Raw genomic sequence first — 144,179 nt, 5'->3', positions numbered from 1 at the left:
CAGAAGATCCAGAGAGCTGGGGACTGTTCATGGCACCTCATAGAGTCCCACCTCTGGTACACTCTACCTGGGCAGGTAAGGGTTTGGTTTTGTCTGCTCTCTTCAGGAAGAGCCGGGCCTTGCTGTCAGGTTCTAATTGCATAGCACTGAAGCAATCACTGCAATTACTGCTTTTTGGATAAAGCTGCCTAAATAATCCCTGCACAATTGTAAGCTGTATAAACACATTTCAATCTTTGTTTCCAGTATGAAATTTCCAAGCTATTTGTGCTTGTCCTCACTTACCCAGAGATTACTGGGACACAAAGCCTGAGGAATTTTAAGCACCACTGCAAAGTGCTGTTCCTCATTAAATTCTGTCCTTCCACACCCACGTCCTCTCTCCTCACAGCATTAGGTGCAGCTGTACCTCACGGCACAAAGCCATCAGCCCCCAGAAGTGATGATAGCCTATTTCAGGACTGCAGCACTGCTGTGAACAAGGTGCTCAAGTATGATACATTATCCCTCTGAGGCTGAAAATATCACCTCTGTGATGCTCCTAAACTCTGAGCCAGGTGAGGTTAACACCACAGCCCAGATTTCTCGTGTGATAGAACATTATGCTCCTAACCAAAAAATCATGACTGTTTATACATTCAGCACACCGGAGCTTACTATCCTTTGCACTGCTGTGTGTGATTTGTGTTGTATCCTATGTGGGCAGAACAGTATTGAGCACACAATACTGTTCTAATAAGCTTTAACATGTATAACAGAACTTAGTTAATTAGCACTAGTAGTGGAAACCCTTGGATGTAATTTTGTAAATTCTCAGCTGTGAGACCAAAGACTGTCAAACAAAGAAGCACAGGATGCTTCACCAGACACAGGACTCATTTTCTTGACAGCTGTGGTATAGTTTAAATGTCTATACAATACTTAGGTAAAAGCTTACACTGAGATATTAAACAAAATAGTATAATTTATTTTTAATATTTTATAATTTATTAACATGTTCTGTGATAGAAACCCAAAGGGTTCTATCAGAATAGAACTCTACTATTGCAATCTTGTACACAGTCTGAATTAGAAAAACAAAGGGATATCTGCCAGTGTCTGTACAACAAAAGACAGATTTATTTTAAACTAGTTTTTTTTCTGCTTTGTCACATTAATGACCTCTACTGTAGACCATGCTATTCAAATGTTTATATAAAGGTTTAAGTAGGTACTTCCATGACAGCAACCACTTTTCTCTGACTCTGTTTATAAAATTGAAGGCACCTGAAATATGACTTTTCTAGAGGTTCATTTGAACTCAAAATTCTCCCACACGGACAAGATGAATCTTCCTCCAAGCAGAATGCACTTGCTAGCCCTAGCAGAGAGAAACACCACACAAAACTGCTGGGAACAAACTGAAGAATACTATCCTGTTGCAACTGCCTGGGGTCAATGAAGAAGATATTAGTTTTATTTTTAGCTAGCTTTTGTAGCCTGATTGAGTTTTCCATTAGATAATCCAGTAGAAGTTCCTTTCTCTGCTGCTTTGGGTTTAGTTTTAATGACAAAGTTGGCCACGCTACTAATTAAGAAGTCCTTAATAAACCATTGACTGTTTAATGGGAGTCAGAAGCAGCAAACACTGGCATCCCTTGACTAAACTTGTTCTCAGTTTTTTAATAGAAACTCTAAGATGTTCATCACGAAAGCATCCCAGTACCTCTCAAACAATAAAGAATTTGTTCTCATGATACCAATGAAAAATGGAAAAGTGATGTAAAAAGAGGCTAACAAGTAGTGAACAGAGCACAGGTCAATTAAAATACTTGCTTGTAGTCTCAGAGGAAACTAGCAGCATCAGTGCCAAGACAAAATGGCTGTTTATTGATCTTACCCGATGACCATTTTATAGTCCCTCTACCATCTTGGCTTTGTTATTTGTTTTAGATTGGAAGACTCCAGACAGGAATACAGTCTGCAAATGAAAATCAAGGGCCAAACTTGCTGGCAGATTCTGAACGTGTGTTTCCCTTTGTGTGAAGCTTCAACCTTTGATTGGAAAAAACATACACCGTGGTCTTTTTAGTGATGCTAGTAGTAAGGGTTCCAAGATTATAAATTGGATTTCCAGAAATCATGAAGTTCATGTAAAAATCATATATATATTATATTATAATTTTAATTATATATAATATAATATTATATATGTATTATATATATTATAATAGTAGTTTGAGTTTTCTTTTTTCTTCTATTCTTATTAGCTCTGAAGAAGCCTTGAAATCTGTCTGCAATGCCTTCAGGAGCTGGGTTTGTCTTAAAGACAAATACCCAAGGTTGTAAAACTCATGGAAAAAAAAATGCTAGGGTTGGTAGCGTATTTATTTAATAGCATTGATTATTCAGGAGTATTATTTCTAGCAACTTCACCTAGTATCAGGCAGACTTGAATGTTTTAGACAGATTTTCAGTATTATTGAGCTGTCTGCTTTTGAGCCAAGACATAGATTTGGATCCTAAAGCAGTGTTAATAGTGTTGTCAGGTCCTCACTGACTATAAGGCAATGCTCACAACAAGAGAAGATCAGAATTTACTGCTGGAGCAGACAAGCACCCAGGTGCTTATGCCTCCATGTATTTGCTCACCACAGCTGGCACTGAAGATGAATGTTAGGAGTCACCGTGGCAATGGTATGATGCAATTGACTATAGGGCAGTGATGCCCCTGTGATGCCAATAGGTTAGACGAGGCTGGGACTGCCATCAGGTCCAGCTACCAGGAACTTCAAGCTGCATCCAAGTTTCAAGGCAGTACCCTCCATGCTTCCCATGGCACAAGTCCCCAGCGTTCAGGCAAATGTGTTGAACCCAGTAGTATCTATCTGCACATAGCAAGATACACAGCACTCAGTTGGGAAGGTATGTTTGGTGCAGTTGAATGAATGTAGGCATGCAGACCAGGATGATAGTCAACCAAGGAGTGATATGCTCAGACATTAATTTTCCTGAACAAAACATTTAAAATCCTTTGCTACAGCACGTGATCTTCCTGCCTTTCCCTACCAACATCCACCTGTCACTGTATCTGTTTCTAGTGGGACCTGGGTGCGTCACTTATCTGACACACATTTTGCTGCATTGGTAGTAATGGCATTGGGCTGTTGGCTTTGTATGACTAGCAGTCAAAACATGGCGTAAATCACAAGGAAGGAGAAAACTCCCATTTTGGAATTCTGTATCTCTTTGTAAAAATATTTAGTTCTATGCACTTACCTACATTTTCAGCATGTAAAGCATACCTAGTCTTGCTCTTAAAAATGGTAGCTGGTTTGCAGGGCTGTTACACTGGGTTTTGTGGTTAGGAGGCTTTAATTCCTCTCTTCACCCACTTTTTTGCTCGTAAAATAAGAGTTTTGATCAAAAGCTGGAATACTGAAACTGGCTGAGAGTTTATGCAAATCCAGCCAAAGCTTTTTGCCCCGTTGATTCAATCTTCCCTTTAATCCTCATGATGATCCGCAGTAATGGATAAAAATTCTAGGCAGGAGCAGGAACAAAAGCCCTCAGGAAGCAATTTTGATTGCTGTGAGGAAGCACTTGAGGCTCTTGGCCCTAGGGAACTCTTCCCAGTTCATTGGAGGCATTCAGATACCATGGTGATGGGGGACTTCATGAATAACGAGATAGATAAATGGTGAGTGCTTTTGATCTCTGCTAGCCTGTATTTCATGTTGTCAACCGGGAAGAGGCTATTCAAATCTGTCAGCTGCAGGAGGTCAGCCAGGAGAGAGAAAATGTCTTCATTACAGCCTTCTGTTCCGCCAGGCCTCCCAGATGACCCCGCTGCCCAGGCTTGTCAGTCAGACACGGAAAATTTTCCGACTGAGGGAAGGCATTGCTGTGCCAGATTTATCCCTGGTGTTGGAGCTGGGAGACAGCAGGAGACCTGTACAGCCTTTGCTAGCACTGTGCATCTCCTGCTCTGGGACAAGTGTTTACTGTCCCCAGCTGGGTATGTGTGGAGAGACTAGGCTGGGTTTGGTTTTTTTTTTGGGGTGCTATTTTCAGTGCTGCTCAGGCGCAGGGCTCAGAAGGAAGGCATGAGCTACGTGGTTACAGAAGCATCTTACTTGGTAGTTAGGAGTATCTAAATATTAATTACATTTTCTGCACTGATTCTTTTCAATCAGCAAGTCCCCTTTCATCATACATTTCAGGCAATGGAAATGGAGTTCATTTTAGTTTACATTTCAAGCTGAAATGAATTTCTAGAGCTTCTTTAAAGATCGTGCTCTGGTTCTGAGGGCACAGCCCTGCTGAGATCTGTGGCGATGCTCAGGAAGGAAACCTGAGCAGGTTGTCACAACCTCGTAATGGAGAAGGAAGATTTTGGCTATTCAGGGGGGAGAAGGAGGGCACATTTTTTGCAAGGAGATGTGTACAAAATTACAATGAGAATTCCAATCCCATTATTTGGTAATGAGATTTGTAAACCTCACGTTCACAGCCTGAGATAAACAATATATGCTTCCTGAATTCCTCTTGGAAGAAGAGTCCCTTACAGCACAGCTAAATTACACAGTAAGCTATCATTTATAAAGAATGAAAATGGGAAAAGGAGTGAGTGAAATTAATTTACATCTAAAGGATTTCTCAGTTTTTGGGTTGAAGGGTGGAGGAAGCAGTGTCCTTCAAAACCACACGCTTAATAGTGATGGTTTTACTACATCAGATCATTTCCAGAAAGCATTAAAAAATGTTCTCTTTACTCAAGTCAGACAGGTTTTAATAGTATCAAAGCGAAATATGGTCTGCTATTAGCATGAAATAACATTAGCATAAATAGAAAAGAGTCGGGATGCTAAGAAAGAATTCCACATAAGTGGCCTGCTCATTTCACTAGGCATCACTGTAGCTGAGAAACTGTGAAATTTCCATAATAATCGAGTGCAGAGGAAAACAAACAACAATTTTATTGATAGGGAAATTACATCCTGTTGCTGAATATAAAACTACAGCACTGTACAATGGCCCCTTAACTGCACAGAAAATGTACGTTAATTTGTAAGTGTAAATGAAATGTAAATAAAACACTCAGTTCAATCTGGCCTCAGAAATTTCCTGACAGTGTTTCAGTGTAAAAACCCAGGAGACACATATTTGGATTCCATATCCTAGACCCTAAACTAATGGTGTCTGATACATTTGTGGATAAGATTCATTCAGCTGCTGTGTGGTGATACACTTGTGACAGAAAACACAGTACCAGCCAGTCTGTGACATGGTGGTGGCTTTGGAGGAGATGGGCTCCTTGGGGTTTTCTGTTTGCTTTCTTTTTCAAAAGAGAAAATCCTTCAGCACTTTGTAGCAATAATCCCAGATATTACAGTTTGAAGCAATGCTGCTGCCGTGCTTAGGACGGTTGCATCAGTGCTGAATTGCATTTCCAAGGGGAAGCAAACAGCCCTTTTTTCCAGACTGGGATGAGAGTGACCATAGGTGAGTCTGTCACCCCATGGATACAGATCTGAGAGCCAGGCAGCCAACCCTCAGTCCCTTTGAGACCAAGCATGCATTGTGACTGTGCAGAAGCTGCTTGTGTTTCTCAGTGGGCATCACTGTGCCAGCAAGAGCAGCAAGCCAGGCAGCAGTTTTGGCAGGACATTCCTCCCTCCTGCCCGCCCACGTGCCCAGGCACTGGAGACCCCTTTCACTGCCACCTCCTACAGCCATAAACCCTCCTGCACTGCCAGGCTGGAGCACTACCCTGCCAGCACAGCAGTGCTCTGCATCCCCTGTGTACTCTGCACAGCAGTAAATGATTTCCCCCAGGGCAGTGCAATGGAGAAAAGGGCCCTGAAATTCAGCTGTGAGCCGCCCTGAAGATGGCTCGTCCTAAGAAACGTGTTTGGGGGAGAAAGGTTGGCAGGGGGAGGGGAGAGATTGTGTGGCTGCACAAAGCCAATGGAACAGTTAATGCTTTAACCTTGCGTATAATTTATACAATAAACAAAGTCACATGTTTCTCTAATAATTTAGATGTAAGCAAATGTTGATTTATTCAGGAAGGCTACTGCCAGCAGCAAAGCCTGCAGCACTGAAATTTGAATTAAACTAGGACAGAAGCAGGCTAGTCTATAATAACATTTGTATAATTTTATTTTTGCCCTTGGCTCAGTTCATTTCCTTCTACAGTAGATGCATGAAATTGGTTCTTCAGCCACCTTTAGCTGATGTTCATTGATATCGGGGGTAGGCAGAGAAGCAAGAGAATGTAACCTTTTTAGACTTTGTGTTTGCAATTGCAGGGCCATGAATTCCTAGGTCATTTACACCAATAATTTTCTTCTCTGCCTTCCCTTCCTGCAGTAATTTCTGAGCAGCACCATTTAACCTGGAGTGATGGGGCTTTTCCCCCCATTTTTCCTGCATGGAGACTTCTAGAATAGAGCCTGTTAAACAGATGCAAATGTTGTGTTGTTTTTATTCTTTTATTCAGGCCTGAGGGCAAGAAATTGGAGTTCTCTTACTCTGCTTTCAACAAGAAAGAAAGGGACCGTACAATACTTTAAAACTGATGGTGAAAAAATGAGCACTAGCACATATATCTGGAGCAGATCCCTTGGCTTGGCTTCCCTTCCAGCACGGAAAAGAAAATACGGCGAGTAACAGGAAAGATGTACAGCAGTGAGAGGCAGCAATTTCATCAAGGGATTCTGGTGGAAGCAGAAACCCTGCTCCCTGCTCAGAGGATTCACATCGCAGAGAAAAAACATTTTGCTTTTTCTCCAGGGAACCTGAAGTAGTTCTCCAAGGGAACTCAGAGGATACCGCTCAGGGATGGAGATGTTTTTGTCCTCAGTTCATAGTTCATAGAGTGGCCTGGGCTGAAAAGAACCACAATGATCATCTGGTTTCAAGCCCCTGCTATGTGCAGGGTTGCCAGCGACTACACCAGGCTGCCCAAAGCCACATCCAGCCTGGCCTTGAATGTGCACAGGGATGGGGCATCCACAACCTCCTTGGCAACTTGTTCCAGTGCATCACCACCCTCTGTGTGAAAACCTTCCTTCTAATATCTAACCTAAACCTCCCCATTCCCCCTATCACTATTCATCCTTGTAAGCAGTCATTCCCCCTCATATTTATACTCTCCCATCAAGTATTGGAAGGCCACAATGAGGCCTCCCCAGAGCCTTCTCTTTTCCAAGCTAAACACACCCAGTTCTTTCAACCTTTCCTCACAGGAGAGGTGCTCCAGCCCTCTGACCATCTTAGTGGCCAGGCACCAGTAGACATCTTGCTGTGGAGGGGACACCTTGTATGGCATGGTTGTGACCCCATATCTCCAGCTCTGGGTGGATAGACACAGCAAGCTTGCTTTAAATGCCCCCAAAGTTATGGCATTTACTTTTCCCAAGCCAAAAGGAATGCTCTTGTGATGAGGACCAGAGATTTGAAAGGAAAGGGGAGGCCAGAGAGGAGGCAGGGGAGAACAAGGAAATTGGAGCTGAGACCACACTGGCAGAACAGTGATAATGTCTCTACCTGCCAGTGTGACAGGATTCATCTTCTAACTGCAGCCAGGATGAGTAAGACTGTTGCACGGGAATGACTCAAGCTGTCTTCTTCCAGTCTTAAGCCTGGCCAGGTGCAAAAATAGGAATGGCTCTCACAAACCCAGATAGTAGTGCTCTTACAGCACTCACGTATTCAGTGATTTCATGGCTGTGGCATTTGCTGAAAAGTAGCTTCTTCATTTTTGCAGTCCTTTATGTTGCTTAGAAAAGCTCCTTAATATGAGTGAAATTCAAACCTAGTCCTGTGAGCCCAGGGTAGTTCCTGGGAAACTTGAGCTGCCCTCAGCCATCCCAGCAGGCGCAGACCCTCTCTGTAATCACTGCCAAAGACCAAGCTGACAGCATGTGAGCAGAAACAGCCACCTGATGGGAAGCCATGGCTGACTGCCAGGGTGGGAGATGAGATGAAGCCTCAAGTTCTTCTCTTAAAAACACAACAACCCCGCTCTCCTCACTACAGAGATAACCAAAATGGCAGCAGCCTCAGTGAAGTAAAACCCTGAGCAGGACTGCTTGCCCAGCCAGGTGTCAGCTGCACCTCTCAGAGGGACATCTACACTGCAGTTTTAGTGAGACATCTCTTTTACAGTCTGAGCTGGTCAGAGATTAACCACAAATAGCTCTGTAAGGCACAACACAAATTGCTCTGAATGTATTGTAGTTTTACCAAGTTTTGTAAGCATTTCTTCTGGTTCTCAGCTCTAACACTGAGTCACAGATGCCTTCGGTCTTATGGTCCCACGTGCATCTCACCAGAAGACTAGGAGTCACATCTTAGTCTCCTTCAATCAGCTTTCCCTGACCACAGTGAAGAGAGGTGGCCAGCCTCTGTGTGACCATCACATCCATCCACCTCTGCCCATAGCAGTACCTGCAACAGCCTGCTCCAGCCCCTGATCCTCCTCTTCCAAGGTACCACAAGCAAGGGAAGGGCAATCAGCAAAATTTCCTCTGCCAAGCCTGAGGGAACCAGGAGCAGATTGCAACAGCATAGCCTCCCAGGTTGTTCCCTCCTTAGGTCATGTGCTGTCCCTGACCTGGGGCAAAGTCACGGCTAAACCCTTCATTCCCTTATTATTAATTAAAACTTTGGATGAAATCCTCAGCTGGAGTAAATGCTCTTTGCTCCCGGCCCTCACCCACTGGTTTCTGAAAGTATACAGAACTAGCCACAGTTCTGTCATTAAAACTCAACTTGGATCACACTTTTGTGGTCAAATAAATAAGTATCACTGTATGCCAATTTGCCCTGATAATGCCACATTAGGAATGGCATGTGTTTAACAAAACCGTGCTTCCCCTTTTTTTTAAAAAAGCCATAAATGAAGCATTAAAAGTCCCAATCCATCACAGTGACATCAGATCAGTGGACTGTGACTTTTATGACATCAGAGCAATTGATTATATGACTCTTTTATGTGTAGCCGGCTATGCAGTGATTGCTCTTCTCTCCATATATTACATCCTAACATCCTGGAATAATCTCTAGAGATAAAAAGGAATCACTGCGAAGCGGTGAAGTACAGTAGTTACAGAATTGCCATAAAACTGTCATAAAAATTGTAGAAACAAAAATGCCTTTAAAGATGGCAGTGTTCCTTTATGGGTCCCTAGCTAACAGTCTGTAGTTGCCCTATGCACACCTTACTATATTTACTGCTTCTGGATATTTCTGTGCCTTTTTCCCAGAAGATTCTGTGGCTACCATGATGTGCGAGGCTGTTGGCATGCATACTGCAAGTCACTCCATCCCATTACATCATCAGATCTGCTGCTTTTGCAGTAGGCTACAAGCAAGGCTTCTTAAGTAGCCAAGAAAAGGCTGACAGTGAACGGAAGGTGTGAGCTGTTGGTTGTCATGAAATCGCTGACAGACAGATATTCTCTGGTGCTTATAAAGGAAAGTGCTGTTAAAATTAAATTTGAGGTACAGAATAAGTAGCTCTTTCTTGCTGAAAGATGACATGGAAAGCTCTGTCTGATTTTTTTTACCATTAAACCATTCATATTTGGGCCCACTCAACATGCAAGGTGCTCTGCTGTATAGCTGTGCATTTTCTGGTGCTCTCCAGTTTATCTACTGGAAGCAGTGAACAAGCCGGTGTTCCTTTTTCTCAGGTACAAATTTGTTGTTGCGTGGGAGGATAAGTCCCAGCAGGCAAAGATAAATGTTTTCTCTCATTTCTCCCCTTTTTCTAATCTCAAGGCAATTTAATGTAAGCGGAAAGGTGCTACAGTCCTAAGGAAGGTGTAAGTCATCTGAGAAGTTTATGCCTCCGGGTACTGGAAGCTGAGCTCTGGCAAATCTCGCCCCCGCTGCTGCAGATGTCCTTGTGCCCCAAGCCTGTCCTGCTGCCTCTGCTCCTGCAAGGGGTGGCCTCTGGCAGAGGAGATGGCCTGGGGAGCAAAGGGCTACCATCCCCTGAGCAACTGCAGCTGCTGCTGCTGCTGTGCACGTGAGCAGGCAGCTATAGCCCATCCCCAGGTTGTTTGCCTCACTTGAGCAATACAGAAGCTTCATCAAACACTTCAGCATCTGTAAAATACTTCGGGATCCTTACACAGAAGGCACCAGAGAAAAGATGTATGTATAATACAATTTTTCCACAGTAAACCCTTGATGCCAAAATCAAGGGTTGGCATCCGCTGGTCACCCCCAGAAATGACACAGTGCAGCCTTCCTCTTCCTCTGTCCTTCTCGACCAGACATATTTTGGCAGGCTCAGAGACAGTCTAAGCTATCTAAGGTTGATGAATGGTTAGTATTTATCCCTTTCACAAGGATCTGAGCTCTGTTTTACTAGGGCCAGGGGGAAGAGATGCATACCCAGGACTTCTGTGAGAGCCCTTTGTAGAGTCCAGGGTGATTTCAAGGGCAGCTTATGGCATAGGATATTGACAACAACAAAGCCTGGCTTGAACATCCACCCTTAACTTCCTCTAATTTATATGCAGACCAAGCAACAACATTATTGTTCAGCTGGGGGCATATTTAATTGCTGAATGTTCTGCACATGTCTTGCAGGCTGGTTAGATAAAGGCATTTAAGTTGCTGACTTATAACAGCACATCTTTCTTCTTTTAACATAAAAATTCTTACCTTCTTTGATGGATGTGGAATTTTTAGGACTGAAATCTTGTGCTAGTCCTTTAAAATATTTTAGCAAGCACTTAATTCCCCAGCACTGCAAGGAAGCAGTTAAATCCTGATGTCTTTCCAATCAGAGAAATAAAAGAGAACAATCTTTATTACTGTAAACACAGTGCTTTCACCTGGTATGAAATCCAGGAAGGTCTATTGTTTCTCTAAGCCCAGCAATACAACGTGTCAGGCTCTAACCAGACACCCAAGAAGCTGCAGTTTATTTAAGTGAGAGCAGCCTGCTCAGAGCTGAGTGAGGCATACAAGAAGTCACGAGCCTTGTCTCAAGGAGTGCGTGACCCAAGGGCAATCGGACAAAGCTCGGCTGGTGCCAGGGTCCAGCATGGCTCCCATTCACAGGCACATCACATGGTGCCAAGCAGTACAGGGTCAGGTCCATGTACATAAAGCTCTCTGGGAAGAGAACTGTCTTGTCTGTCCCTAGGTCATAGTTTATACTTAAGGGCCACATATTCTTTATTGTCCTTTCTGTTTTCTTTTTCCCCCCTCACACTCTTTTTCAAATCCCTCCCAACCTTCAAGAATAATCACATTTAAAAATCTTTTCTATTTTTTTAATGACACCTATGATGCTCTTTCTGCCTCACGTCACACAAGGACACCTCTGTCCTAGCGACTTAGGTGTCTGATAATTTATCAGGGAGATAGCCATAAGTTAGGCAGCAAACTGGACTCCATTAAAAAAACATAAAAGCTGGGAGGAGGCAACTTGATGTGGCATGGCTCCTGGCAATGAGGAAGCATGAGTGCATACTGAAGCTTAGAAATAGAAAGTGATGTCCTCATAAAAATATGGCTCCAGGCTGGTGTGCCACTAGAAATTCTTCTGTCAGTTTAGAATATTTAGCTCTAAGGGATCTCTACTTTCAAATGGATCTTTTGATGCAAAATAGGCTGCACAGACAGAGATAGTGTTGAAGAAGGGAGAGCCGCATTTGCTCCCAGTGATGCTTGGTAAACTGAAGATTTTTAGATAGATTTTTTGATCTCAAAGTAGTGAGTGGGCAGGTGGGTTACCTTGCTGGTGTGCTGTCTCTCTGGGGCCTTCTAACTGAAAAATTTTGCTGATGTCTGGGCAACTAAATAATACTGAAAGCCTCAACATCGCTGGTTATCAGGGGAACCTCTTTAGCCTAATTTGAAAGCTCAAAGCTCCAGGCAACTGAATTTTTTTTGGTTACAGGCTCTTTTGTGTGATGTTCCAATGCAGTATATCCAATCAATGATGTGATATCACGCACAGTACCACCGTGTGGATGTTTATTCCCCCTGTGTTTTGTATTTGACTTGTTAAACTGCAAGAAGAGTTCAGGGAACAAACAGAAAGGAAAAAAATAAATAAAGAGAGAAAAAAAAGCAGCTCCTCAGCTCCCCTGCTGCAGAAATTTAGAACTAACACATACACAACCCTCAGTGCTCCACGAGGAATGAAAAGAGCGGAAAGTGAATATATATACATATGTATACACATGAACAAAACATGAGTCACAGTTGTGGCAATCTGGGCTCCAGCGTGCCAAACAAAAGGGGTTATTCCTCCAAGCAACCTTCGTGCCTTCAAATTTAGGACACAACAAGGCTGTTTTATGACCAGACTGTAGATTCCACTGTAAAACTATATGTTTATGGTACAGTAAATTCCACTTAAGATGAGGACAGGCAGCCTCTTTTTTGTTCTATTATTTTTTTCTGTTATTTTTGTGTTGGTTTTCTTTTTGGTATTACATCTTCTGAACGAATCAGTGTTGTGGATGGTCAGAATGGCTAGTGATCAAAGTATTCATTCTTTCTTCTCTAACTTCTCTCACACAGAGGAATTTAAGATCATTTGGGGGAATTACAAGAACTGTGAGGCTTCTTTCCACACTGATTCTTTTTTACGCAAATAAAAATGGTCCAGATCTTCACATGAAATAAAACAGCCCAGACAGTTTCATTTACAGTGTGTCTGTGTAAACAACCTTACATAGATCGTATTTATTAGGATGCCAAAAACAAAAGTAAGAGCAATCTGCATGATGAATGATTCATTCATGGGGGGTGCCTGATAGCTCCTGAGGTTTTGGCCCCGAAGAACAAGAGCATTATATGGAACCTCCCCTGTTTTATAACTCTTTCCATTTAATTTGTTGTGAGCTCTTTCATCTAGTACAGCAATAACACAGAAGGTGGTTCAGAGCTAAGATGAAGCAGGACTAGATTATAAGATGTTAAGTCTTTGGAATAGAGATTCTAGCTCAACTCAAATGATCACTTGCATAAATTACATTTTTTCCTGTGCTTACAGAACCCTTCTTCCTTTCTTGCTTTTCTTTCTGCTCTGCTCTGAAGCAAGCCACAAGCTTACATCCAGGATGCTGTAGTCCCTGCTCAGTGAGATAACTGTGACCGTGGGAGTTTCTCCTTGTTGTTCCATAACATCGGTTTCAAGTGAGAACTCACATTTGAACCCTAATATCTGCAGTGATGAGACAAATGCCACTGTAAGCAGTGGCAAGCATCTGACGGAGGCAAGCTTCCAGTATGCACTCTGTTTTCTTACACTAGGAGAAGAATCTCTTCTTTTGGCTTGGTCTTGCCTGTGCTGAGTGACAGAGGATGGTGTTGATAATGGTATGCTGCCATTGACATGAGCCAGATGTGAAGACGCTCCACCCTGCAGGGCTGTATCCTGTTCTCATCATCACAGTGGTGCACTTATCAGGCAGTTAGTGCTTACTTTTATTTTTGGCATCCTAAAATATAAAATCATTTTTCTGTTATTTGCACTGTGCTGTGGAAACAAAGTGTTTGTGGACATACATCTGCCTTAAGTTCAGTGAACTTTGTTGTCATTTCACTTTATTAGATCTCAGCCATGTGAATCTTTGCAGCTATTTCATGATTACTTTGTTGATTTTTGTTATTTGTGAGACACCAAGGAATGAAACGTTTCCATTTTCACACTGAATGTATTAATCTCATTCAGAAGTGAAATGTTGCCCCAAATTATAAGTATTGTCAACTCAGTAAGGGAAACATTGCTAAAGTCATGTATGCTGCAAGTGGGCATAATCAGGTGAGACCTCCTCTGATAGTAATTATTTTATCTACACTCAGCTTTTATTTTGCTGATTGACAAGTGAAAGGTTTGGAGAGGTATTATACTGAAACCTCACGGCAGAGACATCCTGGAAACACCAGCATCACCATAAGCATTTGCAGCTATTTATTTTCCCCTTGTAGTGGATGAATGTAACACGCCTTTCTGTTGAGGGTAGAAAATGCAAGAGAAAGTGCATAGCCTTGACTCTCTCTTCCCCGTTACTGCTAGATAAACTGGTAGATAGACAGATAGATACTCAAAGGTAAAGATAGGCATGTTTATATGCCTATGTATATATGTAGAAGAGTACTCAGTACCGCCACACCCATAAGGGAGTGCCTGTAAAACTGGGTAATGTTTAAAACCTGAGCAAAGCATTAACAGGATGTGTTTACCACCAGGGCTAGAAGTAATATGAAATTGCAGTATGTTTGTTTCCACAAGCTCACAGTTCCAGCTATGATCTCCACAGTAAAATGAATTTATAGAACAACTTGGAAATGAGAAGTACAACCCTGGGGTATTTAAAGCCATAGGAGTTTTGTTATTGGCATCATGAAAAATGAAGTTTCCTTGGGACATACAAATCAATGCTTCACTAAGTAACTCTCCAAAGGGTCCAGGAATGTGATGGGCAGTACACATCTATTTGCAAGTTCCTTATTCACTGAAGTGCTATGATTAAAAAAGCCAAGGATTCATTACAAAGAAGGTTGACCCTTAAATCTTCCAGTTAGTAAAGTTTTGTAAGTAAATTAGAGAAGAATAGAAGATTTAAAACACACATTAAGAAAAACAAAATAGAACAGAATAGAAGATTTAAAACACATATTAAGGACAAATATCCTGCAGCTGTATAGCTAAGGCCATAGAGAGAAGTTGTTGCATCAACTTTATTCAAGACAGAGATTGTGCCTTTGTGATCTTACGACATCATTTCTCCCCAAAAGCTGGCAAGCCTGCAAGTTCCTTTCACAAACATAAGTCATCTGCACCAACACAGGGTAGTTAAAATGATTTATCTGGATTTTCTTCAAACTTTTGACAAGATCCCTTACTCAAAGAAAAAAACCCAAACAAACAACAACCGTAAAAGCTGTACTGTAGGAAAGAAATGTTGTTCTCTGTTGTAAAAACTGGACTAGGAGACAGGAACTCCCAAGTTCTCATTGTATTTTCTTTGATCTATATGCCCTATTCATAATAAACCTGACGCTTACTCCTTCAGTGGCTTTGGGCAAGTCATATAATCTCTGCCTCTTTTTTCCTGTCTTGGGGGCTATTGCATGGATTAGTTGGTCAGTGTCTGTAAAGCAGCTGAAAGAGTATTGACTCGATTCTCCCAGGGAAGCAGGGATACTCTGCTTCTTTGGAAGTTGTGACCAATAAATTCTAAGGTTCTCTATAGGAAATTAAAAGAAAAAATAGAAATGAAGCCAGCCTTGACACCAATTGTGTGTGTTTTAATTCAGCTTGTTCTTGCAAAAGGTTGAACACATTGACCCCTCCCACAGCTGTCAAGGCAGCCCAGGACCCTCTTAGGGTGACTGACATCTTTCAGGTTCGGACTGATGCTGTTGGTGAGAAAGAAGGGTGAAAGGGCTGTTCTTGAGGGGCACACAGAAACCACTCCCAGCAAATGTTTGCGTTAGTGAGTTGGCAGAGGAAAATAAACAGTGAGTGAGTGACACTTGCTAATGGTTCTCATTGTTCCACATAGCTGAAGAGGATTGTGAGAAGACTGAGATGAATTAAAAGGCACTGGTGTACCCTCAGTTTGAGGATGACTGACAATCAGATGAAATTTATCTTGGACAAGCATAAGGTAATAAACACTGCCACCACTCTCTCTGTGATCTCACTGATTTCACTTTGAATTAAGCTTGGCTTCAATTTGCTACACAGTCACAACATACATGTTTCCACATTTATCTGCATGTAAGCACAGAGAAATAACAGAGAGGATCACTCCTGTGCTAGCATCAGAGTGGACTGGTTAGCTGACCATTGACTTAAAAAAGCAAATTGAACACATTAATGGTTAAAACTATAAGAGAAATCAAGAGACAATATCCTGGCCAACCTAGTGGTAAGTGGCAACAAACAGCCAGGCAAGGAGGAAGGAATGTTTTGTCCACATCTGTGGTCATTCCTGATTGTTTTGGATATTGGTTTTCACTGTTGGCTGGTGCCATGGGGATAGAGAGAGAGGCTGCTGCTGCATTAGTAAAGCTCTGTTTTCTGCTGAGGCAGACAAGCGCAGGAGACAGAGATAGGGCAATTTTGCCTTTGTAAGTGCACTTTGGAGTAATTCGTGTTTGTGGGCAGTGTACTTGCAGAGAGAGAAGGCAGTCAGCTGCCTTGACACAGAGTCCTATTCCTCCTTTGCACCAGCATCTATGCCAGATACACCAAGCCATGGACCCTTTGACAGCACTCTTTGCTATTTTATCTGTCATGGGAGTCTTCCTAACATAGACGTGGCCTTGGCATCAGTCCTTGCTTGCCAACATGCTCTTGTGAGGTGCTCTTTTCTGTTTGGCAATCATCACGTTCTTTCCCTTCCAAAGACTCTCCTTTAGGAAGCACGCTCCATGGTTCAGTTACTCTCAAGAAGACTGAAGGCTGGAAGAAAACCAACAAAAGCGCAAGCAGTTTAGCAGGAGGTTGGCTAGCAAGGTAGGACTTCTCTCAACATCTGTTTCATGCTGGTTGGGACAGAGAAGGGCTGCCTGGAGGTATCTATGGAAACACTGCCCTTGTGTGAACTAGCACAGCAGTTTTCATTGACTGTGGTATGAGAGGGGGAGCTTTCCCAGATAGGCATTTTTCCCCGGCAGATATTTGCAGCCTTTGCCTTAGATGACTGATTCTATTTTCACAGGCGGACAACTAAAATCCTTTTTAAACTTGTAGGTCCCTTCATGTCACCCTAACAGCTGTGACAGGGCAAGCAGGGCATGTATTAAAATATTGACATGCTTCTAGCAAGCCACTACTTTTGCCCCGAAAAGGAACAAATAAGAATAGGGATGGTGTTACAAGGTTCATACTTCTGACTGCTTTCTCTACCCAAAAAACCTGCTGCTGTCAAGCACCACTCAGTGCTTGCAACTTCCTCAAGTAAAACAAGGTACTGCTCCAACATTAAAATCTAAATATCACTGATATAACTGCAGGTGTGGTATACACACTACATATAGAACCAAGAAAAAAGTAGACAAGTAGCTTAACATCTGCTCACTCCTCCTCCATGCATAAATGCATCCATCAAGCAGGGCCAGACCAGATCAGCTCCAATAATTCTTTGCAAGCCTGGGAAATGACAATGATATAAAACCAGTATGAGGTGAAAAACTGCTGCTTTTTCATGAAGTGGCTAGGAGAAAAAACATCACTGACGGAAAAATGGATTTCTCCAAATGATTGTAAACAGAAATGTACAGCTGCTTTTCGGGGATTCCCATTTCTGCAGAGAGAGATCAAAGGTACAACAGCAACATCGGGTTTTCAAAGCTCACGCATAACACTGAAAGCTTAGGGTAATTTAAATAAATACAGTATAACCCATAATACACCTTTGTTTTGGAAAGTCTAACAAGCAACTGCTGCTTCTTTAGTAGAAGGATAGAGAGTATCTCTTTCAAATATATATTTTTAAAAGAAATGCTTTGTCTACAATGAACATACAAAATGAACACGGTTCCAAAATCTGCAGATCCCTCACTGTAATTATCACACTAATTATTTGAAGGTATAAGACCTTCAAACAGACTGTTTCTGAAGGGTAAGCCATGTTCAGATTCTACACCCCAACTCTTCGACCAGATCAGCCATTTAATCACCCCAGACCACTATAAACCCCCAGACTTGGGCTATTTAGAACACAGATATGGATCCAGATCTTACAGCCTGAGTTTCTCTTGAGGCTGTATTTATTATCCCTCTGAAATATTTCCTTAGTGGAATAGGATGACTGCATGCATAGAAATTCATACTTCAATAAATTATCTCAGTGTATTACCATACTTTGTTGGCATGCCACATCTTCTAGAAGAACGTGTATAAAAATAAAAGTACATTGAAAGAGAGTACTGTATCAACAGTGCCAGTTTCCTCTCTGGAAACTCTCGGTATGGTTGAATAACACTGTGAGAACAGTGCTTTCAATGTGCCAAATCTGGGAAGGAAGGTTGATGGTGCATTTTGTTATTAAACAACATCAAATACCTCTGTGCATTGGCTCTGTGTACACAGGTATGCTTAGGGAATACTTTTATGGGTAGGAAAGACGAGAGATTGACACTCAAAGGATGAACAAAGAGATATACATAAATGTTATATGGTGCCTCGAAGGTACCGCCATTGTGTTATAGGGCTCCTCATAGGACCATGAAGAAAAGCTAAGTGGCTCTGGACCAGGTGAACTGACGAATGAGTCAGATTATACTATCTCTATAAACTGTGCATTTTACTATGGAGTACTAAAAGATAAAACAGCAAAAACAAATTAATCAAATGCTTATTTTACTCCTTACCAACTTCCCCCACACCCTGCAGCACACACACACATACACGCACACACACACACGTGCGCACACACACACACCCTTTACCCTCTTTTCCTCAGTGTAGCCTTTAATTAGAATCAGTCGAGCAGTTCAGTTGGAATGGTCTTAGAGCAATTTGTACAATCTCATGAGATACATTATCAGTTATGCCCTGAATTCTGCATGCTTTATCTAACAGTTAGACTGACTGAAATGTTTTACATGTTCAATCCTGCTGCTGTTTCACACAGTCCAGCCCAGAAAAGCTGGTCAGGGTGCCTTAGAACTTCGATAAAGTGGATTTCCTTATCTGCAAAACAACCTGTCTTTTGATGAGGTGGTGGAGGGAAAAAGTTTGAAAAGCAAAGTAACAGGAGCACAGGTGCACTCCAGTTTGCTCTCTGCCTTCACAGGTTGTGCAAAATTGGTTCTTTCCCACTTGTTCTGCAGCAGACAACACTTTGCTGTACAGCAGCTGTCTGAAGGCGAGAAACAAGCACTGCAGTACTGTCCTGTTGTGCTTCTCAAAAAGCCTCTCTATGCCATCACTGGGCAAGCAGAGCAGTATGCTACTTACGGAAAGAAGCACCAGGGGATGGAAGAGAGAAGTAGAGAATATCAGAGGATTTCTCAAAGTTCATTATAAATGCATACATACATAAGGGGCAAATACATCAAGATTCATAGTTTCAGTCCTGCACGCTGAAAGACAATCTCCGAAGCCCATCTTTGTTTTGCCTAGAAACAGAAGTTGTGACTTCCTGGAGTTCTGAGCATCTTCAACTCCCATTGCTTGTAGAGGGATCTACGGGCACGGAAAACCTCTGGAAAACACTCACAGAAGAGTCCTTCAAAAAAGGGAAGAGAGATTTTCGATGAAACTATCCTATGGTACCTTAATTAACTGTAAGCGCATCCACAGGTTTACACAGGTCCCAGAAACTCTCAGAAGATTACAATATATCAAAACTGATGTTTCTGGGGAAGAATGTAGTTCAATCTGTGTGTTTTCACTTTGGATAGAAAAATGGTATACAATGTTACCTTCTTCTCCCACTCCAGTGATGCTATTTCTTATTTAACCACATACCTACAGACCCTGTTCTTATTCCCTGAAGCAGATAACAGAGAGCTTGGAGCCCAATGTGCTGAAATGTAGGGAAAAACATTGCTTCCTCCTGTAGTTCATGGCAAGCAGGGCTGTCCTATCTGGGCAACTAAGCACAGAACAAGGGCATCTGCATGGGAAACGGCTGGGAACTGCAAGTGAGATACAGATATATTGAGATCCTGTTGTTTTTCTATACACAACAGGACAGAAGTGGCATAAATGGTGGTGGTGCATAAGGACTCCTTAGGGACGGGGCAGCTTGTTGCTGCAGTAGTTCAGCCACCATCCTACAATAGACCCATGGCATGATTTCCTACAGTTTTTCTCACAAGTGCAGAAGGGATACTATTGCTGAGCCTACATACTGCTCAGTATGCTTTGCACCATTCAATCCAAACTACAGCTAAATAATAAAATACGTTTCTTCAAATGCTGCATCAAAATATTACTGATCACAGTGGAAAAAAATAAACTGACAGCATTATTTACAGTCTTTGGAGAAAACAAATCTGGAGAGACTGCGTTTCTAAATCTCGCTCTTCGAATGCAATTCAAAATCTTCTGCATTTGTTTTCTACAAAGAAGGAATGACTTACAAACCATCCAAACAAACTAAGGCAGGTAACTGTCACTCAGCTTTTATTTCCACGCTGACCTGCACTTCTTAGTACTTTTGAAGCGAGATTGATGCACACATGGAACTTAAGGAACTGCAGAGGAAACTCTGCAAAAGAAGGTCAAGCTGACATGAGGGCCTTCCTGAGAAGAGCCCTGGTCCTTGCTTGCAGACAGGATTACAGCTAAGTCAGAAATAATGGCCTTTAGCAAGTGGGTATGTACGATCTGCAGCAGCTGGAAAACCTGTCTCTTCAGAAGCCACAATTTTCCCAACTGTTATCACTGACAATGATGCAGCAAAACTACTATAGATTTCCAGAGGCTAATTATGAACAGGTGATGATTTGAGCAAAAATTCAGAAATCAAATATTGAGCTCAGTTTGAGCTCATTAACGTTTCTATTCAGCATTGGTAAAATATTTATAATGCACAAACACAATGAAGTTTTATGTAAACTTGCTTTTAAGGGGATTTAAAAAAGAAAGAAAGAAAAAAGAAAGAAAGAAAAAAAATATAACTCCAAATTAAAAAAAAGAATTTGGTTTAATAAGTTCTCCTTTACATGCAAATTACCTCCAAGCAATTGATAAAGGTAAACACCACTAACTTGTTTAGAGATATGCAGCAGCCCAGATGGGTTAGACTAGTGAGCTCTACTGATGTCAAAAATACATCCCCAGGCCAGAGCATGGCCAAGCAAGTAGTAAATTCAGGCTGAGAGCATTGGATGCTAGAAGAAGGCAGGAGAAGCACAGGCAGAGGCTTTGCATCTCTTGGAAAGCACTGTGGAAATGTTTAATTTGCATGTAAAAAGAGATGCAGATGGCTTTTCAATGCAGTGATTAACGTTGACATCTTTGAGAGTATCTGCATTTTATTTATGTGCACTTACATTTTTCTCCATCCTGTAAAGGGAAGGAGGAGGCTGCAGTCCCACTTCAGTCCCACTGCCACATTGCAGTGGACAAATGGAGACACCAGCACCTCCCCAGCATGTTTTGCAGCAAGCATTTGCCCTACTCTATAAATGCAATGTGAGACTTAAGCCCATAGCTGACATGGTTTAAGTGAATGAGTCTTCTTGAAGTAATAAAAGCATTTTCTTGCTTCTTAGCAAAATACATCTTTTTTTAACTTCTGACATCACCTGGTAAACTCTTCACTGCAGATAAAATAATATTTTTTCATATTTTTTTAAAGGATGCTGCTTCACTATTTCACTATATTCACTATAATCACTATATTCACCTTTCCCTTCATTAGCCCCACATAAGCTTAAAATCAAAATCTGTTCCCTTCCCAATTTTTTCTCTGCGTATTATGCAGGTCGCTAATGAGTACTAGGCTGCTGGCATCGTTTTACTTATTTATTAGAAAGAGAAGAGCAGTGAAGCATTTAAAACAGTCACATCCAAAGAACCATAAAAACGTTTGCGGTGACACAAAGTGAGACAGAAATAAAGTTGGGTCAAGGCACAGGTTTACCCAACTCTGCTGCTTGATTCATCTGCATGGAAAACTTGGCTCCATTTCTTTATTGCATTTCAAGGTTTTAAGTTCTTAAGGCAGCTTGAAGTTCTTAAAGGTGACTCAGTTGATGAAGCTGCATAACATGAATAAGAGCAGCAGTGACAACGTTCCACCCAAACCCAAGCTGGGAAGGCGCGAATGGCTGAGGGGAGCTGTTCTTCCTGTGTGCTGCTTGGTTTGGGGAAGAATATTGAAAATAACAATTCCAGATGAAGCCACATTTCAGTATTTCTCGGGGCATGTGAGTGTGTGGTTGCTTAAAGTTCTTTGCTTTTAATTTATGTCATCCATTCTCGATTATTTAACAAATATATCAACCCTGCTATCTGGTTGAAACCAGATGATCACTGTGGTCCTTTTCAACCCAGGACATTCTATGATTCTATGATAAATGTGTCTGTTGTATCACCAGCAGTCGCAAATTAAGTGATTCTGATGTGAGAAGTGACCGCTGCCATTGAAAGAGAAAAGGGGGGGAGGGGGAAATAAATGGATCAGGTTGGATGTATTTTTAAGCAAGAGAATTGGTCATTCCTTAGGTTACACCAACTGCCTCAGGAGGAAAAGGCAATTGTTATATTTTGCATTATTTTCTTTAAGATACTTCACAAAAATATAATAAAGAGCCAAATGCAGATAATTGCTGGACGCGTCTGGTTCTATTTAAGGGCTTTACTGGGCAGTTTTGGCCCCACAGCCTGGTCTTTGTCATAAGAGATGTCAGCAAAGCCCCTGAATTAATGGTCTGTGAAGTGTTTAGAAACAGAGTTTCCAAAGAAGTATACTGCAAGGATGTGACGCCAATGGGAGGTGACCCATAGCTTTATGATAAAGAAGCCCATTGTAACAAAATATATATAATCATTATCATTATTATTATTTTAAAATTGATGTATTTCTGAACACAGTAGCCTTGAATGCAGCAATACGTAATGGAGTGGGAAGTGAGGAATGTCAGGGAGCCCCACTCAAGAGCAAGATTTCCCAATGATCGAGTTATCCCTGGTTCTGTTTTCCTCAAGAGAAGGGAGCTGCATGCTCCCCGCTGAAGAGGAGGAAAGGCGCCAGGCTCCATTTTAATTGGATAATTGGAGAAAGAAAGTTAGTAGCATTTGTGAGCAATGTCACATGAACCTAATTGCTAAATTCCTGGGTTTGCTTCCATGGGTTTGTTTTCTTTTCATTCTGCAGCTTCCCCCCCAAAAATAAATAAATAAAATAAAATAAAAAATAAATTTAATAATAATAATAATAAAAAAATGCGATGCAACTCCGTCAATCTTTTTGGAATTCTGCATGGTTGAACATTTGAAATGAGTTTGTGTATCACCCCCAGGCATTGATTCAGACTCGATTGGGGCAAAGCAGGCTCCATGTGCTTATTTTTATACACACGTCATTTGGGAAGTTATATAGCCAAGGGAACAGAAAATGTGTTGCTCCGCTGCCAAATTATCACATATCCCTCGATCAGAACGGGAGGTGATCCTAATCAACAAGTGGTGTGACCTCGGCGCGATGGCAATGTCAGGTCAGCTCGGGGAGCGAGGAGACAGATCTAAACACAAATAGGGAGAGAGACAGAGAGAAAGAAAGAAACAACCAACAATCCTTATAATTATCATCATCTGCTGCTTTTCCCTCTTCTGGCAAAGAAACACTCCATCCATTTGCAGAAATCGCCTGCGGAAACGTTACATCAAAACTAATCACAACGATTAAAATCAGCTTTTCTGTGCAAGAGGAAAGTAAAAAAGCAAGTTGGAGGCTGGAATGAGACTGTTTTTTCCACCCAAAAAAAAAAAAAAAAAATCGGAAAAAAAAAATTATACTCGATATATATATATATATCTATATATCTATATGCACGTTTTGAAGGAGATCAATTTAATGCCCGTGTGATCAGTTAATTTAATTTAACTTTTATTTCGGAGATTGATTCAGACTGGAGGTAGAGACATGAGCTAATTGTATCCTGATCCTTGCCTTGAGGGGTTTCAGAGCCCTGGAGCAACTATTCTCTGTATTTTGCTCTGTCTACCTTAGCCAAGCTATTGCATTTCTCTCTGGTGTAGCGAGGAGAGCAGACCGCTGCCGGGAGAGAGAAATATCGGAAGTGTGAGTTGGGGGGGGGGAAGGGGAGGTTGAGGAAATAAAAAAAGAGGAAAAAAAAGAGAAAAACATAAAAAAAAGAGAGGACACCTTTGGCGGGCTGCCGATGTTTCCAGGTAACAGGTAGCATGCTCGGGATTGTTGTTGTTTGCAGCGGAGGGTGCGGAGGGACTCGGGCGCCTCTCGCTTCCACGCCATGTGCCGGCGCTCCACCCCGCGCGGGGACGGGCGGCGCTGGCCGCCTAGCCCGCCGCGCTTCCCCCGCGCCAACTCGCGCCCCCGCGCAGCGCAACGCGCGGGGAGGCGGGGAGGAGGAAGGAGGGAGAGATGGGAAGGAAGGGGGGGGGGGAACCACGGCGGCGAGCTGGGAGGCGGGGTGGTGTGCTCTCCTCACTTTCCCCACCGCCTCTCCTAGGAAGGGGGTGGGGGGGGCGAAAGGGGGGTAATGATTTCATTTAAATTTTGATATTTTTTCGCGCGGGGTGCGCGGCGGGCATTGTTCTTCGGCGGGCTGCAGGAGGGGGCCGCCATTGTGTGTGTTGTGTGTGTGTTGTGTGTGTGTGTGTTGTGTGTGTGTGTGTGGCACCTTCCCCCCGACACACGCACGCCGCACCTCATCCCACCTCCCCTTCCGCCGTCCCCAACGCGTGCATCCCCTCCGGATCCCCCGCGGGGCCCCTTTGTTGCCGGGGCGGTGAGCGAGGGCTCGACCCCGGGGCCCTTCCCCGCGACCAACACCGGAGCTCACCGGGGGGAGAGACGGCGCCGCTCCGCGGAGCCCCATATCCACCGCGCGATATGGGCCCGCCGCAGGACCTGGAGCGAGGTTCTCCGAGAGCCTTCCGCGCCGTCCCCAGCCTGACCCACCACCGGTGTCCCCTTGACGTGACCACACCGAAGTCATCCACAGCCCTGATAAAGTCGGCGCTTTGCTCCTTCAAAACACCGAACCCATACCATCTCCCCATAGACACTTAACATAATAATACCATAACCACATCACTGAAAACCGCACAGTTCCATCGCCGATACCGCCCCCTGACACCTGATTATACCACCATCCCAACGAAGAACTCTAGCAACAGTTCTACACTATGACTCGACAGATGCCCCATCACCCGCGGGCACCGAGCGTGCTGGGATTTCCGCCCTTCATGAACCGCCATACCCCCCCTTGACCCCAATATCCACCCCATGACAAAATGAAACCACAAAATGCGCTGCGACAACGCCTTACTATCCCATTCCCCATAGAACCGCGGGGACAACCTGGCGACGCTCGACGTCAACTAGCAGCCGGCCGCGCGGGAAGGGAGCAGCTCCCAGACCCCCCGCTATAGCATACCACCCCATACCGCGAAGCATCGCCCGCGCTGTGCGCTGGGACGCGCGCCAGGTAGCGCTGCCGGCTGGAGTCCTGCCTCTTAATGTATGTGTTCTTACGACACCGCAATCCCGATCACCGCGCACGACCTAAGAACCGCGACTATATCCGTCTCCTACGGGGCCGCCAGTAGGCCGCGCGGCCGCCCTTGCACCCGCGATCTAGGAGTGGCGCCCCTCAGGTGCTCCCGTGAGAGGAGTCGCGTAGGTCATAGCCCCTAACATACGCCAGCCGCAGAGTCGCGCTCCTTCCTGGGTCGTGTGTCGCGCTTGATCCCAAGACACCCGTCCATGGACACCTATGTGGGAGGGAGCTGTGGGAGAGCGTGAGTGCCGGATTCTGGATTATAGTGGGGGGTCCCAGCTGCGACCATTGGTGGGCGCGGGAGGGAGATTCCGCACTTCGAGCATGACTTCAGTGGGGGTGTCCCAGTAGGTGGGGCACTTTTGGGCGAGTCCCGATATGACTGGTCCCGTCTACACGGTGATTCAACATATGGATCTGGCGGTTCCTGGGCATTGGGGTGTTGCACGGGAAGTCCACACTTGCGAAGAGCTTGGCGGAAGGGCGAGTCCACGAATGTTAGGGATCATCTGCAAGAGGGATCCCTACTTCCACCCGCTGGCGAGGTGTCAGTCGAGTTGGTGCAATTTTGGGGCGGCGGTCAGCGCTCATGGAACATTTCCGTCGGGGCCGGTCTCTCTCATGTGGGCTGGGAAAGAGCGAGGCGCGCGCAGTTGAGATAGTTGCGGGGGGGCCCGAATATTCGTGGTTATTTGGAGGGTCTCAAAATCTGCGATACACTTGGGGGCGGATACCCAAATTGGGTTTGAGGGTCCATTGAATTTGGGGGGGTCCATTGGGTTGACGGGGTCCCATTAAATTGGGGTGGTCCCATTGGGGTTGGGGGTCCCATTGGGGTTGGGGGTCCCATTGGGGTTGGGGGTCCCATTGGGGTTTGAGGGGTAGGGCTGATGTCGAATGTGCGGGAGGGGAGTGTATCCCACTGGCGCTTGAGGGGGGGTCCTCCATTTGTCATGAGTGGGGGGTGCGGTCTCCTGTGCCAATTGGGTGGGGTGCTCGCCTATGTGCCGCTTCTCGGGTCTCCGTCTCCCCGAGTTGGCGCGTAGAAAGGAATGGTGGAGTCCGCGATAATGAACTCTGGGAGGGATGGGTCGCCTCATCTGGGGTTGTGTGGCGAGTCGAGTTGTAATTGTTGGCTGCGCATTGAGGTTCTCGGGGGGTTCTCTGCACCGCGTTGAGTGGGGTGGGATGCTGCATTTATAGTTGCGGGAAGGTCACTATTTGGGTTAAATGGGGGTGTCGTTGCGCATTATACAGTCTTGGGGAGTGTGAGTGAGAATCCGCAGGTTAAGATGAGGTGGAATTGAGGAGGTCCCTTGGGTTTGAGGGGGCTCCCAAGTCGAGAATGTGGGGGGGTAATATCAACACCTATTAGAATTGGGGGGAGAGGTCCACATGTCGAGAGAATTGGGGTGCGAGACTCCCTATTGGGAAGTTTGGGGGAGTCTCTCGATATGAGCGAGTTAACGTGCGGGGAAGTCACCATGTTGGAGATTGGGAGAGGGTGGAGTGCGCAGCATGTTAGGAGATTAGATCCGTATGGAGAGGTCCCGAGTTGGAGCGTGATGCTGGAAGACACCATTCGGATATTGGGCCGAGAGCTACCGATCCCTAATTATATCCCACTTCCAGACGTGCCTTTATAAGGGAGGGAGTCCTCATATTCCGGCGGTCCTTGGGCGGCGGAGGGCCTTATCCCGAGTGTGTTAATTGCAGGGGTGAGCTATGCTTCTCATCAATTCCGAATTTGGGTTAGCGGGATGGAGAATCAACCTTCATTGATTGAGGGAGTTACAACACTATAATCGAGAGAGAGGAAGTCACTTTGGGAGTGTCCGTCACTCATGTATTGGAGGCCCGGGATGATACGCCACAATATTATAGAAAAGATAGGGGAGGATCGGATCCATACTAGCGTGAGTGTGGGAGAGGCGAGATCTTACATAAAAATCTGGGTAGGGCGGGATCTCCCATTGCAACATTGTGTGTGGAGAGCGGTACTCCATTGAGATTAGATGCGAGGGAGGAGGTCCCACTTTCTGGATTGATAGGTGGTGCGAGTCACCGATTGGAAATATTCGAGGAGCGCGGGTCCCATTGTAAGGTCTGGGGTGTGGGGTTTCCTCATTGAATTGCTGTCCCTTGGGTGAGAGATCACCCATGTCGAGGCCGGGTTCCCATATAGGGTATTAGGAGTGTGCTGGCTAACTTCTAAATCATGAATCGTGGAGTCGAGGGGAGTCTCTCATGTGAATAGTGAAGTTTGGGGCGTCGCCGCGAGTTGAATTTTGGGGGTGCGAGGTCACCAATGACTTGAACTATAGGCGAGGAGAGAGCTGAAATTCTACATTGCAAGAACTTTACAAGAAGTGTGTGTTCGTGCCTCGGGTGCGTCTGCCACTGCTCTGTGGCGCATTGTCGTTGGTTGATGGGGAGTGGGCCACTTGTCTGGGCCCCCCCAAGCCCCTCCCAGCAGGAACACCGGGGCAGAGCGTCAGCCCACAGCGCCCTCCAAATCGCCATCTGTGTTGATACGTGTACCAGTATTGGACCCAGGCTATACAGTTTTCATTCTGTAAACCAACAGTCTAACGTAGATATCCCAGTGCTCGATGTGAATCCAGTGAGGTGATCGCAGTAGGGAGGATTCAGTATATATACCATGATAATCAATTTCGCTCGTAGCACGCTCAATGGGATAGCACAGTACTGGAGGCACTTATGTTATGATAGCACCATCCGCAGATAGCATCACACTAATACCAGTCAGTAGGATGTCTCCAGATACTAGAAGCACCCAGTTACAGATGAGGATTCAGTAAGGCCAGTATTGGAGAACCAAACCTATGGAGGCAACAGTTATGGACCAGTAAGGACCAGTAGGGACCTAAGTACACGAGTGAACGAAAGGATTACACGCCAGCTCGAGTGTAGGTACTTGAGGCGTCCCACTGTTATGGAGGAGTAGAGCACACAAGAGAATATATGGAGGCGCGAGTATCATGGGGGCTCAGTATTCGGTATCGCAGTTACTCGGAGCGAGATTCAGAGGAGGCAAGCTCACATCCGTGATGCATGTCATACTGCGAGTAGCCAGTAGTGGACGCAGTAAGTGAGAACGACCTCGAGGCTAAGTACGGCTCTATAGTTATGGACCTAGTTTAATGAGGTGGATTACCAAGTCCAAGTGGATCATAGGTAAGGGAGGAACCAAAGTTGATGGACCATGTGTACGAAGACAAGTAGGAGAGACTACTTCCATGATATTAGTAAGCACCAGTATGTGAAGGAGCATGATTGCGTACTGGAAGAAGTCGAGTGAAGACTCAGTCTAGGCGCAGATCGAGTACTAAGAAGTATCACATATACCATGGCTCCAAGTCATGACGACCAGTAATGGCAAGCAACTAGTTTATCACGACCTGCCCAAAGTTACTGGGGAGAAGCAGTAGTAGGACGCAGTAAGAGTATGGTCCTCTCAGTTGACTGTTGCGCCATGCTAATCTACTGTCCTTGCTTTGAGACCAACTGAGGTATCCTTTGAGGTGATTAACCCTCATCACATTCCCCCCATAAAACAGACACGTCAAGATCAAGTCCACCCCAGACCTTTGTCCCATCTGATGGCTCCCCTTTCGCCTAGTCTCACTTTCTATTCCTGTTAACACCCTGTTCCCTCGTAGTGTACGAGTACCCATCTTCGCCGCTGCTCACAAATAATCCCAATCACACTCAGTCAGTCCGGTTCCCTAGTCGCTTCTCCTTGTTATTCACACCCCTCACGTCCCATATCCCCCATCCATTCCCCCCCCATCCCCATGGCGGCCTTTTAGACAGCCATGATCTCCGACTCCGCCTTCAGGCGAGCCCATAGCGCACCCCAACTGTCTGCAAAGCACCCTGGCAGCCAATGATTTATGACCCCTACCTATTCCCCCTTCTATTGCTCCCGTCCCTGAGTTATGGCCTTGCAGGCCACCCTATGAACTCCCGGGTGAAACTATTTCTCCCCACCCACACGCTTGAATTAGAACCTATATATTTTTAGGAAGTTGAAAACCTCTAGGTGGGAAGTAGCTTCACAGAGCGCGTGTGAGATGTTTAAGATCACACACTGATTCCTAAGCTGAGTTTTAAATTCCAGAGCTTTTGCCCCCTCTTTACATTCTGTGCAATAAGCTCCTGTGCCTCACTTGCAATATGTGCTCAAATCAATGATGCTCGGAAGCAATTTTTAGTGGAGATGACTCTGTTACTCCCCCTAATCACTCTCTTGGACAACTCTCTTACCAACCTACATACTACAGCAGTGGAGCCCCAACGTCTGAGTTATCTTCCCTTGCCCAGAGATATAACCCTTTTTAGCCCTTGATGCTATGTTCTTTTCCTCTGTTTTCTTTTCATATTTCCCATCGCACTCGTGATAATCCGCACACACGTTCCTCGCTCTCTAATTATCACCAGGAGGACTGCCTTACCGTTCTATGTGTCTGCGTTCCCCCCATTATGGTCACCTTATCTCGCTTCTTTTCCTCTCTTACACGCGCATACGCTGTAAAATTCACCTCTCCCGTAACGTATACCCGTTCCACCATCGAGACTTCTGCTCGCTCTCTCGTTATCACTAAATGCACACTTAATTTGCCTTTCACTCTGTGGTTAAACACACAGATTTCTTGTGTCCTAACCATCATACTCTCCCCATCAATATGCCAAATCCCTCTTCTCAACTTCCCCCTATACTCTTCGTCTTTCTCTCTATGTTCCCTCTTCTCCCATTCTCTTTCTCTCTCTTCTATCTCTCTCTTTCTCATTTCTTTCTCTCCCTGCCATCTATTCTTCTCCTCCTATCTTTCTTCTCCCATTTCTTTTCCTTCCCATCTCTCGTTCTTCCCTCTATACCCTTCCTTCTCTTTCCTCTTATTCCCTACATCTCTTTCTGTTCATCTCTCTCTCCTCTATCCCCTCCACTATCTCCCCCATATCCCCCTCCTACTTCCCCTCTCTCCCCAATTTCCCCCTCTCTAATACTCCTCGCCTCCTACTTCCCCCATCCCTCGCCTTTAATCTCCCCCTATCTTCCTCCCCCATTTCCCTCCTCTCTCTATTTCTCTCCTTTCTCTATCTCCCTCTCTTCTATTCTGTTCCTCCTCTCTTCTAATCGTTCTTTCTTTCTCCTCCTTATCTTCTTTCTCTCTCTATTCCCCTTTCCACTTCAACTTACCTCCTCCTCCTATCTCTTGTCTTCCTCTCAATTCCCCCCCATTCCTACCTCTATCTTTTTTCTTCCCTTCCTTCCTTCCTTCCTTCTTCCTTCCATTACCTTCTTCCTCCCAATATCCTTCGCCCTCTCCTTATCACACCTTCCTAATCCTTCTCCCTCCTATCCTTACCCTACTCCTTCCCTTCCTCCTATTTACCCTTCCTCTCACTGATCCTTCCTGCCTGCCTCCTTCCTTCCTTCCTTCCTTCCTTCCTTCCTTCCTGCCTTCCCTCCTTCCCTCCTTCCCTCCTTCCCTCCTTCCCTCCTTCCCTCCCTCCTTCCCTCCTTCCCTCCTTCCCTCCTTCCCTCCTTCCCTCCCTCCTTCCCTCCTTCCCTCCTTCCTTCCTTCATTGAAATCTAATAGTATGAAATGCATGCCTTCATTTTTATTTTGTCCACTTCCCTACTTGTGCAGGCAAAGGTATCTCTTCTTTCCCTTCTTCTCTGGTAAATTATGTTCATAGAATCATAGAATGGCCTGGGTTGAAAAGGACCATAATGATCATCTAGTTTCAACCCCCTGCGATGGGCAGAGTTGCCAACCACTAGAGCAGGCTGCCCAGAGGCGTGTATTGCATGTGTTTATACACTTAGAGAATGTTTATGGGTGGGGGGAGGCATCAACTACTATCTTCCTAGCTGATAATACCTTCAGCATTTTTTTAGATGTACATGAAAGCTACGAGCACATTCCAAACTGATGATGTGTGTTGTAGTTTTAATCATCTCAAGTTGTCTGCTGTGAATTTTAATAATGCTTTTGATCCAGAAATCAAATAAACAACATCCCATGCCCAACTGAACCAAAGTGGATGCTGATACACGCTCAGTTGTGTTAAGCCCGTGTTTGTGAAATGAACTGCTCACCCCACAACCTTCTCCCGATGGCTGCTCATATGGCTGGCTGCCCCACTGGCAATGGAAGCTCCCAGCTTGCTGTGGTTGGCAGGTTAGCACAAATGTGGCTTTACAGGTGGTTTATGAGTAGCTGAAGTGTACGAGTGAGGGATATAAACCTTAAAAGTGCTTGTTTGGGCATAGGACAGCTCATCCTGGCAAACAATGTAGTGGCTTTTACTCACCTGGCTTTCCTTGCTCAATACATTCATGCATAAGAAACAGACCTTTGAGGAAGTGAGAAAAAAAAAGTAGCACTGCACAAGAAGGTTGTCCACAGAAGGGAAGGATTTCTCCCTCACCCAGGCTTTCTACTTGTGATTCTAAGGTGGAATCTGTACAGCTGTGGTTATTCGCTCTCAGCCAGCCATGGTGGCTCAGTTCTGCTCCAGACCTTGCAATCAGTGTAAGCATCTATGGGATTTCTTTTATTTTCCTGCTAATAATTCAGAATGACTAAGCACGTGGCACTGTGACTAGTACATCAGCTCAGGAATATGCATTTCTGTCCCATCTTTGTGTGAATATGGTGGCCTCTGCCAGACACATACCTGGTGTGGGGACCAAAGCATCTCCTGCTACTGTAATGCAGTGTGCTAGACATCATCTGTCATAGCCTTTAGTTTAGAAGTGTGAAACCCCATCAGTATTTGGCTGGACCAGAAATTATGGGTAGTTGTCTCACGTGAGTCAATTCCAGCAGAAATATTAATACTTCAACGTAAGTCACAGGTGAAATTTAATCTAGAACAGAATGCGTAACTCAGAGCATCTGTCTTGCAGAACAATGAGCTTAGGCTGGAACCAGGGCTAAAAGGATGACCAGGGAGTGGAGTGAAAGGAGATTTAAGAGAACTCAAAGGTCTGTCTTAGCAGAGCATAGATTGGAAAGAGATACGATTTATCTTCATAAATATACACAAGTTGAAAATCCCAGAGAGAAAAAATGTGCTGAAGTGAAGTGGTGATAAATGTGGACATAAACAAAGCAATTGTTTCCAAGAATGCTTCCTGATACAAAACCTGGAATATGTTTTTGGAAGTGAGATACCCTTGAACTGACTGATGCTCTGCTTTGAGTGTGTGTTTAAAGCCTGGACTGTTTGAAGAATGGATGCCAACTCTTTACCTTAGTGAGCTCACCTGCACCGTCCCAGTAGTCTATGGTTGACTCAGCCTTTTTTCATCAAGATTTCTGTCAGTGGAAAAAAAGTTCAATTTTCTCGTGTAAAAATCCATTTCTCTTCTAAACAATCAAATCTGTTTAAAAGCAGATGTGGTGGGATTCTTTTACAAAACTGAAACCAGATATTCCTCACAACTGGCAACCACAATTTGTTTTATTTTGAGCTTCAGTTAAATAGACATTTGAAGAAGACCATGTGACAGAAAAATGAAAAAGTATCTAATTTTTTTCCAGGGAAAAAAAAAAAAAAAGTCCTCAATCATTGTCTGTTATTCTGATCAATAAAAACTTGGCATGTTTGTCCATGAGAGGAGTTTTTGATTTGCCCCGTAAGTAGATCCATCATTGTCCTGTAAGTAGATCCATCATTGTCCTGTGAGTAGATCCGTCATTGCCCTGTAAGTAGATCCGTCATTGCCCTGTAAGTAGATCCATCATTGCCTCTCTGTTCCAGCTGCAAAATTATTTCTCTTTCTGTAGTTCTTTCTTTTCTTATTGTTTTTTCTTTTTTTTCCAAGTCAAACCGTAAATGCTCATTGTTCTCCTCTGATTTATTTGTTGACATTCACTTTGTTATGAATTCACTTTCTCACCTCATTCACTCCCCCAGGAGCTGGACTCAGTATTGTGTGTCCTTTCCAACTCTGGATGTTCTATGTTTCTATAATTTCTTTTCATCATACTCTATGACAGGGAAAGGAGAACTTAAAAAACAAACATACACAGAGAGCCTTTTTCTCTTTTCCTCACCTTCTTACAAGGACTTAAAAACATCCTCCTCATTATCTGATCACCCTGCAAACTTTCTGCATGCTAGTTTACCTGTATACCCAGCTTGCAGATCCTGCCGGGGAAGGACCACCTCTCCTGCTATAGCAGAGCACTGCAGGTATTCAGCAAGTAATTAATAATAATAGCTCCTGCTATCAGAGGAGCAGAGGGAAGAGAGGACAGGCAAATGCTGAGAGCATATAAATAGCTGTTGGAAACCAAAGTGTTCAGGAGCTGTTACAACTGATCAAAGTTAAGGCAAAGTACTTTTACGAAATAAGAACAGTACTGTTTCCCTGTGTGATCTGAACTTGGAGGTATCATTGGATGGAAGAGGAGCTGTGCATCTCGTGTCTTGCAAAAGAAATGCAGGCCCACCAGCATGATCAAGGGGGGAAGGTAAGAGTGCCATGGTCACCAGACCAAGGGAAAGGGGTGAAGCAGGGTCTCTGACTAAAATAATAATGCCTCTCTCTTTGCTTCTTTCCAAGTAATGCAAGGAGTTAACTTGGAGGTTTAGTTAAGACATCTTCCTATGTGAGATCAATGGTCCATCCATCCATTCAGCACTGGGACCCATGCTGTGTAATTTTGGTCGTTGTCATTTCTGTAATCCATTATGTATGTATTATACCAAATACTTTTCTAAATACTAGGGATCTAAATGGTAGGGATCACTCACATAATGTGTACACAGATCTTCCTTTCTTGAGATCACTTATATACGGCAGCCTGATACATTTTAAATGGAATGGCAGGAAAATGGCCAGATGTGCTTTATGATCTGGAAGGAGGGAACCTTATGGGTGATATCAGGGCACCTGAACCAGAGATTGGGTAAAGTGATGAAAACCACTACAGTACTAAAGGCAGACTAGATCAACAGAGAAAGATTAGCACTGTAATCATTAAAAAAGAAAAAAGAGCTTACAGATGTAGGGAAGTTAGGGAGAGCCCTGAAGAAAATTGGCAGATGCAGCACCAAGGAGGGCTTTAAAGAGAGTCAGAAGAGACACCTGAACAGTTAGATCTAGTGGCTCCATTGTGTGTAGACAAGCAAAAAGGGCTGATGAGCACCCTGGATGTCCAGGAAATGATCACTGCTGAGACCCAGATGGGATCTCCCATGGATCCACAGCTCAGCTCTAGAGAAAGAGGAAAGAGGGAAGGGAGCAGTAGAGTTGGGAAGTGGCTGCTCACATGAGCTGAAGGGAAAAGAACCAGACAGCACAACCTTCCTGACCCTAAGCTTTTTCTTGTATTGGCTGATGTGTACAAGGACAGTTTAGGATTCCTGGAGGCAAGATGAGAATATGTCTTTGACTGTTAGCAGGACTGAGTATCAAAGGCTGTTCTGATAAACAGGATTCCTGAAAAGACTGCTCCTGTTTGGTGGACATATGAGAAACCAGCTACAGCCATTGCTAGACTTTCTGCACTCAGGCAGGTAACACTCAGTTGGAGAATATGAAGAGGTAGCTCTTTCTCAGGCAAAGAGGTGATTCCTCCAGAGGAATAGTGGAGCTTTGAAGAAGTAGTTTCTTTAGTTCACAGATCTTCTGTAGCTGTAATTGTTGCTTTTTTCTTAATCTTATTGAACAATTTACATCAATATCCTGCAACTGAGAGTTCCATGCGTTCCTTAGAGATAAGCTAGAAAGTGATATCCTTATCCATTTATAAGCTAATGCCATTTTAAGTTCATTTAGGTGCCCTCTTGTTTTATGAAGGTCATCTGATTTCTCCTTCACATCTTTCATTACTTTCTATCCTCAATTCTATCATCTTTTACTGTTTTCCTTTCTAAATGAAATGGTTCTGGTCTTAATCTTTTTGTTTAGAAATACCCCCGCACATCTCTAATCATTTTTGTTGCCTCTGGCTATCTAGCATAGCTATCTAGCACTCCCATCATTGCAACTCACTGGATAAAGTGAGTTCCAAAGTCATCAGCACAAAGGAGACTGAAGGATGGTTTCATGGTTAAGGTACATCACCCGCAATCCAAAGTCCTGCTTCCACCTCTCCTGCCCTATGACCCTGTGCTAATCACTCAGCTGCAAGAGATCTGTAGTTTTCCTTCTAATACCAGGAAATGACACTGGGAATTTTCAAGTAAAATATGCTAAGTGTTTCTCTATGCCTGGATGGAGATTATTATAGAAGCCCAGCCATACTACATTTAGTAGTTTTGATTGTTTTTCCACAATGCAGTTGCCTGTGTATTGAAATTTCTAACTTCTCCCTAATTATTTGATTGCACAGTGCCTGACTGTTTTCTATTTGTTACCCTGCTCTGATATTGGGTTCCAAACAAATTCAATTAAGTCATTTCTCTTTGTTATTTTATGGTGAACTTCATATGGAAAGTATGAGTTACAAACGGTTTGGGCCAAACAGACACATGGCTTTCATGTGTCCTTGGGGACTCGGAAAGCCAGCACAGCTCTGCTGAAAGTGAAAAACAGAGTCAAATTCCAGCCTCTCACATTCAAGACACGGTGTAATTCTTGGAGGTGCTGGGTACCCTGCACTCCCACTTGTACTTCATGTGTTCAGTTTCAAGACTAAGGTACATTTGCAACTAGGCTTGGCTGTTACATCTTTCTAGATGTAACCTAGTTCTCTCCAAAAGCCTGTGTCAGGTCTAGGGATCTCCATGGCTTTCTGTGTCATTGGTGTCCCATCATTTCTGGCGTGTGGGATCCAAGGTGTACCCTGCTATTACAACCCATGCTCCAAGGAACCTTACAAGCAAACATTTCCAAATGCCAGCTTGCTGTAAAATGATCATGGCTTATGTACTGGTAATGATCTTGGGGGTGTCTGAGATATTAAATCCACTCTTAGAAATGTCTTTTGCTACAAAAGATGCTTAAGAGGATACTCTTCCTTGATAGGATGCTACTCTGACAGAATAGTAAAAGCAAGCTGCTCAGATAGATTTATAGCGCAAAACCAGAGAAAGTTCAATTCTACTTTAAGCTGTGTTTTTTTCCTCTGGTCATTATCCTCCTAGCCTCATACCTTCCTCTTTACCTTGATGTCCACGTCTCCTCTTCGGAACATGTAGTAAAGTTCTGGTCTTATGTATAACCCAGGTTGCACTGCCTTCTGGTGCTGGCCGGCTGAAGCTTCTTCTCATATTCTCATGCAGGCCCTGGGTTGTTCAGTGCTCCTCAGGTCTTTCTGGGAAAGAATCAATCCTACAAGACCCTCTTGATAACCCTGACTCTGTTAATATGCCTGTTTGTGTAATTAAGGATAATGCAACAGGGCTCAGGGATTTTGTTGCATCAAGAATCTTTTAGCTTTAAAAGAGGAAAAGGGTGGTTTGGCCTTTGGTAGGGCTTGGAGGGTTTTGTTTCCCTTATGCCTTATAGCTGGCATTTTGTCAGAGCCTTCTGCTCACTAGCATTCCCACGACACATGAACATGCTCAAAGAAAAATTTCCTGTGAGAAATCACTGGGCTTCATTAGATTTTCAAAGTTCAGAGCTGTGATCCTCTTTACCCCTCTCCGGCAGCTGGCCCTGCCAGATTCTGACTGCTTATATGAACATTTGATAAATCTCACTGTGGACTACATTTGCTCTTTCACCCAAACAGTTATCACACACATTTCCCTAACACTTTAAAATTATGCCTGCCAAACATTTTCTGATGTAAAGTTAAAAGTCATCTATTACTGAAGTGATTTTTCAGCCCTCCTGGGCATGTTTTTCTTCCCTTTTTTTTTTTTCCTTGTGTAGTTCAGATAGTTTCAAGCTCTTTTAAACAGGCTGCCAAGGGTCAGTTTCAAAATACATATCTTTTTTTAAATTTTCTCTGCCCTAAAAATACATCAGTGCTATTCTTTTCTTTTACAAATCTCCTTTTAAAGCCAAGGTCTAGTGAATGCAGTGTTGCCTTGCTGCAGGACTTCAGCTACCTGCAGCCAAGTAAAACCCGCGCCATGGTAAGGAAGTAAAAGATATTCTGTACAAACTGACCATCACTACACAGTGGCACCCGTCACCTCCAAACTGGGTGTGTGACTTGAAGGGTGCCTCAGCTCCTGCCTGGCTGCTGAGCAGCAGAAGGCAGTGGGTTCTTGCCCATAGCCAAGCTGTGATGTGGCTGCAGTAGGTATCCAGATGGGAAACACTCCAATCTTCCCCACTGGACCTTTGTGGGCCTGGCTGTAGCTTTGCAGCCCTGTTATTTGGTATCATTTATGGCCAACCTCCATATTCAGATGCTTTGGTCATATTCAGAGCCTTGCCTGACCCTTTCCTCATTTTTCCTCTTTCTTTCCCTGCATGATTAGTACTCCTGCTTTCAATGTGAGAAAGGCTACTTGTTAGTTCTTTCCTCCCCAGCCTCCTCATTTTGCCCCTTCTCAGTGCTCTTGGCATTTTTCTTTAAATGCCTCTTTTTTACAACCCCCTTTTTGTTCCAAAGCTGTTTGAAACTGATTAAAGCAGTTTGTCCTACCATGGCAAGGAGATGTTAAAGCGAAGCATGTGTGTCTGCTGGTTTGAAACCAGGATTTTTTCTTGCAGTTTGCCCAGTTCCTTGTTTAACAAACATAGTGAAACAGGATCGTGGAGCAAAAAGAAAACAGAGCAACAATGGCAGAGAATGCCATCCTGATAACACACACAGCTTTTTTCCAAACCCCTGCCATTGCTCTTAAACTTATTGTAGCTTGATCCGGCATCAAACAGTCTGACCAATCTTAATTTGTCATTTCCCCCTCCAAGTGCCTTGGCAGGACTTTTATTTGAAGTTACATTTGCTACTTGTTTGTGTCACAACTGTGTTTCATGAGGTATCTGGAAGTACAAAAGCGTGTGCCAGCCTTAAACAAAGAAACTAATGCAGATAGCTCCCAACCCAGCACAGAATGAGAAACCTAAAACATCATACAAAGCCTTCCAAGGTGGAGAACAAAACCTACTAGTCAGCTTACACTTAAATTGTATTGCAATTAAAATATAATCCTTTACATTTCTTGGATTTGGAGGGAGGAGAGGGTTGGAAAGTACAGAGGAGGATCTAGTCAGAAGTAAAGGCATTACAATCCTTAGCCTCTGCATGGAACTACTTAAGCATACCATAATTGCATCACAGAAGGTATGCATACCCTGAAACCAAAAAGGAAGCAGGAAGGCAAGAAAAAACAAACACAGTATGATGAACCAAACAGGTAACCTTCAGGAAAAGGAAATCTAGCCCCGGCTAACCCAACAGAAAGGAACATAAACTGGCAAGGAAGAATGAAAGAAGGGAAACAAGAGGACTGGGAGGAAATATAGAAGGGAAACAGACAAATTTCTAGAAATAATGAAAAATAATAATATGTAAAAGAGAGTTGGTGGACTTGCTAGAAGAGGCAAGTAAAAATGGTAAGTATATCACAGAGCCTACATTGTGTCCTCCTGTTAACCTTTACTCATTGGAAATATATTCACTCTTTACATATTTTATTTAATTACTAAAGGCCTATCCAACACTGGGGTATCACAAGAGAAGCTGCAGGACTGACATGCCAAAGGAACAAACCTCCCAGAGCAGATGGCATTAATCAAAGCTGAGAGCTGTTAGGAAAATCATGCAGCGTTCCCTTAGAAATGGGCTACTCTGCTATACCAAATGAATGGAACATGTCAAGCATTTTCCTTTACAACTGAGATCATGTTAGCCTAATGAAAAGGAAGAAAGGGTGAAATCTAAAGCAGTGAGGTACAAAACCTACAGATGAGCTTAATGCTGGATGTGGTAGAACAAGAAAAGGAAAAGCATCTCTCTCCTCATTTCCTAAAAAATCCTTTAAGTCTCTCAGTGAAGCCATTGATTAAACAGAACCAATTAATATAAATCTTAGTGGGAGTTTGGGAAACTCTCTGATAGGTTTTCTCACAAGATGAGAAAAATGCTACAGTTAGGAAAAATCTGGCAGCCAGGAGGTAAGGTGCAAACTTCTGCCTTGCGTCTGATTTGAAATAGAAAGCAAATATCACTGGAATGAAAAGTGAAAGGGCAGAGAGGTTAGGAAGGACGGCAGCAGAATACCCCCGGATAGACCCTTAGGGTAGTCTTTAATACTTTGATTGGTTATCTGAACAATAAAGCGGGGTGTTTGGATGTAATGAAATAAAAAATGTCTGTTCCTTTGGGCACTCAGGGCAAGACAAGACTGAGAACTTGGGGACCCAAATTCAGCTCTGTGAGGAGGAAGATGAAATTCATTCTGCTTCTTTGACGACACGGAAAGTGACAAATGTGAGAAGGAATATTCTGAGTTCTCCACATATGCCATCAGGTTACGGAAAACGTCTTAAAGCTTTATTTCATGTGTCACATGTGGTGTGCGGCTGCTAAAGGCAGTGCTGCAGCGGAGGGGTGCAGCAAGCAGCATGCAGGGCTCCTGGAGTTGCCCCTCACCTCCTGCTCTGGAGGTGGAGATCTCCCAAATTCTCCCAGGGAAGGCCAACTGTGCTCTGGGCTGCATTAAAAGGGGGGTAGCCAGCAGGGTGAGGGAGGCGATTGTCGCCCTCTACTTGGCACTTGTGAGGCCCCATCTGCAGTACTGAGTCCGGGCCTGGGGCCCCCAATACAGAAAGGACGTGGAGCTCTTGGAGCAGGTCCAGAGGAAGGCCACTAAGATGGTTAGAGGGCTGGAGCACCTCTCCTATGAGGAAAGGTTGAGGGAATTGTGCTTGTTTGGCTTAGAGAAGAGAAGGCTCCAGGGAGACCTCATTGTGGTCTTTCAGTACTTGATGTGAGCCTTTAAACAGGAGGGGAAATGCCTGTTTACAAGGATGGATAGTGATAGGACAATGAGAATGGCTTTAAACTGAGACAGGGGAGGTTTAGGTTAGAGATTAGGAGACGGTTTTTCACACAGAGGGTGGTTAAGTACTGGAACAGGTTGCCCAAGGAGGCTGTGGATGCCCCATCCCTGGAGGCATTCAAGGCCAGGCTGGATGTGGCTCTGGGCCTTTTCAACTCAGGCTATTCTATGATTCTTTGATCCCACACATCGCTGATATGTCTCATGTTGCTATTTAATGCTCTACAACAAATCTGTGATTCATTTTTTGAGGAATCAAGTGCTGGAGCCTTTCATACAATTTATCTACAAAAGCTATTAAATTTTGGGATCCAAAGGTGTTTTCCGCTGTTGTGTATTTTCATTCCCTTGTTCCTGTAGTGATCAAATTGTGTGCAGAATTACTGTTCAGTTTGGTACGTGGTTATGTGTTTGTTTTTTTTTTTTCCATTTCTGGAGTGGGCAAGAAAGAAATGGAGAGATACTTGAATGAGGAGAAACTCTAAATTGAGGAAATGAACAGGACATGATGAAAGCAGAGTAGGCTCCTTTCATCTAACAGAACATACAGCATTTCTGGGATGTGAGGATTACAAGTTTCTTGTGAATAAGTAGAGTTCAAAATACTCTTATTGGTAGTTTTGCTGCTAGGAGCACTTCAGTGCCCAAGAGTCACCCAGGGAAATTATAGAGAAGGAAATAATTTAGAGGAGAAACTAAAGTTTATTGTGACACAAATGACAGTGGAGAAAAGGAAAATAAATTTCACTCACGCATACTGTACATGCTTAAATCTGCAAGATAAGAAATAATAATACACAGCCCTTCTGCCAGACTTGATCTACAAATAAAAAGGATTAAATTCCTACACTTCTCCCTGGTACTCGAGTGACAGTATAGGTAAAATATTGGTGAATTCAGAGTGATATTGCAAAATTATGACATTTTTCTGTGGCTTAAGTAAACAGAAATTAGAGTCATATTTTGTCCTTTTTAGTCAGTGTCCCCGGTGGACGCTTCTGTTCTGGCTCATCCAGAGTCTTTTCTAGGAAACTGCATTTGAAAGCCTAGTATTTGATTTGTGGTTTTGTCTAACCGGATTAATAATGTTAGAAGCAGAATGACAAACATGGGAGTGTGCCAAGATGGCCTTACAGGGCCTGCTAGAAAATGAGAAGCATGCAATATATGATGAACTTCTGACCAACCCTTTCACGGAGGCTTCTAGGGTAATACCTATTGCTATGTGTATGTAAGAAGGTGAGGAAGAAAAAGAGAACAGCCAAATTGTGACTGTCTCTTCTGTTCACAAAGGCAGATCATATAATCCCCACAGGTGGGTGCACGTCTTTAAATATATTCAGAGTATTAATGAAATTGGTGTCTACCAGTCACAAAATGGCAATTTGACTGTTCAGAGCATCCTTCAGTATCTCAGGGTTTCAGCAGAGGTGGTCATAGTCTGACAGGATTGGACATACTGGACAAAACCTGATGTATTTGGCTGTGTATGGGGAGTTTCTCCATTTCCTCAGCTGTTACATTTGTAAATAAATGTTCTACTTAGGATGTTAGTAAGTGCTATCTATCACTTCTTTGATCTGTAGACTGGATCGGGTTAAAACTGATTGCCAAATAGGAAGTGCAGCTGTGTCCTGGGAAGGTGGAAGTAAGCACCCCAGAGCAAAGAGCTGAATACCGGTGTCAGTCCAGAAGCTAAAATAGAGCAGGTGAGCATTCGCTAGGTACATATGGAGGAGCAAAGGGTTGCTTGGAACACCATGCATTTATGAATAAGTATGAGTAGGCAGTAAGGCAGAGATAAGTGTTTCTGTGCTCTATACTGAGTAAAATCAGTGAAGCAGGCTCTCAGAGGACTCAGGTTTACCTGAAGAAGCAGCCTTGGAAACTGAACATTCTGTTCCCGTTGTGCTCGGGAGAATAATGTATCTTCTGCAATGGGTAGATGACACCAAAGGTTAATGTAAAACCATGATCATTTGGATGGAATAACCACAGAGAAAGATAGCTATGATAATAATAATGGTGGTCTATTCAATGGTACTTTTTATCAGCAGATTTCAAAGTCTCTAACAAATGAGGTGTTGAGCTTTGGATGCATCTTACAGAGAAGGAAACTGCTGCCCAGAAGATAAAGTGGCTTATCCAAATTCAGCCATGGGGCATCTGGCTGAGTCAGGAGGAGGAACCAGAGTGCCAGCCCAAAGGAGAATGCTCTCACAAAGCATATAGAACCAAGGAGAAACAGGAACAAGGTCTCTGTGTTTCAGCAGTGAGAAGAACTGTACCTTTATTCATTCTTTGTTTAGAATATTAGCACACACTTTTTTTTTTTTTTTTTTCTTTTAAGACAAGGATTTAATTAATTACTGAGCAGATAATCTACAGGGTGAAAACAAACACTTGAACAAGCCTCTCTTGCCAACTTTGCCCAACACGGATTCATTTACACTTGTTGGATGAGTGCCACAGTTCAGTCCTCAAAATGATACCAAATTTGACACCACACAAGAAACCGTATCACACTGCTGGGGAGAACTACTCCCAAAGCAACATTGCAACAATACCAGATTGCTCAGGCTCTTCTTGGTAGAAGTGATGTGCATGAGACTCAGACAGCAAACCCTGCAGTTGCTGCCACTACCTGCTGAAATCTTTCCATCTCTTCTTAATAGTAAGCACTGCTGAAAAAGGATACAGAAATAACTTGCTATAGTCAAGGTGGGATGGGATGATGGAGTCTTCTCAGAAGAGTTTTGACTATACCTGCCTGTATAGAGTGTAGTAAATAGGGAGGGACAAAATGTCATGTTAATTGTATGAGTCTCATACATGGCTAGTTGGAAAAGTCCTCCTGTTGAGATGCAAGGTTTCTAAACTCCTTTTCAGAGAGGAATCTAGGTGTGTCCAAGCCCAGTCTTACTCTGAGACTTGGTCTACAGTTTATGTCAGAGGGATTATGTGCATACCCACTTGTCGGAATCAACATTTGCTTGTTAGAGGCCACTCAAGGACTTTCTCTGAGATAGTTTTGCACAGTTAATGGTTTTTGAGGCAACAGATACAACAGATTTGGAATTGTCATTAATAAATGTACTAGGTACATTAGTTCTAAATTTCATGAGGCTACTCAGTAGTTAATTAAACTGTATTAACAGTTTATCATTCACAAAGTAACAGAGGTGCAATTTCTTACTAAAAGAGAATAACCCTGCTAACAGGCAGTGAGAATGGGACAGAACCACCAATCCACCCAAGTCAATGGAATGTGTACTTCTAATGCAAGGCACTTTCCATGAGACACTGTCATGATGGCATGGAGCAGGGAGGTGGATGCTCTGCCAGATGAGCTGGGCTTCATGCAGGCTGTGGGCTGCATGTTAGGCAAAGCTGACTCTGTTACTATGGTCATCGAGCCTTGTTGTGGTGTGAAACAACACACCTCCACATCTGCCCAATGCCTTGGTCAGATAACCAAATTTCTCCCATGTTTGCTCAAGTCCAGTGCAAGATAAGCACATTGATTAAATCACTTTCTTTCTCAGTCTGGACGCATCAATTTTTTGCTAGCTTATGGTCACACTGTATTTTGACACCGAGTAGTTTCCTGTACATATGTATGTGAAGGTGTAAGGCTTGGACACTTACAAAGTCTGAAGGCTTTGCAGGTTTGATAGATGGCCTAGGGCTACTGTGCTTTCTTGATAGCTTGCAAAGTCTGTAGCATGAGATGACCACCTGAGCCTGAGGTTAGCTCCTCAGGAGGTCTGGAGCATCCAGAATTGGCTCAACAAAGTTCAGGTGAAAGAGATGTCTTTAAAAGCTTAATTTGATTTCATCCAAAGTGATGGCCGTATGTTTGACCTGCTGACTATCTGTCTTTTCTGGAATATTTAGCTTTTTTTGTAGCATTCTGCTGCAGTTGTATGGAATGAGCGTTTAGCTCTTTCACAAATGAGATACTGAATGACTTGAATCAGACATCCACTTTGGTTTGGTTTAAGCGACTATCCCAGCATCATAGCATAGGAACTTTGTGGCACAAACAAGGCTAGAATCAAAAGATGTATCCTGAGCTCCAGGCAAATCTACAGACAAACTGTCAGACTACAGATGTCTATTCAATGAGTTCCATTCATCCTGAGCACTGAATAAGGCAAAGGCCCTGTAGAAAAGAGAGAATGTGATTAGATCATTAAGTTCAGAAGAAAATGTGGCAGTAGGCCACACTGGCTTTAATCTAACTAGTAAATAAACTGTTCTACGGTAGGTGTGGCTGTATGGAAGACCTCAGTGTTGGAAGATTTGCATTAATGTCAATACATTAGTTTGTTGAGCAGATTTACCACGTTCTAGTTGGTGCCCTTAAATCATCAACACAACAGTCAGGATCCATTCTATGATCAAAGCTGAATCATATTCCTGCTGCCTTATCTCCTCTCTATTTACAGTGTGCATGTATGATCACACAAGGTAGGCATGAACTCAAATACCAAGGCACTGCATATAACATAATGGTTGATCAGAAACTGTACACATTTTTATGTTCTCTAAGGCCTTTGCTTTTCATCCCCACGCAATCTTGAAAATAGAGTCTTTCAAAATCCTTACATTCTATCTGTGTATCTCTGCATTTTAGAGAAACCCTGGCATTATGTCCATAAAGTACATGAGTTAATCTGTGTTAATAGTTAACTGACTACAGAACAATGGCATGTGAGTGCAAATTCTTTGTGGATATTGGACCTCATTATTTTGTTCCTGTTGAAGTGGTGACCTCACCTTTTAGGCTTGTATAGTCTTAGTGCTGTCTAACACCATGGAAATTGAGGTGCTGGTGGTTTTTAAGCGTGGTTATTGATTTCTGTATACATGAGTAAGTGTTTTTGGTGTGGTTTTTTTTTACATCACACGGATTTGTAACTCAAAATTTGCGACATGCCACTCCAATTTTTAAGTCAGAAGACAGGCTCAGTGATTAATCCCAGAAAAAAAGGAGTGATATCCATTTAAGGAGCCTGTGAACAGAGAAAAGAAAGAGCATGAGAGGCTGGTTGGAAGTCTATAGTTGTCCACTTTGTATTAGTTGTTTAGCAGATTGCTGCAATTTCTTGTAGTAAATTATTTGTGACAGTTACACCTGATGAAATCTTGGAGAAACAAAGGAAAATAAGCTGAAGAGGAAGTAAAAATGGGGAAAATGAGGTAGATGAGAGCAAATCTGAGAATTACTTGACAGATAGGTTAGAACTGACAGCTAAATGTCTCTAGACTGCACAGAGGTTAAGTCAGGGCGCAAATTCTGGGGCCCCCAATGCTAGGAGGACATTGAGCTGGTCTAGAGGAGGGCCTCAAAGATGATCAGAAGGCTGGAGCACCTCCCCTATGGGGACAGGCTGAAACAGCTGGGGCTCTTCAGCCTGCAGGAGAGAAGGCTCCTGGGGACCTTGTAGTGGCCTTCCAGTACCTGAAAGGGACCTACAGGAAAGCTAAGAATGGACTTTTTATAGGGGCAGGTAGCAACAGGGTGTTTTAGTCTAGATATTAGGAAGAAATTATTTACTGTGAGGGTGGTGAGACACTGGAGCAGGTTGCCCAGAGAGTTTGTGGATGTCTTCTCACTGGAAGCATTCAAGTTCAGGCTGGATGGGGCTTTGAGAAACCTGGTCCCCTGCCTATAGCAGGGGGTTGGAACTGGAATTTCAAATGTTTTCCATCAATGCACTGTCCTTTCCGTAGCTGTCCCCAGAGCCAGCTGTCTACTTGCATTCATCTAACAGCCCTTCAGCAGCCCTCAGAGGTGGCAAGAGGAAGGGACATTGGAGGCAGTGGATTCTGTGGCTCAGCAGATTAATTTCCCCTTCATTTAAGGATTTATCTATTTTACAGTTGTAAGGATGACTGCTCAAATGTTCTTAATTGTGTCTGCTTGCCTGATGGGAAATGTGCAAGAGCATTTGGGGTCTGTGGCTTTGGTACATGGCAAATGGCAATTAACAGAACAAAATCTGCCTCTGGCAGATTAACCTTGCACAGATTCTAGAGGCTTTTTTTTCATCAGTTTTGTTTTTATATGTTTTTATTTGCTGAATCCCAGGAAACTGAGGTTATGATTTTGAAATGTTTGTTGGGTTGGAGTCCTTCTTGCCTGTCAGGTGCATGTATTTTCTAGCCCTCCTTTCCTACTCGTATTTCCCTAGGTATTGGCCTGCATCCTCTAGTGTGTATTGCCTCTGAAGTCTGACTCATTATGGCAACAGAAGTACTGATGCCAGGCCCAGAAGCAGTACTTAAAAACTTGCTCCTTCAAGCTCAAAGCTAACCCAGTTTGTGGCAAATGGAAGAAGTGCAATCATTTGGCACCTTGTCCATGCATCAGTTCTGAAACATAGGACATTTCTCTTCTGCTTTACTGAGAACCTTCTCCTGTTTGTCTAGGTTGTCATAAAGACTGCTAACTCTGGGGAGTGGAGTTTAATGCTTTGGAAGGAAATGACTGGCTTATTGCATTTTCTTTTTTTTTGGGGGGGGGGTTTGCCAGCCTCTTCCCCCAACTCACCCCCCATTATATTCAGTCTTACATCCAGGAATGAAGAAGAGTCAAAGATCTGGGGGCTGGAGCACCTCCCCTATGAAGACAGGCTGAGAGAGCTGGGCTTGTTCAGCCTGGAGAAGAGAAGGCTGCAGGGTGACCTCATTTCAGCCTTTCAGTACCTAAAGAGAACCTTTAAATAGGAGGGGAGTAACTCTTTGTAAGGGCGGATAATAGCAGGACAACGGGAAATTTTTAAGTTGAAAGAGGGAAGATTTAGGTTGGATGTTGGGGGGAAGATTTTTATTAGGAGAATGGTTAGGCCCTGGAACAGGCTGCCCAGGGAGGTTGTGGATGCCCCGTCCTTGGAGGTTTTCAAGGCCAGGTTGGACGGGGCCCTGGGCAACCTGATCTAGTAAATGTGTATGTTTGGTGGCCCTGCCAGGCAGGGGGGTTGGAACTACATGATCTTTGAGGTCCCTTCCAACCCGGGTCATTTTGTGATTCTGTGATTTCAAAAGGGGAAACAATCTTAGCCCTTATGTTTGGGATGGAGGGGGAATGGATTGGGCAGTGGGAGAAGAGAAAGGCAGAATAGGACATAAAAACAGACAAAATGCAATCTGAAGGTTCAAAAGCAGAAGATAAGTGAATTCCCCAAATATTCTGCTTTAAAAAAAAAAAGAAAAAAATCAAGTTTTTGTTTTCTTTCCTCATGCTTTGTTTGGGAACATCTTGTGGTTATGTGTACTTGAGGCTGGCAAGGCCTGGGCTCTGTTGTACTCAAACACTTGCAATGACATACGGTTGAAAGCATGGATGTTCCCTACATGTATCTGGAGAAATCAGTGCTGGCAGACTGCCGTGGTGCCATCACATTTCTTCCATGTCATATGCCAAGGTGAGGAGGTAGAAACTCCCAAGGAGGCTGTCAGGGTTACACAGAAAATGGAAGAGTTTGGAATATGAGGATGATGAGCATCCTGTCCTTCCCACAAATACCGGCATTATGATCATTTGTTTGAATGACCCCATAAGAACAACAATAGAGCTGGGGATTCTCCCTGTGAAGCATTTCTCATAGAAGAGCACCAGTAGAAAGGAGAGTGCCAGGAACACAGTATAAAACCATAAGTCAGATAAAACCAACTCATTCAGAGCCCTAAGAAATGAGATTTGCTCCTGCTGCTTACCAAGGTATTGTCACTGCTGGAAGAGGAAGAGTCGGATCCTGCCTCTTGCCAGCTGTGGGACAGAAGAAGCCTGGCTCTGCGGCACCTTTCTTCTGGGTCTGTCACATCTATCCCTGTTCCTCTCCCTTTTCTGTGTCAAATGTCCTCTGGCACTGAAACCTGTTCACATCACTGGGGCAGTGAAGTTCAGTTTCAGTGGTGCTACTGTGAAGCATTTACCTGTATGGAGCTCACTAATACATCTGTATGTACTTATGCATCATCAGTGCTATAGGAATTCTCCCACATTGACTCATTTTGTCCACTAGGACAGCTGATGGGAAAAAAAATCCAGGCAAATTGTGTTTCCATCTGTTATGCCCTTGCAAGTCATTTTTTAGTCAAACTGGTTGCCATGAATCCAAGCTGTGTTCCTTCTGATAGCACTGGTTTGCAGCCCTGTTGAGAGACTGTCTAGAGTTCCTTCTCTCTTCTAGAAGATCTTCAAAAGTCTGTATCTGTATTAACAAGGGAACATGAAGATCTCACATATATTATTATCGCACATCAGCAGTCTTGGAATCCTTACTGTTTCCCAAGAATGTCCTTTAAAAATTAATAAGCTGAGTGACAGCTGACTATGCAGAGCAAGGGAGGTTCCGATTTCTCCCAAGAGGAAACTAAGCCAAATTTGTGATGCAGATTATTCTAACAGAAAGTCTTCAACTCTTGCACACAGATTACTAACGTTGTCCTCCAGGTTGTATACATTTTGCGGTGAGCACAAACAGGATGGCATAGATAACCATGAGGTCTCAGATGACTGAAAACAGCTGAGGTTCAGTTCTCCTTTGCCCAGTCTATATGCCAGGCTGTATTTTGTTGCCAGATTCCTATGTTAATCCAGAACACAAGGACAGTCCTCATGGTAGGACTCAAAAGGAGCAACCAGTCTTCTAGTTTTCTAGTAGTGTGTAAATCTCTTCTGTCGCCCAAATAAGAAATTTTATTACTTATATTCATTTCAAGTTTCTTATTTACATTAGTCTATTTTCAGCTTTGTTTATAATTATTATTCAATTTTAAAACGTTCAAAGTTGTCAAACGTTCAACTTTTTACTGTTGACATTTCAAGTCATTTTGGCAAAGCAGAAGACGTTGGACAGAATAGTTCTCTTTCTGAGGTTTAAACAAGAGGTAGACCTTTCGTGAGCTGGGCAGAATAGTCTAATTGGCATTGCTGGGAACACAGTGAAACAATGGAAGTTTTTGTTGTGTGGCCTCTAGCAAGTCTTTTTTATAAATGTGGCCTCTAGCAAATATGGAGGTACAGAATATGTAAAGCGCAGAAAGGTTGTGTTTTCCTTCAGTCTTCAACCAGTGTGCCAGAAAGACCAAAGGTCACGTTTTCAAAAGAATGCTGTGTTCACTAATTCTAATTTAATTATCTACATAAGAAGCCATGCTTCCAAATGTCTGAGCAACAAGCAACTCCCTTGGAGACCATATCAAACACAACCCAATCCTGTTTAAAGGTACAGCTGGTTTAAATGCCTATGCAACACTTTATTTGATTTGATTTGTTTTTTTAGATTTGGAGTCTTTCTAGAAACCAGAACAAAGTTTTTGGTTCTGAGAAGTAGATATTAATGTTCCTTGTGATTCTTTGATTTTTTTGAAATATATTCCCAAAGAGAAAACAAGAAGACTGGTGCATTTGTTTGGAGTTTTCTGTTTTTTACTATACTTACAGAAGCCTCAAGAAGAGAAGAGCTCAGTAACTTAGAGTCTTGTCAAGAAACCCAAGGCGAATTACCAGCTCAGCCCTCACAGGCAGATTGGGAAATCCCAAGAGTGCCAACAAGCAGTGTTCAGAATAAGAAATCTATCTGAAAAATCACAGGAATTTCTCTTTTCTTAACTGCGCTTCTCCAGCTAATTTCCTAGGTTTAACAGAGCACTCATTTGAGGCTTCAAACTATTCTTCCAAACACTAATTTTCAAGCTCTCCATTCCAGCATATGGAGGAGGAAGCTTCAAAAATCCTATCATGAGACTGCTTGAATTGGCAACTCTATTATCAAGATGTTACTGTCAAGGCCAAACTCATAGGAATGACCTTGGAATAAAGGCCCTATTATCTCTCACCAGCTCTTCAAACTCTCCATCCCCCAAGAAACTCTGCAATTGGAATGGGATGCCGGGCTGTCTGGAAAGAGATTAAATTGTTCACAGCTGCCTGGGAATTAACAAACTTACTCTCCTTTACGTTGGAATGCAGCATATTTGCAAGCCAGGTGGAAGATGGCATGCATGGTTCTTATAGGACCTAGAGTTGGCACAAAGAGCAACATTTTCATGTCTGCACATATATATGAGTTACCAGGGCTCAATAATAATTTTCTGGCAGATTACTCCTGCCCTACAGCAGGTTTATGTGATCGCTAAAGCCAGAATGAAAGCAATGGGTCTGGATTTCACACTTCATATCATTCCACACTGAAGCTTTAATTTTGAAACCTACTTTTTTTTCTTGTGACACAAATCAGCAGGATTTGTTGTGCAGGTAAACAGCCGAGGAAACTGTGGGGACAGTTCCATAGTAGGTTCAGTAATAGTGTCATAGCTGGGAGGAAATTATTCCTAGTAACTCGATAAACCTTTGCCAAAGTTGCTAGCTGAGAGGTTGTACACTGTAAATTGCAAATATGATCTCATTTTGTCCAAGGCAAAACAAAAACTTATAATTTTTCCTCACTTATTATCACAATATTCATTGATCCTAATAAGTAGAATCCTTACTATCAAATAACTACATTCCCGTATTTAAATGATTCAGTCCATGAATATGCAAAGGTCCTCTCTGAGGGCTCCCTAAATGATCTTTATTTATTTGATGGCATCTTCAGTTCTGTGAAAAGAAACTGAATTTTACCCCTGATCATTAAAGAATGAAAATTTGGATTGTGCACGGCGTAATCTTTTACAGATTTAAAAGGGCAAGGTTATTTAGAACAGGGATGGACAAAGGCGATATTGCATTTAAGCATACGCAACAGTTGTAAAGGTAATTTTTTTTTTTGTAATGCAAAATGCTAATGAAAATACTGATGCTCACCAGCTGTAAGAAGGTATTTTTCACCTGCTATAGTATTGTCTGATAGTGGAAAAACAAGAGAAGTATACCCAATGCATCGGGTCTTTTTCACTATGCTTTGTATATTTTCTTTGCCTCCTCACGACATGAAAATAATAATTTCAATTACATATATTTATATATATATGTTTATATATATATATATGTATATGTATGTATTTATTTATTTATTCTAAGATTTAATGTCACTTAAAATACAGCTTTCTATTGAAATCTGCACTTTCTATTCTCCTCTATGCTGTGGCCACTGGTTTCAAACCTCAAGTGAAAGTCCTGGCATTACACTGAAGATTTTACCACAAGTTTCTATCTGACGTTACACACTCATTTGTGAAAGTGCTTTTGCATAGAGATCAGTCAAATTGAAACCAATGTGCAGCCAGTTCTGCTCATCCAGTAATATTCTGACCCATTCTGTTCTACAGCTGTTTTCTTGATAAAGGCTGAAATCACAGGCTGAAAGAGGACATGGTACAAGTTGGCAATAAATATTCTATATTCTCTGTCCCTGTAAAATATTCTATATTCTCTGTCCCTGTATCCTTCTTCCACATGATACATTAATATATTCCTGTCTTCTCAAACACTGCTTTACAAGTCAACGTGATCTGTGATGCAGATGTTACATAGATGATTCCTGTTCTCACAGGATAACTAGAGGTCCTTTAGCATCTCACACATAGAGAAGGGAATGAGGAATTCCATTAGTAGGGCCAGAAACCATTGTGTCCAAATAATGATTTAAAAGCAAATAGGTGCAAAAATTGCCCAGGACAGCTTTGCCCACATTCTACCAAATGAAATGGGGGAGAATGAAGCAGTGATTTTTGATGGTAGGTTCCAGGTCCAGCAGGAGCAAGGTGGGCTGGGTGCCTGCATGGCACTCTGACACTTGTGGGCAGGCTCGTGTCATACTCTGCATGGTTCGGCTGAACTCAGCCACTTCTAAAGTTGCTTAAAAGGGGTTTGTGTCAACCCGGCTGAGACAACTCAATCGAGGGAAGAAAATCCAAGCAGACAGGCCATTGGTGCTGGATTTTTTGCTATATAAATACCTGAAAAGGAATTTCCAAATCCACTATGACATAGACATAATACTGGTGGAAAAGGGGAATAATCAGTTTATTTCAGTCACTTAGTCAAAACAAAAGTATACTGACAGTGAATCCACAGTGTAAAGAGGCTCTGAAGCCATTCGCCGTCAGTGGGAGGAAGATTCCCTTTTGCAGGCAGTGCCAAAGGCCAGCTGCTGCCTATCCCTCGAGGATCCAACCTTAAGCAAAGCCTGCTGTGAGTGAGTGAGTTTGGGTGATTTCCCAGCTCCAGCCCCACACAGGACTGGGGCACTGAGCCCCACCTTGGAGAGCACCGGTACCATGCCTTACTCCCTGGAGATGGAGAGAATAAGCAAGATAAAGCTGAGCCCACACAGTATAGAAACAAGGTGGGGAGTGCAATTCGTCACAGTCTCAACATCAGTATTTTCTTTTTCATAGAATCATAGAATGGTCTGGGTTGAAAAGAACCTCAGAGATCATGTAGTTTCAACCTCCCTTCCATGGGCAGGGTTGCCAACCTCCAGACCAGGGTCAGAGCAGGGTCATCAACCACTGGAATAGTGTTTGTTACACTGTGAGGATTCAGGTATTTCTTCCTTTTTTTTCATAAGGGAATGTTTAAGACATCTTAAGCAGCAGTGCTGCAGTACGGCTGTTCTTTCCCTGCTGCATTTGCAGATTTTACCCAGCCCCATTTGACTTCCAACCCCAAATTATAGTTCAAAATAAACTTTTATTGGAAGATTATGAACGGAATATGGGATTTTGAGAAGTCCATATCCAACAGAGTATTAATTTATACTCTACTACGTAGCACTAAAAATGCTATTAAAAGCAAAACTTGTGCTTCCACAGACCAAGAATACCTATAAACAGGGCTTAGTGGTTTCACAGGGATCACTCTTTTGAGGTTTCTTTCCTGAGTCACTGCCTTGGTCGTTCCAAATCTTCTCCTCAGGGTAGAGTTTACTGAGGAGGACTACAAGCTGACCTGCATTATTACCAGGGCACAAAGAGCTCTTTCTCTCTGCAAAGGATAAATACTGTGTCCCCGACGTATTGGGCTGCTCAGTGTCAGCAGCTCCTACACACGACTGCTGGAGCCACCGCTGTGCATTACAGAGCAGCTGATTTGTTTCCAAAGCCATCATCAGCACAGAAACAAAGACAAACACAAATGCAAACTCAGATAAATAGAACATTAATACGCCTGCTGGCAACCTGCACCCTGCACAAATTAAGAGACCCTTAAAACCTCTGCGCCATGTGATGCAATTTGCTACCTGACTCTATTCAATCTGTCTGACAACGCAGCTGTCTGTATGTTTATAAGCAAAAAAATGCTCCAGCTGCTTGACACTGCAAATAACAGCAATTCGCAAAGTCTTGGCATTTAATTTGCCAAGTGTGCTGCCTTGCAAAGATGATGACTCAGTTTTTCTTCATTTTGCTTGCAAAACAGAGCAATGAGGAAATCAACTTTCCTCAGCAGCACAAAATATTGCTTCTGTGAAAGAGTAAGAAAAAGAAATGTGAGTTAAAAGCAGCAAATAGCTGTGGTAGAACTGTGGGCACACTTCAGCAGCGTGCTCCCAACCCATGGCATGGGGCTCAGGGCAGGCAGGCTGGATGCTGCCTTCATCCCACTGTGTGTTGGCTGCAGCTGGGGCTTTGATGTGCACCGCTACCGCCTGCACTTCACAACAGGACTCTCCCATAGGTGCAATAGCTTTTGTGTGTTAAAATTCATTAAGGACAGCAGCAACTTGGCTGTGATGGATACAGCACCGCTTTCCTAAATCAGTGTCTCCTTTGTTGGGTTGTGCAAATCTCTTTTGCTGCAGCCCAGATAGGAACCTCTAATCTAAACAAACTAACTAACTAACTAAAATAAGAGAGATTTGTAATCTGTTATAGCACGTAGTCTGTCAACATCAGCTGTCCCGGGTATTGAGAAGCAACGGAACAACCAAAATCATTGTATCTACAAGCGAAAGAATACAAGGTAAATGGAATAAGCAGTTTGAAGTGACTGTTCTGAAATGCTAGAAAATCTCCTCTCAAATTGGAGTGTGTCTGGAGAAGGACTTCTGGGACACGCTTTTTCCCTGAGTGAATTTACCAGGCATCTGAGCATTGTTTGCCTCCTGGTTCTGTGGTGTCTCTGTGGATTTTTCCTACCAATTGCTGCATTGCCTGCCTTTACAGGGAAAATAGCCTGTGTTTAGAAAATATATTAGCATGCTTTAAGTATTTTATGTTTATCGTATTCAAACTAACAGTACAAAACATGAAGAAAAAGCAGTTTTCTTAAACCCATGCCACATGAACAGCCTTAAAGCTAATCAACGTGCTTGTTCTGAGCACTGTTTTTTAAAATCTTTTTTAGATATCTCGCCTGGATCCCAAGGAACAAAGTGGTCTGGTGGCTTTGCTTTGCTCCTTGGCTCTTGGGGTGGATACCATTTTAGTTCTTAGTGAAGCTTTGTGAAACACCTGCCGGGAATATAGAGCCTCAGGTGGATGCAAGTCAAATATCCATGTCTTGGGCTACATGAGGAGTGCCCGCATTAGATCTGTAGGAGAATGAGGCTGCAGAGAGCTTTAGACAATGGTCTGATTGTCCGGGGCTCTGTGCCTGCCAGGAGTGAGAACAGGGGAGGTGGGGTAGAGTAGCTGGAAAAAAAAGAAGTGAGGAAAAGCCTGAAACGATTTGGTTACAGCGTTACCTGTGTTGTGAATCAGCTGACACAGGGAGAAGGATCCTTTGGTTTCGGTTCTTAACCTGGAGTGCTAATTCGGTTACATATAAATCAATCTCCTTGAATATGAAAGGAAGGAAAATCGGGTCCTGGGGTTTCAGTCCTAGTGGGGGCAGGTGCATTATTAGTGCTCTGTGGGTAATTACATCTTCTCCTCTGACAGCAGTAATAAAACTTATTGTGTGGACAGAGCTTACATTGGCACCAGCCTCAAGCCCTGAGTCACAGGGGAAGGCTCTGCCTGTGTAGGGCTCACTACAGGACAAAACTCTGATAGTCCTCTGATGGAGGGTGTGATGGGTCTAAGCGTGATGTCGGTGTGCCTCAGTCAGACAGCCTTGTATGGCTCAGTGCAGCTGTGAGGCACAGCTCCATTACCTGGCATAGCTTGAGAGCTGAAGCTTCAGGAATACAACTGAGGAAGCTATATTTTATCTTTATGGACGTAGAGAGACAGGCAGCTTGCATGCCTATGTGATTAACATACACATACACACATATACATATAGGTTATACAGGTATATATGTTATATGGGTGTCTTCCCAATTATGGTCGCCTGCAGCACCCTAAACACTTCATTTGCAATTCCCTGAATTCCCTCTGGCTGTTGAGGTGCTTCCAACTGATGTGTATAATATGGATGTTCCATGTATATTTTCCCCCTCCAACCTCACTTCAAGTTCTTTATGTCTTTTATACTTACTATTCCTATACTTGGCTCCATATTCATCTCTGAGTCTGTCAACACAGTTCACCTCCTGTAATCAGGAAATGGTGATTAAATGAACATCCAAGTACAGAAGCTGTCAACCTGGTGTTCATCTTTTTTTTAAAGTTAGGGGGAAAAAAAATGTTCAATTACCTTTTGCACTCATGTGGCTCTGAAAACCTCTTGGGAAAAAAAAAAAGATTAAGGTGGAAAGGGGAAAAGGAAAAAAAGAGGAGGGGAAATGGAGAAGGGGAAAAAAAGAAAAGGAAAAAAAAAGGAGGAAAGGAGAAAAAGGGGAAAGATTGAAGGGAAAAAAAAGGAAAGGGAAAAGGAAGGGGGAAAGGGGAAAAAGGGAAAAGGGGAAAGGGAAAGGAGAAGGAAAAGGGGAAGAGAAAGAGGAAAGGGGAAGGGAGGAGAGGAGAGGAGAAGAGAGGAGAGGAGAGGAGAGGAGAGGAGAAGAGAGGAGAGGAGAGGAGAGGGGAAAAGAAAGGAAAAAGAACAGTTTTAAAAAAATAAACTAACAAAGTGGCTTTATCACTTGTATGACCTTAATACAGAATCGGGTTGGGAGGCTAATAGCAGCTGTGTCATTTTTAGCATTTACTGCAACAATAAAGGAAAAAGAAGATCTCCATTGAAAATGCACGCACTGCAAGCCCTGCAGTTCTGTGTCTCCTTGGGTGGGTCACTACGGCTCTTCAGAAGAGCTCGTTAGGGAAACAGCATGATAACATCATATAATTGTAGATTCATAAGTTGGTTTAGGCTGGAAGGGACCTTAACGACCATCCCGTTTCAGCTCCTGCCCTTAGCGGTCTTTCTGCTCTGCGTTTTCGGCATCCCCGTCTTTGGGAGCTCTTGGAGACTTCGAGTCAGCGTTAGGTTGACAGAAAGACAAGCCGCCGGGGGACAGGCGCTTGTTTCCGACGGCTGTTTCCTCGCCCATCCCCTTCTGCGGACGGGGCGGCTTCGAGGTGAGCAGCCCGTTGCGTGCTCCCCGCATCCCCGTTCTCTCGCAGCCTCTCCCGACCCGCCCCGTCCGTTCCCCGCCGCCGCCACTGGGAGCGCGGCCCCTTTAAGAGCCCGGCTTTGCCTCCCGGTAGCTGAAGGTCATTAAACACAAAAGCGCTCCAGCGCTGCGGTCCAATATAGCGCATGCGCCCTGCCCGAGGACTGGCAGGGAGACGGCAATATGGCGAGAATGCCTGGCAGCGGCGGCGGCGGCGAATGGAGCGGCGGCGGCGGTGGAGGGGGAGGCGGCGGCGGCGGGTACGGCGCGGGGGAGCGGCCGCCGGGCCGCGGGCGAGGAGCCCCCCGGCCGCATCGCTACTGCAGCGCTGGGGAGGAAGAGGAGGGCGAGGAGGAGGATGAGATCCAGGAGGTGCAGATAACGGGGGACGAGGAGGAGGAGGACGGAGCCGATGGGGGGCTGCTGCTGGACGAGGAGGAGGAGGAGGAGGAAGAGGAGATGGGTCTGGACTGGGACGGCGAGGAGGAGCCCGAGCCCGTGCCGCCCGCCCCGGGCCGTACGCCGAGCGGCGGCGGCGGCGGCGGCGTCGTCGGGGCAGCCCCGGGGGGAACCGCGGCGACAGCCCCGGGGGGCGGCGGCGTTGGCCCCGGGGGTGCGGCGGAGGACTCGGAGCTGGAGGCGGCTCTGCTGCTGCAGCGGCCCGAGCGGGCGCAGCTGAGCGAGAACACGCGGCTGGCCACCCGCTACGCCGTGCGCATCTTCCGCGAGTACCTGAGCGAGAAGGCGCAGAGCCCCGACTTCGAGACCATGGACAAGGGGGCGCTGTGCCGGGTGCTGCGCTCCTTCTACGCCGAGGCGCGCTCCAAGAGCGGACAGCTCTACTCCAAGTCGTCCCTCATCAGCATCCGCAGCTCCCTCAACCGCTACCTCAACGAGCCGCCCTACTGCCGCACCCTCGACCTCACCAAGGACCCCGAGCTGCGAGCCGCCAACCTGACGCTGGCCGCCGTCATCCGCAAGCTGGAGGAGAAGGGCGCGGGGCCGGTGGTGCAGAAGCAGGCCATCGCCCGCGCCGACCTCCGCAAGCTCTACACCTGCAGCGTCTTCAGCACTCAGAGCCCCTTCGGGCTCCTCAATAAGGTCTGGTTCGAGACCTGCATGTATTTCTGCACGCGGGGCCGGGAGAACCAGCGGGAGCTGGAGGAGGACTCCTTTGGACTGGCGGTGGATGAGGACGGCCGCAAGTTTGTCTACATCAAGGCGCTGGGGCCCTACCACAAGTCACGCTCGTCCTCCTGGAGCAAGAAGCGGGCGGAGAGCAGTGACGAGGAGAACCTGCCTCGCATGTACGAGACCGGCACCGAGTTCTGCCCCTACGCCAGCTTTGTCAAGTACCTCTCCAAACGCAACCCCCTGTGCAAGGCCTTCTTCCAGCGCCCGCGGGACCACTGCAGTGAGGGCGACGTCACCTGGTACGAGAACAAGGCCATCGGCAAGAACCTGCTGGGCACCCGCATGCAGATGCTCTCCAAGGCGGCCAAGCTCTCCAAGACCTACACCAACCACTGCATCGGCGCCGTCTCCATCGCCACCCTCAACAGCATCGCCGGCATCGGCACCAAGCTGGGGGGACCGCCTCTGCCACCCCATCACCACCCCATTCCCCACCACCACCACCACCACCACCTCCTCCACCACCCCGCTGGCGGGGCCTGCTACGCCTCCGCCGCCCTCAATGGTGGGCTGAGGCCCCAGCCGCCCACCGCCAACCCCTACGTGCTGCCCAAAGACGGCGACGCCGCACCGGTGAAGGCAGAAGTGGCCGCAGTGGCCCCAGCCAAGCGGGCCCTCTACGAGGCCGTGTTCCCAGCAGGGGCCGTGGCTGGCGGTGAGGCCTGCGGGCCTTCTGCCTCCCCCAAAAGACTGTGCTGCCGCCCCGCCGAGCCCCCAGACGCCGCCGCTGTGCCTGCCTTGGTGGTGGTCTCAGTGAAACACGACCCCCTGCCTCACCTCCTGCCCGAAGCCAACGGGCACAGAAGCACCACCTCACCCACTGTAGTATCACCTGCTCTTGTTTCCCCCACACAGGTAACCGGAAAAAGGAGGAAAAAAAAAAAGAGAATAAGGCAAGCTGGCGACCCCATCCACGCACTGCTGCTTGCCTCCCTTCCCCTCTGTTTTACTTTCTTTCCCTCCTTATTTTTTCTTCCCCCCCCCACCCCCTCCTTTTTGCGGAAGATTTGAGTTCTGAGTTCTGAAAGTCGGGCCAAAGTAGTAGATAAGGGCGTCTGATATCATTAGTGTGTGTGGTGTTCTTGATGTGCTAATGAACTATTTGAATAACCTCAAATGCAGGAAACAGCCAGGAGAATACTCAATTACACACTAGTAATGAGGGTGTAATTTTAAACTTCAGAAGTTAACAAGAGGGTTAATATGGCAATTGCATTCATCTTGTATTTGTTTATTTAAAATAGCTCTGTTTCCTGGCAGTGATCCTCTTTTTTTTTTTTTTTTTCTTCCCCCCCCCCCCCCCTTTTTTTTTATGAGGCAAATTGACTTGAGTTGCATTAGTTGCCATAGTGGCCAAATATACAGCAGCGCACAATGAGGCGGAGCTGAGCTGCAGAACCAGGCCCAGTTCTGCCTGCATGCCCACCACCTGCTGCCTGGCCCATGCACTGCCCTGTCGTAGGGTTTTTGGTCACAGGAGCTACTGGGCTTCAGTTGGAGCCTCGCTACACTTTTACCCTTTGCTTTAAGTTTGGAAGTCATTCCTGCTCTGTCTATAAGACCTCGGCACCAACGTCATGCCCAATACAGTCTCATGTTTCAGACCATAACCTCATTGCTCACTGCCCTGTGTGACTCCCACCCCCACGACGCCCAATAACAGCGGTCGGGTCGCAGCCCGTTGTGGGTGAGCACAGCTCTCCGACATGCCTGAGCTGCTCCCAAGTGGAAATACCAGTTCTGGACCGAGTGACCCCATCGAGGGCTTTCAGCTCCTTGGCCACCTCGGGGCTGGCTAGGGGAGAGGCCCGGGAATGCCTGCATAAGCATCCATGGTCTTTAGAATACCAATGCCCCCCCCTTTCTGGTATGTTCTTTGACCTAGTCAGTGGGGTTTGATCTCCTGGTGTCTGTGAATGGCTGGGAGGCTTGGCTGTGTGCAGACAGAGCTTTTGTTCTGGCTCATTATTTCAGGTATCAGCTAAAGCTTGTGGCTGAGTTTTAACCCTGCGCTCCTCGTTCACTTGTTTTTAACAACCTTGGGAGTAATTTTGAAACTCTCAGCACGGTGCTCAGGAAGGTTTTGCATGCAAGGACAGGGACCCGATGGGGAGAGCATCATGCACCCTCAACCTGTGCAGCAAGGAGGTGGGAGCCAAAGGCACTGGGCCTACAGCCTGGCCCACACCTCTCAACTCTGTAACCAGCTCATGTGAGAAAGGATCCACTTGTTGTGTAGCTGTTTTTGTGCTGTGTGACTCTACTAGTGGCTGGTGACTCAAGTTGTTCTATGGTTCTGTGACTGGGAGGAGGAGAGAAGTATCTCAAACAGGTGGTGGTGTGCACAGCTATGTGCTGTTTTCTTAACTGCAGCGGGGAAGAAAATGAGCAATCAGCGAGGCTACGAGACAGTGTGGGCTTCAGAAGTAATTATATGGAAATGTTCATCTCCATTCACAATTTAATGAGCTAAACAAGCTACCCAGCCACTTCTGTAGCTATATCTCGCCTTTGCTACAGAACTCATTAATTTAAGTCTTGAGGAGAGGGAAGCTTGTTTTTTTTTTGTTTTAATCACCAATTCTTCTCTTGTCGTTTTTAGCTTGTTTTAACTTATGTGCTTCTTCTGGGATGTGATAAAATCTTGTCTGTTCAATAGTTTCCTTGGGTAAATGTTAATGCTAGACTTTTTCTCCCTGGCTACCTTTTATACTAGATATAGTATAGTATAGATCAGGGCCCAAGGCATTTCCTGGGGAAATTAGTGGCTGGCTGGGTTTAATGGCCCACAGCACAGCCCCCAGTCATCGACTCTCCCAGCTGGTCATTAATCCCCAGGAAATGCCTTGGTTGCTTCATTATAAACAAAGACTTTCTGGGCCCTTTTACTGAATGCATCTTATCAAGCCATGTGGTGCTAAATTATGCAGTTGACAAATATCACCAATTCCCTGAAGTTAGTTGTGTGTGTTGGCAGTTATCCTTCCCGAGGGTACACACTGCTGTCCTATGTCCTGGTGTAACACCCTGCTCAATGAGTGGCAATGCGATGGACAGGCATCGGAGTGGGTTTAGCTGTGTGCATTCTTACAGCATCAGTACCTTGAGCAAGGTATGGAAAAGGTTAAGAGAAGGCACTAAGCCGGAGGTATTGAGTTTGCTCTGAGTAAGAGCTTCGAAGAATCTGAGCAGGGATGCTGCTTTTGCTCTTTTCTATTGTGGCGTTCATTAGTTTTAGCCCCAAGATGAGTTGTTAACACTTGGTTTGCAGGAGCCTCCCTCAGAGTTGGAAAAGGTGCTTTGAATGATCATCTTGATCCTTAGGTTGCAGCTGTGAGAGCTGCATTATGTAGCGTGCTTTAAGCACACTGTGCCATCATGGCACAACTTGCTTTTCAGTCCCCGTTTGCTCTGAAGTGTAGCAATTTTCTTGCCACTGACAGCAGTGTTTCAGCTCAAGTTGATGACAGAGGGATGTAATTTGGCTGTTGTTCATCTCTCGTGGTAGTGAAAGATGAACAATAGCTGAAGTTTTAAGCTTTTGATGCTGCAATGTGGTGGTAGCTGTTGAGATTTATAGGCCTGGTAGATGCTGAGCTTTCTACAGTAGTTATTCCCAAAAATAGGTCTAAGGAAATAGATCGGCTTCCGCTGTGGGTGAAGGGAGTCGTGGGTCGCTTCAGAATTATGCTGTCATGTTGGTCTGTAACTCAGTCTCTGACTGCTTGCGGAGAGTTTATCAGCTCTTAAATGACCAGATGTTCAGAGGATATCACAAGCACGGCCCATGCGCTTTTGTCTTGGGTGCTCTGGGGAATCCTTCAGTGTTATTTCTTGCTGGTTTAAACCCAGGGCTGGCTTTTTTGTTTGTTTTCTTTTGATTCTTTTGCTGCCTTCTACTTTCTTTGAAGGGCTTTCTTTGACCAGACCCAGAAATCTTGTTCTGACTGAAGGTTTCTCAAAAGAAAGCGGAACAGTATTACATGATGAAATGGTTAGAGAGAAACCACAAATAGTAGCAAATCAAAGCAAAAAAAAGTTAGTCTAGCTCTCATCATTCCTTTTTTTCCTTTTAGAGGTGGGTAACAGACTTTATCTTTGGTATGAGGATGTCCCATGTTTCCAAAAACTGCCACAAAAAAGTCACCTGTTGTTCATAGGATTTTACAGTGCTCTGACAAAAATTGTCATTAGGAGCTTCCCATGTGTAGAATAGGAGAACTCATCAGAAAGCATCAGGAATGTTTGCAGGAGCAATGCTATGAAGCGGGGCTTTATTTCTCTGTGGATAATAGGTGGACCAGTTCTCTATTTGAGCTCTATCTCAGCGGCTTAAAGGACAGCAGCTATTAAGACTGATGACTGCTAAATAGCTTGTTAATTCTTCTAAGAGTGTATCTGTTTATTTAGCTTCTGAGGTTAGTTTTGGTTACACCACTGTCTAGTCAGTGCCATCCCCTTTCATTGGCAGATTAGCAGAGCTTGCAAGATGTACTTCGTGTCTGTTCTAATAGGAACACTGATTTAAAATCTTGAAGTGAGGATACAAAGAGCTTAAAATTGCACCTGCCTTTGAGGCTGTTTGTTTCATAGTTGATTTTTATTTGTTATGTTTTTCTCGAAAGGAAAAAGTTTCTTCTAGTAGACTTATGTTTGTGGGAAGACACTAATTGTAGAAGGGATGTGTTATAGCTGCTGGTCATCAAAGCTGCTCTTAATTCCTGGGGAGGCAGGGGATGGAGAAGTAGATGAAACACGTATTGTCTCTAAACTCAGTGTCTTTAACAGTCTCCATAGCAAAACCTTGGCTATTGCTTTCTTCAGTGTTCAATCCATGTTGTTCCTTACTGTGAATTCTTCTAAAGGCCAGTCATTGAACAGAGCTGTTTTGTTGTTTTGTTTTGACGATGATAGGATATCCCAAACTATGCTCCTTGTAACCAGCGTGAGGTTGGGTAGGAAGTGACTGCTGGAGAAGCAGAAAAGAGATGAAACTCAGTGGCCACTGCAGGCTCTGGGGCTGTGTGTGCATTGGAGTGCGGGATGGGAGCTGATGCTTCTTCTCTTCCATCTTGAGGCAGCTGGTAGGGAGGACAGGGTGTGCTCCAAGGTGACCTGGGGTGAATTTCTCAGATGTGAGAATGGTGTTTTGTTGCACACATGTAGAATTTGGGTTTTGGAGCTTAAAGTCAAATACAGTTGCTGTGTCAACTTAGTTGCATCAACGTGATGTACGTAGCTATTTCAGACAGTGTTTTCTACCAGCAGCATGTAAATTTTTATAACGTTTTTACTCTATAGAAGTTAGACTCCTTTTAGTTATTTACGTCATGTGAAGGAATCAGAAACTTGCCTAGTCCAGCTTTGGGTGAGAAGAGTGCAGGAGATGATCCATTTCATGTAAGTCAAATGAACATGAGCTTTTACATACAATTAGAGGGAAGACAGCATCATTGAATCACAGCTGTATTTTGACACTCCCACAACCCTATAGAACCCCAAAAGAGTAAGTCAGTACTCTTCCTCTATGAGCATCAAAGGGGAACTGCGCAAACTTAAAGGCAGCAGTTGTTTTTTTTCTAACAAGAAAGTCTTCTGTGATTATCCTGTAAAAGATTTCCCATTGCCCACCGCTCTCCTGCTAGAGAGCAAGAGATCAGAAACTGTTTGGTCTAATTGGTGAGTCTGTGTGACAGCGAGCTGCCTTATTTCATGTGTGGTGTGGAAATAAATGAGTGCTTAAACCCTTTGAAACACACCACTACTGCACAAGCCATAGGCTGTAATTAAATTGAATGTGGGGTTGTATTGTCTTGTGCCCTTGGCTATAAACTTGATAACAGACCATGGTACACCCACTATTGTGTTAGAAGCTGGAACCTAATTAGCTATGTTGTAGATTTTCAGTCACTTTCCAAGCCCTTCTGTTCATCCCTTTCCCAGTGTCTTTTTTTTTTCCCCCCTTATTATTTTGCTTTTCTGTTTCCGAAGCAATAAAAGCACCCTGTTTTTCGAAGGAAATCATTGAGGGCATGTAGCCAAATATGTACGTGCAAGATAATTTTTTATCGTATTTTGGATTCAAGGGACAAGTGTTAGCGACTGCGTTCTATCAGATCTAGAAGAGATTTATTAATGCTGCGATAGTAAAATATATAATCACGTTTTCAGGGAATGCTTTGTAAGCCCCTCTCAGGCATTTAAGGGGGGGGAGGAGGAAAGGGATTGCAACTTCTCACAATACCTTGATCTGAAAGTAACGTTGAAAGACACGAGATTGAAGTCTGTTCTTGTTGTTATTTTGGGATTATCCACATAGAAAAATGGCTCTTCCAGGCTTTTAGAAATTCGCCTGCTTTCGCACTCAGCCAATTTTAGTGAGTTGATCTGAAAACCTTCAAACTTGCTAGGGACTTAATCCCTAATGAGGACAAGTGCTTTGATCTGTTCTTAGTGCCATTTTTAGTTTAGGAAATAAAGTTGCAGCACGCAGATGCAGCATGTACATTTCCAGTAAATTCTTCATTAATTGATATGCTTACTGATTACATGTGTCTGTACTCTTCTGTAGCTGGGGCAGATCATTTCAATTCTATCAAAGTACTCCATCTCCATCCCTCCTCCTTAAGCACACACACCAGTGTCTGGTGATGCTGTCATTTGTTTGAGTTCTGCTGTTTTTTATAGGGGGAGTGGGAGGCCGTGAAGTTGCAACTGTTGCGCTTGGAAGCTCTAATGAAGGGGCTGCAGCTCCTGGGCTGCCCTGTAAATTGGCACCTGTGTATGCTGTTGCTACTTTTGCATCTCTCTGCCAGAAGCATAGTGCATAAATGAATGACTTCTCTAAAACGCAGCTGTATTTTAAGCCCCTCTTTTGTGTGTCTGTGCGTGTCCATTTGTATGTTTCAAATTAAGGATTTCTGGAGAAGTTTAGAGGGTGATTTCTCAGTACCCTTCAGCTGAACCCTGAGTTGTTTCAAAGTACGCATATACGCACAAATGCATACATCTCTATACATAATGGATGTGTTTGCATATGCTGCTTTTGGTGCTGTTGATTTATTTCTGTGTGTTTCTATTATACTTCAAAAGTGGCAGGGAGTAGTCAGCGGGAGCAGGGAGGTGACCATCCCTCTGTACTCGGCTCTGGTGAGGCCGCACCTTGAGTACTGTGTTCAGTTTTGGGCCCCTCGCTGCAAGAAAGACATCAAGGCCCTGGAGACTGTTTAGAGAAGGGCAGTGATGATATGAAGGGTCTGAAGCACAGGTCTTATGGGGAGCAGCTGAGGGGGCTGGGATTGTTCAACCTGGAGAAGGAGTCTCAGGAGAGACATTATTCTCTGCAACTCCCTGAAAGGAGGTTACAGTGGGGTGGGATTCAGCTTCTTCTCCCAGGTAACAGCAATAGGAGAGCAGTAATGGTCTCAACCTCAGTGGAGATTCAGGTTGGATATTAGGAAAATTTCTCCTCAGAGAGAGCAGTGAGGCAGTGGCACAGGCTGCCCAGGGAGGTGGAAGGTTTACTGCCCTTGGAGGTGTTCAAGAACTGTGTGGATATGACATTGTGGGACATGGTTAATGGACGTGATGGGATGGGCTGATGGTTGGACTAAGTGATCTTAGTTGTCTTTTCCAATCTTAATGAATCTGTGATTCTGTTAAAGTCTGATACCATAGTCCTGACCTCTTTCTTGCTCTGATCTTGAGTTATTAGCTGTGAAGCCTGTGCCCACCTCATCCGTGTAAGCTCTTGTTTTACACCCACAAAACAAACTTGTGCACTGCTCGGTTAGTCTTTGTCTTGGCTGTCACAGTTGATAGCTAGAAGATTAATGTAGACCATGTTTGTTGCATCTGGGAGATGAGACTTTCTGTAGGCTTTTATCAAATTGATGTAGAAATGTGTTACCTTTTTTTCTGTAATTGTATTATCAGTTAATGGAATTGTCCCTACATCCAGTTTGGACCTGGTTTGCATTTCTACTCAATCGTTCAAAGTGTGTTTCGGTGGGAAGAAGAGATGTTGTAAGCACATGGGTTTGGATAAGCAACTGCTCAGTAAAGAAGCCTGTTAGTATCCCTATACTTTCTATTGCCTTTTAACATCAGTGGGTGACACAAAAATACACAGTAATCAGACAATTCCAGGACTGTGAGGGCTGGAAAAACACTTGTCCTTGCAGGCAGATGGAATGGTGCAAAGCTGTGTGGTCTCTGTAGAACAGGCTGATGGTGGTGGGATTAAGGTTTGAAAAACTTGAAGACTTGAAGCGTGTGTTTTTCAGCCATGGTTTAGGTGTCTTAGAAAAAAAGTCTGGAAAATCAGCTTGGGAAACTGTTTCCTCTGCAAAGCCCTGTGTGATGGTTTGCCTTTTACAACAAGGACACAACTTGAATTCAGAGCGGGGTTCTGCCTGCCTTTTAGCCATGTGATGCACTTCCAAAACTACCTGATTTCTGTTTTTATTTCTAGAAATCCTTGCAGGTTACCATTTAAAGGCATTGTTTTTGAAATGCACCTGTCAGCTGTTTTCAGAGAAAACATTGCAAGTCTTCTTGCTGCAGCTTAAGCAGGACCTGCATACTGATATTTCCTCTGACAGTATGTGAAGACCCAAGCTGCCCCCTTCCTTGTAGGATGTTGGGAAGTGCCAGAAGTGAGGCATGCCCCAAAGCATCAAGGAACAGCCATGTTCATTTTAACAGAGTTGTTAAAATATGAATCAAGTTAAAATGTGGTGACTCAGGTGGTATTAAATGTAGTGTGAATTACATCGTAATGCATTACATTGGTAAACTCAAGTAGCTCTACGCTGCCATGTGGATGGCCAAGAGTATCTGCGTGGCACAGAGGAAGAGGACTGAATACTTTTTTTCCTTTTCTTTTGTTTATGAGTTTATTTAAGTTTGCTGTGGTATTTGATAGAGAAGGATTCCTCCAGAAGTGGAATTTTAGCTGGTGTTTCCTTGCATATTGACTCGCAGACTGCTAATAAATATATTCAGGAGCATGAATAATAATAGCAGGCTCGATCACGGTGTGGGGTAGTGGTACAGCAGTGACTGCTGCAGTCATTTAACATAAATGGAGGCTGCCTGTTAGTTCTGTTCTAGAGAGGTGATGAAGCATCAGGTCAGATCCATAATATGTCCAAGTAAAGACAGAAGTGGCTAATGTATATAATATTAAATATTTAGGAAGTGATGTATATGAAATGTACGAGAGCTTCTCCAGAAGTAATGCCTCCTATTCTTTGATTCTTTGACGTTGGACCACAAAGTCAGAGGTGAATGTTGGTGGTATGACAGTAGAGGTTGAACCTTCCTACCAGTATTTAGTTTCATGTTGTTGCTGTGTGACAGATGGCAGCAGAGGGGCATTGTGACAGAATGGCATATGACATGGAAGTGCTTATGTAGCAAAGGTGAACTCCTTCATCTGCAAGAAATGGCACCTACTCTTTGATGCTTGTTGAATGCTTATGGAGACCAACCAATGGCTGTGAATACAGTGAGGCGGTGGGTAGTATATTTCAGCTGTGGCCATAGCCATGATGGGTCACCTCTACTGGAACAAATTTTTATAAGCGTGGCATGTAGACTCTTGTTTTTCACTGGAGAAAATACATGACAAATGGTGGTGACTATGTTGAGAAAGAGTGTTTTGTAGCTGAGATTTTTTTCTATCAAATAGTATTATTACTGTCTATGTATCTGTTGTAGTTTCCATGGAAATAAATAGGAGGCATTACTTTCAGAGCAGCCCATGGATATGTGAAATATACTTCTCAATACATAAATATTTCTGCTTATTTATATATAAACATATGTGTTTACATTCTTATATATACAAAACATGTATACATAACATAAATAACACAAATGTATTTAAATTATGTGCTGTAATAACATAGAATATATTCTCTCTCTCTCTCTCTGTATATATATATATGTATATGTATATGTATATATAGTAGTAGATTAGATTTCATAGGGCCTATGTCCACATTGTTTCTAAAGGAGAAAGCAAAGCAAACAAAAATTCCTTCCGTGCTGCTATTTGAGCAGTGACCGCGGAGCCCTACCCTGGGGACATGGGGCACCGGCAGGGAGGCAGCCTGTGGCTCCCTGAACCCCTGAGGGTTTTCCTCCAGAAACATAAACAAGTACTGTAGAGAAAACCTAAAGCATTCTCATTTTTTCTCCTATTATTTATAGAAAACAAAAAGCTCCAAAGCAAACATGCAGTCTGAAAAGTTTTTATTCACTATAATGGCAATTGTGCGATATAGTTGTTATCTGAGAGGGGGAGGAGAGCAGAGGTGAGTGCTCCAACCTACTCATAAATAAGCAAGTGGAGTTAAATAATGGATCCAGCTGGGGCAGAATTTGGGGACAAGGAAAAGAGCTGGAAATGGAGAACAAGAATGAGAAGGAAAGCAAGGTGAGAAGCCATTACCAACTACATTATAGTAACCCATCAGGTATGGACTCGATTTTATTCCGCTGGGTTTATTTGGATGGGTTGTAAAGGTGGTAAATAATATCTCTGAACTGGGGCTAGAACTAGAGGAGGAAATTGGGATTAAAAAATGTGTCCTTCCTAATACTAAATAACATGTGTAGAGGGCACTGTAGCAAGATTTGATCAAGGAGAAGATAGAGCCAGGGGAGCGGCAAAGAAGAATGGTTTGCTTTATTTGAAGTAGAAATGCTAGAGTAAAATGTAGAAATAGAGTAGAGGGGGAATAATCTTGGTTTTCTTCAACTTCCAAGTCAGTTACAAGAAGCTGAGTGTGACTTATTAAAGTACACTGTATTATTGCCTCTTATGGAAATCAATGCCTAAAGATTTTTTTTTTCTTTAACCTTAAAAAATGTCGTGTTTAAACTAGTGGTTGCCCTTAGAGTTCTGTTTCAAAGTAAGTGCTGGTTCTTGGGTATGTATCCCAAAAGAGATCCGCTGTCAGCACTGTGGTAACACGGCGTACAAGCATTGTGCTTGCTTTTATTCCTAATGGCCAATAAACTAGTTTCCTCAAGTTCCTTGAAATACTCCTTGTAGACTCAAGTGTCCAGATCAATTCCTCATTCACATCTTATTAAAGCTCAGTGAGGAAGTCAGGCAAACAGGGTTTTGATCAAAGCACTGTATAAACTGGTGATGTACCCCATTAATCTTTAAGCTTCTTCATATAATTCCTCAAGAGAGCCCCAATGGGTTTTCTCTCTCAAAGAAAACTTTCCCCCATCCAAACTGGTTCCTGCAATGAGGTTGGAGCATGTAGGTCCTCACTGGGACAGGAAGCAATGTGTAGGCAATGGCCTTGCTTCTCCTGTGCTTATCTGTCTTGTGGTTTTCTAATGAAATGCTAGCATTGTTCAGTCCTTGCGATGAATGGCTATCTACATCCAAAATTACTTGTGTATGCTGCTCTATTCTGTATGTTAATGCTCGTGTTCTCATTGTGCAGTCAGTTCATGGTATATATCACAGCTTTAAATGCTTCAGTGGTGTACTTAATCAAAATGTGTTGGTTTTGCCCCTAAAGAAACAATTGCAGGGTCCTAGCTCCAAGAAGGCAGGAATTTCTTGTTGGTTCTGTTGGGTGCTGGCTTTCAGCAAGTAATTATTTAGAAGTAGTTAAGCTGCTATCATACAGCAGTCCATTTTTTCTTAAACCTATTTTAAACTTTTATAGATCTTTTCAGATCTGTTATAGATCTCTTTGCAGATCTCTTTTCTATCAAGTTTCTGCTTGCGCATCTCAATGAGTAGAAGACCTCAGAACAATATTTACAGCATCTGCTTCTGTGCTTTATGTGTCTAACTGTAACAAGATACATAATCATGTGCTTTATTATAACTTTATTCAAAGAGAGGTTTTTATCTGCTCTGCTTATGGATAGCCATGGCAGGCAGATGCCTTGAGAACTACTGCAAATCAGCTGCATTGTTTCGAAGGCACTGTTGAATATGCTGTTTTTGTTGTGCAGTTTGAATAAAAGCTGTGTGTTTTGCTGTGGGGAAAATGAAGCCCACAAGAGATGGCCATCACAGCACAGAACCTCGTGGGAGCCAGTGGGACCATCCCCTAGGTGTGAGACTGTGCTTTGGGAGTTAGGGATGGAAGTGCTGGAGGTGACTGAGAAAGCTGATAAGAGATGTTAATCGGCACCACCAGCAATTTTAGCCCAAAGAAGGGTGGGGAAGGAAGTCCTCAGCCACAGCAATGGGAAGTTGTTAGCTGTTCTCTGCCCTCCTGAGGCCCCAGCTGGAGCAGTGCATCCAGGCCTGGGGCCTCCAGCACAAAGAGGACATGAAGTTGTTGAAGTGTGTCCAAAGGAGCACCAGGGTCATGAAGATCATCAAAGGGATGGAGCACTTCTTCTATGAAGGAAGGCAGAGGGAGCTGCATTTGTTCAGCTTGCACAAGAGAAGGCTTCAAAGAGTCCTCATAGCAGCTTTCCAGTACATGAAGGGAACTTTTAAACAAGAGGGAATCCAGTTTCTGATATGGTCTGAAAGTGAAAGGACAAGGGGAATGGCTTTCAGCTAGAAGAGGGGAGATTTATGTTGGATGTTAAGTACAAATTCTTTGCTCAGAGGGTGGTAAGGTATGGGCTCATGGGTGGCAGCCCTGCCCACAAAGGGAGAGACTGGATGGGTCCCTTCCAACCCAAACCATTCTATAACTCTTAAAGCAGTTTTCTTGTGACTTACATCAGTTAGGATCCTAGTGGATGAGTGTCCTCCCTCCTGGCAGAGGAATCCAGCACAAATGATGCTAATTGTCACCCTTGCTGGCAGTGAGGCTGGAAGGAGGGGCTGCCTCTGTCACCACTGTTGAGATCCCCTGTGGTGAGCTGGCTGTGGCTGTACCCCCACCACACTGCCATCAGTGGTGGCCTGCTGGGCTGGGAGCAGGAGCTAAAAGCAGTGGGCTCCTGCACCAATTTCAGTGGAAAAGCAAGACTAATGACCAAATTTGTTGTCTTCATGGTTTTTACTTGCCATGAAAAATAGCTGTTTGCTTCTCTGTCCTCCTGGCTTTACCATCTCCTCAATATAACTTCTCTGACTTTTACTGATGGCTTCTTGTGCCTAATCATTTCTTAATGAAGCAGGGGGCTATACTTTATTCTGTCCTGCAAAGGCTTCTTTTTGTCCCTCATTCTTGTTTTCCTTCCACTCTGTTTCCACTCCAGGCAAAAATTATTTCCAGCTGAGAAGGGCTGGATGCGTGTCATTCCGCAGCAGTTGTAAATGGCCCCACAGTTTTGCTCACAAACATCAGAACTCATTTTGCCTCTCTGCACATGCTGTTTTCTCACCTTGAGTGCATGTGAGGGAGGTCATTCAGGGCCGGACCCCAGGCTGGCTGTGCTCTCATCCCCAGGCCAGCGACCAGGAGCAGGTGTCTGTGGAGATTGGGAAATAAGCAAGGAGGGCATGCTTGTGATGTTCTCAGGTGCTTCTCATGTGGGTGCTATAGAAACATCAATTTTCCTCTGAGGTATAAATGACATTCATAATGAAAAGATCAGATCTTAACACAATAGTGTTTAGTCTGTGGGATGAACAGGACCCCTTTGCATTTTCTTCTCAATCTGTTTTGATGGGAATGTTGATTACAGACAAGGTAAACTTGTTTGCGCTTTGTTCATTAATAACAAACCATAAACTGGCCTGCCTCCCCTCCCCACAGGCAAGACACTTGAAGAGATGCCAGACAATTAAACTACTTAGGGCAGTAATTACAGTCAAATATACAACAAAAATAAAATCACTGCACAGGGTTTTGGTTTTTTTTATGCTTGGTTTTGTTCTCTCCATTTATTAAACTGCAACTCTTGCCTCACAACTGAACAGGAATGTCTCAGTCAGTGGTACTAAAGGACTGAAGTCCAGAGAAGCTGTGGTGCCCCATCCCTGGAGGCACTCAAGGCCAGGTTGGATGGGGCCTTGGGCAGCTGAGCTGCTGGGTGGCAGCCCTGCTGACGGCACAGGGTGGGACTGGGGGGGCTTTAAAGTCCCGTTCCATCCTAAACCATTCTATGAAGGTTCCTAAAGTGTGCAACAAGCTTACTTGGGTTCAGCTGGGCATTTAGCAACCTCATTGATGTTCTTATGGCAAATTCTTCACAGCACTGAAAATCTGCTTGTTTGAGGCATCGTGTTCAGTTTATAGGGCTGGCACCTCCCTGATGCTTAGCAAGGCTGTGATACCAATAGTCTTCTGAAGCTTTTCCTTTCTCACTGTCCTGATTCCTGTTGTACATTGCAGAGCATTCCTCAGTCTGCTGTGATACTGAGGAAGGGAAGGCTGGATTAGGCTGAGTCACTAAATTCTGACTTAGCTTCAAATATTTACTTGTACCTGGTGCATTTTAAAATTCCAAAATACGTGTCCACAAGCTTGATTTGCTATTGAGCCTATTTAATGAGCTGGCGTCCTGCAGCATTGTGTGCACCAGTTCAACGTATTTCAGTGAAATTCTTCGTGACTTCAGTATTCCAGATAAAGTGCACTTTAAAAAGAAAGAAATGGAGCTGTAATGAGATCCAGCTGGTGTACATAAACCTTTCACATTGCATTACATAATTAAGTTGGTAAGTAATGTATGGGGGAAAGTTCTTGTTGCTTATTCTTTTGTACTGGAGTTTTACAAGGCTGTATAAATACCCTAAGTATTTAATGGGGGAAAAGCAGGATTATAAGCAAACGGTAGAAGATGGATGGTACGACAATGTCATAAAACAAGTAAGCGGTATTACCCTTGTGGTATTTGGTATTAAATAACTGAAACTTGGCAGTGTGCTGTGCATTGACATTGCTCTCATAAGATCATTTTCTAATTGATCGCTTTGGTTAACATGATTGCTTTAAAGGTAAATTGGTTTATGCTGAACAATACCAGAGCGCAAATTCCCTCTGGTTTTGGCCGGCCTTTTTTATTCAGTGAAATCTACACCGCTGTGGTATTCAAAGCAGAGCATGAGCTCCTGGGCTTCTTACCATAACTTAACAACCTGTTCTGCTTTTAACAAACTGTAATTACAGAAACATAAACTACATCTTCATTTATTTCGACTGCAGAGCATGGGAGAGGAATGTGGGAAGGAATTCTTCGTACCGCTGTGAATTTAGTAGCCTACCTTGCAGTTGTTTCATAAACATCCTCGAAAGCTTCTGAAAATACTGAATGCGGAATGTGCCAAAAATGGTTAAAACTCCAGACTCTGTCCTCTGGCAGGCAAGCCCTGGCAAATCTTAGCTTGATGCTGCTGCCCTCGGCTGCCCTCCTTTGCAGAAGGCTTTTGCTCCCTTGCAGAGTCAGCAGAAGGCACCTGGGCTTCAGCAGCTGCGCCAAGCCCTGGTCAGTGGATTTCATGGGGCTGCCATTGTCACTGGGGATGGGCACTGCGCTGCCCAGCTGGTGACGGGGCATGCACAAGGCACGTGGTCAGCTCTGCCGGCGCTGCCTTAGGGCAGTGACCCCAGGGAGAGGATCGGTGAGCTGTTTGCTGAGTGACGGTGAGTCGGAGCCCCCAGCTATCCTCATTTAAAAAGGGTGGTCAGGCACGTATCATAGCAAATGTAAAGCTTAGGCTGTTGTTCTGGTGAGAAGTCTAATTTACCGTAATTGCCTTTTTTTTTTTCTTTTTTTTTAATAATGAGCTGATCCATTTAAGATGTCTCAATAACCATTACCCAGTTAAGATGATGGCTTAATTTGGAGCTGCTGTTACGAGTGTGGGCACGCTGGCCTCGAGCTGCTCGGGCTGGGCGCTGCGGTGTGATGCTTTAAGGCTGCAGAGAGTGACTTTTGAACTGTACAGGAACTTTCACTGACTTGCACGGGAGCTGTTCAATGAGAGGTGAAAGGAGCACTCAGGATATGAGTGAATACAAATATCTTCTGGTTTTGTGGGTTTGTAAGTTCCCATAAATCAGTCAGCAAGTTCCCAGTTGTTGTGACAACCGCATGTCCCGTGCTCGGGCACTGCAGTTGCCACAAACCCCAGCAAAGGCTGCAGTCAGCCCATAAGGAGCAGCAAGGCAGATGAGTGGCATTTAAAACACAGGGCACAGTCTGGCATATTTCTGCCTTGCTTTTTTCAGACTGTCAGTGCACCAGCAGACTCTTAGAACCATCCTCCTTTTCCTCCATGTCCCCTACCTTGCTGCTTAAATCAAGCAACTGAAATCCATAGAGGGATTTTCTGGGAGAAATGGGGTGAAAGCTTTTATGGGTTTGTTTGTAAGGATTTCATAGAATCACAGAATGGCTTCTATTGGAAGGGACCTTAAAGATCATCCAATTCCAACCTCCTGCTGTGGGCAAGCAGTAGATTAGACTCAGTATTTTGTACCGCTTGTTCTAAGGAAATGCTTGTGTTAATGAGCATCCACGGTGAAACATGGGAAAGAAATTAGTTAGAAAAGGAAGTGGGATGATCCGTGAGTCCCCGCTTTCCTGTGCCAGCTGCAGGAGCTTGGGTCCCTATGGGGCAGCAGTAAATCCAGCTGCTTTGTGACCTGCCCAGTGGGATCCCTGTCCAGGGACCCGGACCTACCCTGCTTGGCTCAAGACTGGGGGGATTGCAGTGCAGTCTGTATCGTGGATTCACTGATTAAACCTCATAGTTAGGAGACTGGACATACAGATGTTCTCTCCCTCTTTTGCATTACACAACAGTACAGACACCCAGACATCTGCGGGCTAGCAGATTTGATCTGTGTTCCTAAGGATTATGAAATTCTGGTTGTATATAAATTTGCTGTCTGAATTTGAAGCATGATTTATGAAGGGTGCCTTGCCTCTTGTAGCTAGCATGGCTTCCCTTTCTGTAGGATTGCTAGGCAGATGTTCTGACTTCTCCAGTATGCTGTCCTTAACATGGTTTTTCCTCATCTTCTGTGCTGCCTACTTACTTGCTGAAGCTGTTAGCTGATACGCAGTAAACTATATCTTCCTTAGCACTTGGGCCCAGTGCTGGCTGGATTACCAAGAATGCAGAGCAAGGCATGCATTTGTTTTGCACTGTTGAGGAGCTATCTGAAATACTTGGAAGCGTGTGGTGGTTCTTATTTTTGTTCCGTTTCTTCAATCCTCTGTTGTAAGTGCACTTTCTCTTGCTAATCTGCTGTCTGAAATACTCTTTGTTTAGGAAAGCAAGTCTATTTCTGTTGTAATCAGGGCTAAGAATTCAGCTGCAGGGTCACTCTGGCACTGCAGAGTTCACTGACCACGTTTTGCTGCTGGCAGTCCCAGCTTTGGCCCCTTTACACAGATCAATGCCAGGCTAACCCCATTTATTGCTACTACTGAATCAAAGCTCTGCTGCTCCTACTTAATTTAGCTCAAAATAGACATAATGCAAACAAGCATCAGCATGGCAAAAGAGCGAGAAGAAGAGGAGGAAGAAAAAGGCATGCAGTTTGTTTGGGTTTTGATTTGTTGTTTCTGAACTGAAGATGCCAAATGGTGCCAGGATTCAGATGGGAGGAATTAGTTTTCACTGTATTATTAGACTCTTTATAAAAAATAATAGTCATCATGGATTCTGATCTGTGCTGTCTGGTTGTCTTCCGTTTCCTTTTTGTGTTTAAGAATCTCTTCCAATATAACAGCTACTGCTTCAGCTTAGGCACACATTCTGATTTCTTCTGGGTTTTGTAGTCCCACTGATGTTGCTCCTGGTTTGCGTTGTCTTGGTCACATGAGGTTGGCCTTCATCCTTACTACTGCCTACCCATCACCAGTTACCTCTGCTTCAGCCTCAGGGAAACTTGCAGACTGGCTTGTGGTCAGGTGAAGTTACTGTTGGCAGGAGTGCTGTTCTTGGTGGAGCTACCTGATGTTGAGCCTTTTGTGAGTTCCAACGTGGTGAGGTGGGTTATGAGGTTTTGTTTAAGTGAATGCGGCAGGTAACACTGCTGTGTCTGTCATACGTTGTGACTGCACTGTAATTTTTCTTCTGTAGCTGTGGCACACCTCAATCTGAGAAAACATTGGGATCCTGAGGACGTTACTTGGAGCTGAGATGACAGGACCTTTATGGCGTGGTTGGCAACCTGCCACTGTTTCCAGCTAGGACTGGATTTATAAATTCCACTGCCACACCTCATTCCACACGGCTTTCAAATATGTGGAGTAAGGCACACACATACCCTCGCTGCTTGTTGTCTCCTGGGCTGCAGCCCTGCTCCCTCTGCAAGGCAACATGGATGGAAATCCTGAGATTTAGTGTTTTTGATAAACACAAAGAGATCCCATCCTTCCACTCCGCTCTTTCCCCGAACTCATCCCCTTCATTTCTGCAGCTCCAGGGCACCACTCAGCAGAAATCAAGTGTTCGGCGTGGGTATGTCTATAATGGGATTTAAGATGACAGCCATGAGACAAATCCATCATTTAGGAATTGTTGAAGTTAATTTCTGCCCCCTCTGCTACATGCTCATCACAGGTCTTCTGAAACTTTTCCTGTTTGCTCCAAGTGCTCTTACTTTTGTCATTACAATTCAGCTGTTCCTGAAGGCAAGCTTTTGTTCTGTGGAAGAGACCAAAGCAAAGCTGTTTTTTTGTGTTTCACCACCCTTCTCCACACTCTTGCAAATTAAATGCCTCCTCCTCCAGCCTACCCTTTTCTCTTCTGGCAGGGCTCTGTTGCCCCAACAAGGGAAGCTTTGTCTCCCCTCTCCCACTCCCAGCACGCGCTTGGCTTCCCCGTTGCCTTCACACACTTGGCTTCCTCATTACCTTCTGTTCTTGCCTCCTGGAGACCCTGCAGCCTCCCTTCTTTACTGGCCTGGTATGCTGGGACAGAGCTGCAGGTGTCCTGTATGATGTCTCTGGACACAGGGTGGGCAGCACATCGAGTCCTAGGCTTTCTGGCCTTTTCTCCAAGCTTACCCACTTCCAGAGAAAGTCCTTTGCAGGATTGTCCGCCAGATTTAATCTGAATCTGCTTTTTCAACACCTTGAGATGTGTCACTGTGTGACTGGCCCTTTATGAGATGTTAAGTCTTCCTGCTGTGATGCTTCCTTCCTCTTCTCAGGTGTCCATTGGAAGCTAGTGGTTTTATTTTGCTTTTTATTCTCATTAAGGCAGTACTTTTGTGAAGACCATCCCAAGTGTTGGCAGCCCACTTCATGGTGCACCTAATGAGCATTCTCCACACAAATTCTTGTTCCCTGTGTGCCTGGGAAAAGCCTCCAGTGGTGTTTCCTTGATAAATAAGGAGCAGGGTCTCAAAATCATTGTTTGTTGTGTGGTTTGCTTTTTCTTCTTCTTCTTCTTTTTTCTCTTTTTGTGGTTTTGTTTGTTTGGGTTTTGGTTGGTTGTTTTGTTTTAGGTGGAGGTAGGATTCTGTTCCTGCCTACTTTGAGTAGAAAATATTTTTCTTAAACCATTTTTCTTTTCCTTGGAAGTCAAACTGATTCTGCTGTATTAAGTCATTTAGATTTGATTGGAAATCAAACAAATCCTGATGTACGAGTGTTGCTTTGAAAGTAATGCCTCCGGTTTTACAGTGTTGGCCTGTGACATCTGAGGTGGATGTTGGTGCTCTGGCAGATGCTGAACCTTCCCACCAGTATCCTAATATCCACACAATATGTGTTATTGCCATGTGGTAAATGGCAGCAGAGGGGGAATCTGAAAATTGGCGTTTGATATGGAAATACATATGAAGCAGTGGTGTGTCGCTGAACTCCTTTGCGTGGAAAACATGGTACCAGATCTTAAGTTATCATGTCTTCTAAGCACATCATTATTATATACTCAAACTTTTCTCCTAAGTATCTTTAGACAGCCCCAGTCCTTGTGACTTGATCCTTCTCTGAAGGTTTTTGTTGTTGTTTTGGTTTAATTTTTTTTGTGTTGCAGAAGCCAGGTGTAGTTCAGAGTGGTTAATGTGGGCCTGAGCTGCTTATAGAGGATGTGTCCCCTTGTTAGCATGGTCTTACTACCTTGTACCACTGGTTATTACTGCTCAAGATGCTCATTGGAGTTGATTTCTGTGGCTCTTGTTAGGTGACGTGTTCCCCCTAGACAGATTAAAGAATTCTTCAGGTGTTGTTTTGAATGGGAACAATTTCACATTAACCTTACTGCCTCATCAGCGTTTAAATTAGGCTAACTAACCTCTTGGCAATGGCCAGCTTCTCCAAGATCTCAGTTACAGAATAACCTACCAAAAAGAGAAATTTCATACCTGAACTCTTTCCTCATGGGCTTGATCCAGTTCTTGCCAGTGGCAGTGTATGCCCTTAGGTCATCTGTTGTAGCTTCTCTATGTTTTAGAAATGAAGCAACTTTGTGTAATGTAAGCTTGGATTTTATGTTCTTGGTAAATCTGCTTGTTGCCTTTTTTTCTTTCTAGCTGTCCCAGAATCATCTCATTTGGTCATTCGGAAGAACACAGAAAAACTGCTGGCTTATATGACATAGTATATATGTCATATAGTATATATAACATATAGAATATATGACATGCTGTCTTTAGCACGAATTTGCTAATGTGTCTTTATTTCTTGCTTGTCAATTTGAAATGCATGTTGTGTGTTAGAGAAGTTAAAAGCTAATAGCTAGAGAAAGTTAAGGTAGGTATCTTTTGCTGAGTGACAGACATGGTCTTTAATGCTTCTTTAGACATACTCAGTTCTTTCTGTTGTCCAAGCACTGGCACTTCATGTGTTTGGTTTTATGCTTTGGTTATTACTAGACTCAGAAACAGCCCATGCAAAGTTAATGAATATTATATGACACTTTTCCTGATATTCTGAGGGTGTGTGTGTGTGGTCTATTGCTGTGTCAGACTAAGCAGAAGTCTTTTAATATGAAACTGCGAGTTTGCTGAGCTAGTTAGCAGAAACCCTTCTGTCTAAAACTAGTTAGCCAGCTGCTGCTTCATGAAGTTGGCAAATGCAATGATGGCTTCAGTGTGCATACAGCACATAGTTATATAGATTTGTGGTTAATCCACCCTTGTGGGCAAAAAACGCTAAAATTAGCTGGCAAATGGGTGTTTTTATCATATGAGCTACTATGAGTACTTGGAGGAATCCCTACAGGTCTGAAAACAATAATAATCAAAATTGTATTTCTTAGCCTTGGATCCAAAAGTATCTTTTACACATAATGGAATCAAATGAACCAAATCTAAAGTATGCTTTGTTCCTATGCCATATGGTTGCCGTCTTGCCAAGCATGCTTCTCTCCTCCTAGAGCAGGATCCTGTGTTCAACTCTCCTCAAATCCTGCCCTTCATACCGTGCGAAATAGTCACTGCTTGACCTGACAATTGTGTGGATACCATTCCTTTTCTCTTTTTGTCCCCATTTTCCCAATGTTTAAGAAAATTTAAAAACAAAACAAACAAACAAAAAAAAAAGAGGTAGAAGCAAACTAAAAAGTACTGCATTAATGAAGCCTTTTAAGTTTAATTGAGGACTTCAGACCTTTTCCACTAGCTGCCTCAAAGCATACCTCCTCCTATGACGGCTTTAACATCCCAAGAGCATCAGAGTTTTTCTATAGAGCAGAGGTAGGAAAGTATCTGGGTGGCCGAGGGCTGTTAACTCAGCTCCTGTATGCAGTGCTGTGTCCACAACCTGCTAGGATTGCTCTCGGGATACCTCAGCCGTCTTGTGTCACTTCGTGTATGTGCCTTCGACATAAGCCTGATTCCTCGCCCAGCACCTGTATGTTGTTATCCTGCCTGTCCCAAGGTATTAAGTAACCTACGTGTGTTTTGAAACAGCTAGTGATAAATAAGGCGATTTCTCTCATGATAGTGCTTGGACTTTTTCATTCTCCTGCTTATTATGAAATATGTAGGCTGATAATTTTAATGAGAGTTACGAGAGGAGAGAGAAACTTTTAGCCAGCGCTGGAAATGCATGGGATCATTTCAGAGCTGAGTAAACTCTCCTTATTACAATCTGCATTAACCAGGACTTCCGAAAAGCCCGTTCTTTCAGTAAGTTGGGTCTTTATCATTTCCTTCACCCTCTTAGTTGTCTCTGTCACTCTGACAGGTTTTTGTAGAGCATTTTGTTTTTGAGGTGGCACCACTGCTTTGCTCAGGTCAGCACTGGGATTGGAAATGGGAGAGAGGAAGAAAACCTTGCAACAACAGAGGACTCCTGAAGGCTGATCCTTTTTGGCTATAGGGTTGCATTTCATCCTCCTGGAGTGAAGAATGTATAATTTAGCATTGCAGTTTTCCACAGTATTTCTAATTCTGTAGCAGCTCAAACTCTAACTGTCAAACTTGCAATTTCGTTAACATCTTAATTGTAAATTAGATAATTACAGAGGTATTGTCTTAAAGCTCTTTCGTGTCCTTTTTTCCCTGCTGTGAGGTTATAGATGAAGCTATCTGTCTATTATATTGTCTAGTCTCGTAATTACTGAGTGGACACAGTGTCTTCGAAATTACAATTCAGACTGAGAATATTTTATTATTTGTTGCTGCAAGAAACATCTCCAGACTGCTTAGAGCTCAAGTGCATTACAGCATTTCGTAGGCACAGTTTTATTGGATTCTTAGGATTTGTCCCTTTCATATGGCAGGAAGAGCTAACAGAGGTGCTTTTTTTTTGTAGTTGTTTTTGTTTTTCCTTAAGGTGATTCCAGATGTAAAATTCTTCAGGCTATTAGAAGGTGGTTCTTCTGTTGCTGCTTGTTCAGTCTGTAGTAGATAATGTTCTGTTGATATGTCCAAAAATGCATCTTCTCCATAAGGGTCAGTATTATCTCTTTCTGCTCGCAGGCAAATTAATAAAACCAATTTTAAAAGTGCAAAGGAAAGCAGGCAGCTGGCTGATTCAAAGGGTGAGGCTATGTTTTTCATCACCACCCTTTCAAAGCCTCTCTGAATCAAAAGAACCATTGGATTGCGAAGGCAAGACCTATGCCACACCAGAAGCTCCCAGTTCAGCAATTTTCCCAGGGTAAAATTATAACTCATGTTTCCTCAGCACAGGCTGTAACTGGCAGCGTTCCTTCTACTTCTAAGGGTGAAATTGCTGGGGGGAGAACAGACATCTAATGTGCCTCTGGAAGTTTTACAATGGGTGTTAGCCTGGCTTTGTGAAAAGGGAGACGTTCCTCTGGAACATACCCAAGGGCAGGTGCTATTCAAACTGTAGTGTAAATTAACTTTAAATAAAGTAGTGTGGGCTTATTTCTGTTGGGGTTGTGAGTCAAATTTGCAGAAAAGGCCCATTTTTCAAATTCTGACAGTTAATGACAATCTTCCAGTTATCCCACTGTTGTCTGCATTCTTATGAGTCTTTAAAGTCTTCAGATATGACTGCAGTTCAAGATGTTAATCTTTGTTCATGTACTGCTGATAGGATCTTAACTCACATACAAAACAGCTGGATTTTAGCGATGCTTGTATTTTGGTGTTTCTTCTCACCAGGAGATTATTGGACAAATTGCAGACTCATGAAGAATGTAGCCAGTTGGTTTTTCTCCCTTCTCAAATTCTGACACCATCTTTAAGAAGTTGTTTAGCTTTGCATTCAAATGTACCTGCATGGTCTTGGCAAAGAGAAGCTCTTCCCTTTCTAAACACAGGAAGGAGCGTTGTGTTGCTTGGTTGTTTTTGTTTTGTTTTGTTTTTTCCCCTCTTGTGTTTTTTGTATGTAAGGATTCTTACAGTATGTGCTCAGAGTAAGTAGATGAAGGACCTGAGTGACATATGTATGAGTGAAATTATTTAGTCAGATTAACCTATGGAGTGTCCACTTGGGAGGAGTGGATGGCAGATTCATGTGCTCAGAGCTACTCCTTCCCACATCCTTTCCTGAGCTGAACTCTGCATACCACTCAGGTCCAAGGTGGCTGTGGTATGGCATCACTGCAGCAGGAGCTATTGGCTGCTTTATGCTGGGCTATTCCCAGCCTGGGGACAGCTGCTCAGACAGCTGTCTTTTCCAGAGAGGTGGTGAAAGCACCAGTGGAGTCCCAGGGCAGGTATCTTGTCTGCAAAGGCACTGGCAAACTACACCTCATGCAACCAGAATGAGGTGGTGCATGGCGTCTGTATCAAGAGTGCTGCTAGAACAGCTAAGGCCTTCTATGAAGGAGAACTGATCTGTCATCTGCCCTCTGCCAGAAGGTAAAACTTCTTTGTGTGCTTGCTTTCATACAGTTACGGGTAAATTCACCCTATTTCTGCTACCTGAGGTTTGATAGAGGTAAGAGAAATGAGTGACCTATTTTCCAGCTTTAAAGGAAAATAAATGAAGTTGTCCTCAGGGCAGTGGAAGCAAAGGCTTTTGTATCAGCTGGAGTGTTGTGGGCAGGGCTGCCAGACTGTGCAAGGCTCCTCAGACATGGCAGCCTCTTTCCCAGGGACTCCTCATCTCTGTGTTTCCTTTTATTAATATAAATAAATACAAATAATTGCATGGATGTGTCCAAGATAACAGTAGTCTCTCTTCAGTGAGGCTGAAGAATCTGTTGGCAATTGGTGGCTTGTAGCAGTTCCTTCAGTAGCTGGCAGGATCCACTTTCTGTCTGTGAGAACAAAAGCAGGAGAGGAGGTTCCTGGCTATGCACGCCTTTCAAGTATTTGGAGCTGGGCATGTGTAGTAGGAGGAGGCTCAGGCTGGGGAGCTGCTCTTCCTTTTGGTTACTCCTAAATCAATGTTATTATCAGTTTGAGTAGAAACCGGTACAGAGCAAATCAGCTCCTAGTGGAACAGATGGTCTAAAATTGCAGGCATTTGTCCCATTCCTATTGCAGGATGCCATTAGAGGCGGTGCAGCAGGTCTGTTGGCCTTCGGTCTGGTGCCCTTCTTCATCCTCCCGAAGGGTTACGGGATGGTTTTGCTGGCCGCGTTCTGAGTTATGCACCCTGTGATTATACGGTGTTGGGTGGGCAGTGGTGTGCTGTGTAGTAATTGGGAACTGCTTTTGAATCCGGTTTTGCTTGTACGTTAAATTGCCACTTTACCCAAGTGAGAACCCAACCAGCAGCAAATCTGAAGTCCATAGAAGTCTGCTTTCATTACAGAAAGCAGTGGCTAGTGGCTGTGCGCCGGAGGAGGTGATGCACCTGGACTTGACCCCCAAGTTTAACATGGATTTTATTTTAATTGTGTTGGGTTGCATATATGCAGATCCAGTTTGGGTTATAGGCTTAAGCCAAGTTCTACATCAGCCACATTTACCATGGCCTTGACCAATTTGTAGAGGGGTGTACACAGCAAGAAGAAGGACATGCAGAAGTATAGCGCTTTACTTACAGTGCTTGAATTTAATAAATGAAAGCATTTGGTCTGGCCTCAGTTATGCTTACTCAAACAAGCAAGGGGCTGAGTTAATCTTCCATGAAGAGTGCAAACTATCATATATCTTGAAGGGTGGTAGAAAACTTTTGCATGCAAGTTCAAGGCCTAGGGAAATCTTCAGAAAAGTGTCTGGGCACTTGCAGAGATAAATCCTGTCTCTGTAAACTTGACTTTTCCTAGATTTGGATGTGCCTTTCCTGCAGTGGTGGCATAAGCATAGCTGCTGCCCTTATTCCTAAAGCCTCCTTCTCAAATTAATTAGAGATTTTCTTAGGTTCTCAGTGGCCAGTCTATGATGAAATTGTGGTTAGAGCTGTTCTGCTGAAGTTAGTTGTGTGCTGCAGGCTTGACTACTGTCTACCTGCGTGTTGGGGTTTTCAAAGTGTCTTCAAGCTCTTGTCCAAGGGCACTTTTCACTGTTCTGAACCTCCAGGTAGGCAGTACTCTCCATTCAGCAGAGATACCCAACCTCCAGGTAGGCAGTACTCTCCATTCAGCAGAAATACCCCTCATCCTGTAGATCTTGCCTAGCCCTTGGTTCTCTGCACATGTGGTGTTTATTCTAGGTTTGATCAGCTCTGATGAAGTGCCAACAAGACTCACTGTGCCAAGGAAATTCAACCATGTTCTCTCCAGCTCTTGCAGCACTTTGCAGGCTGGTGTGCCCAGCTGCGCCTGCATCCAGAGGACGAGGCTGTGAGAGTAGCGTGTAGGATATGGAGCAAGGGAGACTCGTCTTGAGGGCCCACTGGGGCCAGCACCTCTGGGACAAGGAGGACATAGCAGTTGCAACTGTCCTGTCAGGTAAGTGCCTCAGTCACACTTGCTGTTTGGACTGTTGCGTGATACAGATGATCTGACTTCCAGGAGTTGGTTTAAGCCATATCTTTATCTTTTGATGGCCTGGACCGTACCTCTGACTTCTCAGGCAGTCACACGTCACATATCTTGTTATGAAGTGCATCGCTGTCTGTATTTCTGCAGATTGTACTGAATGCTGCAGACGTGGCAGTGGTTGTGGGCAGGGTGAGCTGCTGCTTGGTGAAGTAGTTGGTCTTGTGCTGCAGTCAGTGCTTCAGCATCTCAGAGAAACAGTCCTGACTTCTCAAGCTCTCTATTGTACTTGATTGTCCTGTATAGAATAATTTGGTCTTCCATCACATGTTGACAGGCATTCAGGATGTAAAATGAGGTTTTTCCTCCAGAGATCTAAAATAATTCTTCTACTACTACCGCCGAGTCTCAGGGGGCCTAGTATCTCAACTTACTGTGGCACTAAATTGCATCTGATGGTGTTTGGGGCCTGTCTCTCACAAAGCACTCAAACAATTGTTTTGGAGTTTTGCTTTATAAACGTAATTCTTAATGTTCAGAGTCAGCAGTTTAAAGCTTGCAGCTGCAAGCGAAAGAGCATTCAGATTATATTGATGAAAGGCAAAAAAACATTATGGCACAATCGGCAGATTTTTGCCAGGGAAGGTGATGTGTTATTTCTTTGTTTTGCAGACCTGATGGCACCACTACAGCCCAGACATCTCCTCAGAGAGCTACCATCAGTGTAAAGGTGAAGAAGAAGAAGAAGAAAGCACATTGACGTGTGTGAAGTGCAAAAAGTGTAAAGACTTTTTGCAGAGGGTCTGAGTTACTTCTTTGTGTCTGTTGTTTGGAATGGAGGTGAAGAGAAGACACTGCCATGACACTTAGGAGACTGAAGAGCATCTGGCATACTCTGTGCTGTGCACAGTCATCTCTGAACACCTTGCAGGGCTGTCTGAGGGGCCAGCACAACCTGAGGTTCTCTGTGGATGTGACGTACCATGGCCAAAGCCAGAGAGCTCAATGTGACAATGTCACTAGCCATGGAGGATACTAGAGATGGGTTTTCCCCTTCAGAAGAACAAGCTTCCCGGAAACATAGCTCTGTATCTCTTTGTGCTTGTTACACCTTCCAGAGGAGTTGTTTGTACTGTACTGATACTGTTTATATTGAATAAATTCTTTCTCCAGCCTCTTTGTTGTGGTGACTGTTTCTGCTGAGCTGGAAAAAAGTGGAGGGTACTTGCTTAAACATTGTGGTGAGACACGATGGCAGGTTTTTTTTTTTTTATCTTTAATGAAATGTTTATTTTGAAAAAAAAAAGTGTCTCCTCAGAATGAGGACACTTCTGCAGGAGCCAGATCAGAGTCACCTTAATGTTCTTGGTTTGCATGAGGGACTTGAAGCAGGGTTTTGTGCATTCCCATGAGCTCCCCTAAGGATCAGCCCACTGTTATTTCAGAGTCAAGGAGCGCAGCTGGCTGTGAGATTTGAATGGTTCCTGCTATGCGCTGAAGGAAAAAGCCCTTTTGCCTCTATCTTTGGAAGATTTTTAGCTGCTGGGATTCGTTTTCCACACAGTGGGATATGTACATTCAAAGATGTTTCTTGTGGAAGTTGCTGGTGTGACTATGCTGACTACTTTTGCCGCTTCAGGTGGTTCCTCAGCACAAAGCTGTGAAGAGAAACATCTCTTATGGCTTTCTATTGTAAGAAAATATAATGATTGGATGTGTTACAATAAACTGTTGCGAGATTATCATTTCTTCTGGCATGCTTGGATGAGACAAGTTGTCCTCATCTCCCCCTGAAAAGTCCAAGAATGTTTGAAGTATGTAACTGTGACTTTCTCAACAGGGATAATTGTTTGAATTGTAGCAGGGAGGATCCAATAATTTTCCAGTTTGGTACAAAGACTAGAACTGAGTAGCATTTATCCGTTCCTTCTTGAGCTGGGCTGGCTCGTGGGCAGTGTGTTTGCTATATTAACCCTGGCCACATATGCCTTGACCCAGAGCGTAGAATGATCCTCTTGATCATGGGAGTTAAGTAGATGCTTTGCACTTGAATGTTGATCCTTCAGTGTGTGAGCTCGGGTTGTCTTGTAGTGGTGTGGTTTTTGTCAGGGTTCTTGGCTTGAGAAGGGAACTGAAATGATTTTGATTAAGACCACAGAGTGTAAATAACACTTCTGAAACCACTTCTAATCATAGCAGTCAATCATGAGTGAACATTTTCAGGGGAGGAGGAGGCTTCTCACTGATTTTGCATGCTTAGCAGAACATTGTAATACCTCATATTCTTCAGATATCTCTTATTTCTTCCACTTGCCACCAGGTTGACATGGTTACTGTGTTGTTCTTTGGTAGACCAGACCTGGACCTACCTACTGCTTGTTATTTGAAGGCTCCCTCTAGTAACAGCAGGGAAACGGAGGAGACCCAATTGTTTTTCTAATAGGGTAGTGGTTTTGTGCGCTGAATCAAAACCTCAGTGTCTCATAAGACCTAAATGTCTTTAACCTGCCCAGCATATAGCTTTTAGTATCTCTTTTGAGTATGTAGTTTGAGCAATAAATTTGTTCTGGGTTTGAAATGGGAACTCATTAATTTGAAAAGTTGTTGGGTTCAAAGTATTGGAGGACAAATAATGATAAATATTTTACAAAGTACCTCAAGTATTTCAGTCCATGGGAAGTGTTGTGAAACCTGGGATTTCCTGTTCTTATTTAATTTTTTCATAGGTTAAACATTGAAATGTTTGTAAAGGAATGATACCAAGTGGAAAAGTGAGCTGCTAGGAGAGCAGGAAGGCTACTGCTCCTATAGCCAGCACAGGCTCTGGATGTGCTTTGTGTTCTACTCATGAATAAAGTCGGTGCAATTCCCAAGGCAGAAAATCACCTCCGTAATCTCCCTCCCATGTGGGAGCAGCCATGGTTGAAATACAAACCCTTCCTGGGCACAGGGACCTATGTGAGATAGGGCACACCAAGGAAGGCTGCTGAGGAGCCTTTCAGTCGTTTTTGTCACCAACTGTTTTAAATAGCTTGTAATCAGCTGGATCCCACTGAGTTTGATTTCTACAACTCCCTTCTCTCCTCTGATTGTTTCTAAGGAGTGGTATTTGCAATCACTTCAGGTTAGTGGAAGTTTAATTTACCAGCGGTGCCTTATTGTAACCACTTTTTTCTATCTAAGTTTGCTATCTTCTTGTCTCACTGTCTCCATAGCTGAACTAATACAACATTTTAACTCCAATCTGTTAAACAGAGTGGTCTTAACACCATGCATGTTGAACAGTGATCTTCTCTGCTATGCTGGTGGGATGTGCCACAGAGAAGAAGCTGTTTTTTAATCACTCAGTGCTCTGGATCCTATTTCTGCATCAGTTTTTCAAGGGCAACTGGATAGAAGTAGTAAAATAGCAGAGCTACCATTGCATAATTTCAAAGTGGTCACCAAAGGAGCAGTGAATGAGTTTCATCTCTGTAAGCTAGGGCTGGAGCAGCAATAGGTTATTGTATTTAATATCTAAATGCTGAACACTTCGAGCATTGTTTCCTGAGGCAGAATAATGCAGGTAGCTTGAAGGGGGAATGTTGAAAAGGAGGATGGTGAAATAAAATAGCAAAGGTTTTAGTAAAGTTATAGATATTTATTGGGAGTTTTATAGGTAAACTCTGTACAGGACTGCTTGGTTGTGTCTCTCTTTTGGAAACGAGTTCTGCTTTCTTACCTTTGTTTTTTTGCCTTGCAAAATGCCCATGGTCTTTTGAGCTATCTCCCATCCTTGAGGTAATATTTATCCTATGCCTTCTCCTCCTGTTTCATATGCCCAGCACTATCACAGCTCTGCTGAATGAGGTCTCAGCCTAACTACGATATTAACCCTGAAAATCTGTTCATTTTCTCCCAAGCAGCCCTGGGCAGGGTATACAGGAGAATGTGTCCAATTGAAAAACTATTACAGGCTCCACAGTGCTGCAGTCTGCTAAACTGTTACAGGGCTGTATTTTTCTGACAGAGCAGATCCTAGTAAGGGGGGTGATGTCTATTTCATACAAGTTACAGAATTTGTTCTTTTCTTTTTGGTCTCTTTTTTGGCTTTTCAAATTATTTACCCGCTTTTGAACACTGAAATGCGTTCCCTATCCCAGTCAGTATCATTTCTTGCCTTCTTATTTCCACCTTTCCAGTCAACGTGTTTAATTTTTTCTTCATTATTTTGCTAAGTGCTCTGCTGCAGATCAGTAACATCTTGGGTGGTGGTTGTACCACATAGCATTTATAGCAGACATTAGTTTTGCATAGCGTGTGTACTGTATTTTGTCTGGACTTGTCTTCATTGCGCTGCAGGCACCTCCTCAAGCAATTGTAGTGATTAAGAGTGGTATTTCTGCAAATTTATATGAACTTCTGCTTATGTAGAAAGAAGGGGGGAGGGAAACAATACAAGAAGCAAACACACACCCCTCCCCCCCCTTAAAATTTAAACTGGGTGTTTTTCTTCATCCTCTTCATTTTTATCAGTATTTGACCAAAGCTTGCTTTTGTGTATGAAAGAAAATTAGTTAAGTACCTTGTGGTTTATAGATGCCTTTTGTTACGTATTACTTGGATTTATTGTGCAACGCTGGCCTGTAAATCATTTTGGTGAGACGTTTACCTGGCTCACGTTGCCTGGATGGTTTGAATCTTTAACAGCCATGAAAAACATACATGTTTTCAACGGCAAAGGGCTTCACCAGTCCAAATTCCCCATAACTGTGCTTCGGCGAGTCTTAGTACCCAGCTCTGTGAGATGTTTACAAAGAAGCCATTAGGTTTTGCAGCTAAAAGACGTGTTGAAAGAACAAAGAGAGTTTTGTGATGAAGTGTATCTGGCTTCTCGCTGCTTTGCTTACCTTTTAAATGTAAAACTGCATAATTTGCAAGGGCTTTTATTTCTCAGGGCATCTCTATAAGATTCCACCAGTGTGGAGCTTTCCTTCAGCAGAAAGCGCGGTCGTCCCAAAACCGCTCTCGAACGCATTTCTATTTTAATCCTCAGCTTTGAATACAGCTTGCCTTACTGGCTCGGGCAAATGGCTCTGCCCTGCCCCACCCCGCCGGGCGCGCAGACAAGGAGCATGCTGCTCGCTGGCATTACATCCCTGCCTTTGTGACTAAAAGTTGGTTTCATCAGCATCAGCTCCCGCTCCACTTCGGGAGCCCGCCTGCCCGGGGAAGCCGCTCAGACCCGCCGCCTATGTGGGGCACGCAGGGGCAGCTCTCGCCATCCGTGTAACTTTTAAATGGAAGATGTCTTTCTCAAAGGCTGCCGATGTCCAGCGGTGTGCAGTGCATGAACGGTTGACTAGTCCAGGTGTTTCTGCTTCTGTTTCCGTGCTATGTGAGTTGGAAATTCGAGAGAAGAGTGTGCAGAATGGAGGAGTTGAGGGTTCGTATTTCTCTTCTGACTGCTTTGGAAGGAGCATAAATTCTACCTGTGGGTTTTAATTAAAGAGAATAGTAATTGTTCTTAGTCTTTCTGTCTGCGGCTCGTGGTGCTTTTGTCAGAGACTTTATCAGCTCTGGAGTACGAGAATGAGCTTCTTTCTCTTTTCTGTACGGGTCGTCTGTCATGAGCAGTGTTCAGGAGGAACTTGTTGTATCAAACGTGATTTCTACTTTGTGGGCTCGATCGTTGCATTTTGCCACACTTTACATATTTGAAACACAGCCAGTTAAGACTTCTACAGATGGACTGATTTTAAAAACTACCAAAGATTTGTCTGTGCTTTAATAAGATGAAAATGGTAAGCTGAGGCTACGAGACAGTGCTGTTGACTGGAGACTGTGGGTTTCTGTGAGGTTTTCAAGAAGATCATTAACCCGGGTCTATCTCTTCACAGGACAGTCGGCCCAATATGTCAAGACCTCTGATCACTAGATCCCCTGCATCTCCATTGAACAATCAAGGCATCCCCACTCCAGCACAACTCACAAAATCCAACGCACCAGTTCACATTGATGTGGGTGGGCACATGTATACCAGCAGCTTGGCCACGCTTACAAAATATCCTGATTCCAGGTAACTTTAAAAAGATTGTTCTGCATGTCTTTGGCAACTCCTTTTCTTCAATTTCATGCTTGGAAGTCCTGGGGCTGTCTTAGAGTGATAAATTTAGTTCCTTTTGTTTCGAAATGAAATTAGGTTTCTTTGTTCAAAGGAGGTTAGTGACTGACTTTTTCTTTCTCTGATCCACTGTATTGCAGAGAAATGGCATCTCTGCAGGTCCCTGTGTTTACATACTAAAACAAAGTTAAGAACACTGACTTTCTACCATACTTTTATGCCTGGGCATCAACTCTGTGGTTTATTACAATCAAAAGTTGTACGAATACTGCATTTAAGTCCAAAGTTGGGAGCATTGGGATATTTGTTTTGTTTGGCTTTTTTACCTTTCACTTTTGTTGTTGTTGATTTTTGGTCTTTTGGAGACTTTTTTTTTTTTTCCTGTACTGTCAAAGCATACTCTTAGATGTGTCACATGAGGTTATGTGTAGCAAAATATAGGGCAGCTTTAACTTCATACTTTTTATAGCATCTTAGGACTTTTCAGATAATTAGACTCTTAATTCTCACATTCTCACTTTATGTATCTTCTAAATGGAAAATATGTGGCTTTGGTAACTTACTGGAATTAAGTAAGTAGAAATTGCATTTCTAAGAGAAGAACGGCTCACTGAACATACAGTGTGAGAATGTTTCATAGTGGTGGTGGCAGATAAACATGGCAGGATATTGTAACTCTAAAAGTGGTTATCAAAGGTTGATTGTGTCTGCTGCATTAGTCTATGCCTACTCTAGAAAGAGAACTTTCAGCTTCATGGTCTTTCCTCACCAGCATTTGAGTAGGGGTGGAAGAATTTTAAGGCACAGCTCCCCTTTCTCCCCAGCTACTTGTAATCCTCTCTCTCGGCTCTGCACTGCTAAGGCAGTAAACAAGCTCTGCATAGTATAGTCAGCACAAGCCTATGGGTTTGTAGAAGCAGAAGACCCAAAGGGGTCCCACTGCCCCCTTGATGTGTGACCTTCTGTAAAGAAGCAAGGCTCAGTCTAACGGGATAGATGTATTAATGCACGGGGGATTAATGGAAGAAGAGTGGTGCAATCTATCAGATCCTTGGCCATAGGCATTTGACAGCATTGTCACCTTAGTAGCACTGAAATCACTTCTTTTTGGTTGATGATCACATAAATGATTTAAATGATATTCTCCATTACAATGAGTCTTTTAATTCTTGTTCTGGGACCTAAAGAAATTAAAGAGAATCTTACAGTAAATAGAAGCACTTGTGTAATAGGATGTCTTGGTGGCATCCTATCTTTCTAGTTGAATCTCAGTTAAGTGGTTCATTTAGCAAGGACCCAGAAAGATTCTTACTGCAATTCAAGCAAGCCAATTCTCCTTTTCTGCTTCACGAGCAATTCCCTCTATTAATTATTGTCCCATCACATGACTGATCTCCAGTGTCACCTTTGCCCATTATTTTGAGCTATTTTAGTAACAGCAATTCACAGCTGAAGCATCTATTTAGATAATTTCTTTTGTCTTGCTAAGCTTTTGTTTCCGTCGACTCTTTTTTACTGGGTTGTGGAGAATGATTTCATGAGTTTCTTGATCCCACAACACTGACTTGCCTTTCCAAAGGGCATAAGGTCCAATTCACGCAGTATGGTTTTTGCTCTAAGAGTAGTTCTTACTGATACTGCTGCCCCTGCAGCATTATCAGCATAGTTTTAAGTGGGACTGGAGGAGTGCTTCTAACATGTAAGACCTGACAGTGCTAGAGGAAGAGAATGGTAAATAAAGGCACATGAAAGAGAAACAGGTGGACACATGGCCTTTCTTATGATACTTCTTCAAGGAGGACCAGGCAGAGAGAACTAATAGAGGCATTGCCAGACCACAGGCCTGCCTTGAGAAATTAAAGCAATGTCTGGAAAAACTCGAATTGTTCTTCAAAAATGGAACCTACCCATGTCAGGAATTTTTTTCTTAGGACCTGGTTGTGTTTAGCTTTTAGGATTGGTTATTATTTAGCATTTCCTCAGTAGCTGGGGTAGTGACGGTGTCTGAAATAGTAGGGAAATGCCTTCCTGCTTTGTATGCCTTCTTACAGTGCAGCAGGAGAGGCTGTTGCTATTAGTGCATGAAACTTCTGTTTTCATGTCAGATTCACCAGGACAACGTATTTCTTTTTAAGTGAAGAAACTGAAATATCTTTCCTAAGTGTTTAGTGGCAGTGGAATTTAAACTTAATGCATTCTACATTCAGTTGAGTTATTGTAACACTTTAAAGTGGAAGCTATGCCTCTGGTATCAAAGCCAGTTTAATAAATTAAACATTTTAAAGCTCTTCAAACATAACGTATAGAAAACCCAAACTCTAAGTTATAGTCATTCTGTTTCAAGTCGTTCTGACATGCATTTATGTCTCAGTTCTGACAGAAAGTGTCTTTTGAACCCCTTGATGAGTGAATAATTCCAGCACAGCTATTAGAATCTGGAATTCCCAGCCACTTCCAGAACTTGAGATATTTCTTTTTTAACATCAGTAGCTTCAAAAGAACAATTACTAAACTCGTTTGGATGTCAAGACAGTGACACGAAGCAATAAGCTGGCAATCACAATACTGTAGTTTGTTTTTAGTCTGTGAGGTCTTAACAATTTATTTCCAGCCTTGTGCTTGTGTGTGTACAGTGAGTTCTAGGTACTAATCACCCAGTAATGTTTGGACCTTAGTACAAATTATTCCTCAGAGCCTGACCTGGTCAGTGTGTACTCAACAGATGCACTTATTTAGTGCTGGATTACTCTTAATCTAAAGTTTTGGTCTACTTTGTTTAATGTTTTCTTTTTCTACCAGCGTCACATTTGTGAATGAGATCAAAACTAAGGCAGGGTCTCACAGTTCTTTTTGGGTGAGTTGAAGCCTCCTGGGCTCACTGTCACATGAAGTATTGCTTGTGAAAAATAAGGTCTTGATTATCTTGCCTGAAAGAGCACTGCTCCAGGGATGAGTCAAAGCAAAGGTTGCAGGCTCCAGCATCTAACAGGTTGAGACACGAAAGTCATTAGGCTCCTGACTCGTATTACATGTAGTCTAAGGGCCAGAAGCCTAAAATGAACCTTTCATCTGTGGGCCAGCTACCAGAGTCATCTTTCTTTGTGAGATTGAAAAGGTGATATCCAAAGCAGCAGTTTTGGAGTCACTTTGACTTGCCAGTGTAGAGGAGACCCGTCCTGATAGAGCACTTTGCTTTGGATCTAGTGTATTGTTCCTTCATCTTTAGGATTTAATAAAAAACTGATCTTATTCCTCTCCATTCTCTTCTTCTTGAACAGTACAGTAGGAATTGGAAAGGGATTCTTAACTACTACCAGGTAAAGATTTGCAGTTTGCAGGGTACGTATTCCATAATTCTTTTGTTAGATCCCTGGAGCCAATTTGTAACCTGATATGTAAAATTCCTACTGACAGGTATCTATTCTTTCCTCCAAAGAAAACCTAGGAAAATTTAGAAAAGCATCTTGCTGCTGATGCTCTGCTTCCTGCCCTTTCCTATGGAAAGACCATACAATTTGCCAGAGCTAGGCTTCATGAAGAGGCAATCAGAATCAGTCTATCTGCCAAGAGGACCTAATGCAAGGTCAGATTGCTGAGAAAAAATAAATAAAAGTAGTTTTCTTTAAATGGTGTAACATGGACAGATGTCCTTTTCTGCACCTCCCCCCAAGAAGACTGTAAGTTGTGATGCATTCACCCATGTGCAGACTGTTCCTCCTGCTTCTCAGTTGTAAATCGATGGCTATGCATATATCTGTGACAGCAAACCAAACAATGCTGTTTGTACTCTGTGAGGAGTCCTGTGGTTTTGGAATTTGTTTTGAACTAGGTTGTGCAGGACATTTCGTAACACAACATTATCTATTAAGGATTTAGGTGCGCTGCTTTATTTATGTTCTTAATTGCTTTGCTTTTTGCAAATTAAGTTTTTCAGATATTAGTCTGTTTTCAACAACCCACAGTTAAGCCTGATGATATTTATTCCAGGGAAGATGGGTACCCCTTCTCATGGTCACCAAGGAGTTTGAGAAAACTGGCTTGAGATTTTAGCAGAGATCTGATTATGAGCAGGGGAAGCACAGGCCTGTTAGTTCTGATAGCTGAACTTCAGCAGTTTACTCACCTTCTCTCAGCGCATTATCATCTTGCATAAGATCAAACCTTGGAGATGGCATTTCTACACCTCTAAGCTTTAATGCTGTCTGTATGATGTGTACCACAAGGTGTTGTGCACCAGGCTAAGACAAAGTCAAATGACTGTCATGACTAAATGGAAAAACGTTTGACTTTGATCAAATGGGGATCAGCTTTCTGATACCTGCTATCAGCAATGTCAGCAGTGTGGTCTATCACAAGTTCAAAGCATCTGGACTTCTAATTATTGCTGTCCAAGTCACACAGTATAAACCTTTGCATAATTCCAAAACATCAAATTGCCACATCCTGTATTCTCACTGTAGAGTTGAAAGATTTCATTAAAAGCCTTATATATTTTTCTCTTCCACAATCTGTTGGGGAATCTGTTTGCATTGCTACATCTCCCATCTTGTGTTACTCCCTGCATATGAAGGTGGGTTCTTCTTGAATAGCATTTCACAATACTTCCAAATTTCTGCCCAGGGCTATTTCAGGTTTTCATATTAACCAATCCATTCATGTCCCAGTTTTCTTACCCAATCTTCCCTCTCAGCCCTCAGGGAAATTAAATTTCACACACCTGGATCTAGTTAGGACACTGGCTTTTTTTGGTTTGTGAGACTTTCTTTTGTACCAATAGCACAAAATTACTTTGGAGAGTGCCCAGACTGTCCTTGGACTTTGCTGGCAAGTTGGGAACAGGGCTTATGTATCCTTCATAGGTTACATATGGACCTCCAGAGAGGTTCCTGGCTTTAGGTAGGATGACACTGTTCACTCGTTTCAGAGTTTTGGCAGGTTCTGCTGTCTGAATCCTGTTCACAGTTCCACAAGAAGACACTGACTTTGTCCTTAGTACATAGTTCTGCAGTTTGCAGCACCGTGCTGGAGCCTTCTTTTGAGGGAGGGGGCTTGTTGTGGTGGGGCTGTTTCATGCTTTGCATAGCACTGTCTCTGAAATACCTTCACAAGAGTAATCATGCTACTCAATTCCTACTCACCTTGGATGGTGCCTTTCGAACTATTGTCATATGATGCTAGTAGTTCAAAAACTATAAATACAAAATCTTCTAATTAATTAGGATTTTTTTTTTGTTTGTTTGCTTTTTGCTGTTTTCATTGAAATGCTAATAGAATGGGAGTTACTACATTCTTCCTCCAGTCTTCTTATTTGTATTCGTCTTCTTTGAAGGCATATCTGTATCAGTGGAACTACCTGGTGATCTTTCTAGAGTAGTATCATTAAAGCGGGTGAGGTAATACTTCTCAGATCACTGTTAAAGATCTCATACAACTCACTTTCTTCTGCAAGCTGTAAAAAGAAAGCTCCATGAAGATCTTTGAACATAGTTATGCACTAGCTCAGGCAGTTGCCTTGATGTGAGTTATCCAGAGAGTATTTTATTGTTTTGTTTTATTTTTTAATATCTTGTAACATTCCTGACAAGGAGAAATAGATAGAAAAGATGGGTATTGGCTCAGTATAATTTTTGTTGACTAGCCTGGCTTACTTGTCTAGTTATTCACCTTTTATATTTTATGATTTGATAGCTGTATTGTGATAAGCAAAAGTGTATGGGATATGGAGATAGGTTGAGTCCATCACTGACCTGTTCTGTGACCCAAGATAATTGATTTAACCTTGAGGTTTTGTTGCTTCCTGTCAAAGTTAACGAAAAAGAAGTTTGTAAAATGCTTTGGGATGATGATTGAAAGCGTGAAAGATTGCTAACTCTATGTGTGAATGTTTATAGATACCAAAACCTGTGCTAGAAACAGCTGATGATGTTGGAATCATCAGGAGCATGTATCAGTAAAAAATAAAGTGCTGATTCAGAAAGGCCATATAGAGTACAGTCAGTCCTACATAGTTTAAAACTTTTGTGCTGTCATCTGCTGTCTCTTACTCCTAGGCTGCTGGTCTGTGTTCTGTTCTGGTCGCTGTAACCAACTATAGACATCTGGGGTAAAATAGAACAGTGAATGATAGTGTACTCTGTGCCTATTTCAAGAAATTTATAGAATTTTCGCAATTGATATTGTGAAGAGAAATCTTTTGTAACACACATCTGTCAATAAAGAGCTCAGAGGGGTATTTTCTGCTCAAAGATTAATTGTATCTCTAGGTACATATATTGAACTCAAGATACATATTGACCTCACTTTGTCTCAATTAATGATTACCACAGGTCAGACATTACTGTCACCTTGGTAGAAAGTGAATGTTTTCTGAGTCTTAGTCCTGTACTATGTTTGCCTTGCAAGGTCAGCAAGTCATTGCTTTTGCTTATGGCTAGTGACTGGGTGAAAGAAACAGTATCATCAGTTTAGCAGGTTTTCACATTGTGTGGTCAGTAACTGGTAGCGAGTCATCACTGAACCATCGAGTTCATGTCTTTGTGTTGAAAGTGTCACTAAAATTGTTTTGGTATGTTAGTTGTTTGGAGGATTTAAAATGGTGTTTTCTAATTGTTACATGCTTGTGCACTCAAACATTTAATATAGTAGTGAAATCAAGATAGTGGATACTGGACATATGGAGACTGATAAAAAGTAGATGTACAAACTTTGTATTACAGGGGTTCGTGCCATGCTTTTATCCATGGCTGTATAAATATGATAGTGCAGATGGAAATATTCAGGAGAATAAACTTGCGCATTTAGGAGTGTAACGAAGTGAAAGGTTTTGTCCCCTTATTTCTGAGGCTAGTAGTCCCCTGAGTCAGCAAATCTTTGCCTTGTGGGAAAAGAAGATTGGAATCCATATTGTCAGCAGGGCTCAGAGGTCTGTTTACCAGTAGGCCTGTGTGACGTGATATGGTTTGGATCAAGATGGCAGTCAACAAGAGGAGGAATGTCAGTATCTACTTTCATAGGGTCTGCGCGTTGGGAAATCTTCTCTTTGCCAAGACTTGATACCAGCTCCATGGTTGGAAATGTTTTAGCGAGGAGCATTTGGACTTCTGTGCTCAGTAGCATGGCTTCATAAACCAGCCTAAAGGCATTCAAGCAGTATTTCTCATTTGAAATAGCCAAGAAAATACTCAGGAAAAATAAAAGAGTGCTGAGTCTGTGGGTTGTGCTTCTCTGATAAGGACAAGCCCATTAGAAACTGAGGTGGCTGCTTCCTGCTTGGCACTGAAGGATTTGGCTTATTGGTCATTCTGGTTGGGTCTAGATCTTAGTAACAGCCTCGAGGCTCACTGCTTTGCTTTGCTTTTTGCTGTACCCAGTTCTTGCACTCAGGAACCTCTCTGTTAGCTTTAGATTCAGATCCTGCTCCTACATAAACTGTGTATGCTTCATTGGTCTTTCATAAATTGCAGTGCAGTTGTTAAGTAAATTGGTGTCTCATATGTAGGTAATTGCTGAAGTAAACATTTGGCTTCCAGTTTCACCATCAACACCCAGCCACCTATTGGGTATGTTTGGAGCTTTAGGTCATAGATTCTGATTTCTGTCTTATTTCTTTCTGGTAACAATCAACTTTCCTGATGGGTTTCATGTATAAAAGCCTGTTTGCTATTTGGGGATGTGTTTGTGTAGAAATTTGGGAAAACTGTTTAGGTTATCTGCACTCTTTCTAGCACAAACAAGGCTTATGCCTCATAGTGTGTTGGCCAGGGGGTTGTCACCTGTTCCTGTTATGAGAGCATGCCCTCTAACTTAGCTGGCTTAGGGTGTATTCAAATGCAGGTGTGTCATAACCAGACACCTGTCATCTGATGAGCTTTAGTTCTCCTTTGTCATTCATTCTCAGACTTCAGCTTTCATGATGTTACAGTCTCTTCAGCTGCATCTTTCTTCAGTCCCCTTTCAGCTCTGAACATAGAGCCTAACTTTGTCACCTGAATTCCCTCCTTGCTCTGGTGTCATTTCTTCCTCACCTACATTTTTCTGCCTCTTACAGAAGAAGGTGAAGCTCACAAAGGTCAAAACTAATCTTTACCTGATCAGATCGAGGCACGTTGCTTGCTTCTTGTTCATTACTCTCCATGCACCCTTGGGTTTCTGTCTTCTGCTAATGGTGAGCTTCCTGAGAGGACTTAAACAACCAGCATGTTTTATGTCTACCTCATATAATGCTTTTGCTTGTAATCACAGCAGTTTGGAAGATGCTGTGAGACTCATTGATATTGATCTCTTCCATCGAATCTTTGGATTGATAATCGGAATAATGTATTACCAACTGTGTGTGTGTGTTAGCTTAGATCCAGCACTGTTGTCTCTGTGCTTCATTTGGAAAATTTTCCAGGCTTTTTTGAGGCACTTTCTGCTTACCTCAGAGATGAGAAGGACTCCTATAACAGTCTGAAGGTATTTAAGCTGAGCTTAGAGCTGATTCTTGTGGTCTGCTTTGAAGGGAACTTAGGAACGCAGTGGTCACCTTCGCACCCAGTCCTGCTGTGCAGCCTGGTCTGCGGAGAGGAGACTCAAAGCAATATGGTACAACATTCTTCCTGGACTCGTTTATCCTGCTTCCAGCTAACTCAGCTGAGCTGCCTTGGGTACCCAAGCTAATTACTGCAGACCGATCTTCTGGATTTCTACACACCACTGCGTTTTGCAGTACAGACACTCAATAAAAAGAGTGCAGCACTGACAACTCAGTTTTTGTGAATCAACTTTGTGAGGACATAAAAACAGTGGAAGGGAAATAGAAAGATACAGATATATATATATATTTCATGAGATGGCAGAGCAAAGCAATATTAAATGCAGTGGGAGCATACTTCGGTAGTACATCAATTTATAAAGATAAAGATTAATTCAACTTCCTCAACCCCAGTGGGGTTTTCATGTTAAAATGTGACTTGTCTGTCAGTCAAGTGGAAGGCATAATTGTTCTTTGAATGACCTATTAAAATTCCATTCCTTTTAATTAAAATTTGTATTTATGCTCTTGCGCAGCCTGTATCCAAACTGCTAAAGCCCTTCTTATGTAAGGTGCGTTGCAGGTAGGGAGCTGTGGGACACGCATAAAACGGGAGGAGTGACGAATGTCCCAGTGCAGCAAAATGAGGTTTGCCTTTGGCTCCAGCTGGCGGGGAGGGAGATGGAGGGATAAGAAGCATCTCCCAGCACCGCACCCAAGATCTCTGCATTCCTTGCCTAAGACACTGCTCGTAGTTACTACTTGTGGCATTGAAAGTTATAGTGCAGAGCATTTCCCATTAGTGTGTCACTTCAGAACAAATGATAGATTACGTTCTTCCACACCCCAAAAGTATTCTTTGTGCTGTAATTAAAAAATAAACGTTGCAACATTGAATTGGAAATATTTTCTGCCATACAGTGAATTTGTTTTGTTAGGTTGCCTGGGTGTAATTGCAACAATGTCAGGGTATTAAAACCTTGTCACGAGGTAATGGTTTCCTGCCGCTACACAGTGCCAACGACTGCTTTGCTTAGCAGCAATATTGCTGTTTATCTCCATCAGTGGTGATTATTTTGCTTCTGTGGAACTTTTTTTGCTTATTTTGTTGCCCATATGCATGCTATAAATTACAGTTGTGAGTGAACGCTAACCACAGACCTTCAAGAGTGGGAAGCAGCCTTGTGCCAGAGCACAGCAGGTCTGGGAGATGCTCTTGGACTGCCCAAACTGATCTGAGGGGAGGCCTCCCAAAACAGAGCTCTGCAGGCCCCTTTTGCCCACCTCAAAATTGATTCTTCTTAAACAGTTCAGAGGGCCCTGGGGGTCTCATGGCTTGCATAAAAAATGAAAGCCCTTCCTGTCTTAGAGCAGTGGAAGCAGTCAATAACAAAGGAGAAAAATGATCTTTTAAGTGTATCCCATTGAATCCATTATCTTGAGGGCCCGTGTGCAATGCTTCATCAAAACATCATCATCTGGGTGATACATGGGGAGGGAGTCAGGCAGCGTTCGGGGAATTCAGAGGAGCCTCTGTGGTACAGTCAGTGCCACAGGATAGGCTAAATATGATGTGAGCCAGAAAATGAGAGCTGCAACAAAACTGATATGTTCCTCTTCTTAACAAATGGATTTCATATTACATATGTTTGAGACACAAGCAAATTGTTCGGGAAAAGTTTGGAATGCTTCTTGTGTAGGTAGGAAAGCCCTGTTGGGCATCTCTTACAATAATTGCTCTGCTTTAGATCAGAATACAAACCTTCCGATTCTGGGTTTGGGGTTAGTTTGTTTTTGCGTTTACAAGGATAACATAAAGGAGAAGAGAAAAAAGAATGACTGTTCAGTGCACTGTCAATGTGTTCTACCCTTGTTTTGGCAGGTTGTCAATGGGTGAGACTCACTATCATGAGCTAAATTGGTACTGAACTTCAGGTTCTTGTGAGTGTGTCACAACTGTTAGTTTTTAAATACAAGAGTTTTTAAAATGTTTTGCATGCCTGTAGAAATGATTTGTATGTTTTTCTTAGAACAATAAGCATGACAGGAAGATCTTTGCTTTCAGCCGTTCTGAGTTGCAGTGTTTACTGCAAACTGGTGTGTTTTACCAGATTCCATATTTAGCAGCGGAATTTTTGCAGTCGGTGTTTCTTGACTGCTAATAATAAGCACTTTGTTAAATCATATGAAATAAAAGACAGATGCCATTGGATTCGTTTCCAGTAATATGTAGTACCAATAAACGAAAAAAGATAGTTTTGGAGGGCCAATTTAACTGGGAGTGGAAAGAAAAAGTTTTCCAGAATGCAGCTGACCTGTCAGTCTTACATCCTTCAGGGTGTCTTCCATTTCCTTTGGTGAAACCTTTGCTTAAATAAACTGAGCGGTAGGCAACGGGTGTGTGCTTTTGCACAACATCCACCCAGGTGCATTGCTGGCCACGGTGATCCTAAAGGCAGAGTGCTGTCAACATTCCTAATTGGTTATTACCCAATAACACACACCCTCGAGTGTCTTGGGACTGCAAAACACTTTTTACCTAGCCTTCCTACATGAATAATGAAAACTTCAAATATTCATCCAATTATATTCAGCCTCTCTCTTGACTAAGGGTTGCCAAATGCAATTGGACATACTTCTGACATAGAATTTCAGGCTGTATCTGTGTTGGAAGGGCTTAGTCATAATTCTTGACTTCTGGGGAGAGATTAGATAACGCCGTGATGGTAATTTCTCCAGCCTGAAACCCTATTGTTTATTCACTTTTGCTATTAAATTCTGGTTTAGTAGCAGTATAATTGCAGAATTAAAAACAAAAAATAAAGTCTATTTTTTAATTTTCTACTTGGAGCCTGTCACATGGAGCAGTGCAAGTTCCATTTGAAGCAATAAGATGATTTGCTTGTTCTCCAAGTGCTGCTGATACAGCTGCATGACTGAAGTCACCGGCAAGCGTTTGAAAGGCAGATGGTTACTTTTCATAGAGCTATTTTGTGTTGGTTTTCCTCTCTAATCATTTTGCTGTCAATCACGATTGACTCCCAGTGTCTTATTTTAAAACTAGTTTTTCTTACCTCTTGCAAACATGTTGTATAGGTGGAAGTAGGCTGAGCGATGGTGTCAGGAAAGATGCCTCCCTGCTTGCTTTTGCTGTGGAAGACCGAACTTATGGAAAAGGATGAAGAGAAAAGCTGCAGCTTTTCAGTAGCTAATGCCTTTTTTGGAGGCTCTGCTTTTTGTCAGGCATTCTCATTTTTCCAGCTTCTAATATTGTTGTTTCATAAAGCTGGGCCCTGGGCCATGCCTTTCGTACTGGCCTTTCCCTGCTTGGTAGCTAACCCAGATAAACTCATCAGCAGAGCTACAATTGTGCTTTCCCCTTTCCCCTTTGGATTAATGGCGCAGCTCCCCGTGACTGAGTGGATGCTGCTCTCTGAACTGCAGAGGTCTGGTTCCAGGTGAGCCTCTAATTCTTCACTTCAGACATGGAAATAACAGCCCTCATCATGTATGTTTCACGCGTCTCTTTGGTGGGCTTAACAAAAGGAGAGGTGAAAAGGATGTGTGTCAAGCATTGATTTGAAAATAGAAACAGCTGGTAGGGCTGCAACTTTCCATTGCGGTTAGCCTCCATCTAGGTCACCTTATTACCTTCTTTTTACTAATAGAGTCCTGAAAGCACGAAAGGAAATGATGGAGAACACATTCCAGGCATCTGTACCGTGCCAAAATCACAAAGCTGGTGGGAATGTTTTCATCTGTAGAATCAAATCGATCGTGTTGTTTTCAGTCCCATCCCAAGCTGCAGGAGGGCTGCAGCAGTGTGTGATTCAGGCTGCTCCCAATAGGAAGGCCTGTGGGCCTGCGCCAGGAGCCCATGGTCCTGTGTTCTGCCCTGCTGTGTGGCACTGCGGGAAGGGCTCTGCCCCTCGAATTGCATGCCTGAGCCTCTTTGCAGATTGCTTCCACTGGGGAGGCTGTGAACAGAACAAAATAAACGGGGTGGGGTCTGGAAAAACAGGGCCAGTGAAACCCTGTGTTAGAAAAGGTCATGTCTCTTGCAGTACATTGCTGACTAAGTGTACGTACAAAATGAGGGCACATCCATCACAGCACGGAGGGTTTATTTTCCTCATCGCTGTGTTAATGTTGTTGTGCCGTAGTAACAAAACATTTATGGGGCAGCACGGGCAGAGCCAGTCCCTGCGGCCATTATGGGCTCCGCACCTCACAACATTCCTATTCCGCAGGTCAAAGTGAAATCCCTTGTTTGTCTTCTCTGTGTGTCCAATGATAATAAATTATAAATCAGCAGTGTACTCCTGAAGTTAGATGGAGGATTTAACTTTGCCTGTGCTCTCAGACTGTACGGAGCTGGCATGTCTTGGCCGACTTTGATGCTGCAGAGAAGCCTGAGCTGCCATCTGCAGTGACACAGTGGCAGTTCTTGCACCACTCGGAGTTGTTTGGCAGAGAATTTCCCACAGGGATCAACCAGACCTTGAAGCACAGTGGAGAAATACTCCTTCCTCCTGACAAGCTGCTTCAGGCTCGGGCAGCACTTCTCCCTGATTCCTACAAGCCATCCCCACTGCAGATGTGGCAGACGTGTTTCCTCCTCACAGCAGAGACGTGTCCCTGCCAGGGGTTTCTGAACATCCAGGCAGTTGGGTGTGGGTTGATGGCACTCAGAGGCAACAGGCTCTGTCACACATCACCTTTGTGAGTGTTGGCACTGCTGCTACAAAGATGGGTGGTAAAGAACAACACTGTAGGTATCCCTCCTCAAGGTCTGCATGGCTAATGCAAATACAGACTTTCTTGGAATTGGTGGTTATCAAGGGAGTACAGTTTGATGGTCTTGGTTCATAGTTGGCATTGCTTGTTGTGAAAGACATTATCTTCAACAGATTGTGCTAATTGGCTTCTGCCTGCCTCTGAACTCTAAGAAAAGTAGGCTTTTGGAAAGGTGTGGAAAATGATCTTTACCTTCTCACAGCCTCAAACTATTTATTGCAGCCCCAGCAGCTTCTGGAGCGATGGCGGTGGAGAGCTTTGATGAAAGAGCACAGCTTTTGATTATCCCAAACTATATTCAGGTTTTTGCACTTTCCGATAACGTGGTTCAGTAGATCTCCTCTAAAGATAGCAGAAAACAATTATATCTATGCCCCGTGGTGATGCAAGAAATACAAAAAATCAGAAGTTGAACAAAACACCTGGATTTCTGCTAAATTAAGATTTTATTGCATTCAAGCATAGAGCAAAAAGTATCAGCATTAAGTAGCTATATGAGTGGAGGGGCTAATGCAAGGTTGTTGTAACATGTTTTATTTCCAGGGAGCACAGAGAGGAGGAGAACATTTGGAAACAGTTTGTCCTTGAAAATGCTTGTACTGGAACTTGTGTTATTCTGCAAGATGATACTTTGAGATTCAGGTTTTTTCATGCTGCATTGTTAGGTCTTTTTCTTGTTTGTTAGGGACTTTCAGCCTTGTGGACGCTTAACCCATGTTGTAAGTCAGTTTTTTCAGTTGCAGTCATGAACGCAAGCTGCAGTTTTATTGGTAGGTGAGTGATACAGCTGTACCAGTGTCCAGAGACAAGGGCAGATACAGTATGGAAATGTCTCTTAGGTGATGCCTTCTCCCCACACCCCTTTTCTAAATCCATGTGTAGTTAATACCATTCTGCCTTTATAAGGAAGGGTTTCAGATTAACGTGCAATACAATGAAAATTTATAGATGAATGCAGTAGACTACTCCACAGGCAACGTCCAGCTGCTTGTTTAAAAGCAGTGCTCAGCTTTCCAGGTGAGCAGTATCTTGTTTATTATCAACCTGGTGTTGCCACAAGGAAATTTTGGCTGTTGGGCTCTGCTGGTTTCTACTGGATCAGTAAGAATCTGATCCAGTCTGATCATCCTGTGGGCAGAAAACTCTTGCCTTCACGTGGGCAGCTTAGCACCCATGTACAGTTCCTGCCAGAGCTTCCCTGTGCTTTCCACAGTCCTCCAGGGATCAGAGGTGCCCTCAAGCATCCCAAATGGCACCAGGAACCTGCAGGTCAGCAGCTGAATCGCATCCTTTCTCTCCTGCTTTGAAAGCATTGTGATGTGACATTTAGTTTTGATGTGTGATATTTCTGAGGGTTTTGTTGGCTGATATTATGCTGTTTTCACATGTGTTGATTAATTATTCCTCATGTCCCTATTTATAAGGCTGTGTTGTCTGTACTGTATCTCCATTCTCTTCTCTTTTTACCTCCTCCACAGAAATACATCTTACATACTGTTGGGTTTGGTATGGCTGCAGGGATTACTGCACCATGACGGCATCTAATTTAATAAACAATAAAGCCACTGTTTTGTACATGTAAAGTTTGTCAATGGAGGTAATGTTATCTGTGTGCTTTTTAACACCCCCACCACCAGCAGAGTGTTCAGGTGTGGCTTTGGCATTTCTAACCTATGCATTAAGCATTTTTGTTGCTCAGAGCCATTGTCTAAGCTGTTTGAGGTGGACTTTCCCGTCCTCTTAACTGATTAGCATGCAGGTTTTGTATCAACTGATTTGGTTAATAGAGTGATTTTCTTAGTTACTGAAATGCTTACATCATTTCAATCTCTAGCGTGGAAGCAGTTAAACATGTAAACGTATGAGAATAAATTAGGCAGGTATAAACATGTCTCTGTGTGTAGGCATATGGGTGTCCACGCCAGGAATCAGCGCGATGCAATTGTAATGCATATAAGCTAGAGTTAATCAGAACAATAGCAGCGCATGGCCCTGTGTTCTTATAGTAAATTCTGTGGTCGTATGTCCACACCTTCCTCACCTCTAATGTGCATGCTATCTGGATTGCCTTTCTCAAGGAATTTGTAATCTGAGCTGTTAACCTGGAAGTACCCTGCTCCGTCCAGGTGGAGGAATGTAGAAGCAGGTGATCTATGCGGTAAAGCAGAACGGGAATGCTCAAGAGAGATAAACATGTTACTGTGTAATTGGCCTCACTGCTTTTCTCACTGCAATTAAAGTCAGCTTTTTAGGGAAATAAATCCATTAGGGCTACCAGGGCAACCTTAGTTTCTTATCTTCATGGTGTATGTGCTCAATATGGCTCTCAGTTAATGAACTCATCAACATCTCCTGTTCATCCTCACAGTTAAGCACTGTCCTTGGGCCATATTTCCTGCACATTATTCAAGTCCTGTTCTGAGGAGTCATTCCTACATGCTTTCTTGCAGTTTTCCTTAGCATGTTGCCTTCTTGCTTCTCTCCAGGCAGTTTGTGTTTGTTTGAAGGCAGAGACTTGATGTGAAAAGGGCCAAAGTGGTGTGGCATGAAAGTTGTGACTACGCTTGTGCTGTGACATTGTGGCCACTGCTACCCAAGCTCTCACAGCACTTCTGTTATGCAGCACCTTGCTGTGGCCAGCACGACTGATGCTATAAGCTCTCAGAGCTTCTTCAAACCAGCCCCTGTGACTTACAGCAGAGTTCACAAAATATGACCTCCTCCTGCTCCTCCAGCAGCTCAAGCAGGGGTCCTGTGGGCTGCAGTCCCCTACAGTGTGTAGTCCTGACTCATCTGCTGCCCAGAAGTTACAGAGGGTGCTGGAGAAAGGCTGTACGTCATGATAGACCAACTCTGAAGAGGTTTCATATGGGGAGCAGTTTGCAAATTAAAGTTGCAGAAGCATTTCCAGTCTCTGACATCTTACCTCGTGATGCTTGTTTTGACTACTATCATGATGTTCTTTATATGTATTCTTTCACATGTGTGTGTTCTTGTAGGGTTTATAAAGCAAGCTAAATGTCCTTTCCACCTTGTGAAAGCAGGAGTCCACACTCAGCAGAAGGGCTGAAATTTGTTAATCTGTCCTACAGGCTTTTGCTGCACAAGCTGTTGTCATTTAGGTGAACTGTACCCAAGAAGGGTGATATGAACTATGCAAGTGACTCTCACAGGTGTTCGCTGAGAGAAGAGGAATGAGTGTGTGTGGGAATACTTTATTCTGACCCAGGCTTGTAATGAACAGCTAAAGGTTTCAGAAGCACTTTGACTTTTATTCATTAATGAGATGCTGTTACTTAGGAGTGCAAGCACAATGAACAACCACAGCCCCCTTGGAAAGCTTAATTTGTTAGTTTCATGGCAGTGATTGTCTTTTGCAGGGGCTGGGATGCCCAGCTTGCAAAGTGTGATGCCTGCTTCCCAAAATAACCCGTTGCATAAAGGCAGAGCTGGCAGTATTGTGGTGCTTCCTACATAGTGTACGCATGCCTAACTAGGGTCTCCAGAGTATCATTTTGCTGATACTTTTCAAAGGGAGAATGTTTTTTTTTTTGTGAAGAATCTGTGTTTCTTAATTTCCAGTGATGTGGATGTGAGAGTTTAATGCTGAGCATCCTTTGATGTACAGAGGAAATACTGAGAGCAATCTCTTTGTGTAATCTGGGTTCATGGGGTTTATTGATAGGGCTGTGAAGGCTGCCAAGATGTTTTTAAGAAAGATAGACGGGCTTGGAGGAGAGTGGGTTGGAGCTAATGAGTTTTTTGCTTTTTCCCTAAACGTGCTCCCAAGATACAAGTTCTGCTTCAGTACTTTGCTGGCTGGGAAGGGGTTCAGCCTTCTGAGTACACAGATTGTCATGGCCTTTGGGATGTTGTGCCTTCACCAGTTTAGCTCCTTTCTGGCTTTTGGTATCGAATGATAAACACTCCAGTTCTGTTCCTATCCTCCATTATCTCTACTCACAGCAAACCTGGCCATCTTAAACATGATTAAAATATAATTCAGAAGTTATTAGCTAATTATGGCGCAAAGTACTTAATTTGCCATTGCACCCTAATAACTTAAGGTACTCCTGATAACTTGGTAATAACCGTATCATAAGCAAAAGGACACGGTTGCTAGTAACTTAATAGGCAGCTTCCCTCAAGATAAAACATAAATAACGCACCTCAATGAAATCGGATTCGAGCTTAGTAAAATTATCTTGGCAAGCAAAGAGAATATTTGTTAATTTTTCTGTGAAATGTTATCATTGCCAAGAAAACTTGGTTACAAAAAAGAGAGATGGAGAAAGTATTTGCATGGATAATTGATTTAACATTTCATTGGCTTAAATGATTTTAGGAAAAGTGGTTTTGATACGCACCGGAAAACTGAAAAGTTTTCCGGGACTTATTTGCAAGATATCGAGCACTGTAGGAGATGTGGGGCTTCAGGATTTGCAGCCTGCTCTGCAATAGATCTAGGGGGCTGTGGTGCTGTGTTGGAGATAAAGGACTAGGGATAAAGGACAACCTCTGTAGGACTTGTACAGCTGAAGTTTGTTGGGAAGAGGGGTCTGTGTTGTAGCAAAAAGGGCTTGGGGAAGTGCTCAGTGATGGGAAGCAAGCAGAACCAAAAGGGTTGGTGATAGATGTGATGTTTTGGGGAATATCAGCCACTTTGGTGTCTGTGAGAAGGAGGAACTACACCTTGCCAAGAGTCCTGGGGATCACAGGGCAAGGGTCTCAGCTGGGAGACCACACTCAGCCACATCTAAAGCTTGTCAGTTTGGCTGCCATGGTATTGAAAGCACTTTTAAAGCTCATACTTGCCTCGCCTTGTGTGAAAAAGTGAGTATTTGGGTTGCAGCCTGTTTCTCTTATCTGTCTGCATCTCCTTGGTATACTGAGGAGCTGAGATGTACAAAGCAGAATGAAAAATTATCTGGTAAACAGAAACTCCTGGCCCATCACCCACACTCCAGGATGATGCTCTGCTGGCTTCACCCTGGCCACAGCCGTGCGCTGTGGGGAACGGCTTCCATCTGCCTGCATGTATCATCTGCTGGCTGTGAGTCACCAGCCACTGACATCCCAACCCAAGTATTTATCCCCTTCCTTTCTTAAACATCAATGTTTCTACAAGAGATGCTTGGGTCTGGGTGGGTGATACTCCTGAGCATCCCAGGAGGAGTCTGTGTCAGAGCCAAATCATTTAGCCAACTTCTGTATTTGAGCACTCTGAGCCTACTACCTAGTACATAAAATACAGGGGGACTTGCTGTGTGAGCTGTGTTTTGGAGTATAATTGTTACTTCTGGCTGAGCTTCCTCAGCTGCTTGGTTATTGGGGAAAATACAGGCTTTCATTTTTCTTGGGAAAACAGACAAATTGATAAGGCCGGTGCTTTTGTTTTCTGGGGCCTTTGCCATCTGTTCTTCAGTTCACCCTCATGTCTCCTGCCACCCACATGCCCCTTTTGCTTGGTGTTGCTCAGGTGCACATCCCAGCATCTCCACACTCATTTGTGGTATAGAAAGCTGCAACTGACTCTCATGGAAGTCACATTCCTGCAACATGACTGCATGGCGTTGAACAATTTATTCTCTTCCAGTTAATGCTGGTTTGTCCACGTGGGTTAGATCCAGTGACTGTTGGTTCTTTTTATTATATATCTATTTGCTGTCATCCTTGCTCCTGGTGCTGCTGCTGATCACATGGATTATAGCAAATCCCACAATTCACTGCTATGAATTTGTCTATGATGCATTCCTTCACGATGCCACCTCACTCATCATCTCAATCCTTCTGTTCCTCATGTGCTTTACTCTTCATTTAAGGCTATTCGCCACCTCCCTGTCTCAATTTCATCCAAGTGTTGTATGAGCCCCTTGCACTTGTCCTTACCCTCTCTTTTGCCTCCTTGCTCGGATAACAATAAGACATTTGAGGTGGTCTTCATGTAAATGATTCTGTTATTGAATCTTTAGCAAATGTTTCCACAAGGGTTTCCAGTCTCACTTCCACTCAGTATCTAGGATTTATCTGTTCTTTAAAATGCCAAGTAACATCTTCTCTTAAATCTCCTAAGACCTGGTGTTTTAACATCTCCTCCTGTACATCCTTTTTACTTGGTCTGCTTTGGTTCCTGCATTAATGCCTTTTCTATAGAAGGTTTAATAAGATTTTTGGTTTCAATACACTTTTCCCCAGTTACTTTTGCATTGCAATCATTGTATTCATGACACTTCTAATAACACAAGAGCTGCCTGTGCCAAGGAATTCCTGAGACTCATGGACATGAAACCTGAGATTAAATAGAAGGAGTACGAGATAAGAACAAATTATAACAGCGCTGAGAACAAGAGATTACAACAGGACATTTGGTTAAAGTGTGGCTTTCATAATGCATGTGTTAGTGAAAATTGCAAAGTTGCTTTCTTCTGTCATGCTTACGAGGCAACTTTTGTTATGCAGAGCTAGGAAGGGTGCAGAGTATTCAGTCACCAGGGATCCAAGTGACATGAGGTGTTCATAAAAAGATGGGCAGGTAGCGACTGCTAGCGTGGTCCTCTGAGACATGAACAGAAATGTAGTCAGTTTGCGCTTGGCTAGCACAGCATTACTCCCTGATGTGGCCACCTCCTCGAACGTACTAGCTTCTAGGGGAGAGTGCAGTATTATGTAATTTAGACATACGAGGAAGTAAAATTAAATAGCCATGAGATGAGCATGCCATTAAATAGATCTAATTTATAATGGACTCTTATGCAAATTGCCTTTGAGCGCTCAGCGAAAGAAAATGAAAAGAAATTAATAAGGACAATGTGGACTAAGAAGAAAAAAAAAAGTAAAAGCCTCTTCAAACTCACTGTGTGCACACCCTGGAGTCTTAAATAAGCATTTACATTAGCCACGTAAATGTAATGAGGAGATAGGAAAACCTGCGTTCGTTTTGTCTCTGTGGCCCACACCAGGTAAAGTATCAACTAAAATACTTCCTTTTTCTCCCATTTTTTCCTTTTTAAAATTCTCTGCCATGCAGTCATTTATTTGAAGAAGAGAGATGTGTTTCCATGAGTGCTTTGCCCCTTGGTGTCAGAGCTCAGTGATTCCCAGGAGTGGGTGCCATGACACCAATGATGGTGTGCCCGTGCATCTCTGCCAGGCCACTGAAAGGGCTTTGCACAAGGAGTTGTTGCTTTTTTCCCAAGTTGTCAACCAAGGCAGAATAAGGAAAAGGAAAGATTCTTTTTTGTGTATAACAATATATGTAAATGTTTGTATGTTCAGAGAGCAAGGTTATAAACACTTAAGCTGTGTATAACAGCCTTGCTGCAGCCGAGTGTATTTTTATATTCGATAAACAGGACTCGTCTCTGAAGTATCTGAGAAGTCCTGTAAGTGGTGTCACCTTCCCCTGTTTTTTATTGTAGAAATGCTCCTTTGCAAGCATGGGAACACGGGTCCATGCAGTATTTTATAGAAGTAAAGCACTGGCTTCCTCAACGAACCTTTGTTTTCTCCCCCCACAACACCAGGTTTGTGGATGCGCCTGTTTTGTTTCCTTAAAGTAAAACCTAGTTCTCTGATGAGAGCTGGGTTTTACACCAGTTATATTTTCAGCCCTTGAAGCATTCGATTCTGACAGTGGATTATGATACTTAAAGCCATCCATGTTAATTATTACCCACTGGAGGTTGCACTTTCAACCCATGGGATGTTAATTTTCCTTATATACAGAAAATTCCAGCCTGTTAGCTTTAATTAAACATTTTTGAAGTGTGTTGCCTTGTAAATGGACTACAGTTTTTCATCATTTACCCTTGGTATTTGGTTAGCTCTCCATATGATTATCACAGCGTTTTGCAAGCATCCTTCAAAACACTTTGCTGTTTGGAAATCCATTCAGCTCTTATGTGTTTGGCAGTGAAAAAAACAAACTTATATTTGTCTATCATCTGCTAAAGTTGTCTAGAAAGAGAGATGGAAAAACATCTTCCAGTTTATCCTGGGAAGTGAAACAGGCCTCCACAGTCCCTTCTAATGCAGCCTGGTGTCACTTAAGCATTTGTAATTTCAGGTGGGACCAAGCAGAATGAAGAGTGACAGAGAGGAATGGGTTTCAGATATTACCTAGTGTGCAGAATGAGGTGGGACACAGTTTGCTGCTGGGCCTCTTTCAGTCCCATCCCCTCTCCTGGCTACTGCAGCAAATTCAGCTTAGGCCGCGCCACCAGCTTTGGGCACTCAGTTATCACAGGCCTTGCCCTGGAGGTCATGAAGCTCGAATTTGCAGTTCTCCATCTGAAAAAAACAAACAAAACCAACAGTTTTTTGCAGTTCCTTGGGTTTTTCTGCTGCTGGAAAGCAGCTGCTCTCAAAGGTGGCACTTTGTTGGCTCTCCCTCCCAGGCCAGCTGGACTGGCTCTCATGTGTTGGTACTGTCTGTGATTTTGTCAGAAGACTCCATCCTCTGATACTATCTTACTTTTCTCCTAAACGATTAATAAAATGAAGGCAAAAAGCCTAGAGGTTTTATAATACATAATTATAACAGTAATTTAGAACTAGGGTAACGCTGCAGAAACCAATTATGCTTTTCAGTAATGACTGACTTGGCCAAATGTATATGTTTTGTGTGTGAATTCTGTGATAGATTCCAAGACAACATGCTTGAGTATGGGGGAAAATTAAATCTAAATGCCTTACGTTTCCATAGACATAAACGTTGCTCATCCACCTATTGAACAGGAGCCTGCATTATATGGCCTGTCACAGCTTACATTTTGACTGTTGGGGCAGGCAGTAACAAGTAGCAGTGGAAGAAAGCTTGAATTGTTCTAATCTAAAGGATAGCTTTGGGAAAAAAGTGTTTTGTGCTGCTTGGATCTGTCTGCAAAATGTGTTTAGTTTTTTATATCTTACGGTTTTTGTGCAACTTGAGTTGATTCTGAGTTTTAAATGGCCAGCTGAGGTTAATGGGTTTTTATTTCTTTCTTGGTCCTCACCCCTCCCAGCTGGTGAGAAGGAAGAAATGAGACCTATATTCTGTGCATGGGTAGAGGCTGGGCAATGAGTGGACTGAGAGCAGCCCTCTAGAGAAAGACTTGGTTTACTGGTGGGTGAAAAACTGGAGCCAGCAGGGTATGATAGCAGAGTGGAAGTCTGGAAGTCTTCAGTCCAGATGGTCTGCATCAAAAGAGGGGTGGACAGCGGGGTCAGGGGAGGTAATTGTTCCTTCTATTCTGTCCTTGTAAATGCCCAGCTGGAGTATTCTGTTCAGGTCTGGAGCCCACAGCAAGGGGATGTAGAGCTGTTGGAGTGGTTCCAGGGGAGGTCCTTGAGGATGATTAGAGAGTTGGAGCACCTCTCCTACAAAAATAAGTTGAATGAGCTGGGTTTATTCCATCTGGAGAAGAGAAGGCTCTGGGGACACCTGATTGTGACCTTCCAGTACTCAAAGGGTCTACAGGAGAGATGAGGAGGGACTCTATCAGGAAGAACAGTGATAGGAGAAGGAGTAATGCCTTTAAACTAGAAGAGGGAGGTTTAGATTAGATTTGAGGAAGAAGCTCTTCACTGGACAGGCAGTGAGGTGCTGACACAGCTGCCCATAGAAGCTGTGGTGCCCCATCCCTGTAGGCTCTCAAGGCCAGGTTGGATGGGGCCCTGGGCAGCTGAGCTGCTGGGGGGCAGCCCTGCCCATGGCACGGGGTGGGACTGGGTGGGCTTTGAGGTCCCTTCCAACTTAAGTCATTGTATGAGAAAATGAACCAGAATGTTGGCTGCCTCTGAGCTACACTGAGTTTGGGTTTGGTTTTCTGTGAGGGCTCAAAGCAGCCTCAGGGTGGTGATGAGGAATGGTTGTTTACTCACATCTTCTTTTGAAAGGAAAACAGTGTGCTGTGGTTGTTCATTGTGCTTGCTGGATCTGTTTGTGAAAAGACAGCCGTGTACATTGCCTGTGTCACAAGTGTGATCGAGGAAAAACAGTGCCTGTGCCTCGCCTAGCTCCATACTGGTGTCCATTGATGTTATTGGCTGTTCCTTAGCAAAATGCATAGGATTTCTCGTGTTGTCTCACAAATCAGATTGGGTATGTTAGGACAAGAGCTACATACGAATGAGCCTTTTCATTAAAACAATGAAAGCACAGAATCTGCACAATATTGCAGAATGTAACAGCTTGTGACAAGGCTCTAAAATCATGCCCAAGAGTGTCAGTAGTATTTCATGCAAAGTGTCCACGTGACGTACCACAAGTTAGCTATTTTGAGACCATTTTGTTTACAGTTCTTTGGAGGGGTGGGCGGTGACGTGAAGGATCAAAAACTACCTCCATATGCACGTATAGGCACGTAAACATGCACTCCCAGTCAGACATATCAGTCACTGCTGTTGATTTCACTGGGAAACGGCGAGTGACTCAGGAGCCGTTTGCAAACACCTCAGCACAAAAACACGGCATGCATTTCATGTTACTGAGGCTGACGTTTTGTTCCCAGTTTTCAGCCCTTCCCATTGCTCCGACTAAATCGGGTTTGGTGAGGAACACGTGTAGATAGTGTGTGTTCAGCCAGCAACTGGTGCAAGCTCTTTTAGGAAGCGGAAACTTTCTGGGTGACCAAGTGGTCTCTAAAAGCTGAGGTGTTTCTTCTGATTATTTTAGAGCCTGGTGATTGATTGATACTTGCCACAAACGGTTGGGTTTTACTGTGAAATCATTACCTTATGTTGAAACATGATAACTTTTACATCCTTAGATGCTTATTCTTACAATGTACTGTCCCCACAGTTGTGCTGCTCTAAGAGTTGGCTGCAGTAAATGGCATCCAAAAGGTGACCTGGGTTTAAAAGTAAATTAATAATGCAATATAAATAAATAAAAAGATTTTCCTGAGTGCAGTTTTCAAACCATATTGAGTTCACTGTGTGCTCTCCCAGAAAGCACTGATGAAGCTGATGGAGGAGACTGGTGCAACAGAGTGGGATGGGGTCTGCTGGTGTAGCCATTGGGAGATATGTCCTGAATGGGATCTGCTGTTGAGAGAGATGCTCAAAATACTCAAGGGTTGTCCTCTTATGAGACAGGGCTTTGGGCAACAAGTTTTCCCAATCACTGCCAAGCCACACATGGTCTGACCCTGATGTTTGCCTCTTGTTTCCTCTGCAGAATCGGCAGACTCTTTGATGGCACAGAGCCCATCGTCCTCGACAGCCTCAAGCAGCATTATTTCATCGACAGAGATGGGCAAATGTTCAGATATATCTTGAATTTTTTAAGAACATCAAAACTCCTCATTCCTGATGATTTCAAGGTGAGATTTCAAAGGATTTGGATATTTTGCAGGTACTTTGGTAAAACAAGAGTCTGATGTGTGATCAAACCAGAGTCCTAGACAGGGGGCACTGCTTGAATATGGTGCTTAATTTCAGGTGCTTTGCAAAACTAAGTGTGGGGTTGCTGCCATGGCATCTGTCAGGCTTTCCTAGAGTGGCATCAGGGTTAAATTATCCCCTCCTGTCTGTAGTGTAATGGAGCAACCTTGCCGTATTTGACCTAGGGAAATTAAAAGTTATAGTATACCGAAGGATACAGACAGGATGTTGGAATCTGTAAGCAGCTACTCATGAACCTTGCTGGATACTTGCCTTCTCATCTTCTCTTATGGTTCTCTCCTGATTGCATCAACTCCTGCTTCCACACCCATGCTGAAATTCAGAACATTGTGTGGGAATCATAGTATTGACAAAACAAACAGCACACATGGTAATATTTGAGCATTAAGTCATAGACTGTTTTCTCCCCCAGATTCTTGGTTGTGTGCATACTAGCCATTTAATTTTAGAGCTTTAGAGAAGTCAGGGATGAATAGTTCTATGTTTCTTATTTAATCTTTATTAAACAGTCTGCTTTTCTCTTTTTTAATAACAAAGTAAACTGGTGATAGTTCACCTGTCAGGCATCAGCCTGCAGATGCACAGTGTCAGACTCTGTGTGCTTGCAGGTATATCAGGTATATTGGTGTAGCTGTGGTGTCAGTGTAGTGAGCGCTGGAGACAACAGTTGCAATTAGAAGAGATTTTAATTGTTATTTATGAATGCACATCAGTGTAGCTGGCTGTGCCATCAGGTCACTGTAGGACATACAGCAAGTCAAACTGAACAGAAGAGGTGCTGTGGAAGGGTTAGAGCAGTTCACACAGCAGTGCAGTCTTTTATCTTCTGTATCTGAGACATTTTGAGGTGTTTGGGTCATAAAGGGTGTGAAGTTGAGTTCAAGAGCAGTCTTTGAATTTCTGCTGCAGAGGTGTACTGCTCCCATGCGTGACAAGGGCAAACCTGCCTGAATAATGTGGGAGTTTAGAAATAGCTGATAAGCGGCATACCCATCTTTTGAAGCCTTAGAATGGCATTGTGCTGCTCTCTGCTCTTGTCCTGAAGGTAATCAGAAATACAGAAGGAAAAGCCGCTTTCCATGCAGTGCTGCATATGCAGAGACCTTTAGCAGCATAAATACACTGTGGCTCTGATGGAATTAAAAATGTTAACTTCTGACCCTCTCAACTTCTGCTGCAAATCGCCTGAAACATAAGTGCTTAAAGTGAACTGCAACACTCGTTTATTTAGAAATGTACGGGTTAGATTACTTTTTCATTGGACATTAAGAAGTTTTCTGAGTATGATTTAGGTTTCCTGTGTTCATCAAGTATTCAGCCTGTAGCTGAAATTTAGGGCTAAATTGACTGTTACCACCCTTTGTATTTGGTCTTCCTGTTCCTCCGCCTTTTCACATTCTCTTGTATTTCTTTTTCTCTATATAGATGTTTTCCAAATTGTCTTATGGTCTTAAGCCTAAAAGATCAAGAATGTTTTTTTTATGTAAAATTCAGTAACAGACAAAGTTCAAACCGTCAGGTATAGCTATGCTTAGAAATGCATTCTCTCTGCTCTGGTGTTTGAGATGATGTAGTAAACAATACTGTTGGCAAAGTGGAGAGGTATTGAAAAATACTTATTGTTTTAAAATGCAGTTATATTGCAATTTATTATGCAAATATCTTAACCATTTTGCACTGAACCAGTGCGGGCTCCCTCATTTACATTCTCATACCTGTTACAGTGCCTGCTAGTATTGCTGTAAGACACAGTAGATCCTAATGATGAATTTTCTGAATCTTGATTGAATTCTGTTCCATCTGTTTAATGAGGTCATTATCTTATGACATCACTGTGGGGATAAAGATAGAGGGAAAAGTGGGATGTGACTGCCCAGGTTATTCCACAGCATGAGCAAATGTACCTTCCCCCTTCCCTCACAAATGCTGGTCTGTTTCAAGTGGCTGATGGGGTTTTTTTTCTTATTTTTTGCTTGCACTGTTATTTTATTACACCTTCCTACACAGTAATTACAAGCTACATCTGAAGGGTTCCAGATCTAGAGCAATGTTAGCCTGAATATCCATATACATTAAGCAGTACGTTAGCACTGCCTCTTTCCTAACTGTGCATAGCAATGTCTGTCTTTTAGGACTACAGTTTGTTATACGAAGAAGCAAAGTATTTCCAGCTTCAGCCCATGCTAGGAGAGATGGAAAGGTGGAAACAAGACCGGGAGAGTGGCCGCTTCTCAAAGTCTTGCGAATGCCTGGTGGTGCGTGTTGCCCCAGATCTCGGTGAGAGGATTACGCTGAGTGGCGATAAGTCGTTGATAGAAGAAGTGTTTCCAGAAATTGGTGATGTGATGTGTAATTCTGTCAATGCCGGCTGGAATCATGACTCAACGCATGTCATCAGATTTCCACTGAATGGATACTGCCACCTCAACTCAGTTCAGGTAGGAAAGAGATTACCAACCCGGTGCTTGTGGGCTGATGTGTTTCTTTCTAATCTCTGGGAAGTTTCCACGAACAAAACCAGCTTGAGGCTCTGAGCTAGTTATTTCTGTGGGTTATGGCTGCTGTCTCAACTTCTCATGCATCATCACCAAATCTCTTTGCAAAACAAACTACGGTAGTTAAAAACTTGCTTTTAACACCTTGAAGTGGGGCATCCGGGTGGGACTTTGGTGTTTCAGTGAGACAATCGGGTGACGTGCAGTGTGGAGAATTCTTGTAGAGCACTAAGGGGGAAGTTAACACAAGTGTGGTAAAAACTAGTTACTCAAGCCTTTTGCATCTGATAATGACCTCCCTAAATGTGTCTTAAATGAATGTTCCTTGTTACCATATGCTTGCTACCTGAGTCCTGCCTCCAGGTAGCAAAATGCTGTTCCCCTTTTCTGATGGAGAGGAGGGCTAAGCATGGCAACACACACTGAAGGCCTGTGGGGTGCTGCATATGTGCTAGTGCAACACATGAATATGGACAGATCTATCTGAACTATCAAGATGTGGTTAATGCATGCTATGCTCAGACAGTTGTGTCTCTTACTGGCCCTGTGGTCATGTTGAAACATCAAAGTTGTTTTGTCGTAGTGACTAATGCAAATTTAGAACACCTCTACATGCAAGATTATAACTGAAAAGGGATATGAATTTAAAGGAGAGGTATCTAGCCACACGTTAGATGAGAGCTGTCAAAGCAGTTTTATCCTTCAGTAGTTCAGCATTTGTCCCAATATTTATGTTTTTATCACACAAATAAGAATTTCCAAACCTATTTTATGACAAAAAGTAAAAGGGGCAAAACATACACAGACTTAAGACAGATGATGATCCCATGCTGATGATACCACATCTTCCATTTTTGGCAGCCAGAACCGTCTCCCCATCCCCAAAACAGTGTGATGTAGGACAGGGACTATTCGCAGACCTGGAGAGGGAGGCGTAGACGTGGTGATTAGCCCAAGGCTGAGCTAGATTCCTGACCCATCGCATTTTTTTCCCAGGACCTAATTTCTCCGGCTGTATTTTCCAGTGGCTTGCACTGAGACATGTTTAGGGAATGTAGACTTAATGTTGTTAAAAGTTAAGGATCACGTTAAACAAAAAATTGCTCTGAAGTTTTGATGTTTGTTCTCCTACTTCTTGAGATTTGTCTGCTCTTTAATTAACTGTATTTTGGAAAGACATTTGCTGACCTGAAGCAGTGCATGTAAAAGCATGGCGTGCCTTGTAGTTTTAAGCAATTTAAAGCCCTACTTGCTCCTCCCTCTTCCCCAACCCTCCCCTTGCAAGCCAGTGTGCTAATTGCTGACATGTCTAGGACAAACACTGTATTCCCCTGCCTTCAGGTGTGTGAAGAGAGCAGTGAGAGCAGTTGGTAGCAGAAAGGAGCCCTGAAAAAGTCTCCACCTGAGCTAAACCTCAGTGGAGTCTTGTCCTTTTGGACAGAGGTCCCGTGTCTCCTACTGGTGAGAGACAATGAAGCCCTGGCAGCAGAGGAGACAGGCATGGGAGGAGAAAAGTAGCAGAGTCTAAGTAAGGTTAAGAGCACAGGAGTTGCAGGAAAACTTAATAACATAGTGAAATCTTGGTGTGGAAGGAAACTTGGCTCTTGGATGCTCTTGGCAGTCTGCTGCCAGGACCTGAGCTCTTTGCACCATCTGCCTGCTGTGTGAACTTCATGGGTGCATGCCCTTCAATTTCATGGGCCTTCTCTCTCCTCTCTCCCCTCTTTTTCTGTACCTCACCTCACCTTCCCTTCCCTCTTCACTTTTCCATTCCCTTCCCTTCTCCTATTCTCCTCTTCCCTGCCCTCCGCTCCCAGTGGAGGCAACACTCAGGTTGTGAAGACGAAGGAAAGTAGGTAACTAGAGGGAATTACTTAGTTCCATAATTATAGTTAAAAGTTTCCAGTTTTTACCACTAGTCTGAATACAGGCACAGATATTTGCAGCTGTGGTTGGTTCTTTAGTCTTTATAAGATGCGGACAGTTCTACTCATTACTTACACCTTGCTGTTTGCTTCCTCTTCTTTCAGGTCCTTGAGAGGTTACAGCAAAGAGGATTTGAGATTGTTGGCTCGTGTGGAGGTGGGGTGGACTCTTCCCAATTCAGTGAATACGTACTGAGACGAGAACTCAGAAGGACATCTCGTGCACCCTCCGTCATTCGAATAAAGCAAGAGCCTCTGGACTAAAATGGACGTGTTTCTTTATGCAAAAAACAAAAAACAAAAGAAACAAAACAAAAAAAGAAAGAAAGGAAAAAAAAAAAAAAAGGAAAAAAAAAAAAAAGAGAGAGAGAGGAAAAAAGGGGGACGTTTCATGTGCAGTTTGGACTCCAAACAAGTCCTGGAAGTAAAACTGAATAAAAGACACATTTATATCAAATATAGAGACCACACCTGAATTCATATGGGAACACTTGGAATAGTAGTAATAATAAAAACCTCAAGGTGTAGGAAGAAAACACAAACACACACATATATATATGTACGTGCATACATATATATATGTATGTATACATCAAAGGGTAGGAAATGCAATGACAAACAAGTGGTAGATGAGGTTGGTGCTGTGTTGGCCATTAAGTGTCCTAAGCCTTCCTTGGGCCCACTTAACGGTGTACAAGCCATTACCATGGGGGGATTCGTAGACAGCTCTTAACACATTTTCCATTGCCAAGCACTCATCCACTTTTTAATGTCTACGCACCCTGATTCAACTCTACTTGCATATGGAGGTTTATGTCTGTCTTGTAGAGGTGGATGGGCAGGTGTTCAGGAGGTGACCATCCATTGCATTGAAAAGCTACTCCGATGAGATTTAAAATGTAGTTTGTACAGAAGTCGCACACGTTTTGTCTGCCCTCACAGATGTGAAAGCTTAACTTTTCTTTTGAATGAATTTTTTGTTGTTTTATTATTTTTTTTTCCGTTTTGTTTTGTGTTTTGTTTTGTTTTGTTTTGTTTTTTTCCAAAGGGGGCCAGAATAATGAATATTTGGTAGAGACGCTCTGGTTTGAATCTGCTGCTTTCCTACAATTTTTCAAATTTTATAATGTATTAAATACAATAAACTCTGTTTAAAGTAATAAGGGTCTGATTTCAGCCAGCAGGAGCAGAGAGGTGGGGTTCAGCTCCCTGCGCTCTGACACAGTGCAGAGAGATGAAGGCAGCAGGTGTTGTGTGGGCATCATGTTTTGGGGTCTTCCTTCCGTGCTGTCCTTAAGATTTGTCCTGGTTTGAAGAGCCAAGCTCAAAAAAACAACACCAGTCCAGCCCGGGGAAACCCATCTGAAATGGATTCCTGAGCTGGCAAGTGTTGATGCAGCAATGCTTGCATTGCTCCCTCCAACTAAAGAGCTGGCAGCTTCCATTTTCAATGACCTTGCCCCACTGCATGTTAACCAACCTGTTTGTTTTCATGCCATTCATTTCCCTTGTTCAGAACCAGTGTTCTCCCTACTGAGTGAGCCCACCAGCTCCTCATGCAGCACCGTGGCTGGCAGCAGGCAACGGGTGAGTCCTGCAAGGCCATCCTAGAGCCACACCCTGGCCAGCCCAACTCCATGAGGCCACTACATGGCCCTCTCGCGGGGAGATGCTTCTGCCACATGAGATGCACCAGCAACCACTTTCTTTCCTCTGAAGTACCTTTTTATGCAATAGTCCATAATATGACCGTGTACTCATCCCGGTATGAAAGCTTCTATCATAGCAATGGTGCCGGCGTTCCATTCATTTTGGCGACGCTTTGCTATTTATTTAAAAAAAGGAAAAAGAAATTGTTAAATACATGTAATAAGGTTTTTAATAGAGTCTGATAACTCAAAACTACCTTTTTTTTTCTGTTTTCCATTAATATTTGTCAGAGGGCGTACTTAAATAGCTCTTTGGCAGCACCTTTCAATGGGGCTTTGAAACTACTGAGATATGGAAATGGGTGGAAGGGGGGACTCCATAAATGAAGATACATGAGCAGGTTATTGGGTTTCCAATGTGATGCTGATCTGTCTACTCACAGTACTGGAACAGCTGCCTCACTGAAAGTCCTTGTCTTCAATCAGCAGCAAATAGTCCTCTTACCAAATAAATGCTTGCTCTTCCTACCCAAAATTTGGTTGTTAGTCTACATAGAAAAGTTAAAAAAATAATAATAGTTAAAAACAATACAAAACCTCTGGGAAATAAATACTTTGAACATCTCTTCAGACTTACTGGAAGTCAGCAATGTTGACCTGAAGCCAGTCATGTGGGCTGACAATGCACTGCCCAGTACTGGCATGAGCTGATATGCTGTTCTGGGGATGGTTTGCTGCAGAAATCTTTCTTGCTCCCCAGCTGCAGCCCTGTGTGCAGCTGAGGACAAGTTTCCATCTGTTGAGCCCAGAGGTGCTCCCAGATTCAGCGATGCCAGCCCCCCATGCATAAGTATGGGCCTGGACTTGGTGCAAGCTGGAGGGGCAGACGGTCTGGGAGCAACGTCAGCCCCAAAATTGGCCTCATGGTGCTTTGAGTGGGAGATGTAGGCAAAAGGGGCACTCACTTGATGTTCACCCCACTTTTTAGCACCTGTGGTACTTGTTGCCTTGCTCCCAAGGCAGAAGGCTGTGCTTAGTGGTCAGATGTGCTTGCTCTATCCATACCTGTTCAAGTTGATAGCACCAAGGCCACCTCAGTGCTCCGTGTGGCCCCTGGATGGCCGGGTGGCCTCCCACCAAGGCCACGTGCATTGCTAATGGAGCCATAAATCACCCTGTGACCCTGGACGTGATTGTCACTGTGATAACGGTGTGGCCACAAAGTCAGAGGTCATAAGTAAACACAGCCAGACTCGCAGCAAACAGTACAGAGCAGCGAGCTGGTCTCAGAGAGGCAGTGAGGCTGGTTCTGGGTACAGCCCTGGCTTCTCACTGCAGGTTTTAATTGTTCTTCAGAAAAAAAAGGATCAGCAGACAGGAAGGGAGGTGAAAAAAGAAGAACTGAACTGCAGTCAGCTCTTTCCTGGAGGTCAGTAGTTTTGACGGGACTTTAGGGAGGAAAACTTGATTTTAGGGGAGTGAGGAAAGCACTTTCCTTGACCACTGGGCTGTTCTGTTGGTTTTTTTTCCAGAGAAATAAAAACATTTATTTCCATCTGTCGTTTCTTGACTGCAGAGTTCTATATTATGAATTATTTCTACAGACAACTGGTATTTGTATGTAGGCATTCTTGCTGCCTGAAGTTTATTTACAGTGGAAATGAAACCAAGACAGCCTCAGGGCCTGTAGACCGGTTGCTTTTTCTCAGACTTGAGTGTGAGTGGTTTATTATTTCTCAAGGGTCCAGAGGCATCACCACCACCAAAAATCAATATGTTGCATCAGGTCCTGGTGTTGGCTTTGGCTGCCACCTCATTGACCTGGTTACTGAAGACCCCGAAACTGGCTTGGCACTTGGGATCCCCCATTTGAGATTAAAATTGTTAAAGTCTCATCGATTAAAGTCACGTCTCTCCTCCACCCCCCCATAAAAAAAGAAAATAAAAGAAGAAAAAGAGAGAATGCAGGCACACAGCGCAAACATACATCCCCTTTAAGCTACAGTTAGTGCTGTTAGCTGGTAACCAGAATGCTAATGTCTGTGCTGGGGAGAAAACTGATGTCAAACCCAAAAAGCTTTCTCCGTGTGCATGGGAGCGAGCTCCCAAACAGGGGTGTCCTTCTGACAGATGGGAAAAGACCTGTGTTAAAGTTTTAGGCCACTGCTCCTTGTCCTCTCACTACACACCACTGAGAATAGCCTGGCCTCTCAAGATCTGGAAGGCTCACATTAAAAACATGTATTGCCAGATAACAACTAAAATTAGCTGTTTCTAATTTCTAATTTCTTCCTCTCATTTCTTTCCTCAGCTCAGGAAGCTTCATTTTCTCCTTCTTGGTAGTAGGCAGCTCAAGAGTAATAATTTTGGCCCTGCTGCCATACTTGGTTTCTTCAAAGCATCGTGAGAGCCTTCAGTTGAGCATCTCCCTATCTGTAAAGGCAAAAATCAGCAACACACTCCTCTTATGGCTGGGGGACTCAAGAAGGTTGGTTTCCAAATACCTGGATAGAAGCTGTGCTCCAGGGTTCCCATGCAGCTGCCACCTCGCCTGTCACAGCACCTCTACAGAATGGAAAGAGGCTGGAGTCAGTGAGGTGCTACGGCACACTGTTTTAAGGCTGAGCATTGTTCAGATGCCCAAATAAGCCTGAACACCTCCAGAGATGGGGCATCCATAGCCTCCCTGGGCAGCCTGTGCCAGCACCTCACCACTCTCTCAGTAAAAAAACTCCCCCAACATCTAATCTAAATCTCTCCTCCTTTAGTTAAAAACCATTCCCACTTGTCTTACAATTATCTACCTGCATAAAAAGTTGATTTCTCTCATGTTTATAAATTCCCTTTAAATACTGAAAGGCTGCAAAGAGGTCTCCCCACGAGGTCTCCCCGCAGCCTTCTCTTCTCCAGGCTGAACAAACCTAATTCCTTCAGCCTGCCTTCATAGGAGAGGTGCTCCAGCCCTTGGATCATCTTCATGGCCCTCCTCTGGACCCTCTCCAAAAGCTTCACATCTTTCCTGTGTTGAGGGGGGCTCCACACTCGGACACAGTACTCCAGATGGGGCCTCACCAGGGCAGAACAGAGGGAGACGATCCCCTCCCTGTCCCCACTGGCCACCCCCCTTCTGATGGAACCCAGGATGTGATGGGTTTTCAGGGCTGCAAGCACACACCGCTGGCTCATGTGAAGGTTTTCATCAGCCAGGATCCCTAAGTCCTTCTCGGGACTTAGCAGGCTGAAGTTCTTTACCACAGAACTTGGGTATTAGAAGGGGAAAACAAAAACCAGCCACAAAATACCCTGGTGTATTTTGTGAAAGTATTTTGTGTTGCCGATAGAACGATCACAGCCAAACCCCAAGACATGCCACAATGGCAGGAAGGCCATCAGCTCAAGGCGCTGCCATGCAGCAGGGCACAGCAGACTCCTGGCTTGAGTTGCTCTAAAATCTCAATGGCAGCACCAGGAAAGCAGAGTTAAACCCTCCCAGATGATCTCTCTCCTGGCACATTTGCTCATCCCGTAGTTGTAGCCTTTAGATGAGAGGTTTGTAAACTGCAGCAACGTATCAGCTGTAACCAGCGCTGCTATTCCAGGAGAAAGCCGCTCGGCTCAGGGACAGCTGCGTGCAGAAAAATTCTCTTCTGATGCATTATTGATAGATGTAAGTTAAAGCCATAGAGCTTGCAGCTTTATCAGGCAATATCTACTAAATCCTGGAAGCATGTAAGATAACCTAAATGTAATCTACTGCATACCAGCTCCTTCAGTGATGGATAGCACAACAAAAGCAGGACTAATGAAAAATTAATGAAAACAGTTACTTCCATAAGAAAAATGATCTGTTTTCTCCCACCTTTGTATTGATTTTAACTGGCCCTGTAATTGGAAGTGTATAATTTTTTCCTAAGGTGAAGAGGATTGGGGGCAAGGGAGAGTGAGCGTATAATTCTATTCATGTTTGTGACATACTTTCAGGCTACGAAAACAAAGCGTTTTCCTTAGGATGCTGAAGCTGCCTGTGAATGCAGACTTCAAGCATATTTTCTCAGCTCAGGCACACTGCCACGCTGCTTGCCTGAAACCAGATATCGCAGAGCAGAGTGCTCTGAGTGCTTTGAAATCCAGTGAGGGAGCACAGCAGAGCAGTAGTGAAGAGAATCAAACACAGCGCACGGAACTCAGCGATTTAACATGTTGCATGCATTCAAGTTCATTTCTGATCAATCTTCCCCTTTCTGGGAAGGAAAAATCCTCGGGTTGCTCTTTGGAGAGTGAATGGGAATGACCTGGAAGCAGGTTAGTCTTTCTAACCTTAATGATCGTACAATTCTGTTCCCTGGAGTTTATCAACAAAAAGGTGGACGTGGCACAGAGTGACGAGGCCTAAAGCAGACACAGGCATGGGCTGATGGTTGGACTAGCTGATCTTATTGGGCTTTCCAACCTTCATAGCAGGGGGATTTAAACTAGATGATCATTACAGTCCTTTTCATTCTATGTATGACTCTATGAGATTCTCTATGTGCTCAAACCCATGGCACCACCCCGCTCACCGGCCCAGCAGTGAGATTAACACAATGAATGGGTCAGCTGTTCTCAGTGACCAGTGCTGGTGGTTGCCCAAATCCATCTGATCTACAACCCCAGGTCTATTTTAGATTAAAGTTTTTACCTGCTTAATGTTAATAAATCCATTAAGTTCAGAGGCAAAGGTAATAAATCAATCGGAGTAGGATATACTTTGTTTTGGTAGGAAAAAGTGTTTCTCAAAATGTTTAGGAAAAATGCTTCTTTCCCATTGCCCATTGTGTATGAATGAGTCTCATTCATGGGGAACCGATGGCCACCACTTAAAGGTGCCTTCCCCAGATAATGGGTGAGTTCTGTGAGCGCAGGGCTAAAAACAGAGTATGGGAGGAAGAGCGCTGTGTAAACAGAGAAGGATCCTTATGTGGCTATAAGTCTTAAGCAGTGTTTAACAAGCACACCATAAAGGAAGCATTTAGAGTCACTGGCAGCTCTGGTGTTAGGTTTGTATTTTGTCTGCTTAGAGGTGGTATAACACAGGAATGGCAAAGGGTAACGGCAAGCAAAATGTTCATCAGATGAGTTGATTAGCATGAACTTTTCACATAGCAAGCTACAGAGGGAGAAGAACAGTAATCTGAGTGACAATGCATAGAGGAGAAAATGCTCCTGACTGCCTCATCTAAAGATGAAACAGCTACATGTGTTACTGAGAAAGCACACAAATACAAAACCTGGCCAGCCACTCAGTGTAGTGTGAAGAAAGAGAAGACAATATGAAAAAGCCTGTTTTGTAAGAGTTCTCATTATCTCCTTCTTCCAACATCACTGTGTTAATCATAGAACCATAGAATCATTTGAGTTGTAGAGGATCCTTAAAGGCCATCTGGTCTGATAGATTGTACTGATAGCTGGGGTTGCCATGACCCAGGTACAAGACTTCGTTTAAATTGAACCTCATGAGGTTCACCTGGGCCTACTGCTCTAGGTCCCTCTGGATGGCATCATGTCCCTTGGGTGTCAATGGCACCACACAGGTTGGTGTCATCTGCAAACTTGCTGAGGGTTCATTTTATTTCACAGTCAATGTAATTGATGAAGATGTTAAAGAGCTCTTCTCTCAGTACCGACCCCTGAGAGACACCACTTGTCACTGATCTCCATCTGGACACTGAGACATTGATCACTGCTCTCAGGGTACAACCTTGTAACCAATTCCTTGTCTGTCAAACAGTCCTCCCATGAAGTCCATATCTTTCCATTTTTTAACTACAATATCAGTTTCTTACTTGGCCTTCCCTTCCTTCTTTCTTGCTCAACACACCCTACATATTGTAAAAATTAAAAAAATTAAACAGTATAATGATCTTTTTTATCATTATTTTTCCCAGAAAAAAACATTATTTATAGCTAATGATTTTTCTTAATATATGAATAAATTCTGTGCGGTTATTCAATCCCTTGCCAGTCTCTCTTAAGTTACGCCATTTGTTTCTGGCTCATAGAAGGTCTTGTATCTTTTACAAGTGAGACATCATTCTGCTCTACTCTGATTGTATTATCTGGAGTTTTAATTCTGCCATCTGCATTGCTTTTTCCAACCAACAGAGCTGTTCTACAATGTTTTTATTCTTATTTTTTTCCCATAAGGGAACTGAATGGGGATTTGGTCCTACCAGGGGTTGAAAGCCATTGGGTTCCAGTGCTGAGCTTGATGTAATAAACTATATTTTAAGCATTATTCACAGAAGGTTTGTGAACAGCCAAGCTATGGCTCATAACTGCATGGCATTGTTCCTGAAGAATGGGCAAGTGATCAGCAGAGCACTGAGAAAGATCGACCCAGTGCTCCTCATGGGTCTTTTGTGGGGACCCAACATGGGAAGGCAATGAAAATGTCCTTCATGTTGGTACTTTAGAAGTTCAGTCTTCATTTCAGTGGAACAGTCACAATATAACTATGCATGTATTTCCATACTTCTCTAATCAAAGACATGGGTGCCTAAAGGAAACAGAGGAGAGGAGACACCACGGGAAGCTTCTCCAACAGTGTTTGTTTTTGCTGAGCTTTTTGTTTGTTTTAATGATGGTAAACTGTCAGGCTAAATATTGATTTCTCAGCTTTGAAAACTGAAGACATAGCATCTTCTTCTGCCTTGTTCTCAGTATGTTTAAGAAGAAAAATCGCTCCACGACCACATTTTCCCCTATAAAAATGTGAGCAATTAACACAGCAGGTTCTCAGTTCAATATGTATAATTTATGGTAAAACGTATGTAATTGCTTTGGCAGGCAGCAAATGCACCAACATTCGCATAAACCTTTTTATGAATCCATATGTAATGCAGGGTGCTGATGGATTATTACTACGGCAAGATGTCACGTTAAATAACTGATGCAGACGTACAGTAGCAAATTACTGTTTTTGCCATTTTCATTAAAAAAAGAAAACAACGAAAGAATTATTCCCATCTCCATTATTTACTGAAGAATTTTGTAATGCACTTTACTGCTGGAGCATCTGGGTGTATTAAACTGAAAAATTCAGTATCACATTATGCCAAATTGCCCACAATGGACAGCTGCCTCATGTCATCATTCTTAGAAGGCCAAAACATGCTTCCAGAATGTAAGGCACTTGTCTCCTCCAGTCCCCAAGGCTGCTGTGGCTGGTGGGCATTCACAGAATAATAGAATTACCCAGGTTGGAAAAGACCTTGAAGATCATCAAGTCCAACCGCAGCCTAACCATAGTGCCCTAACTCTAACAACCCTCTGCTAAATCATTCCAGCCTGGGGAGAGGGCACTGGGATGGAAGAGAGCTTCTTGCCACGTAGGCCATGGCCAAGCAGGAAGGCCAAACGTCCCCAAGCGGAGGAGAGAGGGCAGCAAGAGTAGGAGAGGCCAACACCACATTCCCAACTGCATACTCATGGACCTGGTTCAGAACATGGTGACAGAGTCCTGTTCTGTGCCTATTCATGATGGTCTGGGTCCATGGGACCTCTTGGGTTAGCTCAGGAGCCTCTCAAGCTGCTTGCTGCCAGATGAACACAAGCCATGGCAGGGTCACAGGAGTGGCACACTGTAGCAGTTCCAAAGCCCCTAGAACAAGGGTACTCCCACTCGCAGGGATCAAAAGAGGAGGGAGGTGTATTGAGGCAAGGGGCCTGCTCTGACTGCTTTACTTTGTGAAGTCCAGTAGGAAGCCACAAAGTCCAAGTCCATCCCCTTCATCCCCAACCCCAGCAGCTCTTGTGTTTCTGTCACATTTTTACATCAGTGTTTCTCCACTCTTTTCACATCTTCTTCAGATTCTCCCTGATCCCAGACTGGATTTTCCCATTCACTTTCCCACCTTTTTTATCTTCCTCTTCCCTTAACCCATTTTTCATCATCTCCTTCTAGTTGCCTGTTTTCTTTCTTCTCCTATAATCCTGTACATTTGGATAAATTTCATTTGGACTGTTTAACATAACCACTAGATTTGTGTTTTAGCCTTGCTCTACAAGTTAAAGTCTCCCTTTTCTATCACCTTCAGCTTTTTCTCCTCTCTCTTAATCTAGGCCAAGGCTGACAGACTTGGGATCCAGCTCAGCTTCAGTGGGAAACCTCACCAGTGATTTCCATAGGAGCTGGTGAAAAACATCAAAAATGTCCCAATAGGAGAAGCTAAAACTAATTTTCTGGCTTAGTACATGGCCAGCCTTCCCAGGCTTCTCCATGCCTCCAATACCCTGCAGCTTCAGCTGGATGCGTAGGTAGAGAGGACAGGCATTTTGGAAAGCAAGGCTCTTTTCCTTAGGTTACATATCCAGCATGTCAGAGCAGGGACTTCACCTCTGGCAAGTCTTTGCTAGGCATCACGTGCAGTCCTTGCACTACATTTTTATCTATCAGCAGTACCTTGGGAAAGAAGGAAAAGATCTTTTTTTTCCCTTTCAACTCATTTCTAGGGGCAGCTCTTAGATGACCACTTGTTCCTGGCAAGCTAGAAGTATACATCCCATTGATCTACACAGCACACTCCCATGCTGTCTGGAGGTGGTGTCCATCCTGTGGATGTGCTGTGGCTTTCCCAAATCATAGGCAATGGCAGGTGATGCCCCTCACTCACAGACCACGTTTAAAACCTGTAATATGTGTTCACTGCCATTCTCATTTAAGCAGACTTTGCTCTGTGAGTGCTCTCCTCAGCAAGGGTTGGTGTGTAGATGCCTGCAGGAAGCCCACTCAACACCTGCACAACTCGCATTGGCTACACTGCAAACAGAAATAGGCAGCCATGGCTGTTTCCAGCCTTGGGTTGTAGACAGAAAGCCTCCCTTGTGACACTGCCATCACATTCAGATGGGTTTTATCCTTCAATTGTGAAACAATATAGGAAAACAATCCAAACAGATCCGTGGAGTGAAAGAAAAATGGAGTGGCAGGTGTTGTTTTTTTTGAGCTACGCTCTTTTGTCAAATGGTGTCTACCCAAACCTTCTCTGTATGACATCCCATCAGAAAGAGCCTTGCTTCCAGCTCTTCTCTTCCACGATTGTCACTGTGCTGCTCATTGCTCAAGGGGCTGCCGGCACCTGTGTCTGCCCTGATGCGATCTGGAGGCTCTCAATGTTTATTTCAATGTAAATATTCTTTTTTTTGTTGAGAAACAAAAGGGCTGGAAAAAGGGAGGTTATGGGAATATTCAGGATGAGATAAGGAATCTGAGGCAGAAAAGAACACACCAATTACCTCAGCTCACACTCTCTTCTGCCAGATGAAACCAGTTTTACCAGCTATTGCCCAAAGGCAAAACACCATAGGGCTTCTGATGTCACGTTGGCCTTTGGTTATGAGCCTGAATAAATGGGTACCTGGCATGGGGAGAAAAAGGGCTGCACTGCTTAACGCCAGCTTCAAGTATTTATGTTCATCTAGCATCAATTAAAAATACCTCTGTCTCATTCTGCTTCCCTGCTATGTGCTATTCGTTTTCTTTCCAGAACTGCTCACATTGCCTTGCCCTACAGTTTACAGCAGCAAGAGTTGGCATTTGCCTCCGGCATGGCAGGGGAAGAGAAACCATTTCACTTTTATGCTACTTTTCCCCTGCTCCGTCTGCACACATAGCAGCAGAGGTGTTTGATGCGCTCGTTGTCTTGGAGAGGTGATGTACATTCTGCTGTTAATTTGCAGTGCTTCAATAGCATTCACTTTTTCCTTAGGATTTAAATTGAATCGGTGGCATTGCTGGGGCAATGTACTGCTGTAGATCTGAACTGTATTCAGTGTACCCATCTGTCTTTTTTTCCTTTATTGTATTAACCCTCTTTTTCTTTTTTCTTTGCTTTAATTTTTATTATTATTATTATTATTGTTACCTTTTCATATCAGCAAAACCCAGTGAAGCAGACTTTATGGCGTAACAATTCCGCATGTTTTGGTTACAAATATCCTGAAGCAAAGTTAAGGTTTTTCATATTACTATCAAAGCAACAAACCTGTGTCTGCTTTCAGAGGGAAAGGGCCGTTTTACACATAAAAGCTCATCAGTGGGTGGTAAACAGCTTTGGTCCTAATACATATTGCAAACGCTGCTGCGGCACAGACTGGCGGCTTTGGTAACATTGGCAGAGATGTAACATTGTGGTGCTGTCGTGGGAGCCTGTCGAGGGTCCAAGCACTCCTGCAATCAGGAAAATCAGGTTGTCACCGCTGCACTACAAATGACTCCTCTCGCTTTTGAAACTTCCCATTTTCTACTGGAGAGCTGATCACGCTGCAATAAAGCCATTTAAAAGCAGAAGAGGTGGAGATCGATAACTTCAGCTGTGGCAGTGCAGCCAGCTTGCCCCATCTCCAGCTCTGATCACAGCTTTCCAGATGTTGGTGGCTGACTTGGCGGGTGCCCAGCACGAAGCACCTCGGACCAGTCAGAGCAGTCAGACTGTGAGAGCAGATGCTGAATTGGCTCCTGAAAACCACAGCTCTTCATGAGTTTCTCAAGCTGAACATCAAAAACTGCTAAATGCTTCACGTTTTTCTTCTTCCTCGGTGCTGCGTGCACTCAGAAAGGCAAAAGCTTTACAATCTGAAGTCAATACAAAAGCTCTGGTGTACCACCGGCTTACAATAGCATCTATTTGAAGGGCTGTTTTAACATCCAGCAGTGCTAGAAGGCGGCTTTTCTGCACTGCTTCCAGCAAGTATGTGTTCATCTGAGCATTTGGTGGCATGGTTTATTTATCAGAACTTCAGTACAGGTTTTTTTTTCCTCCCCTTTGACATGGGATTAAAATTAAACATCCTTTACTGTGGGAGATGAAAGCACAGCACAGATCATTCAGATACATCTGAAATAGATACGTGTGTAAGTGACTGCTCTTTGAGAGCTTGATCTCGTGTTCCTGTATTGACAAACCACCCCAAGAAGACTTGCTGCAGTGGATGCTTGGATGGGCTTGGATGTGTGGCTACATGCCCAGAGGTGGTAAAGTTTGGACTGGACAAAGGTAAAGCTATGCAGCCTTTGATCCTTCGAAGTCTTAATCAATAGCTGTCATTGATAAAAAGAAGGCTTCTCTTTAAGGCTGAAGAGACCCAAGGGGTCTGTGGCTCAGTCATTGTACCTGTTGAGCACAGCGCTGCTCAAACCAGGCTTACAGAATATCCTGAGTTGGAAGGGACCCATGAGGATCATAGTATCATAGAATATGATGCTAACATATCCTCCTCCTTAGAAGCATTCAAGGCCGGGCTGGATGGGGATTTGAGCAACCTGGTCTAGAGGGAGATGTCCCTGCCCATAGCAGAGGGTTTGGAACTGGATGATCTTAAAGGTCCCTTCCAATCCAAACCATTCTATGACTCTATGATTCTACACCCCAAATGTGAAGGGACACATAAGGAACATAGAGTTCAACCCCTGACTCCATGTGGGGCAACCTGAGAGCAAGACCTAAACATGCTATCCAAATGCTTCCCAAAGCCTTAAAGTTTGGTATCTCATCTCTTCTCTAAAGGAGTAGAGCTGGGCCATGGAAGTAGGAAGCACTGGGATCAGGTTGCTCAAAGCCTCATCCAACCAATTTTGAAACACTTTGAAAAGTGTTAAATAGAAACTAAATGATTCTCCAGCTAGGATCATTAAACATTCTTCTTACTGGAAGCATCATTAAAAGTACAACTTCTAACATGAGCATTTTTGCATGAGTTACTTTGAAACACAGCCTCGTAGAATCACAGAATCATTTGAGTTGGAAGGAACCCTTAGAGTTCATCCGGTCCGATTCCCCTGCAGTGAACAAGGACACTTACAGCTCAGTCCATTTACTCAGAGCCCTGTCCAGCCTGATCTTGAGCATCTCCAGGGATGGGGGACATCTACTTGGGCAACCTGCCCCAGTGCCTCACCATCCTTATTGTAAAAATCTCACCCTGCAAGCTACAGGCAATTTTTCCTTTCAGATCCCCTTATTTCCCTTCTTTTGCAGTAACTAACAAGTCTATTGCTTTGTCTCTTGCCCTATGTGCATACATGAGTGGTGTGATGACACCAATAGCAGCTGCCCTGCGCTTGAGTCCCTGAGGTTTGGGGACTCAGTCTGGTTGGGTGGCGATTACAAAATGAAAGGGATGTGCTGAAACTGATGGCAGAGCTTGGGCAGTTTTATTACAAACCCTATGGTAAAGATCGTGCTGTAGGTGTTGAGGTGTCTTGATCCACAAACCTTAAATCAGAAGATAGGGGAAGCAACCATGTTAGCAGCGCTTGCAGAAACATAAAGCGTATAAAAGCGCTTCCATCTCCCCAGAAGTAAACAGAAATTAAAATGTGCTCTAAGTTTGCACATAGAGAATCATTAACTTCGAATAGTTCGGGACTAGAGGGAGGGAGAGAAGGGGGATTTTTGGTATTTTTTTTTACTCTTTTTCTGCCCCGGGCAAAATTTTCAACATTAACTAATTAATGTTTATAAAGCACTTTGCATATATAGTGCCTTTCATCAGGGGATCTCCAAGTATTAGATTATATTATCTGGAAGGCCTCAGGCCTGTGCATACTAGCCCTATAAAGTATTAGCCTTATAAACTTTAGTAATTCACTTTGTGATTATTATTTTTTTTCTGGTTTTGTTGTGTTTTTTTGTTGTTGTTTTTTTTGTTTGTTTTTTTGTTTTTTTTTTTTCTTCTTGGTTGGGTTTTTAATCTTCCCTCTTCTGAAAACATGCCGAGCACTTTGTCTGAGTACGTAAAGAGGTGGTAAAAAGGGTGGTGTCAGCCAGAATGACCATATGAGAAATCAGAGCCTTGTCATGCACTTCTCCACTCCTCTAATTGCTGGTGTCGGGGAGTAGCAACTGTGCCAAACTCGAATTGGACTACCAGTCCCACACGTCACACAGGGTTCAGCAAGAGGTACTGGCACTGGCTTTGGAAGGAGGTCTGACATTTGCTCTGTGCTACATGGTGATGACACTGGGGATGGGGAAGGCATGAGAGACCTCTGATAGATGGCAACATCAGGAAGCAAAGGCAGTGTACTGGGAGCTGGGACCCAAGGAGGGCCATGGGAATGGAGAGTCTCAGGGCACTGGCTGTCCCTGTCCTGGCCAAGGCAGGAGGCAGAGTATCCCAGAGCCACACGGACAGTAGTGAATCCTCCATGTGTCAAATCTAAAAAGCCTGCTTGGGTGTGGGCTCGGCTGATGACTCAAACAATTACTTAACAATAGCCTGTTGCGTGAGCTGGCAGGGATGTAGCCAGGTTCACAATGGAAAAAATGTGTGGGCATTTCTGCTGCAATGAAACACATGGGGAGCAGACTTGCTGCTGCATGTAGGAGCTACCAGCAGAGAAAGCAAGGCCTTGGGGAGCAGAAACTTGACAGGGACAAAGCAGAGGATGTCTTTGCCCTTACTTGCAAGTCTTACAGGTGGAATTCCCCCAGCTGAATTTAGCTGGGTAAGGGCTGCAGCTCTGAAGCCAAAGCGAGAGCAGCAAACCCAAGCTTTCCAAGAGTCAGCGGTATTCAGAAATGGAGAGGAGAGCCATCCCCTCCAAGGCCATCTGGCCTAGACCAAAGCAGCCCTGTGTGGTGGATGTTAGCAGTGGAGGGTGGGAAATCCCCGTCCTTCAAAGGAGGAGAGGCTGATGGCACAGGTAGCAAAACCAGATAGGCGTTGCTTCACATGAACAGCTCTTCCAGAGCCTGCACGCACTGAAGAACTTGATGGAGAGCTTAAGATGAGTAAAGTTGTTCACTCACCACTCACAGACTGACATTCTGAGACCCAAAATGACAACTGTGGGTGGGCAACCCCAGGGGGAGAAGCAGCTGGGAGAAGTGTACGAGGTACAAGGGGAATGCTGGCAGCAGCAGCAATCTGTATTCAGGAACTGGGCACGATCCCAGTGAGCACTGAAAGGGCTCTGCCAGCCTGTCTCCCCTCAGATAGGTGTGGTATGCAAGGGACTGGGAGGAGCAGAGCAAGAGCTTCTCTGGGTGTGTTTGGGGCTGCCCCCTGGGCTGTGGCTGTGCGTTTCCTTGGATCTTTGCACGCTCTGGGCTCACTGTGCATGCTGCTTCTGTGCTACACACATGGTGTGTCTCCTGCTAGTGAGTGTGGAAGCAGAGCTGCGTATTCATATCTACCAAGTGAGAGTATCTACCATATAGAGGCAAGTGGGCATGATTACAAGGTGCTGCTGGCTGTGTATGTATGCTATATTCTCACCTCTTCTTTGCTACAGACTTTCACATACAGGACGGGCTAATGTGCTTGGTCCTCTGGGCCAGGATACTCCCACACCAGTTTGTTGAGCAGCAGGAGGGAGTGTGAAGTGCTACTGGCATGACCTCCAGCCTAGGGCAAGAATGGATGAACTCAGCTCATCCACAGAAACCAAAGGACTTTCTTCATTTCACCCAATGAAGGGAGCAGACATTTCTGAGTTAGGCCTTGTTGAGCCCAGCACGACGGCTCACCAGGTAACATCAACTGGCTTTGAGTCATCCCTGCCCTAGAAGCCAACCAGCTCATCAGCCGCCATTGCAACAGCTACCACTGCTGTGAGGTGTTAGCGGTTTCACTGCCCACTGGTTGTTGCCTCTGCCCATCGGCTTGGAAGTCATCCACATTCCTTCTCCATGGGCGGCTCTACAAATGCTTCAAAGCTTTGATGGAGAAAGCCCGGTGAGGTTTTACTCCACCCTTCAGTGAAGCAGGTGCACAGCGGCTGCAGACAGTCTCAGCAGGGCTGGGAGAGCTGGAACTCTGTGGCTGCTCTGCCTATTTGCATGCAATTCCTTCTAGCTGCAGAATGCTCTCCCAGTGATGGGTAATTTGCCTGCCTGGGGAGCTCGGGAGGAGCCACACAGACGGGGATTTCCCCACGCTTCACACCAATGAGGCCCTGTGGGGTTGCTCGTGTAACTGTGAGCTGGGGCATGAGTGACAGGGGAGCAACACCACAAGGTGAGAGAGACTGAAGCAGAACACATTGGTGCAGTGCTGGGAGGTATCGCTGCCGTGTGTTGACTTGGTGCACTTCATGGTGCTTCACGGGGAGCTATCTCCCAAGAGGTCACCTTGTGTGTCCTGCGTTGTGCACAGCTGGAGCTGAGCTGCTGACCTGAAACCAAGAGAAACCTGTGAGGACCAACCATGGCGCTGGCAGTGGCGGAGGGACTCCAGAAAGGGAGACGAGAAAGGACTTGCAGCAAAGCTGACTCTGCAAAGCTGAGTTGGGCAACAGCAGTTTAGATCAGTGATACATCTGGAGGCCCTCAAATGAGGCAGCGGAGGAAGGAAGCTTGGAGCCATACTTGGAGGTGTGGGTGGGGGCTGCTTGTCACCTGGGGGCTTGGGCTCCAGCATGTGGGGAGATCTCAGCCTAGGCACCAGGGGAGTGCTCCTTTGCTGGTTAGTGTTTTTCAGGGTGGCTTTAGGGAAAGGGGTGTTAATGTGTTCTCCCAGACAAAATACCTTCAGCGGTGTCTTGTGGTGTGCTCACCCAAGAGCAGAAAGCAGCAGGACAGACTGTGTGTGTGATTACGGTGGGTTTTCTGAAGAGGGGAAGGGATGGCTGGGGTGTGATAGGACGTATGGCCAAAAGTTGCCGTCATCTAGAAACAAGGCTGTGGTGCTCCCTCATTCTTGAGGAGGAGGAAGAGGTTGTCACAGCCTGCAGCTTGGCACGTTAGTCTTGGCATAAGGCTTCCTAGGGCAATTTCTAGTCATTCACGCCCTTCCAAAACGTCAGCAGCTCTTCCTACCTAAAGGAGTGCTGTTTTGGTTGTATGACACAGACTGCGCAAGCGTTTGAATTACTCCAAGAGTTGGCTCTGTGTCATTTAGCTCCATGGGTCTAAACTAGAGACCCCAGTTCCTAACCACCCATCTACCAGGCCTCAGCCACAGGGCAGCAGGGGGAGGAGGAGGGACAGGGAGCACGACAGCCTTGCAGGCTGGGGGTACTGAGAAGTGGGGACAAGTGTCTGTTGTCAAGGAGGATGGGTTCCTGTGAGCCTTGCCACCAGCTAACCCCTGAGCACTGAAAACAAGGAGGGAAATACCCTTCAGAAACTGCCTGGATTTCATACTTGAAATTTAGACCACCAGTCTTGTAATTCCTGGAGATCTGATTCATGCTTTTTGAACGTGTGGGTTTGGCAATCCTGCGCTCGCATTTCGAGCCGTTTCCCAACCCCTTATTTTACCCAGAGGCATTCTTACTTTTTGCTTTTTCACTCCCATATACAGGAAACAAAGTTCTCAGGGGGCTCCAGGAGTTGTAATCAACAGCAAAATCCATTCATTAAGTAAGTCCGCTCACTGAACAACACACACAGAAAGCTCCTTCCCCAGCTCCAGCCAGGGCCTATGGGATGGCACTAAGGGTCTCCCTGGCATCACGAGCAGGGTGGCTGTGTTTAGGGGCTGAGCATGAGTTTGAGATCTGTATTCAGTCAAGGAGCAAAACATCTTGTTTTTTTAAGGCTGAAGGATTTGGGGTTTCCCAAGGAAGACCGTAAAGGAATCTTCGTAAAGGGGACTCCAGGAAAGATGAGGAGGGAGCTTTTATCAGGGAGTATAGTGATAGGACAAGGGATAATGAATTTAAAATACAAGAAGGTGGGTTCAGATTAAGCATGAGGAGGAACTTTACTCAGAGGTGACAAGGCGCTGGCACAGCTGCCCATAGAAGCTGTGGTGCCCCATCCCTGTAGGCTCTCAAGGCCAGGTTGGATGGGGCCCTGGGCAGCTGAGCTGCTGGGGGGCAGCCCTGCCCACAGCATGGGGTGGGAATGAGTGGGCTTTGAGGTCCCTCCCAACTCCAAACCATTCTGTGATTCCACTGAAATCTTTTTTCATCCAGTTGTTGTTGGACCTATATATTTATCAGCACAGATATCAATCAGGGAATAAGTAAGTGCTACCTTCATGCAGAGAAACAACATTAATTACACAGAGCTTCTGCAGTGTGCCACTTGCTTCCCATGGGCAGCCTGCTGCAGGCAGAGAGCAAGGAGAGCCCCACGCCCTGGGGAGTGGAAGCTGTTTTCAGTTCCCTGTGAGAGGCATCCCTGCCTGCTTGGAAAGAAAAGTGCAGTCAGAGAGTGAAGGGAGCCCCTCTGTGACACCCAGGGCTTGCAGGCAATGGGCAGCACTAAATTGCCGTCGGCCCCAGTGGCATGGGAGGTACTGCAAAATATAGCTTTGTTGGAGGGCTTGGGACTCAGCTATGCACCAAGGAGATCCCCAATGTGTGGCATAGTGGGAGGGGGAATTACCAAAACTACCTGCAGGGAAATCCCAGATGCAGGGATGTAGGTTGTGGGGCTGCTGAGAAGCGTTTCCTTCTTTCCGCGTTTGTTGCAATGCTGCAGAAGCCCAACAACAGCAAGTTTTTGTTGGCAGTACAGCAAAGCACATCTCGAAGGAGACATCCAAGAGAGAACAGCTTAACAGCTTAACATAGCTACAGCTGTGTGGGACAGCCCTCCTCCTCCTTTTGGCTTTTGATCCCAAGAGGGGTCTAAGAGAGGAAAACTGCTCCATCTCTGTTGTCCACTGGGGAAAGGGGAGTCCGTGTCCCTGACACCTCAGGAGGGCTGGAGGGTGGGGGCACTGCAGTGATGGCACAGACCATTGCAGCCAGCGCTCCCAAGGCTCTCCAGGCATCCCATCACAGATCTGTAAGTTCTCAAGAGGGAAAGTGTGACACTGCCTAACAGTTAACAAAGATCACCAGAAATAACTGAACCCTCTTTTAGTTCTGTTGGACCATTTCAGCACACATGGAGGATATCCAAGTGCTCACCATTTCTGTCTGCATGGAGGATGACAGGTCTGCCACAGACCCCACAATCCAGATGTGTGACAGCATGAAGATTTGTATGTGCACAGAACTGCAAAAACTTCAGCCCGTGACAGAGAAAAAGCCTGAAAGAGCAGTCATGTACCCCAGAAGCTGAAGGAGCCTCACCCAGGTGCAGCGAGGTGTAGAAGAATTGGATCCTGGCAAACTCTTCTTAAGTTTTGTCTCGATGGAGCATATAGAGACTTTAAAGAAAGAAAAAAAAGCAGCTTCCTGACTCACTCTCTTCCCAAGACTGCCCTAGCCCAGGGCATTTTCCCTGCCTTGGGAAGTGTTGCAAAATTTGAGCTTGCCCCGGAGGTATCTCTCACTAATTACTGGATATCCTGGTTTTGTGTAAGGACACAGCCAGAACCTTCCCACAGGTTCTTCTTTACGGCATGGGAAAAAAAACTAGAAACGCTGATTTCTGTTTCGGCATCCTACAGCAGACTACTGAGAAGGGCTGATTAAACACTCAAGGGGATCTCTTTCTGGAGCCGTCCTCTCCAGCTGCAGGGCATCACTCACCAGCAGTCTGTAAGAAGCGAGGAATTTCAAAGGCACACCTTCACTTTTCATATTTGCCTTTTGTACCTGAAGCTTGGGTCACTTTCCATTTTTATTTTCTCTGTAATAAAGGAGGTCGAAACTTTCAAGTGAGAAGCAAAGGCTCTGAGAGCTCTCTGAGACGAGACCCATTGGAGTTTGCACCACCTTCCAGCCGTGTTGCAAAGGGCTAATGAGCCAGCTGGTGAAAGGCAGAGCGCAGTAAATTACAGCCCCAGCCCTGACAAGAGGTATTGCAACCCTGATGACTGTGTCAGCTCGATGTTAGGCAGATGGGCTGTAAGCCTCCTTCCATGTTTGTTTCCGCGTCAGTACAAACCGCTCCAGCTTTGAGATATTGAACAGGCCATGCCGTACCTACTCATCCCAGCCTCACCCTCAGCATCAGTCAGGCCACTGATTCCCATGGAAACAACACATTCCCCCAGGTCTGGCAGCACTCCAGCTGTGTGCCTGGAATACAGCGGCGGGATGAAATTGGTGGTCACCTTTAATGCCATTCCTTCAAAGTGCAATGATAGGATTACAGAGGATTCCTCCAAATTTGTGGAAACATGGAGTGAAAAATTGCCTTGAATGGGAAGTAACAATTTAAGGATTTCTTCCCAAGTAGTAATTATCCAATAAGTCTGCTTCATTAGAAATACAGCCTGCGTACACATACCCACTTACCCGCATGGAACTTTTTGTTCTTCTAGAAGGGCAGTTTTATGTGATTTCTGTTACTAGGAAAAAAAAAGCCTGTGCCACAAAACATGTAAATGTATCGCCAGAGTTGTGGAGAGAAAAGAGAGCTCAGTTCTCAATCACGTTCTCCTTTTCCTACCTTCCCTCTTGAGCACTCCAGCTTATCAGCTCTTCAAGGGAGTCTTCACTCTGCAGTTTTGCACTCCCTGTTGCTGGATTTTCATATCCAGGAGTTGTTACAACTCAGACCTTAGAAGAAGTCGTGCTTTTTTTTGAAGATAGGTTTTCACCTCAAACTGGTTTTAGAATAACATCCTCTGTGATCTGGCAGAGAGAATAAATCGTTTACCGATTATTGCAACTCTTAAAGGAAAACACTGAGCTGCTGAGAGGAGTATGAATTCGTAGTGCTGGCACTTCCCATAGAGACCAGCACTGTGGTGTGGTAAACAGAACAGATGAGTGTCAGGTACCCTCAGGTGGGGTTGTCGGCACGAATCACAGAATGGCCCAGGTTGGAAGGGACTTCAAGGAAAGATAACTGCCAAGGAAACGTCTTGTAAAAGGTTAGAAAGACCTACAGCTGCAAGGACCTGTAGAAAACCCTTGAATACGGCAGGGTCTAGTGATAGAAGCCTTGGCCGCCATGAAACACAAACTTCCTGTGAAAATGAAAAGGCTCTGAGGAGACTTGACTGCAGACTTTTAACACTTATAGGAGACTTAAAGGAAAGATGGAAAGGAACTTCTTATGGAGGCATGTCACGATAGGACAAGAGGTAATGGGAGCTGTGAAACAGAGGATCCTGAGAAGGGACAGGGCCACTCAGCAACTAATGTGCAAAGAACAGTTACAGACATCAGGAAAGGAATGATCAGTCCATGCCTATAGTAGAAAAGGCACTAGGAATGATGACTGATCTATCTTGGAAGGAACAATCTGGGTGTCTTGCCTATGCCTTCAAAATAAAAGCCCCAGAGGGGTGCTTAGCTAGCTTGCAAAGGCCTGTGTGAAGTGAAACACAAGCCTTGTGACTCGATGGCACGCAAGACAGCCTTACTACTGGATTGAGTGGGACAGACTGGTGAAAATAAGCCAGTGCCAGAAATGGCAAAAGGTCGGGTATGATAAACTCTACAGGCTTCTTACTAAGTTTGTGCCCATCTGAGTGAAGCCTTCACTCTGGATTCCAGTAACCTCCGGAGCTGCAGGCTCCAACCCTGAGTCTGTGGATAACAATCTCAGATGATGTGCAGACATCAAGCATGGTACATACAGAGGTAAATATGTACAGTGCTTGGCCTCTGAAACTCAGCAGCTCTTTGAAAAGTTACTGAGAGCAAGTCCAGTCACTTGGGCAGTCTACCCCTTTAGGACATCCTCATTTGCTTTTGCCTTTCCTTCTTAATCCCAGAGATCACGAATGAAAAGCAAAGAGAACACAGCAAACAGATAAACCTGAAGAGCAGCTGACAGCATTTTTTCCAGGCAAAGTGCACTCACATGGCAGGACACAGGTGCCTACAGGAGAGCAGGCCTAGAACAACTTGATGCAAACAGTAGCCTTAAGCTACTCGTGTCAGTGTCCAAGAGAGCACGATGGCTTCAAGGAATCATCTAGCAGTCTCCTGGGCCCCTGCTACCTTCCTCATTAAACCTAGAACAAGGCTGCAGGGCGTGATTGTGTGCTTCAGCTAGTCCTTCCCAGGGGGAGAGCTGGAGTCAAAAGACAGTGCAAAGTGCCGGCAAGTGGATTCAGCATTAAGACTCAAAAATGGCAATAAAGGAAAAAAGCAGCAGCAGGAGAAAGAGCGCAAGGCCCCTTTTGTCCCCATGCAACTTAGAAAATGCAGTGTAGTACAAAGTTAAAACGCTATTAATCAAGAGCCAGCAACAGCTTTCCCCCACACAACTGGATATACTGTTTTCTCTGAAGGCAAAACACTTGAATGCCATGGATAGTTCCCTGGACAGCTTGGTGCATCAGAAAGAGGCACTACACTAACAGACCATCTGGACAGCAAGAAGTGCCTGCAGTAAGCTTTAAGACCCACTGCAGCATCCGTGGCACAAGTAGCTCTGCTGCTAAGTGCTGAGGCTGGAACACAAGGACCCCAGCAACTGGGAAGCATGGGAGAACAATGTTGGGGTTCATCTTCATCATCTCAGAGCTGAGCTTTTATTGTGTGAAGAAGAGTCCACAAATGATGGTGAGTCTGGGAAAAAGGGGAAGGTAATCCCATGGTCATCCCTCCTTTCACACCCAGTGTGGCTGAGCAGAAGTCACTTGCTTTTCTTAGAAGCTTGAATGAGACACAGGCTGGACCCTTAGGAAGAAGACAAGTAGTTTCAGCCTTTGCACCTTCACCAAGGCCTTGGCTCCTTCTGTTTGAAATCAGTCCTGAAACTGCTGAAAAACTTGTGGAAAATGCCTGCTCTTCCTCCTGAAGTTCTGAACACAGACAACTTGCTGTGACAGCAGTAACGAAAGCATGTAATTCTGCATTGCAAGCAGGCAATAAAAACATTCAATTATCTTTTAAAGTTTATTATGTCTATCTATTTATCATGTAATTTATTTTCTCTAATACTTTTTATTTTGAACATATCGGTTTAAAGAACAGGCAGGCCCATATGCAAGATGCTCATCTGTGTTCTCCTACCTGCACTTAATTAGTTGCGAGTTGCTTCGAAAACAACTTAGGACAGTGCTTCCATTGCACATTGCTGAGGTCTGAGAAGCTTCCTGTGTTTCTACTTCCCAGAACATGTGCTAAGTACTTCTGTACTGCTGATAAAAAAAAACCAACAGCTTTGTGCTGACTGACAGGGGAAGCTGGACAAATTGAGGGGTTGCTTTTACTCTCTGCCCCTTTCCCCATCCACTTGCCTTCAAGTAATTTTTTGCTCCGTCACCGAGTTCTGTTTAAAAACCTTAGAAAACAGATGCTTATCACTAACACTTCAAGTTGGGTAACAGTGCCAATCATGGTGATGGGCAGATAGCTGGGGCTCATTCTCAGAACCATGCCATTAGTCATGGTGATGACAGCTTCAGACGCTGAATTTCTCATGCTAGGAAACAAACAAAGTTAGCTATTTATTATTTTTAATAAAATAATTGCTTTAATGCAGTATTTAAAATAATTTTAAACATCTGATCAATAAGATACAGTACACAAATATGGAAAATGCTGCACTTTACATAAAAAGTAAAGCTAAGCATTTAATTATACAAAACAATTTTGCCTGATGCTATCAATATCTGCAAACTATAGCTTAGTCAAAGTACTGCTTTTCTTATATATATATATATATATACGCCATATATACATATATAAATAATTTACAGCATTCATTTGCTAGATTTGTTTACTACTGTTTCAACACACACACAAAAGAAAACCTGACTCAAAACTTACTGAATTTGGTAACTATATGCAGTGGTTCTGATGGTAGAGGGTGTTTATCACTTTAAGTTTTAAAGTAGCATGCCAGATAGCCATAGGAAGCTTGTTCCTTGAAAGAAATTTTAGCAGGAAGCCATTCAACATATCAGTGCCTTTCCCACTCGTCCTGGGAAGCAGCCATGCTATGTAGCACCGTGTCATGGGAGCCAAAGTGACTGGAGGCTGGGGAGAAGGGTTTCCCTCCTACCACAAGGCAATTCTTACCAGCAGAGCAGAAAATCTTTGAATCTATTCTAGCAGTCTTAGTAGTCTGGAGTCATCCTCCTCACTGAATGGAAACGAGGCAACTGACTAAACTATTTTCTACTTGAAAAGTTTCCCTGTTATACCACATTAGGGCATGATAAACATTAAGCAGACAACTAAATCAGTATTCTCAAGAAAGCGGTGAATCCTGTGCTCTGCAATCACTATGCTTCTCCTTAAGAGTCTCTAGCTGTAAAGTTTCAGAATATTTAATGTATCTCAAGTTTTCCCTTTCTTGCAGTAAGCGCAGGTTTTGGTTCATTTCTTTCTAAATCTATGCTTAAATCCATTGCTATTTTTGTTGCTGCTGTTATCTACATAAAGAAAAATGCAAGAGCTCAGTTTCTTCTTTTTACCCTTAATTTTCAAGCTTTTTACTCCCTGTATTCAAGTTCAGTAACTCCAGATTTCCCCAAACATCAAAGTACGCCCTACCTATGCTGCTCAGTGTACTTTACCCATAAGAACGACCAATTGGTTCATCTTCCTTCAATCACTCTCCTCAGCAGAAAGGGGACACTTGAAAGTGATGTGGGAAGAGGAAGCAT

At 43.8% G+C, this 144,179-nt stretch overlaps 1 protein-coding gene across 3 annotated transcripts; it reads left to right on the top strand.

The window, feature by feature from the left end:
* The first annotated feature begins 56,592 nt into the window (after positions 1-56,592).
* Positions 56,593-120,284, top strand: KCTD1 (potassium channel tetramerization domain containing 1). Of its 3 annotated transcripts, none has more exons than XM_015855479.2 (5): positions 56,593-58,607; positions 89,787-89,965; positions 114,478-114,622; positions 116,837-117,142; positions 119,230-120,284. In XM_015855479.2, the coding sequence occupies exons 1-5, from the start codon at positions 56,742-56,744 to the stop codon at positions 119,386-119,388; spliced, it is 2,655 nt and encodes an 884-aa protein (XP_015710965.1). In that variant the 5' UTR covers positions 56,593-56,741; the 3' UTR covers positions 119,389-120,284. The 3 variants fall into 3 exon arrangements, with proteins under 3 accessions (XP_015710965.1, XP_015710967.1, XP_015710966.1); XM_015855481.2 differs by lacking the exon at positions 56,593-58,607 and adding an exon at positions 73,092-73,291 and having other exon boundaries at positions 119,230-119,415; XM_015855480.2 differs by lacking the exon at positions 56,593-58,607 and adding an exon at positions 89,077-89,332 and having other exon boundaries at positions 119,230-119,415.
* Positions 120,285-144,179: the final 23,895 nt, after the last annotated feature.

Source organism: Coturnix japonica, chromosome 2 (genome assembly GCF_001577835.2).
Source record: "Coturnix japonica isolate 7356 chromosome 2, Coturnix japonica 2.1, whole genome shotgun sequence".
NCBI lineage: Eukaryota > Metazoa > Chordata > Aves > Galliformes > Phasianidae > Coturnix > Coturnix japonica.
The sequence above is the reverse complement of the archived record's forward strand: the minus strand, read 5'-3'. Positions and strand labels throughout refer to the sequence as shown.

Excerpts from the sequence above, each read along its gene's own strand:
- KCTD1 (XM_015855479.2), top strand. The coding sequence starts at position 56,742 with ATGGCGAGAATGCCTGGCAGCGGCGGCGGCGGCGAATGGAGCGGCGGC. Across the intron at positions 114,623-116,836 it reads TCATTCCTGATGATTTCAAG|GACTACAGTTTGTTATACGA; the intron begins GTGAGATTTCAA and ends TCTGTCTTTTAG. Across the intron at positions 117,143-119,229 it reads GCCACCTCAACTCAGTTCAG|GTCCTTGAGAGGTTACAGCA; the intron begins GTAGGAAAGAGA and ends CTCTTCTTTCAG.